At 52.4% G+C, this 113,388-nt stretch overlaps 2 protein-coding genes and 1 long non-coding RNA gene across 4 annotated transcripts; all 3 read right to left on the bottom strand.

Annotated features, from left to right (window-relative positions):
* Window positions 1-18,414: 18,414 nt before the first annotated feature.
* LOC112545205 (uncharacterized) lies at window positions 18,415-62,129 on the bottom strand. 2 transcript variants are annotated; one of them, XM_089770033.1, is made up of 9 exons: window positions 60,224-62,129; window positions 59,807-59,845; window positions 59,081-59,374; window positions 56,768-56,818; window positions 53,142-53,225; window positions 51,906-51,930; window positions 50,720-50,769; window positions 49,376-49,407; window positions 18,415-18,656 (listed from the first exon to the last, which is right to left on the bottom strand). In XM_089770033.1, exons 1-9 carry the CDS (start codon window positions 60,252-60,254, stop codon window positions 18,603-18,605), a joined length of 660 nt encoding a protein of 219 aa, XP_089626159.1. In that variant the 5' UTR covers window positions 60,255-62,129; the 3' UTR covers window positions 18,415-18,602. The 2 variants fall into 2 exon arrangements, with proteins under 2 accessions (XP_089626159.1, XP_089626160.1); XM_089770034.1 differs by lacking the exon at window positions 18,415-18,656 and adding an exon at window positions 47,504-47,816 and having other exon boundaries at window positions 60,224-62,127.
* Window positions 33,532-36,495, bottom strand: LOC149523342 (uncharacterized). Its single transcript, XR_016347080.1, has 4 exons — window positions 36,159-36,495; window positions 35,157-35,206; window positions 34,161-34,192; window positions 33,532-33,752 (listed from the first exon to the last, which is right to left on the bottom strand). It is a non-coding gene; the product is annotated as an uncharacterized LOC149523342 (long non-coding RNA).
* A 7,741-nt stretch (window positions 62,130-69,870) lies between the features above and the next one.
* Window positions 69,871-101,517, bottom strand: LOC102462465 (butyrophilin subfamily 3 member A2-like). The gene is made up of 14 exons (XM_075915467.2): window positions 100,201-101,517; window positions 94,776-94,866; window positions 92,924-93,271; window positions 90,396-90,680; window positions 86,796-86,897; window positions 86,518-86,574; window positions 84,643-84,669; window positions 82,562-82,588; window positions 81,452-81,478; window positions 79,430-79,456; window positions 78,523-78,558; window positions 76,856-76,882; window positions 75,749-76,204; window positions 69,871-70,738 (listed from the first exon to the last, which is right to left on the bottom strand). The coding sequence occupies exons 2-13, from the start codon at window positions 94,843-94,845 to the stop codon at window positions 75,756-75,758; spliced, it is 1,482 nt and encodes a 493-aa protein (XP_075771582.2). The 5' UTR covers window positions 94,846-94,866; window positions 100,201-101,517; the 3' UTR covers window positions 69,871-70,738; window positions 75,749-75,755.
* Window positions 101,518-113,388: the final 11,871 nt, after the last annotated feature.

Below are 113,388 nucleotides of genomic sequence, written 5' to 3'. Positions count from 1 at the left end.
TTAGCCCAGGCTCTCACACACTCACCGAGCAGCAAGAGGAACAGAGACAGGAGCATCAGGGCTGCGGCAGGAACCGAGAGGGTGGAAATGGCCAAACGACGTCGGCTTCTGACGGGGCTTGGAAGGGACAATATGCAGTCGCTGTCTGCTCCGACCTGCCCCCCGCTGCCCCTCTGGGCTCACAGCAGAAAGCCCCCCTCCCCGTGCAGAGTCTCTGCCAGCCCCTCAGGGCTGGGCTGGGAACCCAGATGCTGTCGCTGCTCTGATCCTCGTCAGGGCATGTGGCTGAGGGAGCAGAGACACCGCGGCCCTTTTACTCTGCCCCGTCCTCTCCTCGTGTCTGATCGTCAATGTTCTTCATTTCCTGTCCTCTACATACCCGACCACCAACAACGTCTTTATTTAGCGCCGGAAGCCTGAGAATTAAACACACGTAGTTACAGGACTCAGTGAAACCTACCATGTTAGATGTAGTCCTGGCCTCGCGGGAAGGTTTAACATGAACTACACTGAGCTCATGTATAGGGCTCAAAGTGCTGTATCCGGGAAACAGGAGGGGAAACTGAGGCACAGGAAGGTGGGATAGAATTGGCCTGAAGTCACCCAGCAGGACAGAGCCAAGAATAGATGTCAAGTCTTTGTCTATACATTCAGCATTAAAATACTGAGCTCAAATGTTCCCTCTAATTATTTCCATCCATGTGTGCCATAAATGTTGTTATGTGCACCGAGGCATGTGTCAATGTGCACCACTAGTAGAAATACCTGTTACCAGCTATGGACCCTGTGTTCCTCAGCTGGGCTGTGTGTGAAACTCTTCTTTGTGAGCCTCCAAGCACACAGCTTACAGGGAACTGCCAGGGACCTGGAGGTCTGGCCTGATTTGCATCCCTGTTCGGGAACCTTTGGGGCATTTTGGTCACTGAGGCATCAGAAAATGTTGTGATCCCTGTGTGGACAGGAAAGGGAAGGAGACTGGAAGTGTTGTTGCCTTGCACTGAGTGGACAGTGGTAGGAAAGGTTGTTGGGGTCCAGGTTCACCTGGGAGATGAGTGAAAGAGAGGGATGTGAGGTGGATTTAGAGTCCAGGAGGTTGGGGGGTCGCTGTGGGTTTTTTCTCTTGCTCTGTCTGGAGGGGCACATGAGCTATGCTAGGTATTTAAAAAAATTGAGAGGGAAACCTAACTTCTTTCATACAAATTGTAGGCCTGAAATGTTTATCATTTTTAGTCAAATTGTCTGAACCAATCTGACTCACCAAATCTCTTTTCATTTAATTTTGGTAATAAAGAAAAAGTCATCCATATTTCACTGTTCCTGATTTTTGTATTTGTAACAAGATTTATCTTATATATATGTAGTCCTAATTAATTAGTTAATTAGCTAACAAAGTAATTCTTCAGTCCAGAGAAAAACCTCCCATGGATTACTCTTAAAAAGCAAAAGAAGACAATATTTTTACTGTGCTTTTCACTGGACAAACAATGTAAAATTAATTAACAAACACTCTTACTAAAACTCATGAAGGAAATTTAAGATACTTCTCTCCGTGAACACTATCTGGTTAAATTTAATTTTTTATTTGTACTTATATGTTACAAAAATAATACAGTACCTGTAAAGTATGAAATAGTTTTGTAATTCAGTAAAAAGTAGGCTACAGAGCATCCTTGCTATAAGTCATCTCGGTTGGTGTACATCCATTCCGCACAAAAGTCATTGAAGTTTATAGGAACTGATGCATTATAAGATCTTCCATTTCCCACTCTTAAATCATGAAAAAAAAAAACCAGAACAATTTGCGCAAATGGAAGCCAGCCATTGGAAAAAATTCCTTGGTTTATGTTGTTTTTCTATGACTATGTTGACACTACAGAGTTTTTGCACAAAAACAATTGTTTTTGCGCAAAAACTCATGGCGCATTCACACCTCAAGCATGTTTTGTGCAAAAAATCGAAAGAACAGAGGAGGTTTTGCACAATTATTATTCCACTTTCTATGAGGAATAACTCCTTTTTGTGCAAAAGTTCTTGCACAAAAAGGTGTGTGGATGGGGAAGAGTTTTTTTTTTTTTGCTTTTGCAAAAGGAGCCAACTGAAAAAAGCATAGGTGCCCTGGTGGCCATTCTGTGCATAGCAATCAGAGTTTCCTTTTGAGAGAGCATCCATGCAGCCTGGATGCTCTCTTGCGCAAAAGTGCATCGCTTTTTCAGTGCGCTTTTGCAGTGTGGACACTCTTTTCCACAAAAAGCTTCTTGCACAAGAAGCCTGCAGTCTACATGTAGCCTATAAGTCCAAGTTTTTTGGAACATATCTTGGACTTACAGCAAGGATGGCTTGTATTGTTATTATTTGTATTGTTACTAAATTTTATAAAGTGAATTCCTAAGCTCATACCTTTTATTCTTTTTAAGCTTCATTGTAAAAAGATAAGCCCTCTGCAATCCTTGCAGAAAATCCTCAGGTTACTAAATTGTGGCTCTCCACAGGCTTTTTTATAATACCTGTGTGAAAGCACTAGCCAAGGGGAGGTACTTTTGCCCACCCAAAAGTTACCTGAGCAGTTTTGGGGAGGGACTGTAATTTGCTCTTTGTTTGTACCAGTCCTGGCACAATGAGGATACAACCCAGACAGTCTCAAGGTCCTATCACAATAGAAATGGTAAATCACAGTCATGCAGAGTGTTTCAGTGAAAGGTCCCATCTGCTGTTCATTATTTGGGTTTCTGTTGTTAGCTTCCCCGGATTTTAATCTCCCCTCAGTATAAGGCTCCAGTCAGGTGAGTAACAAAATGACTGGCTGGAGAACAGAGACAGGGGCTAATCCGTGTGGGGTACAAGGATGTTTCCCACTACTGGAAGGACATCCCCTTGGATGTCTCACATGTACATAGGTTGTTAAGCAACACACACTCTGGGTATTGTGGGGGTCCATCCTCATGATTTTATGCACTTGGGTTGGCAATGCAATCACAGCATGGAGCAGACCCGGGAGCTGAGCCTTCCATACAAAGAATCTGAGGGTAGGACACACAGTTTGGGCATTTCCCCCAGTTTTAATGAGAAGGAACATTGTTTCCTGCACCACGCCGGGTGCTGCACATTGTCCAGCTGTGGCCCCAGACAAAGTCCCCCACCTCCTTGCTGCACAGCCTCTGATTTTTGGGGGGGGGGCTCTGTGATGCTGCTGTGCACTGGCCAGCCCTGTATGTTAGCAATAGGAGCGCTAATGATATCTGCTTCGCTGCAAAGTGACGTTCACATATGTCGGATTCTCTTCTGTCAGGGGCCACAGACACTGTAAGGTAAAACACGGAAACATTACTGTTCTGCTCAGCTAGTCAAAAGCCAGAGAAATGAAGCTAGAAAATGCCCCTGAAAAATGTGTACATCGGGGCATTTCTAATGGGTCTCTTGTCTGGAAAACACCAGTGACCCCACTTCCTAGATAAACCCTCTTAGGCAGGCTTCACCCTCTGCAGCCTTGGCCTGGCCTTTTCCTGCTCCCCAGAGTTCCTGTGACACCTACCAGCTGGGCAAAAGAGCCCTTCTCTCTTCCCTTTCTTCACGCCAGCCGCCCCATAAGGAGGTGGTGCTGGGTTCTCCCAGCGATGGGATGTTATTAAGTGAAATAAGGATTCTTCTGTGCTGTAGGCAGTGTTGTTTGTCCTGCCTAGTTTTGTATTTTGATCACCGATGTTGTTAATGGGAATATTTATAACGATTATTGACACCTGTTGTTATAATATTGTTACGCTGGATATTGGGTGGCTCCCAACAAGCCTGACTCTGATCTCTGGGCAATCATAGCACGTTGCTCATGCTGGTGGCTAAGATGAGTACCTGCCATTCAGGCTGCACAAGGCAACCATTAAATGCCTCTTTGTTTAGTGTCTGCTGAAGCACTGGGCAGCCACCAGAAACACCTCAGAAGTCCATAGATTAAGCAACAAGAAAGCCAGTCCTGACCAGAAGAGCACTTGGAGCAGGACCCTGAGAAAAAGCTGAGAGAAAGAGAGAGGCTACGTCTAGACAGCAGCTCTTTTCTGGAAGCGTTCTTTCACCATCCCTGTAAACCTCGTTTTACAAGAAAGAAGGGATGGCTCAAAAGAGCAGGTTTTTCCGAAATGTGGTGCCGTGTAGATGCCCTGAATTTTGGAAAAGCCTCTTTCGAAAGAAAAGTGGGAGAAGACACACAGATTGCAGTTCAGGTATCTTTTTCCAACTTTTCTTTGTAGTCTAGATGTAGCCAGAGACAGAGACCGAGTGTGCGCGCGTTTGGGAAGAGTGCTGGCGGGACAAAGATTCTGCCTCCTGGTGTTTGATTCCTGTTGCGTCCCAGGAACCAGCACTTTGTAGGTTCACTGTAAAGCAAAGGGGTTGCATCCAAGCCCAAACCTCTCCTCTCACCAGAGCTACCCTGGAATCCAACTACCGACTCGCTGCTTGGATCAGAAGGGAGACCAGTCTGTACCATTTTAATAGCAGTTAACCGACTTGTGAATTCACACGGCGCATAAACAGCTCTGCCTGTCGCACCCTGTCCCAGAGACACGCCTGAAATCCGTGTGTATTAGTGTAAGAGAAGCCACAGCCACACCAGAGGAATCTCTGCAAAGTGAATGGCACTCCATCTCTGAGACCATTTATGTTCTCTGCCCCAGGCTTTTAGGACAAAACTGTACCAAGAATGACATGGTGATGAAACCTTCCTATTGACCTGATTGGTCTGGACGTCTGTGGGGACCAAGGTGTAGTGGAAGTGTGGAAGATAATTATGATATCAAGGAGAGTAGGTGGTATACAGCAATCGTTCCTTTTATGCCTGCATCTCCCTTCAGGCCTGGATGCCCTAGGCAGCTCCATTTGTGCTTTTTACCTCTCATTATTTTCTTATTATTCGCAAAGGGTCAGCTGCTTGCTCAAGATGTTACAGGTAGGAACGCACTGTTTACTTTCAACAAGTTCTGGGATGGGTCCCAAAGCCATCCACATGGTACAGGAGTACGGGAGAGTCTGGGATTATCACATAGTTATCTGTATTGAAGGTTTGCCACCCGATAAAGCTAATTTTTTGACTTAGGATAATATGCAATGTATCAACAATTTTGTCAGGTTCTCAAAGCAACAGGTGTGAGTAATGTAAATCCAATGGTATATAAAGGCCAGGGATATTTCTAATATTCGAACCTGAAGCTGCAGGAGGTGCTATGTACCGGCCACTGGGGTCTCTCTGTTGTCCTTCTTCAGGGGGTTCCCGACAGCAGAAGGGACGTAAGCATTGCATTTTATCCTGAAATTTGCTTAGGCTTAATAAGCATTGTACTTTCTTAATAAGCATTGCATTTTATTCTGAGATTTGCTTAATAAAGTTTTTAAGCCGTCACCCAGGTTATGGGCTTATTGCCTCCAAATCCTTCAAGGAAAGAACCATTGCCACTTGGCAACACACAAGCCTGACTGGCCAGGCTCCAAGCAGATGAGGGAGGCAGCTACCTGCTCCTGGGCAGAGATCTGGGGCAGCAGCAAGGACACCAGAGTAACAGATACAAGGACCCCTGAGTAACAGATACACATTCCGACCCAATGGGTCCCTGCCAAGTGGTAACAAGCAATCCAATTGCTCTCCGCTCTCACCTCACTTTGTCCTTAATAAAAACCACAACTCACCCTGACTTTTCCAGGCCGATTCTTCGAGGTGTCTGGGGAGAGAAGGACAGTTAGTTGCACATGGTCACCTGGGTGTAAGTGCATTTAGAGGAAGGTACCTCCTTGAGCATGAATTATAACCACAGGGCACCTGCTCCTCCCCCAGCTAGGGCAGAGCTTGCCTGGGCTCCTCTGAGCACCATGAGGCCTGATGCTGATCAGGGTCACTAGGTGGTACCAGAACAGGAGGATTGCAGGTGGCCACTGAAGATGTCCAATGGAAACTGTCTCTCTGGGTTTCTGTCCAAGCTGGTTTGTCACAAACAGATTTGGCTTTCAGAAGAACATTTCAATATTTTGTTTAAAAAAAGTGCCCCCAAACTGCAATATTTTGACCCAAACTACAAATATTCTGATTCGGTTACCACCAAGGGGCTGCATGGGATGTGTAGTCCAGTGTCCTCTTGCTGGTAGTCTCCTCTACAAGCTGGACTGGCTGGGCTGCATCTCCCATGATGCACTGCAGCAAGAGAGTCTCATAATGCACCATCATCAAGAGGGGAGAAAGTGATGCATCATGGGAGAGCCCGGCTCAAAGAGGAAACCACGGTCATGAGGCATCTGAACTACAGCTCCCATGAGGCACTCTTGCCCCCAGCTCCCAATGCCAGAGGTGGGGCATTTTTCCGTAGGAGCTTTCCCTGGGATGTGTCTTTCCATGAAGAAAGGGAAGGGGTAACAGTTGACTCGGTCCCCTAAGCCTTGACAATGCAGAGCTTGGGGTCAAAGGAACCTCCCCCCGCCAAATAACACATTTACCCTCAGTCCCGACATTTCTCCCTCTTGTGCAGGTGATCCCAGGAGCTCCAAAAGAATCCAAAAGCTCTTACACTCATGCTCCTGTGCGGCGCTGCTGGTGTCATGCTGGACGTGTTCCCTGTGGGGAGCAGTAAGGATGGGGGGGTCAGTGAGGCCATGTGCTCTCGCTCACGCTGGTGGCACTGAGTCTGTTTGCAGAGACCCAGCTGTGAATAGGTTCCTGCCTGTGGCTGGTTCTCTCGCTAGGACCTTCCATCTCCATTCAGCTCACACGCAGTGGAGAAGGAGCAAGCCCTGGTCCTGGGTAGCAGGTACCATGATGGTTGCACCATTCATGGAGGGAAGGTCTGATAACAAGACTTGCACATCCTGTTCTACTCCAGCTAAGCGGCCAAGCTACCAACCACACCAAACCTGGCTAGGTCAGCAGGGAGCTCAAACACCCCACGGCTTAGCTCTCCCCCGTGGGGAAGGAGGGCCGGAGCGCTATAGCTGCCCCACCACCGCACAAACCTGCATTGAAATCACAGCTGCTGTGGATGTTTCTGGTCGGATCCATGTGTGGACGTTCCGAGCCTGGCCCTGAACTCGCTGTCACTGACGGACCTAACGCTGGGTGTTACCCACCCCATCTGGAGGGACTGGAGACCTTTGGTTCACAGCCAGGCCTGGTCACTCCCAGCCCCAGAAGAACAGGCCTGGCTCTTGCAAAGTGGCTAAATCAGTAGGTGCCATTTTGTGATGGTAAAACGGAGTCACTTTCCTTCTTTCAGATCCCTGGACAAATTTCAAACTTGCTCACTCTGCTGCCCCTGGTGAATGGGACAAGAACCCACTTCTGTGACAAACCCCTTCCTTAAAGCATCTCCTTGTAACCCCCTGATCCCACCCCACCAGGGAGCTCAACCTGCCCTGGGCTTTTCAAAAACTCCTCCAGAACAAACACACACAGACCCCACAGCAGAAGAGCTGAGTTACACTGTGAGGCTTCACCAGCCCTTCAAGTAAGAGGGAATAATTTCCTCCTACCTGTGCTCCCTCCACAGAGACCCAGCTGGAAGCAGCGAGACAGAGTGATCAGAGACGGGGCCACATTTCCTCGTGGGCAGAGAGAGAGAGAGACAGAGACTGAGTGACACGGCCCCAAGCCCTCATTGTACAGACACAGAGCCCCCTCCCCACAGCCCGGCCCAGCGCTCTCCTGCACCAGCCCCACTGACTGGGAGTGGAGTGGTCAAATTTGATGACTTAACTGCCAGTCTCCTGCCATTTTATGTTGTTGGAAACCCCAGGGCAGAGAGTCCTGGGGATCAGAGAGTCTTGATTATCATAAAAAGAATTATAACCCTCATTCTGGGGGAGAAAAGCCTGAGGAGGTGACCCTAGAGACCCCGTTAGGATCACCCCAGCAAGAAAATTCAAAGCCCCCTGCACTGGTGACTTGTTGGCAGTCCCATGAGTTCTGAGCCAGTCTCGAGCTGGTCAGGGTGACTGGAGGCTGTGGGAGCCGGGGGGTGGGGCACTGTGAGGAAAGGCTGCAGGGCAGAGCGGTGCCCAGAGCTCTGTGTTCAGAGTTGTTAGGGCCTGATGCAGGGAAGCTCCTACACACGGGCACAAGGGCCCTCCCTGGCTAGGGGATGCCTCCCTGAGCTGCAGCCTCAGTGACCTGCATGTGGATATTCCATCCAGAGAAACGCGTCTGCTGACCCATAGACTGGGACCATCTCTGTGCAGCACTGGACATAGGGGAGTCCTAGTCCCTAATTGGACAGCACCGAGTGCAGTGGGGCTCTTATCCCGGACTGGGGCTCCCAGGCACTACTGCCACACAAATAACTAATCACATGGCCAATCCCTCCCATCGTCTGTTGATGTTTTCCCCAAGCCAGCTGCTCCAAAACATGGTTACACTGTGTCTTTGGTATCTCTCTCCCCCCATCCCAGGCACACTGGGGATAGGGATCTCAGGGGTGTCTCTGCCACGTCTGTCTGTACATTTGTTAACATAGCTCAGCCTCAATCTCACACCCACCTTTTCTTCCCAGCAGATAAAGCACCACAGCCAGGACCAGCACGGCAGGGACTGTAATTCCCAACAGGAGCTTTAGATCCAGCCCTAGGAAAGAACCTCGCTGTGAATGGCCCCTCCAAGTAGCCACTGACCAGTCTCTACTGGCTGGGACTTGCTGAGTCCTGTGGTAAGTGACTCTTTGGGTATGTCTACACTGCATCTGATGAAGGGGGTCTTTGCCCACGAAAGAAAGCTTATGCTCCAACACTTCAGTTAGTCTATGAGGTGCCACAGGACTCCTCGCCGCTTATACTCAAAATAAGAAACGCAATTTGCACTACTCAAATTACATGTCTCATTTTGAATCTATTTCAGAAGCGGTTATTTTGAAATTTAGCACATCTACACAGCACCAAATTTTGTAATAAAGCTCTATTTTGAGACATCCCTTAACCCTTGTGGAATGAGGGGAATCAGGACGCAGAAACAGTCTGAGGGTTATTTTAAAAAATATTTTGAACTAGCCAAGTAGCCCGTCATCAGACGGGATTTTCAGGTCTCTCCTCCACGTCGGTATTCTCTCCTAAGCCTCCAGTCTCTCGCTCCGTGTCTCTTTCTCTCTATCTCCTCCTCACTGCTTCCCTCTCTCTCTCTCTCAGCTCTCCTCTGCCTTCTGCCTCTCTCTCAGTCTCTTTCTTTCTCTTCTCCCCCTCCTGCCTCTCACTCTCTCTCCACTCTCCTCTGTCTCCATTGGGAATGCACGCTCATCCAGGCCCCATCCCCTGGGCATGTACGTCACTGCCCCACCCCCTTCTTCTCCCGCTGTGGTACTTTGGCTGACTTCTGATGATGTGTCTGGTGCCTCCTGCCAGAACAACCCCCCACCCAGTGAGTGCAGAGGAGGCAATAGCTCACTGGCTGCCGGGTCAGCAGAGGGGACAGGGAACTCCAGAGGAAACTTGCCCAGCAGAAGGGTGTGGGATTCCCCCTCTGACAGAGCCACTTTCCTGCCCTGCGAAGATACAACCCAGCTCAGCCATGCTGGGTAAAGCCCGGGAGAGCTGCAGGGAGAATGTCCTGCTTTGGATAAGCCTGACACTCTGTTTCGTGCTGGTGTGTTTCCTATATCCATCGTCATGGCGATCACACTCAGACTGGGGTTACCCAGCCTAGACCCTCCTCTGCCCTAAATACAGGCCCCAAAACACAGAGAGGCACCAGAACATTTACCTGGGGATGAGGAAATCCTGGTACCACCACTGCTGGAATCATTACCTAGGCAATAAACACACAAGGGCCATTGTCATGACAATCACACTCAGACTGGAGACCTACTATCCCTAACTAGAGTCCCCAGAACACAGAATCTCTTCAGAAGCATTTATCTGGGGGGAGCAGGGTGACCTCCCAGCACCAACCTCCTACAGAGAGCCCTGCGACACGGTACGCCCCACCCCTCCCTTCCTGCAAAGCCTCCGTACCTTTTTATTGGGCTCCTGTTCCACGGGCCACCCTGATTTCCCCACCCCTGGACTCCCAGCCGGCTGCAAAATCTGCAGCCGGTCTGTTTTTGGACCGCACCTAGGGAACAGCTGTGGCCCCACAAAGTCGCGAGATCTCCTTGTCAACCTACTCCTGGCCCAAGCAAAAGGAGCCATATACAATACCAGGAGTAAGATGTTAGACGAGGGGGTTCTCTGCGACTGTGGGGCCTACTTCCGTTCCTCCCTTGTGTCACGTATCCCGGTACAGTTCCTCTGGGCGGCGTCCACTGGCTCCATCGATAGCTTTGAGGAGCAGTGGGTGCTGTCCGGGGTTCTCTGCTTGGTATCCCCATTTGGTACCCTTATTTTGAACCTGTGACCCGAGCTCCTTGATCCTTTCGTCATCATTTGTCCCCGGTAATCAGTTGGACATGGGTCCAGTTGTCCCTCCCATAAGGATGGGGAGGGGCTTTTAGAATGTAGACAGGCTTCGCCCGCCCACCTTCTCATGGTTTTCAAATAGACCCCACTACAGTGTGATTGTTGTGACTTGCAGTTTTAATGAGGCACTTAAACTCAGAAGAACTTAGCGGCAATATAGACTCTTTGGACAAGCCTGACACTCTGTTTCGTGCTGGTGTGTTTCCTACATCCATCGTCATGGCGATCACACTCAGACTGGGGTTACCCAGCCTAGAACCTCCTCTGCCCTAAATACAGGCCCCAAAAAACAGAGACGCACCAGTAACATTTACCTGGGGATGAGGAAATCCTGGTACCACCACTGCTGGAGTCATTACCTAGGCAATAAACACACAAGGGCCATGTTAGCAAACCCGGGGGTGATTTGGAGAGTCCAAAGAAGAGCAAGAAAAATGAGCAAAAGCTGAGGAAACCCGACCTGTGTGGAAAGGTTAAAGACACTGGACAGGTTCAGTCTTGGGGAAAGCAGCTGGAGGGGCTAGAAATGGCGCAACCATCTCTAATTCTGCTCAGGGCTGTTACACAGAGGATGGGGATCAATTGTTCTAGGGCCCACAGAAGGTAGGACTAGAAGCGACTCTTTGGACAAGCCTGACACTCTGTTTCGTGCTGGTGTGTTTCCTACATCCATCGTCATGGCGATCACACTCAGACTGGGGTTACCCAGCCTAGAACCTCCTCTGCCCTAAATACAGGCCCCAAAAAACAGAGACGCACCAGTAACATTTACCTGGGGATGAGGAAATCCTGGTACCACCACTGCTGGAGTCATTACCTAGGCAATAAACACACAAGGGCCATGTTAGCAAACCCGGGGGTGATTTGGAGAGTCCAAAGAAGAGCAAGAAAAATGAGCAAAAGCTGAGGAAACCCGACCTGTGTGGAAAGGTTAAAGACACTGGACAGGTTCAGTCTTGGGGAAAGCAGCTGGAGGGGCTAGAAATGGCGCAACCATCTCTAATTCTGCTCAGGGCTGTTACACAGAGGATGGGGATCAATTGTTCTAGGGCCCACAGAAGGTAGGACTAGAAGCGACGGGGCTAATCTGCAGCAAAGGAGGGTTGGGTTAGATAGGAAGAAAAACTTCCTTATTCTCAGAGAAGTGAAGCTCTGGAATAGAATTCCAGAGCAGATTCTGGAGTTCCCATCATCAGGTTATAACAGGTCGGACACTCGCCTTGACAGGGGTGCTGTAGATTTATTGTGTCCTGACTCAGTGCAAGAGGCCAGCTTTGATGACATCTCAAGCTCCCTTCCAGCCTTTCTATGATCACCCTGCTGCCAAGACTGGGACATCTGAGTGGGGACGGGTAAAACGCAGAGCAGAGGTGCTGGGTGGCGGGTGGAGGGGGGTAAAACACGGATCAGGAGCAAAGTAAACCTGTAAAGACAGTTCTGACAAACTTGGAACAAAGCTGTTTTATTCACTATTGGTTTGTTTCAGATTTTGAAAATCGATGAATTCCAGTGTTTGGATTTTAGGGGGGATTCATTTAATTGTATTTCTCACTCTGCCATTAACGCCTCTCCTGTGATGCTGAGTTGCTGCTGGGTAGTACTGAAATAGGACACACACACACACACATTCTCTCTCTCCTTACCAGTGACACTGAGGAGCTTGACAGTGCTGAGCTGGGATCCATTCACCCGACTGTTGCTGTCCTTGATCTCGTACCCGCAGGAGTAATTCCCAGAGCTGTTGCTGGACACTGAATGGATGTAGTCATAGGTGGCCTTCTTTGAGCCCGTCTGGAATGAAACCTCCTCGCCGTCCTTGCAGAAGACGATGCGAGTGGCCAGGTGCCAGGAGGACATGAAGCACCTGACCTGCACAGAGTCCCCTGGCTGGGCCGACATCTGGTTCAGGTAGAGGATGGGGGCAGGGAGAGCGCCTGGCAAGGAGAAGGGGTCAGAGCTGTCAGTGGGGTGTTGCGGTGGCCTGGTGCTGTCAGCGGGGCAGGAGGTAAATGGCAGGGGTCTGTGCCAAATCTCAGATGAAGCTCTGATCCTAGCCCAGCTGGGGAGATAGAAGATGAGCTCTCTCTGCTGACCAGAGGCTTTATCCCATGGGCTAACTGGCTGCGTACAAGTCTCAGGGCTCGGCCAGGCTAGGTGCTGCTGCCTGGTGCTGCACATTGTGCTAGAACAGGAGGCACTGCGGTGAGCAGAGATGGACACAGCTGGGGCAGACAGCTGGGAGACAGGCCAAGGGCTGTGAGCCGGCGCTGTGGGTTGGTAAATCTCTTGGGGTCAGAGTCGCGGCATTTCCTGTTTCCCAAGGCCAGAGCCCGGGAGAGGGATGAGCCAAGGATGTCCCAGAAGAACTGGGAGGCAGCAGGGCAAGGAGAGGTCATTTGAAAGACCTGTAGGCCCTGCTCAGACCCCACCCAGCCCTGCCCCCTTCCTGTGCCATTGCCGCTGGCACCGCGCTCAGCAGGGAGCAAGTCGAGGCGGGAGGGGGGAGGGAGGTCTGGATTCCCAGGACTGGGAGGAGTAAAAGCACTGGGCACATTGAGGACAGACAGACAGACAGACATTTGGACTCACCGGGAGCTGAGCAGATCTCCTGGCTGCTGGGGCTCAGCGCTGGGAACAGAAAGGGGACGTGGGGTCAGTGCCGGGCTGGAATCTCCCCTGCGGTGAGACGCCCTGAACAGCTGATAGGGGCTCTGCTCCCTCCATGAACACAGGCTCCAATTCCTGCCCTGCCCAACTCCCCAGGGCACCCTGCCTGCTCCATGGGGCTGGGCCAGGCATCGTGCAGAGCCCTGAACCCTGAGTTGCCTCCTGAAAACTACTGAGGTGATTTGGGCCCAGCCCTGTCATGAGCCTGACCCCGAGTCCCAGACCCAACCCCCTGAAATCTGGGGGAATCCAGAACCAGAGCCCAGCCTGGAGCCCAGGTCAATGTCTCTGGCTCATCGGTAACAGGGAGCCCAGGGACTGGACCCCGATATCCCCCCACCCTCCAATGACAATGGCCTCCCTGCTCTCTGCCTCCAGGCTGCGCTGACACCCCAGGAGCATCTGAGCCCAGCCCGGTGTTAGGCCACAGAAAATTGGGCCTAGGGCGGTTATGCTAAGACAGACCGAGAAGAGTCCATCAAAGGGTTCTGGGTAGTCCCTGAACAAAATTTGAGACATGGGTTGAGCAAGGGCATGAAATAAGTGAACAGCTGCATTTTTGTACTTGCTGAGCTGAACAGCTTGCTTAAGAAACTGATAAGAAAACTCCCTGTCTCCTCGTTGCCTGGTACTTGCTTTCTGTCTTAATAAGAAAGTTGCTAATGTATCAAGGCCACCTTGTATAGTTGGCAAGGTATGCACCCATGCTAGAAGTTTCTCACTAACAAAGGGAGGTGGGTTGCTTAAGTAAATAGTCTATGACGCGACGGAACTGCCTATATAACCCCACTTGTTGTAGAAATCGAGGGGCTGGTTCTTGGTAGAGACGGGCTGCTCTCTATTGTCGTGTGCACTCTTCAATAAAGAGCTTTGTGATTAGACCTTGCTGGTGTTGCCTGTCTCTTTGCGGTCAGACAACGAACTGAAGCCGTCTGGGTTAGAAGTCCCCGACACCGGCCTGACCCCATGGGCCTGGCGTGGGGAGCTGGGCCCAGGGACACCCCAGGGCTGGGATCCAGCCAAGTGCCAGGTCCCAGCTCCCCAGGGAACGCCGCCGCCCTGCAGCCTGGGGCCTGAGCCCAAATCACCTCAGCTGTTTTCAGGAGGTGACTCAGGGAAGCAGGGACCCGGGGAAGGATTTAGGCCCCAGGGGACAGTAATTGGCCACGAGCTCCCAGGGCACCGTGGGGCAGCCGGGCTGATGGGCCCCTGGGCTGTGTAACGAGGGGCAGGGAGCTGGCGGGGGGGCCGATGCTGGCAAAGTGCAGGGGGGGGGCAGGGCAGAGCCAGAAAACGCTGTCAGGCTCCCCGGGGCAGTGGGGGAGTCACCGCCCGGCCGGGGCCTTTCTGGGGATGCTTGAGTCTCACACCAGTGACTGAGCTGGGGGCAGGGAGCTGGGGGAAGGTCTCTGCTCTGGGCTGTCGGGTCAGACTGGACGGGCCAATGGTCCCTCCTGGCCTGAAACTCAGTGAAGCCGGGACAGTCACCCCAGCCTGGCCCGACTGCTGGTCCCAGCCCGGCACTAAGTCCTGGCCCTGAGCTGGGTTGGGACAGTCCCACTCCTCCAACAGTGCAGCCCTCTCTGCTGCTCTGCCAACTCCCTGGGCCAGGGGCTGCTCTCGATTCTGTGTCCTCCCAGCCCCCCACGAGTTAGCCCCGGGGTCCCAGATACTCACCAGACAGCAAGAGGACCAGAGGCAGGAGCATCGGGGCTGTGGCAGGAACCGAGAGCACTGGAAATGGCCCAGCGACGTCTTCTCCTGATGGACTGGGGAGGACGAGCTGAAGTTGCTGTCTGGGCCGACCTGCCCCCTCTGCTCCTCTGGGCTCAGCACAAAAGACCCTTTTCCCTGCACAGAGTCTTTGCCAGACCCTGAGGGCTGGGCTGTGAACCCAGACACAAGCGCTGCTCCGAGTCCTTGTCAGGGCCTATGGCTGAGGCATCAGGGACACCGCGGCCCTTCTGCTCTGACCGGTGCTACCCTCATGACTGATCGTGACTGCTACCTGTTTCCTGTCCCGTACACCCCACCACCAACAGCGTCTGTGTTTATCACCGGATGCCAGAATCAAACACAGATCAAATATATTGACAAAAACCTCTCTTCTGATTTGCTAACAGTGGACTTCGTCAAACCTACCCTGTAGGATGCAGACCTGGTCTGGCTGGAGGGTTTAGCATTAACCACACTGAGCTCATGATACCATCTACAAGTTTTGTTATTCTATATACCAGACCATTTGTTGTTGTTTTTTTTTCTTTTATCCAGGAGAGAAATAGATGGGGAAACTGAGGCACAGGAAGGTGGATGCGTGAGAGGCCTGAGGACACCCAGCAGGACAGAACCAGGAATAGAAGCCAAGGCTTTTTTCATTCGCCGGAGCAATGTTCCCTCTAAGTTTTTCATCCATGACACAATTCCTTTTGTTTTGTGTACCAAGGCATGTGTGGATGTAGCAACACATGCTGCTGACTGTGGTCACTATGCTGATCAGCTTGGCGGCATTTGAATCTCTCCTGAGGGGCCATCTAAGCGCCCAGTTTACAGGGAACCCTGCTGCTGACCATTAGGGTTGCCAGAGATCCGGTTTTGAACCAGGCAGTCCACTATTTGAGGGTTCTGTCCAGGAAACACATTGAGAAAATACCGGACATATAAAATGTCTGGTATTTCCTAATTAGGTAAGTTTTATTTTTAGGAGTATCAGTGCATAGTTGTGAACTGCCTGGCTGGTAGACACACTCGTGCTGTGTCAATGGGTATGTCTAGACTACATGCCTCTGGCGACAAAGGCATGTAGATTAGGCTACCCGGCACAGGCAAAGATCATCGGCACAGCGCGGCAGCCGTGTTTATTTTAATGAAGTGAGGATTATTTAAATCCCCATTTCTTTGTCTATGCCAGGTAGCCTGATCTACATGCCTCTGTCGCTGGAGGCAACTAGTCTAGACGTACCCAGTGTGTCTACCAGGCAGGCAGTATGCAACTATGCTACAGTGGGTGCGGGGCCGGGTGGGATGGAATCCCTGGGGCCGGATTCATTCGTGCGTCCCTGGAACTGTGTGTGAGATGGACAGCGCCCCAGGATCTGTACACGCCTGGGTCAGCCCTGCTTCCCACTGGCCAATTCTCTCTTCCTGTTCCCCCTGACCATGGAAACCCTGCTCCTTCTGACCCTCTCCAGGCCAGCCCTGCTTCCTGCCAACTGGTTCTCCCACCGCCCTCCTCCTGACCCCCCTCGTCCCCCCGTTGACTCCCTCCCAGCCATCCCCACTTCCCACTGGCTGGTTCTCCCCCTGATCTCCCCTGGCTAGCCCTGCTGACCCTACACCCCCGCCGATGTCCCCCAGCTAACCCCACTTCCCTGACCCTCCCTCGCCAGCCCTACTCCCCTCTCAGATGGTCCTCCCCCACATCTGAGATCAAGCATGTCCAATATTTTTTTGAAGCCACCTGGTAACCCTAATGATCGGGGAGTCTGGCCTGATTTGCATCCCTGATCGGGGACCTTTTGGGGCATCTTGGTCATTAACTTTTACTCTGGGGGTCAGGAAACACTGGGATCCCTGAAGGGACACAAGGGGGAAGCAGATAGACCCCCAATACCTGGGTTGTGGTGGGGCTCAGGGACACCTGGGCGGTAAAAATACAGAAAAACCAACATGGCTACTTTGAGGCCTTTGGGGCTTTTTTTGCTGGCAGCCATCTTGTTTTCTTCCTCCATGTCACAAGACAGCTTCCCTGTGGAACCAGGTAAGTGGAGAGAAGAGAGAAGAGGGGGGAGGGGAGGCCTGGGAGGGCTGTGAGCTGGGGCTGGCCCAGGCCTGGATCTGGGCTCATGCTTAGTTCCGGTTTCTGAGTGTGTCATAGGGTTACCTGGTGTCCACGATTTTCACCTCCTAGACAATAAAAAATCTGGATGGGACAGTCTATCACTTCTGCAAACTAAATAAGCCCAAATCCCTCAGATGCTCCTCATGGGTCATGTGCTCCATCCCCCTAGTCGTTTTCGTTGCCCTCCGCTGGACCCTCTCCCATGCGTCCACATCCTTTCTGTGCTTTTCCCACCGCAAACCACAGGAAGTTAACTAAGAAAGACTCTGACTAACACTTAGCTGGATGAGTTCTAAGATACTTCTCACTCTTGCACTGTGAAAACTCTTTCCTTTAAATTTAATATTTGTTTATATCCATATGTTATTAAAATAGCACATGTAAGTTGTTAAATAGCCTTGTAATTTAGTAAAAACTAGGATATTATTTGTATCACTACTAAATTTTATAAAGTGAATTCCTAAGCTTTTACCTTTTATTGTTTTTAATTGTAAAGGGCAGCCCTCTGAAATCCTTGCAGAAAATGCTCACATTTACTAAATTGTGGTTCTCCCCATCCCCTCATATAAATATTGTGTGAAAGCACTAAGAGAGGGGCAGTACTTTTGCCCACCCAACAGTTACCTGAGCAATATGGGGCAGGCTCTGTCATTTCCTCTCTGTTTCTGCAGCTCCTGACACAATGGGGTCAGGACCCAGTCAGTCTCTAGGGCTGTGTCCAGACTCAGGGTTTTTTTCGAAAAAAGTAGCCTTTTTTCGAAAAAACCTCACCTGCGTCCAGACTCAAGCCGCGTTCTTTCAAAATTAAATCGAAAGAACGCGGCTTTTCTTTCGATGGCAGTAAACCTCATTTCATGAGGAAGAACGCCTTCTTTCGAAAGTTCCTCTTTCGAAAGAAGGCGTTCTTCAATGTAAATAGGGCTTCTTCGAAAGAGAGCATCCAGACTCACTGGATGCTTTCTTTCAAAAAAGCAAGCCGCTTTTTCGAAAGTTCAACGTGCAGTCTAGACGCTCTCTTTCGAAAGAGGCTCTTTCGAAAGTATCTTTCGAAAGAGCCTCTTTCGAAAGAGGCTTGCACTCTAGACATAGCCTAGGTGCTACCACAATAGAAACTGTGAATCACAGTAATACGGAGTGTTTCTGTGGAAGGTCCTGTCTACTCTTCATTATCTGGGTCTCTGTTGTTTGTGTCTCTGTGTCTCACTCTCCCACCAGTGTAAGGCTCAAGCCTGATGAGTCAAAGGACGACTGGCCGGAGCGCAGAGACAGGGTTAATCTGTGTGGGGAGCTGGGATATTTCCCATCACTGGCAGGACACTCACATCCTTCTATGTCTCATGTATACACAGGTTACTGTGCAATACGCACTTTGGGGATTGTGAGGGACCTTCCTTGTGATTTTGTGCACTTGGGGGTTGGTGGTGCAAACTCTGCACAGCACGGAGCGGGCCCTGGAGCTGAGCCATCCATACAAAGAATCTGAGGGTAGGACACAGAGTTTGGGCATTTCCCCCAATTTTATTGAGAAAGAACATTGTTTCCTGCACCACGTTGTCCAGCTGTGGCCCCAGACAAGGTCCCGCACTTCCTTGCTGAAAGGACCTTACGGGATTCTGTGATGCGGTTCTGTGATGAGGCTGCGCACGGAGGAGCCCTGCATTCCAGTGCCGGAGCACTAATGATTTCTGCCCTGCTACAGTGCGATGTTCTCGTATATCGGTGCCGTCTGTCTCTGGGGCTGCCAATGCTTTAAGGTAAAACATGGAAATGTTACTGTTCTGCTCAGCCAGCAGAAAGCCAGAGAAAGGAACCTAGAAGATATCCCCTCAGACAGCCCCACTGTGCATACAACAGGAGCAGCTCTAGTGGGCATTTCCTCTGGGAAACATCACATCAGCTTCTGACACCAGCCTCTCTGATGTAGGCAGCTCAGATTCCCCTTCCCCCAGCCTCGGTCTGGCCCTTTCCTGCTCCCCAGGGTTGCCCTGATGCCTGCCAGCTGCGCAGAGGAGCCCTTCTCCTCCTCTCCCTATGCCGGACGCCCACGGAGGCAGCGCCGGGTTCCCCCTGCAACGGGGAGCCATTATCTGAAATAAGGATTCCTCAACGTCAAAGGCAGTGTCGTTTTCCCCATCCAATGTTGTATTTTTATCACAGATGTTATTAACGGCAATAATTAAAATGATTATTTACACTTGATATAATGATATTGTGACTGGGCATCGGCATAGCCTGACTCCAATCTCTGGGCAATCACGGCATGCTGTTGAATTTGGAGGCTGTGATGAGCACCCATCACTCAGGCTAAGGAAGGGAACCATTCAATACCCCTTTGTTAGTGTCTGCTGAAGCACTGGGCAACCCCCACCCATGGACTGGACTCCAGACAGTCTGGGCATGGCAGGTACCTCGGGGTCTGCTAACAGGGCAGAGGTTGATCTGACTGTAGCTTTAGGTACATGCGTGTGTGTGAGAGAGAGACAAAAGCAACAGAAACACCTTAGAAGCAACCAAACAAAACAACAAGAAAGTCAGACCTGGGCAGGACCCTGAGAAAAAAAGAGCGACAGACAGCGCATGAGAGAGGGCTTTTGGGCAGAGTGCTGGCTGGGATCAAAGACTCTGCGTCCTGCTGTTTGGTTCCTGTTTCCAGGAGACAGGCCTTAGAATCAATCTACAAAATCAATGGGGTTGTATCAACACCGAAACCCAACTCTGCCATCATTGTCTCCTCTGCAACTCCAACCATTGGCTCACTGCTTGGATCAGAAGGAAGACCAGTCTGCTGGGGTCAAAGACTCTGCCTCCTGGTATTTGGTTCCTGTTGTGTGCCAGGAACCAGCACTTCGTACGTTCACTGCAAATCAAATCCAAGCCCAAACCTCTCCTCTCACCAGAGCTACCCTGGAATCAAACTACCGGCTCGCTGCTTGGATCAGAAGGGAGACCAGTCTGTACCATTTTAATAGCATTTAACCGACTTGTGAATTCACACAGCGCATAAACAGCTCTGCCTGTCGCACCCTGTCCCAGAGGCACACCTGAAAAGCCCTAAGGGCTAAATCCTTGTGTATTAGTGTAAGAGAAGTCACAGCAACACCAGGGGAATCTCTGCAAAGTGAATGGCACTCCATCCCTGAGACCATTTATGTTCTCTGCCCCAGGCTTTTAGGACAAAACTGTACCAAGAATGACGTGGTGATGAAACCTTCCTATTGACCTGATTGGTCTGGACGTCTGTGGGGACCAAGGTGTAGTGGAAGTGTGGAAGATAATTATGATATCAAGTTGATTAGGTGGTATACAGCAATCGTTCCTTTTATGCCTGCATCTCCCTTCAGGCCTGGATGCCCTAGGCAGCTCCATTTGTGCTTTTTACCTCTCATTATTTTCTTATTATTCGCAAAGGGTCAGCTGCTTGCTGAAGATGGTACAGGTAGGAACGCACTGTTTACTTTCAACAAGTTCTGGGATGGGTCCCAAAGCCATCCACATGGTACAGGAGTACGGGAGTGTTTGGGATTATCACATAGTTATCTATGTTTAAGGTTTGCCACTGATAAAGCTAATTTTTTGACTTAGGAAAATATGCAATGTATCAACAATTTTGTCAGGTTCTCAAAGCAACAGGTGTGAGTAATGTAAATCCAATAGTATATAAAAGCCAGGGATATTTCTAATATTCGAACCTGAAGCTGCAGGAGGTGCTATGTACCGGCCACTGGGGTCTGTCTGTTGTCCTTCTTCAGGGGGTTCCCGACAGCAGAAGAGACGTAAGCATTGCATTTTATCCTGAAATTTGCTTAGGCTTAATAAGCATTGTACTTTCTTAATAAGCATTGCATTTTATTCTGAGATTTGCTTAATAAAGTCTTTAAGCCTTCACCCAAGTTATGGGTTTATTGCCTCTAAATCCTTTAAGGAAAGAACCATTGCCACTTGGCAACACACAAGCCTGACTGGCCAGGCTCCAAGCAGGTGAGGGAGGCAGCTACCTGCTCCTGGGCAGAGATCTGGGGCAGCAGCAAGGACATCGGAGTAACAGATACAAGGACCCCTGAGTAACAGATACACATTCCGAGCCCACGGGTCCCTGCCAAGTGGGAACAAGCAATCCAATTGCTCTCCGCTCTCACCTCACTTTGTCCTTAATAAAAACCACAACTTACCCTGGCTTTTCCAGGCCGATTCTTCGAGGTGTCTGGGGAGAGAAGGACAGTTAGTTGCACATGGTCACCTGGGTATAAGTGCATTTAGGGGAAGATGCCTCAGTGAACATGAATTATAACCACAGGGCACCTGCCGCTTCCCCATCCGGGGCAGGGCTCCCCTGGGCAGCACTGAGTGCCATGGGGCCTGATGCTAATCAGGATCACTAGGTGGTACCAGAACAGGAGGATTGCAAGTGGCCATTGAATATTTCCAATGGAAACTGTCTCTCTGGGTTTCTGTCCAAGCTGGTTTGTCATAAACAGAGTTGGCTTTCGGCAGAAAATTTCAATATTTTGTTCAAAAAAAGTGCCCTAAAATTGCAATATTTTGGCCCAAACTAGAAATATTCTGATTCAGTTACCACTAAGGGGCTGCATGGGATGTATAGGTCAGTGTCCTCTTGCTGGTAGTCTCCTCTATAAGCTGGACTGGCTGGGCTGCATCTCCCATGATACACTGCAGCAAGGAAGTCTCATAATGCACCATCATCAAGAGGGGAGAAAGTGATGCATCATGGGAGAGCCCGGCTCAAAGAGGAGACCACGGTCATGAGGCATTTGAACTGCAGCTCCCATGAGGCACTCTTGCCCCCAGCTCCCAATGCCACGGGTGGGGCACTTTTCCGTAGGAGCTTTCCTTGGGATGTGCCTTTCCATGAAGGAAGGGAAGGGGCAACACTTGACACAGTCCCCTAAACCCTGGCAATGCAGGTCTGGGTGTCAAAGGAACCTCCTCTCCAAAATAACACATTTACCTCCAGTCCCTACATTTCTCCCTCTTGTGCAGATGATCCCAGGAGCTCCAAAAGCTCTTACACTCATGCTCTTGTGCGGCGCTGCTGGTGTTCCCTGTGGGGAGCAGTAAGGATGGGGGGGTCAGTGAGGCCATGTGCTCTCGCTCACAAAGGTGGCACTGTTTGCAGAGACCCAGCTGTGAGTAGGTTTCTGCCCATGGCTGGTTCTCCTGCTAGGACTTTCCATCTCCATTCAGCTCACACGCAGTGGACAGAGAGCAAGCTCTGCTCCTGGGTAGCAGGTACCATGATGGTTGCACCATTCATGGAGGGAAGGTCTGATAACAAGACTTGCACATCCTGTTCTACTCCAGCTAAATGGCCAAGCCACCAACCACACCAAACCTGGCTAGGTCAGCAGGGAGCTCAGAAACCTCGCGGCTTAGCTCTCCCCAACAGGGAAGGAGGGGTAGGGCGCTATAGCTGCCCTTCCGTCCCTTCCTAAACCTGCATTGAAATCACAGCTGCTGGTAGGGAACTGCTGTGGGTGTTTCCGGGAGGGTCCATGTGTGGACGTGCCGAGCCTGGCCCTGAACTCGCTGTCACTGACGGACCTAACGCTGAGTGTTACCCACCCCATATGGATGGACTGGAGACCTTTGGTTCCAAGCGAGGCCTGGCCACTCCCAGCACCAAAAGAACAGGCCTGGCTCTTGCAAAGTGGCTAAATCAGTCAGTACCACTTTTTGTGATGGTAAAACAGGGTCACTTTCCTTCTTTCAGATCCCTGGGGCAAATTTCAGACATGTTCCCTCTGCTGCCCCTGGTGAATGGGACAGGAACCCACTTCCGTGACAAACCCCTTCCTTAAAGCATCTCCTCGTAACCACCCTATCCCACCCCACCAGGGAGCTCAACCTGCCCTGGGCTTTTCAAAAACTCCTCCAGAACAAACAGACACAGACCCCACAGCAGAAGAGCTGAGTTACACTGTGAGGCTGCACCAGCCCTTCAAGGGAGAGGGACCCAGAATGGAAACGAGACAGGAGAGGGAATAATTTCCTCCTACCTTTGCTCCCGTTGTAGAGACCCAGCTGGAAGCAGCGAGACAGAGTGATCAGAGGCGGGGCCATGTTTCCTCGTGGGCAGAGAGAGAGACAGAGACTGAGTGACACGGCCCCAGCCCCTCATTGTACCGACACAGAGCCCCCTCCCCACAGCCCAGCCCAGCGCTCTCCTGTACCTGCCCCACTGACTGGGAGTGGAGTGGTCAAATCTGATAATTTAACTGCCAGTCTCCTGCCATTTTATGTTGTAGGAAACCCCAGGGCGGAGAGTCCTGGGGATCAGAGAATCTTGATTATCATAAAAAAAATTATAACCCTCATTCTGGGGGAGAAAAGCCTGAGGAGGTGACCCTAGAGACCCCGTTAGGATCACCCCAGCAAGAAAGTTCAAAGCCCTCTGCACTGGTGACTTTTTGGCAGTCCCATGAGTTCTGTGCCAGTCTCGAACTGGTCGGGGTGTCTGGAGGCTGTGAGAGCTGGGGGCGGGGGTGCTGTGAGGAAAGGCCTCACAGCCTTTGAGTGAGTTGTTAGGGCCTGATGCAGGAAAGCTCTTTCACACAGGCACAAGGGCCCTTCCTGGCTAGGGGATGTCTCCCTGACTTGCAGCCTTTGTGACCTGCGTGTGGATATTCCATCCAGAGGAACGCCCCTGCTGATCCATAGACAGGGACCATTTTTGTGCAGCACTGGACATAGGTGGTCCTAGGCCCTAACAGGACCGCACCTAGCACAGTGGGGCTCTGATCGCTGACTGGGGCTCCAGGGTGCTACTGCCACACAAATAACTAATCACACGGCCAATCCCTTCCATCATCTCTTGATGTTTTCCCCAAGCCAGCTGTCCCAAAACATGGTTTCACTGTGTCTCTGCTCATCTCTCCCCCCCCATCCCAGGCACACTGGGGACAGGGGATATCAGGGGTGTGTCAGCCATGTCTATCAGTACATTTGCTAACACGGCTCAGTCTTACTCTCACACCCACCTTTCCTTCCCAGCAGATAAAGCGCCACAGCCAGCACCAGCACGGCAACAGGAACTTTAATCCCAACAGGAGCTTTAGATCCAGCCCTAGGAAAGAACCTCGCTGTGAATGGCCCCTCCAAGCAGCCACTGACCAATCTCTACTGGCTGGGGCTTGCTGAGTCCTGTGGTAACTGACTCCTAGGCTATGTCTACACTGAACCCTATACTCAAAATAAGATACACGATTTGCACTACACAAATTGCATGTCTCATTTCTAATCTATTTCAGAAAAATTTTGAAATTTAGCACACCTACAGAGCACCAAATTTTGTAATAAAGCACTATTTTGAGACATCCCTTAGCCCTTGTGGAATGAGGGGAATCAGGACACAGAATCTGTGCTGGTTATTTTGAAGAAATGTTTTGAAATAACAGGTGGCTTTTTAAGATTCAGGGTAGTTATTTCAGGGTACCCCAAAATAGCCACGCAGTGTAGACATCCCCCTACGATCCCCATGAACGTACCTGGCAGCGCACCCCACGGATCCCTGCAGAGCAACATAACTGGATGCTCTTTGAAAGTAACATTCATTGAAGTTTTTCAACCAATTTTTTTGCCAAACTTTATTTTAATCCAAACACGGTTTAACTGAAATCAGAAGTTTCCCCTCCAAACACTTTATGTGCACCAACCTTCTGCTTCTTTTCATAGAAAGAATTTTGAAATGAAAGGCACCATTTGGTTTTGTGTAGCTCTGATAGGTTTGTTTCATATTAGTTTTCCAAATAGAGAAGTGGAAGGCAAACGCCCCTTTGAAAGGAAACTAATAAAACTCTCTGGCTGTGTCTACACTGGACCCCTTTTCCAGAAAAGAGATGCAGATGAGACAAGTCAGAATTGCAAATGCAGCGGGGAACATGGCTGCCGCTTTTTTCTGGCTCGGGGCTTTGCTGGAAAAAAGCGCCAGTCTAGACAGGGATCTTTCAGAAAATAAAGCCTTTTCCGAAAGGTCCCTTATTCCTGATTTTAAGAGTGCGGGGCCCTAGCTAAAGCCGCCATATACAATACCAGGAGTAAGATGTTAGAGGAGGGGGTTCTCTGCGACTGTGGGGCCTACTTCCGTTCCTCCCTTGTGTCACGTATCCCGGTACAGTTCCTCTGGGCGGCATCCACTGGCTCCATCGATAGCTTTGAGGAGCAGTGGGCCCTGTCTGGGGTTCTCTGATCGGTGTCCCCATTTGGTTCCCTTATTTTGAACCTGTGACCCGAACTCCTTGATCCTTTCATCATCATTTGTTCCCCGTAATCAGTTGGACATGGGTCCAGTTGTCCCTCCCGTAAGGCTGGGGAGGGGCTTTTAGAATGTAGACAGGCTTCGCCCGCCCACCTTCTCATGGTTTTCAAATAGACCCCACTACAGTGTGATTGTTGTGACTTGCAGTTTTAATGAGGCACTGTAGCCAAACGGGGCCCCCCCCCCCCGTCACATCAATCTTGCTTGCCCTCTAAAATGCCTATATACAGGGCAAAAAAAAAAAAAAAAAAAAGCAATAAAATCAGCATAGCTTTAAAAGCTTCAATGCAAAACCAAAATATGCAAGCCTCTCTAACCCCAAATAAGCTGAAAACATAAATATAAAAAAAAAAAAAACCAAGGCAATAAACTAACCTCAAGGCTGCAAAAACTGCCAGGCTGGCACCTAATGTTAATACAATCACACACAATCATCCCTAAAAAAAAAATCTCCCGCTAAAAAAAAAAAATCCTCAATACCTCCAATTTAGTTATCTCCCTTACAAATATAAATTAAGTTTGCAACTCCCTTATACAAGCTGGCGTCACAAAAAACTAACCAGCACCATTTGGCATCACAAATAAAAAAAAAAACGTAACCCCATGGATATAAAAATGGGTCCAGCAGCACGCTCACTCTCAGTGTCAATCTACCATTTACCTGCTGGTCGGGTTAGGTGTTTTAACCTCCCAAAATCCACAAAAACGCCCACCTCGTATTTTCGTCTTTCAAAAAAATTAAAAAACCAATCCTGGCCTAACACGCTAAAACCAAGCAACGCAGAAAAAAAATAAAAATTATACCCATATATGTCCTTTTGTTTTTTAATGCATGCATAAAATAAAGCTCTTTAAAAATTAAGCTGTCATTTAATACCATTATTTCTATTTTCTATCTTTATTTTCTTTATAACCATTTTTAAAATCTATATTTGCTAGCAATTGAAAAATAAAGCAATAGCCATTATAACCATATAATTTAATAAACCTATAACTATTTAAGCTTTAACCTAACTCCTTCAGTTGCTGTAACAAAACCAAGCACAATTTAAAAAAACTTCAGCCGATCATAAAAAACAGGTATAAAAAAAGCTTGGGCATTTAAATTGTGTCACTCCCAAATAACAAATCCGTTGGGGCATCTCTCAATCTTTCCTAAACTGCCCGCTGCAACAAAATCCTATATTGTAGCAGCTAAAATCTAAAATATAATAGTCTCTTCCTATAATCCCAGGGCATCTGTCAGCCTGTTGGCTGCCTTCTGCAACAAAACCCCGGTCCTAGCAGTAAAGTCACAAACGTTAAACCTTTTTCTTGGTAACACACACACACACACCCCGCCCTAGCCATCGGCTAACAGGCACTTAAACTCAGAAGAACTTAGCGGCAATATAGACTCTTTGGAGAAGCCTGACACTCTGTTTCGTGCTGGTGTGTTTCCTACATCCATCGTCATGGCGATCACACTCAGACTGGGGTTACCCAGTCTAGAACCTCCTCTGCCCTAAATACAGGCCCCAAAAAACAGAGACACACCAGAACATTTACCTGGGGATGAGGAAATCCTGGTACCACCACTGCTGGAGTCATTACCTAGGCAATAAACACACAAGGGCCATTATCATGGCTACATTATCATGGCTACTTTTTCCTAAATAGAGTCCCCAGAACACAGAATCTCTTCAGAAGCATTTATCTGGGGGGAGGAGGGTGACTTCCCAGCACCGCCGCTGTGGGAGCCGTCACCTACGCAAACAAATTCACAAGAGATGAGAGGAGCCCGTAGCCCCCCTCTAGCCCCACATGTTGCTCTTGCACAAATAACCATGGGCAGTCACTGGCTGAGGGCAGACGACTACCGCCCCACTGTGGTCACAAACTGTAGGTGACTCAGCCCTGTGAGAATATGTGAGACACAGGAGATCCCTCTTCCGCTCTGATGCAGCCCAGGTGAGACACGTTAGCAAAGCTGCGGGCGATTTGGAGAGTCCAAAGAAGAGTAACAAAAATGAGCAAAAGCTGAGGAAACCCGACCCGTGCGGAAAGGTTAAAGACACTGGACAGGTTCAGTCTTGGGGAAAGCAGCCGGAGGGGCTAGAAATGGGGCAACCATCTCTAATTCTGCTCAGGGCTGTTACACAGAGGATGGGGATCAATTGTTCTAAGAGCCCACAGAAGGTAGGACTAGAAGCGACGGGGCTAATCTGCAGCAAAGGAGGGTTTGGTTCGATAGGAGGAAAAACTTCCTTATTCTCAGAGAAGTGAAGCTCTGGAATAGAATTCCAGGGCAGATTCTGGAGTTCCCAGGTTATAACAGGTCGGACACTCGCCTTGACAGGGGTGCTCTACATTTATTGTGTCTTGACTCAGTGCAAGAGGCCAGCTTTGAGGACATCTCAAGCTCCCTTTCAGCCTCTCTATGATCACCCTGCTGCCAAGACTGGGACATCTGAGTGGGGACGGGTGAGACACAGAGCAGAGGTGCTGGGTGGGGTGTGAAACACAGAGCAGGGCCTGGTTCCTTGTGACAAATCTGGAACAAAGCTGTTTTATTCATTATTTGTTTGTTGCAGATTTTGAAAATTGATGAATTCCAGGATTTAAGGGGGGCTCATTTAATTGTTCTCACTCTGCCATTAACGCCTCTCATGTGATGCTGAGTTTCTGCTGGGCAGCGCTGAAATAGGACTCTCTCTCTCTCTCTCTCTCTTCTCTCTCTCTCTCTCTCTCCTTACCAGTGACACTGAGACGCTGGGCAGTGCTGAGCTGGGATCCATTCACCCGGTGGTCACTGTCCTTGATCTCGTACCCGCAGGAGTAATTCCCAGAGCTGTTGCTGGACACCACATGGACATAGTCGTAAGTGGCCTTCTCTGAGCCCATCTGGAATGAAACCTCCTCCCCGTCCTTGCAGAAGACAATGCGGGTTGCCAGGTGCCAGGAGAACACGGAGCACTGGAGCTGCACGGAGTCGCCTGGACGGGCCGACATTGGGCTCAGGTAGAGGATGGGAGCAGGGAGACCACCTGGGGAGGGGAAGGAGTCAGAGCGGGCAGTGGGGTGTTGCTGAGGCCTGGTGCTGTCAATGGTGCAGGAAGTAAATGGCAGGGGATATGGGCCATGTCTCAGATGCAGGTTCTGATCTCAGCCCAGCTGGAGAGCCAGGAGATGAGCTCTCTCTGCTGACTGGAGGCTTTTCCCAATGGGCCAATGGACTGCGTACAAGTCTCAGGGCTCGGCCGGGCTGGGTGGCGTTGTCTGGCGCTTTGCACAATGCAAGAATAGGCCCTGCTGCAGGCACAGATGGACACTACTAGGGCAGGATGGCTAGGAGACAGGCCAAGGCCTACGAGCCGGCGCTGTGGCCAGGTGAATCCCTTGGAGTACGAGCTGCGGCATTTCCTGTTTCCCAAGGCCAGAGCCCGGGAGAGGGATGGGCCAAGGATGTCACAGAAGAACTGAGAGGCAGCGGGGCAAGGAGAGGTCATTTGAGAGACCCGTAGGCCCTGCTCAGACCCCACCCAACCCTGCCCCCTTCCTGTGCCATTACTGCTGGCACCGCGCTCAGCAGGGAGCAAACTGAGGCTGCAGAGGCGGGGGGAAGGCTGGATTCCCAGGACTGGGAAGGGTAAAGGCCCTGGCACATTGAGGGCAGACAGACAGACAGACATTTGGACTCACCAGGAGCTGAGCAGATCTCCTGGCTGCTGGGGCTCAGCGCTGGGAACAGAAAGGGGACGTGGGGTCAGTGCCGGGCTGGAATCTCCCCTGCGGTGACACGCCCTGAACAGCTGATGGGGGCTCTGCTCCCTCCATGAACACAGGCCCCAATTCCTGCCCTGACCAACTCCCCAGGGCACCCTGCCTGCTCCATGGGGCTGGGCCAGGCACCGTGCAGAGCCCTGACCCCTGAGTCGCCTCCTGAAAACTACTGAGCCCAGCCCTGTCATGAGCCTGACCCCGAGTCCCAGACCCAACCCCCTGAATCTGGGGGAATCACCTCAGCAGTTTTCAGGAGGAGACTCAGGGAAGCAGGGACCTGGGGAAGGATTCAGACCCCAGGGGACAGTAATTGGCCATGAGCTCCCAGGGTACCGCGGGGCAGCCGGGCTGATGGGCCCCTGGGCCGTGTAACGAGGGGGCAGGGAGCAGGCGGGGGGGGGGGGATTTCCCCGGCCTGAGGCCTTGGGGAGGCCGATCCTGGATCCTGCGCCCGGCTCTGGCCCCGTTTCAAAGGCTGCTGGCAAAGTGCAGGGGGGGGCAGGGCAGGGCCAGAAAACGCTGTGGGGGGGGGGGGGAAGAGGCCTCCCAGGCGGGGCCGGGGCAGCTCCGTGGGGCGGGTCAGGCAGCCGGGCTGTCTCGGTGTCTAAGCTCCTTCCCGGGGAGAAGCCCCAGGTGCCGACGGGCCCTTCAGTGCGGCAGGGACAGGCCGAGCCAGAGCCAGGGCCGGACGCTGAGTCTGGCCCAAGGCCAGTGAGGAAGGAGGCAGCAGGTTCTCCCCGTGCGGGGGATTCACCCGGCGCCGGCTCCCCGGGGCAGTGGGGGAGTCACCGCCCGGCCGTGGCCTTTCTGGGGATGCTTGAGTCACACACCAGTGACTGGGCTGGGGGCAGGGAGCTGGGGGAAGGTCTCTGCTCTGGGCTGTCGGGTCAGACTGGACGGGTCAATGGTCCCTCCTGGCCTGAAACTCTGTGAAGCCGGGACTGTCACCCCAGCCTGGCCCGACTGCTGAACCTGGCCCAGCATTAAGTCCTGGCCCTGAGCTGGGTTGGGACAGTCCCACTCCTCCAACAGCGCAGCCCCCTCTGCTGCTCTTTGCCAACTCCCTGGGCCAGGGGCTGCTCTCGATTCTGTGTCCTCCCATCCCCCCACGAGTTAGCCCCGGGGTCCCAGACACTCACCAGACAGCAAGAGGACCAGAGGCAGGAGCATCGGGGCTGTGGCAGGAACTAAGAGGGCTGGAAATGGCCCAGCGACGTCTTCTCCTGATGGACTGGGCAGGGACAAGCTGCTGTTGCTGTTTGGGCTGACCTGCCCCCTCTGCCTCTCGGGGCTCAGCACAAAATACCCTTTTCCCCCTGCAGAGTCTCTGCCAGACCCTGAGGGCTGGGCTGTGAACCCAGACACGGTCGCTGCTCCGAGTCCTTGTCAAGGCCTATGGCTGAGGCAGAAGAGAGACCGCAGCCCTTCTGCTCTGACCGGTGCTACCCTCATAACTGATCATGGCTGCTACCTGTTTCCTGTCCCGTACACCCCACCACCAACAGCGTCTGTGTTTATCTCCGGATGCCAGAATCAAACACAGATCAAATATATCGACAAAAACCTCTCTTCTGATTTGCTAACAGAGTACTTGGTCAAATCTACCCTGTTAGATGCAGACCTGGTCTGGCTGGAGGGTTTAGCATTAACCGCACTAAGCTCATGATACCATCTACATGTTTTGTTAGTCTATAAAGTGCTACCAGACCATTTATTGTTGTTGTTTTCTTTTATCCGGGAGAGAAATAGATGGGGAAACTGATGCACAGAAAGGTGGAGGTGTGAGCGGCTTGAGGTCACCCAGCAGGACAGAACCAGCAATAGAAGCCAAGGCTTTTTTCATAACCTGGAGCAATGTTCCCTGTAAGTTTTTCATCCATGACACAATTCCTTTCGTTTTGTGTACCAAGGCATGTGTGGATGTGTGCCACCAGGAGCAACACATGCTGCTGACTGTGGGCACTGGGCTGATCAGCTGGGCGGCATTTGAATCTCTCCTGAGGTGCCATCTAAGCGCCCAGTTTACAGGGAACCCTGCTGCGGACCATTATGGTAGCCAGCTGTGCGGTTTTGAACCAGGCAGTCCACTAGTTGAGGCTTCTGTCCAGGAAACAAATTGAGAAAATACCGGACATATAAAATGTCTGGTATTTCCTAATTAGGTAAGTTTTATTTTTAGGAGTATCAGTACATAGTTGTGAACTGCCTGGCTGGTTAACACACCCATGCTGCTTCAGTGTGTCTCCCATCCAGGCAGTATGCAACTATGCAACGGTGGGTGCGGGCCCAGGCCTGGTTCCACTTGCTGAGTGTCTCATAGGGTTACCTAGTGTCCAGTATTTTCACCTTCTGGAAAGGAAAAAATCTGGATGGGACATTCTATCACTTCTGCAAACTAAATAGACCCAAATCCTTCAGATGCTCCTCGTAGGTCATGTGCTCAAGCCCCCTAGTCATTTTGGTTGCCCTCCACTGGACCCTGTCCAATGTGTCCACATCCTTTCTATAGTGGGGGGCCCAGAACTGGACACAAATCTCCAGATGCGGCCTTATCAGTGCCGAATAAAATGGAATAATCATTTCTCTGGATCTGCTGGCAATGATCCTCCTAATGCACCCTAATATGCCGTTATCCTTCTTGGCTACAAGGGCACCCTGTTTACTCCTATCCAGCTTCTTATCCACTGTAACCCCCAGGTCCTTTTCTACAGAACTGCTACTTAGCCATTTGGTCCCCAGCCTGTAACAATGCTTGGGATTCCTCCGTCCCAAGTGCAGGACTCTGCACGTATCCTTGATGAACCTCATCAGATTTCTTGTGGCTCAATCCTCCAATTTGTCTAGATCACTCTGGACCCTATCCCTGCCCGCCAGCATATCTACCTCTCCCCCTAGCTTAGTGTCATCTGCAAACTCGCTGAGGGTTCAATCCATCCCTTCATCCAGGTTATGAATAAAGATGTTGAACAAAACCAGTCGTAGAACTGAACCTTGGGGCACTCCGCTAGAAACTGACCACCATCCTGACATCAAGCCGGTTGAGCTTCACAATCTAGCCAACTTTTTATCCACCTTACAGTCCATTTATCCAATCCACACTTCCTTAATTTGCTGTCAAGTATACTTATAATTGTAGGCCTGAAAGTTTCTTCAGTTTTAGTCGACTCATCCAAACCAGTCTGCTGGGTATCCATATTTCACTATTTGGGATTTTGTATGTGTTTGTAAAAGGATTTATTATTTATATACATCACTAATTACTTAAAGAAGTAATTCTGCAGTCCACTAAAGGAGAAAAAGCTCCCATGGATTACTCTTAAAAAGCAAGCGAAGAAAATATTTGTACAGTAATTCCTCCTTTAACACGGTAGATACGTTTCAGAAAATGATCGTGCTAAGTAAAAACATGTGATGCGGGGTCAATTTTCCCAGTGAAAATAATGGCAAAGGTGGGGGTTGTGTTTTAAGCACATGTGTACTCGCAGCTCCAGCCTGCACTTGTTTGTAGCTGGGACTCGGACATACGGTTGGGGGCGAAAGGGGACTGGGTTATAGCAGGGAGGGGAGGTGTTTGGCTCTGGAGAAGGAAAGAGAAGGATGGGGGAGGGGCTTTCAGCCGGCGGCTGGGTTTCCCCAGCTAGCCAGTCGCTGGCAGCTGCGCAGGACTTCCCCTTCCTCCTTGCAAATTGGCAGAAGTTCGCCGCTCACTGCGCCGTACTCTGGCGACCCCCTCTGGGGATGCTTCCCTCCTTTTCCTTTGCCCCCTGCTTGCAACCACGGCTGGGTTTCCCCAGCTGGCCGGTCACCGACAGCTGCGCGGGGCTTCCCCCTGCCTTCAGAGGTTCACCGCTCACTGCGCCATTCCCTGGCAACCCCTTCTGGGGATGCTTCGCTCCTTCTCCTCCGCTCCCCCTTTACAGCCAGCGACTGGGTTTCCCCAGCTGGTGGGTTGCCGGCAGCTGTGCGAGGCTTCCCCTGCCTCCCTGCAAAGTGGCAGAGGTTCACTGTTCACCGTGCCATTCCCCAGCAACCTCCTCTGGCCGGATGCCTTGCGTCCGGTGAGGAAGGGTTGCCGGGGAACAGCGCAGTAAGTGGCGAACCTCCGCCACTTTGTAAGGTCGTGCAGCTGCCGGCGACCAGCCAGCTGGGGAAACCCAGCTGCCGGCCGTAAAAGGGGGGCGGAGGAGAGGGAGTGAAACATCCCAGAGTGGGTCCCCAGGGAATGGCACGGCGAGCAGCGAACCTCCAGCTGCCAGCGACCTGCCAGCCCATAGGGGAAATCATGTTATTGCAGGGACGGATTGTGTTGTTCGAAAAATGTTTCATAAAAAATAAATCGTGCTATCGCGAAAGCGTGTTAAGGGGACACATGTTAAGCGAGGAATTACTGTACTGTGCTTTTCACACCACAAACCACAGGAAGTTAATTAAGAAAGACTCTTACTAACACTTAGGTGGCTGTGTTCTAAGATACTTCTCACTCTCACACTGTGAAAACTTGCTTTAAATGTAATTTTTTGGGAGCTGAGCTGCCCGTACAAAGAATCAGAGGGTAGTACACAGAGTTTGGGAATTTCACAACATTTTATTGAGAAGGAACATTGTTTCCTGAACCACATTGAGTGCTGCAAATTGTCCAGTTGTGGCCACAGACAAAGTTCCCCACCTCCTTGCTGCACGGCCCCTGCAATTGCCTCTGATTTGGGGGGGTTCTGTGATGCAGCTGCGCATAGAGGAGCGCTAATTATATCTGCCCCGCTGCAGAGCAACGTTCATATACGTCGGATTCTCTTCTGCCTGGAGCGGAAGCTTTAAGGTAAAATACGGAAACATTACTGTTCTGCTCAGCCAGCCCAGAGTGGAAGAAATGAAGCAAGAAAATTCCCCTCGGACTGTCTCACTGTGCGTACATCGGGGGCATTTCATCTGGAAAACACCAGTTACCCCACTTCCTAGGTAAACCCCTCTGAGGTGGTCAGCTCAGATCCACCCTCCCCAGCCTTGGCCTGGCCTTTTCCTGTGACACCTGCCAGCTGGGCAGAAGAGCCCTTCTCCCTTCCCCCTCTCCACACCAGCCGCCCCATGGTGGTGGTGCCGGGTTTCCTCCGTGATGGGATGTCCACGTTCCAAGTCCAGAGGTTCCTGGCGAGTGGAAACAAGCAAACCAATCGCTTTCCACTCTCGTCTCCTTTGTCCTTAATAAAAACCGCGACTCACCGTGACTTTTCCAGGCCAATTCTTTGAGGTGTCTGGGGAGAGAAGGACAGTTCGTTGCAGATGCTCACTTGGCTGTAAGTGTCTTTAGGGGAAGGTGCCTCAGTGAACATGAATTATAACCACAGGGCACTTGCCCCTCCCCCAGCCAGGCCAGGGCTCCTCTGGGCAACTCTGAGCACCATGGGGCCTGATGCTGATCAGGGTCACTAGGTGGTACCGGAACAGGAGGATTGCAGGTGGCCATTGAAGATGTCCAATGGAAACTGTCTCTCTGGGTTTCTGCCCAAGCTGGCTGGTCACAAACAGAGTTGGCTTTCGGCAGAAAATTTCATCGTTTTGTGCAAAAAACAAGTGCCCCAAAATTGCAATATTTTGGCCCTAACTAGAACTATTCTGATTCAGTTACCACCAAGGTAGCGCATGGGAGGGGTAGTTCAGTGTCCTCATGCTGATATTCTCCTCTACAAGCTGGACTGACTGGACTGCATCTCCCATGATGCACTGCAACCAGGGATTCTCATAATAAACCATCACCAAGAGGGGAGACAGTGATGCATCATGGGAGAGCCAGAGAGCCTGCTCAAAGAGGAGACCAGGAGCATGAGGCACCAGAACTACAGCTCCCATGAGGCACTCTTGCCCCCAGCTCCCAGTGACGGGGGTGGGGCACTTTCCAGTGGGGGCTTTCCCTGGGATGTGCCTTTCCATGAAGGAAGGGAAGGGGCAACACTTGACTCAGCCCCCTAAGTCCTGGCAATGCAGGGCTGGGGATCACAGGCAGAAGAGAGGGGCAGGACAAAGGAACCTCAGGAACTCAGATGCACCAGCCCTGGGGCCCCGAGAATTTTTTCTCCTCATTCATTTTGATCACAGGCAGTTTGTTGTTGTAACTCTCAACCAGACACAAACCCCCATTAACACATTTATCCCCTGGCCCCACATTTCTCCCGTATGTACAGGTGACCCCTGTAGCTCCAAAACTCCAAAAGCTCTTACACTCCGTATGCTTTTCCAGGGCACTGCTGGTGTCATGCTGGACGCGTTCCCTGTACGGAGAAGTAAGGACAGGAGGGGTCAGTGAGGCCATGCTCTTGCTCACGCTGGTGACACTGAGTATTTTCAGAGATCCACCTGTGAGTAGGTTTCTGCCCATGGCTAATTCTCCTGCTAGGACCTTCCATCTCCATTCAGCTCACACTCAGTGGAGAGGCAGCAAGCCCTGCTCCTGGGTAGCAGGGACCATGGCGGCTGCACAATTTGTGGAGGGAAGGTCTGATAACGATGAGAGTTGCACACCCTGTTCTACTCCAGCTAAATGGCCAAACCATCAACCACACAACCCACTAGGTCAGCAGGGAGCCCAGACACCCTCCTGCTTAGCTCTTCCCAGTGGAGGGGCTACTTCTCCCTCCCTCCCGCCCCCGCCCCAAACCTGCACTGAAATCACAGCTGCTGAGAGGGAACCCGCTGTGGGGGCTTTGGGGTGGGTCCCTCTGTGGACGCGCTGAGCCTGGCCCTCAATCAGCTGACTCTGATGGCGCTAATATTGCCTGTTACCCAATTCAGCTGGATGGACGGGAGCCCCTTGGTTCCCAGCCAGGCCTGGCCACTCTCAGCCCCAGAAGAACAGGCCTGGATCTTGCAAACTGGCTGGATCAGTCGGTGCCACTTTGTGATGGTAAAACAGGGTCACTTTCCTTCTTTCACATCCCTGGGGCAAATTTCAAACATGCTCACTCTGCTGCCCCCGGTGAATTGGATGGGAACGTGCCACTGTGACAAACCCCTTCCTTAACGCATCTCCTCGTAACGCCCCCCGCTCCCACCCCACCAGAGAGCTCAACCTGCCCTGGGCTTTTCAAAAACTCCTCCAGAACAAACACACACAGACCCCACAGCAGAAGAGCTGAGTTACAATGTGAGGCTGCACCAGGCCTCCCATGAGGCAGAGGGACCCAGAATGGAAACGAAATGGGAGAGGGAATAATTTCCTCCTACCTGTGCTCCCATTGCAGAGACACAGCTGGAAGCAGCGAGACAGAGTGATCAGAGACGGGGCCACGTTTCCTCGTGGGCAGAGAGAGAGACAGAGACTGAGTGACACGGCCCCAACCCCTCAATGTACAGACACAGAGCCCCCTCCCCACAGCCCGGCCCAGCGCTCTCCTGCACCTGCCCCACTGACTGGGAGTGGAGTGGTCACATCTGATAATTTAACTGCCAGTCTCCTGCCATTTTATGTTGTAAGAAACCCCAGGGTGGAAAATCTGGGGATGAGAGTCTTGATTTTCATTTAAAAAATTATAACCCTCATTCTGGGGGAGAAAAGCCTGAAGAGTTGACCTTAGAGACCAGGGAGATACGAAAACCCACACTGGTGATTTGTTGACAGTCCCATGAGTTCTGAGCCAGTCTCGAGCTGGTCGGGGTGGCTGGAGGCTGTGGGAGCTGGGGGCTGGGGCGCTGTGAGGAAAGGCTGCAGGGCAGAGCTGCACCCAGAGCTCTGTGTTCAGAGTTGTTAGGGCCTGATGCAGGGAAGCTCCTACACACGAGCACAAGGGCCCTTCCTGGCTAGGGGATGCCTCCCTGACCTGCAGCCTCAGTGACCTGCATGTTGATATTCCATCCAGAGGAATGCCTCAGCTGACTCATAGACTGGGACCATCTCTGGGCAGTGCTGGACACAGGTGTGTCCTAGGCCCTGATTGGGGCTCCAGGGCATGACAGTAAGGTACCTAATAAATAATGTACAGCACTTAGTACAGTGGGGCTCTGATCGCTGACTGAGGCTCCAGGGTCCTACTGCAACACAAATGACTAATCACACGGCCAATCCCTTTCTTCATTGTTTGATATTTTCCCCAAGCCAGCTGTCCCAAAACATAATTTCATTGTGTCTTTGGGCATCTCTCTCTCACCCCTCCCAGGCACCCTGGGGACAGGAGATCTCAGAGGGGTCTCTGTAAGGTCTGTCTGTACACTTGCTAAACGGCTTGGCTTCACTCTCACACCCACCTTTCCTTCCCAGAAGATAAAGCGCCACAGCCAGCACCAGGAAGGTGGGGATTGTAATTCCCAACAGGAGCTTTAGATCCAGCCCTAGGAAAGAATTACTACCTGCAGGGTAATGTTATTGGCTGATCTTTGTAAGTAGAGTTCACTGAAGCTTTTCAACCAATTTTTTTTCCAAACTTTATTTTCATCACCCCTAATCGGCTTCTGCACCCCCTCTCCTGCCCAGATCCCCCACCCTTAGTCCACTCCTGAATCCTACCTCCCCCCAGACATTCTACCCCAATGTACTCCTGCACCTTCCCTCCCGTCCGGACACCACATGCCAACTTCGCTCTTGCACCTGCCACCTGCCCAGACTTCACACCCCATGCCTGCTTCCTGGCAGCCCCCTTCCACACACTGAACCCCTCATTTTTGGTGTCTTTCTACTTCTCAGTCAGGGGCCACGTCAGTGAGTTTGGGGAGTTTTCTTCTCACTTTTTCTTCTCACTCGTGTGCAGTCCCAAACTGATTTTTCTATGGGGCAGTTGCCCAGAACCCAAAAAAGTTTCCTGACCCCTGACTTACATAGATGGACAGGGTTCAACTGAGGCACATGCTTGAGAACTTTCCTAACTCAGGGCCAGAGGTGTGGGCAGCCTGCAGAACTCTGTGTAGGGCTGGATTACACATGCTCCCTGTAGCCATTTTCTGCAGAAAATGCTGTTTCTTCCTAATGAAAACTTTTCAGCAAAATCACTTCAATGTTGCTGAATTTCTGTTCCAGTAAAAATCTGAATTTTTTAATTTTTCTCCCAATTCAGGATGAAAATATGAGAAATGTCAGAATTTCTCCTGGGATAGAAATGCGAGAAGTACATGTATCATTAGTAGGAGTCACTAGGTAGTGCTGATACACACAGCCCAACTCCGTCATTTCCTTGACTTGAGTCCTATACACAAAGGCTACGTCTACACTGGCAGCTTCTCGCACAAGAACTCTTTTGCGGAAGGGTTCTTGTGGAAAAACTCTTCCAGAAGAGAGCATCTACACTGCCATGTGCTTTTGCGCAAGAGCATCCCTGCCAGTGTAGACGCTCTCTTGCGCAAGAAAGCTCTGATGGCCATTTTAACCATAGGGGCTTCTTGTGCAAGAAATTCATGTTGCCTGTCTACGCTGGACTCTTCTGGAAGAGCTCTTGCACAAGAGGGCTTATCTCTGAGAGAGAGTGTCGGTGTTCTCATGCAAGAAGCCCTGATTTTCTACAGTACAACGTCAGTTTACTTGCGCAAGAACACGTGGCCAGTGTAGACAGGCGACATGTTTTTGCACAAGAGCATCCATTTTCGCGCAAGAACGTGCCAGTGTAGACACAGCCAAAGTTTGCTGACATGCTGGGAAGGGGTTGGTTTGATGAGGCAGATGCTTTAGAGGCAGTTGGGGCAAACAGACAGGTTTGGGCTCTGACCAGTTCTGTCTCTGGTACTTGGTTGCTGCCTGGGAACTGGACACTGGTGCTGGGCTGAGGTTCCTGGCAGAGGGATTTGCCCATGTTCTGGGTGTGACACTCTGGGCCAGGCCTGGAGCACAGAGCATAACCAGCTAGTGACAGAGACACAGAACCTGTGAGTCCAGCTGGGAAGCTGCATATGGTGCCTCCTGCCAGAGCAACCCCCCACCCAGTGAGTGCAGAAAGGGGCAATAACTCACTGGCTCCCGGGTTCGCAGAGGGGGCAGGGAACTCCAGAGGAAACTTGCTCAGCCTAGAAGCTACTCTGCCCTAAGTACAGACCTCAGAACACAAAAATTTGCCGGAAGCACTTACCTGGGGATGAGGAAATCCTGGTACCTCCACTGCTAGAGTCATTGCCTAGGCAATAAACACACAAAGGCCATTGTCATGTCTACTTTTCCCTAACTAGAGTCCCCAGAACACAGAATCTCTTCAGGAGCATTTATCTGGGGCGGCGGAGGAGGGGGGCCTCCCAGAACTGCTGCCGTGGGAGCCGTCACCTAGGCAATAAATTCACACGAGATGAGAGGAGACCATGGCCCCACTCTAGCCTCACATGTTGCCCTTGCACAACTAATCATGGGCAGTCACTGGCTGAGAGCAGACGACTACCGCCCCACTGTGGTCACAAACTGGAGGTGAGTAGGCCCTGTGAGCATATGTGAGATGTGGGAGGTCTCTCTTCCACTCTGATGCAGTCCGGGTGAGACACGTTAGCAAAGCTGCGGGTGATTTGGAGAGACCCCAAAGAAAAGCAACAAAAATGAGCAAAAGCTGAGGAAACCCGACCTGTGCGGAAAGGTTAAAGACACTGGACAGGTTCAGTCTTGAGGAAAGCAGCCGGAGGGGCTAGAAATGGGGCAATGGTCTTTAATTCTGCTCAGGGCTGTTACACAGAGGATGGGGATCAATTGTTCTAAGGGCCCACAGAAGGTAGGACCAGAAGTGAGAGGGCTAATCTGCAGCAAAGGAGGGTTCGGTTCAATAGGAGGAAAATCTTCCTCACGCTCAGAGAAGTGAAGCTCCAGATTGGCAGATTCTGGAGTTCCCGTCATCAGGTTATACAAGGTCGAACACGCGCCTTGTCAGGGGTGCTCTAGATTTATTGTATCCTGACTCAGTGCAAGGGGCCAGCTTTGATGACATCTCAAACACCCTTCCAGCCTGTCCATGATCACCCTGCTGCCAAGGCTGGGACATCTGAGTGGGGACGGGTGAGACACAGAGCAGAGGTGCTGGGCGGGGCGTGAAACACAGAGCAGGGGCTGGTTCCCTGTGACAAAACTGGAACAAAGCTGTTTTATTCATTATATGTTTGTTTCAGATTTTGAAAATCGATGAATTCCAGTGTTTGGATTTAGGGGGCGTGTCATTTAATTGTTCTTCTCACTCTGCCATTAACGCCTCTTCTGCAGTGCTGAGTTTCTGCTGGGCAGAGCTAAGATAGGGGACGGATGGACGCACACACGCACGCACACACACACACACCTCTCTCTTACCAGTGACACTGAGGCGCTGGGCAGTGCTGAGCTGGGATCCATTCACCCGACTGTTGCTGTCCGTGATCTCGTACCCACAGGCATAATTCCCAGAGCTGTTACTGGACACCACATGGACATAGTCGTAGGTGGCCTTCTCCTCTGAGCCTGTCTGGAATGAAACCTCCTCCCCGTCCTTGCAGAAGATGATGCGAGTGGCCAGGTGCCAGGAGGACATGAAGCACCTGACCCGCACGGTGTTGCCCAGCTGGGCCGACGTCTGGCTCAGGTAGAGGATGGGGGCAGGGAGAGCACCTGGGGAGGGGAAGGGGGCAGAGCTGTCAGTGGGGCATTGGTGTTGGCTGGTGCTGTCAGTGGGGCAGGAGGTAAATTGCAGGGGTCTGGGCCACGTCTCAGATGGGGGCTCTGATCCCAGCCCAGCTGGGCAGACGGGGGACGAGCTCTCTCTGCTGACCGGAGGCTTTACCCCAGGGGCTAATGGGCTGAGTACGAGTCTCAGGGCTTGCCATTGCCAGGCACCACACACTGTGCTAGCACAGTCCCTGCTGTGGGCACTGATTGATGCAGCTTGGGCAGGATGGCAGGGACAGAGGCCAAGGGCTGGGAGAGAGGCCAAGGGCTGGGAGCCGGCGCTGTGGGCAGGTAAATCCCTTGGGGTCAGAGATGCAGCTTCTGCTGCTTCCCAAGGCCAGAGCCCGGGAGAGGGATGCACCAAGGATGTCCCAGAAGAGCTGGGAGGCAGTGGAGCTTGGAGAAGTCATTTGAGAGACCCGTAGGCCCTGCTCAGACCCCACCCAGCCCTACCCCCTTCCTGTGCCATTACCGCTGGCACCGCACTCAGCAGGGAATTGCTCTGTGGGGGGGAGGTCTGGATTCCCAGGACAGTGAAGGATAAAGTCCGTGAAACATTGAGGGCAGACAGACAGACAGACATTTGGACTCACCGGGAGCTGAGCAGATCTCCTGGCTGCTGGGGCTCAGCGCTGGGAACAGAAAGGGGACGTGGGGTCAGTGCCGGGCTGGAATCTCCCTGTGGTGAGACGCCCTGAACAGCTGATAGGGGCTCTGCTCACTCCATGAACACAGGCTCCAATTCCTGCCCTGCCCAACTCCCCAGGGTACCCTGCCTGCTCCATGGGGCTGGGCCAGGCACCGTGCGGAGCCCTGACCCCTGAGTCGCCTCCTGAAAACTACTGAGGCCTGTCATGAGCCTGACCCCGAGTCCCAGACCCAACCCCCTGAATCTGGGGGAATCCAGAACCAGAGCCCAGCCTGGAGCCCAGCTCAATGTCTCTGGCCCATCGGTAACAGGGAGCCCAGGGACTGGACCCCGATATCCCCCCACCCTCCAATGACAATGGCCTCCCTGCTCTCTGCCTTCAGGCTGCGCTGACACCCCAGAAGCATCTGAGCCCAGCCCGGCCTGACCCCATGGGCCTGGCGTGGGGAGCTGGGCCCAGGGACACCCCAGGGCTGGGATCCAGCCAAGTGCCAGGTCCCAGCTCCCCAGGGAACGCTGCCGCCCTGCAGCCTGGGGCCTGAGCAGGGAAGCAGGGACCCGGGGAAGGATTTAGGTCCCAGGGGACAGTAACTGGCCATGAGCTCCCAGGGCACCGCGGGGCAGCCGGGCTGATGGGCCCCTGGGCTGTGTAACGAAGGGGCAGGGAGCAGGCACCGGGGGGGGGGGGGATTTCCCCGGCCTGAGGCCTTGGGGAGGCCGATCCTGGATCCTGTGCCCAGCTCTGGCCCCGTTTCAAAGGCTGCTGGCAAAGTGCAGGGGGGGCAGGGCAGGGCCAGAAAACGCTGTGGGGGGGGGGGGTTAGAGGCCTCCCAGGTGCGGCCAGGGCAGCTCCGTGGGGGCTGGTCAGGCAGCCGGGCTGTCTCGGTGTCTAAGCTCCTTCCCGGGGGGAAGCCCCAGGTGCCGACGGGCCCTTCAGTGCGGCAGGGACAGGCTGAGCCAGAGCCAGGGCTGGACGCTGAGTCTGGCCCAAGGCCAGTGAGGAAGGAGGCAGCAGGTTCTCCCCGTGCGGGGGATTCACCCAGCGCCGGCTCCCCGGGGCAGTGGGGGAGTCACCGCCCGGCCGGGGCCTTTCCGGGGATGCTTGAGTCACACACCAGTGACTGGGCTGGGGGCAGGGAGCTGGGGGAAGGTCTCTGCTCTGGGCTGTCGGGTCAGACTGGACGGGACAATGGTCCCTCCTGGCCTGAAACTCAGTGAAGCCGGGACAGTCACCCCAGTCCTGTCCCTGAGCTGGGTTGGGACAGTCCCACTCCTCCAACCTCGCAGCCCCCTCTGCTGCTCTGCCAACTCCCTGGGCCAGGGGCTGCTCTCGATTCTGTGTCCTCCCAGCCCCCCACGAGTTAGCCCCGGGGTCCCAGATACTCACCAGGCAGCAAGAGGACCAGAGGCAGGAGCATCGGGGCTGTGGCAGGAACCAAGAGGGCTGGAAATGGCCCAGTGATGACTGGTCCAGATGCGGTGGAGGGGCGGGGGATGAGCTGCAGTCTCTGTCTGCTCCGACCTGCCCCCTCTGCCCCTCGGGGCTTAACACAAAAGACCCTTTTCCCTGCGCAGAGTCTCTGCCAGCCCCTCAGGACTGGGCTGTGAACCCAGACACAAGCGCTGCTCCGAGTCCTTGTCAGGGCCTATGGCTGAGGCAGCAGGGACACCATGGCCGTTCTGCTCTGGCCGTGCTACCCTCCGTGACTGATCGTGACTGCTACCTGTTTCCTGTCCCGTACACCCCACCACCAACAGCGTCTTTATTTATCTCCGGATGCCAGAGAGTCAAACACACATCAAATATATCGACAAAAACCTCTCTTCTGATTTGCTAACAGAGAACTTCGTCAAATCTACCCTGTTAGATGCAGACCTGGCCTGGCTGGAGGGTTTAGCATTAACCACACTGAGCTCATCTGTAGAACTCAGAATGCTTTATCCAAGAGGGAAAGAGATGGGGAAACTGAGGCATGGGATGGTGGAGGTGTGAGTGGCTTGAGGTCACCCAGCAGGACAGAACCAGCAATAGAAGCCAAGGCTTTTTTCATTCCCCGGAGCAATGTTCCCTGTAAGTTTTTCATCCATGACACAATTCCTTTTGTTATGTGTACCAAGGCATGTGTGGATGTGTGCCACCAGTAGCAACACATGCTGCTTACTGTGGGCAGTGGGCTGATCAGCTGGACGGCATTTAAATCTCTTCTGGGGGGGCCACCTAAGTGCCCAGTTTACAGGGGACCCTGCTGTTGCCAGATGGTAGGGTTGCCAGATGTCCGGTTTTGAACCAGGCAGTTCGGTATTTGAGGGTTCTATCGAGGAAACAAATTGAGAAAATACCGGACATATAAAATATCTGGTATTTCCTAATTAGGGAAGGTTTATTATTAGGAGTACATAGTTGCAAACTGCCTGGCTGGTAGACACTCCCATGCTGCGTCAGTGTGTCTCCCATCCAGGCAGTATGCAACTATGCTACAGTGGGTGCGGAGCCAGGGTGGGATGGAGTCCCTGGGGCCGGATTCACTCGTGCATCTCTGGGACTGTGTGTGAGATGGACAGTGCCCCAGGATCTGAATCCAGGTCAGCCCCACTTCCCGCTGGCTGATTCTCTCCTCCCTTTCTTCCCTCCCAGGTCAGCCCTGCTCCCCTCGACTCCCTCCTGGGCTGCCTTGCTTCCCACTGGCCAGTCCCACCTCCCCATCTCCCCTGTCCAGCCCCACGACCCCATCCTGGCCAGCCCTGCTTCCCACTGGCTGATTCTCTCCTCCCTTTCTTCCCTCCCAGGTCAGCCCTGCTCCCCTTGACTCCCTCCTGGGCTGCCTTGCTTCCCGCTGGCCAGTCTCACACACCCCCATCTCCCCTGGCCAGCTCTGCTCCCCCTAACCTCCTCCTGGCCAGCCCTGCTTCCCACTGGCCAGTCCCACCTCCCCATCTCCCCTGTCCAGCCCCGCTCCCACGACCCCATCCTGGCCAGCCCTGCTTCCCGCCAGCTGGTCCCCCCTCATCTCCCCCTGCCAACCCTGCTCCCTTGACTGACCTCCTGTCTACTCCTGTTCCCGCCAGCTGGTTCTCCCACCCCACCTCCTCCCGATCTCCCACAGCCAGCTCCACTCCCCCTGACCCACTCCCAGCCAGCCCTGCTCCCCTGACCCTCCACCTCCGCTCTACTCTCTGCCAGTTCCCCCCACCCACCCCTCCACATCTGAGATCCAGTGTATCCAGTATTTTTTGTGAAGCCACCTGGTAACCCTAGTGACCCGGGGCTCTGGCCTGATTTGCATCCCTGTTTGGAGACCTTTTGGGGCATTTTGGTCATTGACTTTTACCCTGGTGGCCAGGAAAAGCTGGGACAGGAGGGGGAAGCAGATAGACCCCCCCAATACCTGGGTTATGCGGTTGGCCTGGGTTGAGTTGAGCATGGTAGGGAATGGTGGTGGGGCTCAGGGACACCTGGGGAGTAAAAATTTTAAAAAAACAGCATGGCCCCTTTGAGGCCTTAGGGTCTTTTTTTGGTGGCAGCCATCTTGTTTTCTTCCTCCATGCCACATGACGACTTCCCTGTGGAACCAGGTAAGCAGAGAGAAGAGGTAGCCTGGGGTTGGGAGGGTGTGGTCTGTCAGTAGCTGAGGGCTGGGGCTGTGGGCTGGGGCTGGCCAGGGGCTGGGTCCGGGCCCAGGCCTGGTTCCGGTTGCTGAGTGTGTCATAGGGTTGCCAGATGTACAGTATTTTCACCTCCTGGAAAGGAAAAATTCTGGACGGGACATTCTATCACTTCTGCAAACTAAATAGACCCAAATCCCTCAGATGCTCCTCATAGGTGATGTGTTCCAGCCCCCTAGTCATTTTCGCTGCCCTCCGCTGGACCCTCTTCCCTGCATCCACATCCTTTCTATAGTGGGGGGCCCAGACCTGGACACAAATCTCCAGATGCGGCCTTATCAGTGCCGAATAAAATGGAATAATCACTTCTCTAGATCTTCTGGCAATGCTCTTCCTAATGCACCCTAATATGCCATTAACCTTCTTGGCTACAAGGGCACCCTGTTGACTCCTATCGAGCTTCTCATTCACTTGTAATTCCCAGGTCCTTTTTTACAGAAGTGTTACTTAGACATTCGGTCCCCAGCCTGTAACAATACTAGGGATTCTTCCATCCCAAGTGCAGGATTCCGCACTTATCCTTGTTGAACCTCATCAGATTTCTTTTGGCCCAAATCTCCAATTTGTCCTGGTCACTCTGGACCCTAACCCTATGTATCTATCCAATGTATCTACCTCGCCCCCTAGCTTAGTCTTATCCGCAAACTTGCTGAGGGTGCAATCCATCTCCTCATCCAGGTCATTAATAAAGATGTTGAACAAAACCAGTTCTAGAACCGATCCTTGGGACACTCCACTAGAAACCGACCGCCAACCTGACACTGAGCCGGTTGAGCTCGACAATCTAGCCAGCTTTCTATCCTCCTTACAGTCCATTTATCTAATCCACACTTCCTTAATTTACTGTCAAGAATACTTATAATTGTAAGCCTGACAGGTTCTTCCATTTTAATCGACTCATCCAAACCAATCTGCTGGTTATCCATACGTCACTATTTTGTATTTTGTATATGGTTGTAAAAGGGTTTATCATTTATATACATCAAACTAATTACTTAGACAACCACCTAACCTCAGGATGATTCTTAGCAACAACCACAGGACATACCACACTAATACCAACCCTGGAACTTTCCCTTGCAATAAACCCCGGTGCCAGCTTTGTCCACATATTTATTCTGCTGACACCATTATTGGACCTAAACATGCCAGTTACAATATCAAGGACACATAGTCCTCTTCATCTAGAAATATAATTTATGCCATCATGTGCCTAACATGTCCATCTGCTGTGTATATTGGACAAACTTCTCAGACACTTCACCAAAGAATCAATGCACATAAAATAGACATCAGGCTCTCTCACAGATAGAAAACTGTTGCTTGCCATTTTAACCAGAATGACCATTCTCTCAATGACCTTAAAACATGCATATTGCTTCAAAGACATTTTAACTCCAGACTTCAAAGAGAAGCCTCAGAACTGTCATTTTTGCTTAAATTTAACACTTTACATCTGGGTCTTAACAAAGATGCTAATTATCTCACCCATTACAAAGTTAGCTTCTCCAATTATCACCCCTAATTTCATTACCTCACAGACACTAACTTTCCCCCCTCATCCCTCCCCTTCTGTTCTAAAATCTGATTTGCCAATTTTATATGTGTTCACTTTTTTTGATTGTATCACTTTGGTATATATGGTCGTGCCTATTTTCTTCCACAAATTGATCCGAGAAAGTGGGTCTGGCCCACGAAAGCTCATCACCTAATAAACCATATTGTTAGTCTTTAAAGTGCTGCATAGTCCTGTCTTTTGTTTTAGTTAAAGAAGTAATTCTGCAGTCCACTAAAGGAGAAAAAGCTCCCATGGATTACTCTTAAAAAGCAAGCGAAGAAAATATTTGTACTGTGCTTTTCTCACCGCAAACCACAGGAAGTTAATGAAGAAAGACTCTGACTAACACTTCTCTGGATGTGTTTTAAGATACTTCTCACTCTCACATTGTGAAAACTCTTTGCTTTAAATATATTTTTTGTTTATATTAAACATAAACATTATTAAAATAGCACATGTAAATTGTTAAATAGCCTTGTAGTTTAGTAAAAACTAGGATATTATTTGTATCACTACTACATTTTCTAAAGTGAATTCCTAAGCTTATACCTTTTATTCGTTTCAATTGTAAAGGGCAGCCCTCTGCAATCCTTGCAGAAAATGCTCACATTTACTAAATTGTGGTTCTCCCCATCCCCTCATATAAATATTGTGTGAAAGCACTAAGAGAGGGGCAGTACTTTTGCCCACCCAACAGTTACCTGAGCAATATGGGGCAGGCTCTATCATTTCCTCTCTGTTTCTGCAGCTCCTGACACAATGGGGTCAGGACCCAGTCGGTCTCTAGGTGCTACCACAATAGAAACTGTGAATCACAGTAATACGGAGTGTTTCTGTGGAAGGTCCCGTCTACTCTTCATTATCTGGGTCTCTGTTGTTTGTGTCTCTGTGTCTCACTCTCCCACCAGTGTAAGGCTCAAGACTGATGAGTCAAAGGACGACTGGCCGGAGCGCAGAGACAGGGTTAATCTGTGTGGGGAGCTGGGATATTTCCCATCACTGGCAGAATACTCACATCCTTGCATGTCTCATGTATACACAGGTTACTGTGCAATACGCACTTTGGGGATTGTGAGGGGCCTTCCTTGTAATTTTGTGCAGTTGGGGGTTGGTGGTGCAAACTCTGCACAGCACAGAGCGGGCCCTGGAGCTGAGCCGTCCATACAAAGAATCTGAGGGTAGGACACAGAGTTTGGGCATTTCCCCCAATTTTATTGAGAAAGAACATTGTTTCCTGCACCACATTGTCCAGCTGTGGCCCCAGACAAGGTCCCGCACTTCCTTGCTGAAAGGACCTTACGGGATTCTGTGATGAAGTTCTGTGATGAGGCTGCGCACGGAGGAGCCCTGCATTCCAGTGCCGGAGCACTAGTGATTTCTGCCCTGCTACAGTGTGATGTTCTCGTATATCGGCGCCGTCTGCCAATGCTTTAAGGTAAAACATGGAAATGTTACTGTTCTGCTCAGCCAGCAGAAAGCCAGAGAAAGGAACCTAGAAGATATCCCCTCAGACAGCCCCGCTGTGCGTACAACAGGAGCAGCTCTAGTGGGCATCTCCTCTGGGAAACATCACATCAGCTTCCGACACCAGCCCCTCTGACGCGGGCAGCTCAGATTCCCCTTCCCCCAGCCTCGGTCTGGCCCTTTCCTGCTCCCCAGGGTTGCCCTGATGCCTGCCAGCTGGGCAGAGGAGCCCTTCTCCCCCTCTCCCTCTGCCAGATGCCCACGGAGGCGGTGCCGGGTTCCCCCTGCAACGGGGAGCCATTATCTGAAATAAGGATTCCTCTGCCCCAATGGCAGTGTCATTTTCAACCATCCAGAGTTGTATTTTAATCACCAATGTTATTAACTGCGATATTGAAAATGATTATTTGCACTTGATATAATGATATTGTGACTGGGCATCGGCATAGCCTGACTCCAATCTCCAGGCAATCACGGCATGCTGTTGAATTTGGGGGCTGTGATGAGCACCCATCACTCAGGCTAAAGAAGGGAACCATTCAATGACCCTTTGTTAGTGTCTGCTGAAGCACTGGGCAACCCTCGCCCATGGACTGGACCCCAGACAGTCTGGACATGGCAGAGCCAGGTACTTCGGGGTCTGCTAACAGGGCAGGGGTTAATCTGACTGCAGCTTTCCGTACATGCGTGTGTGTGAGAGGGAGACAAAAGCAACAGAAACACCTTACAAGCAACTACAGAAAACAACAAGAAAATCAGCATGGCCAGAGGAGCAGGACCCTGATAAAAAGCTGAGAAAAAAAGCAGGCTTTGGGGCAGAGTGCTGGCTGGGAACAGACTTGGAGCTGGGATCAAAGACTCTGCGTCCTGCTGTTTGGTTCCTGTAATGTCCTGGGAACCAGTAGTTAGAGTGAATCTACAAAATCAATGGGGTTGTATCAACGCCCAAAACCAACCCTGTCATCACTGTCTCCTCTGGACATGCAACTCCAACCACCGACTCACTGCTTGGATCAGAAGCATTTAACTGACTTGTGAATTCACATGGGGCATAAGTAGCTCTGCCTGCCGCCCTCCATCCCAGAGACATGCATGAAAATCCCTACGGGGTAAATCCGTGCTTAGTGTAAGAGCAGCCACAGCGACACCAAGGGAATCTCTGGAAAGCGAGTGACTCTCCATCTCTGAGACCATTTACGTTCTCTGCCCCAAGCCTTTAGGACAGAATCGTCCCAGGGATGAGACATGGCGATGAAAGTTTCCTATTTGCCAGATTGGTCTGGACGGGGGCATGTCCATGGATGCAGGGCGTGACTGGCCAGGCTAACAGCAGGTGTGTGAGGAAGCTACCTGCTCCTGGGCAGAGATATGGGGCAGCTGCAGGGAGAAGGGGGTGACAGATACAATCCCAACCTGAGAATCCTGAGCAAATCCACGTTCCAAGCCCACAGGTCCCTGCCGAGCAGGAACAGGCAAACAATCTCTCTCACCTCACTTCATTGGTAATAAAACCTGTGACTTACCCTGTCACTTTCTGGCCAATTCTTTGAGGGACCTGGGAACAGAAGGACAATTTCCCATGGTCACGTGGTATGAATGTCTTTAGGGAAAGGCACCTCCTTGAGCATGAATTATAACCCCAGGATACCTGCCCCTCCTCTAGCCAGGGCAGGGCTCCTCTGGGCCTGATGCTGATCAGGGTCACCAGAGGGATTTCAGGTGGCTACTGTAGATGCTCTGTGGGACTGTCTGTCTGGGTTTCTGGAACAGTTTTTCTGTTACAGGCACCACCACCTTTTGGCAGGAAATTACCACATTTTGTAAAAAACAAGTGCCCCCAAACCGCAGTATTTTGCCCCAAAACTGCAATGTTCTATTCACATACCACCAAGATGCCTCATTGGACATGTGTTCAGTGGCCTCCTGCTGATAGTCTCCTCCACAGGCTGGACTGGCTGGGTTTCATCCCCCATGATGCACTGCAACCAGGGACACCCATGACGAGGAGAGAAAGTGATGCATCGTAGGAGAGCCAGAGAGCCCGGCTCAAAGAGGAGACCAGGAGCAGGAGGCACCAGAACTATAGCTCCCATGAGGCACTCTTGCCCCCAGCTCCCAATGACAGGAGTGGGGCACTTTCCAATGGGAGCTTTCCCTGGGATGTGCCTTTCCATGAGGGAAGGGAAGGGGCAACACTTGACTCAGCCCCCTAAATCCTGGCAATGCAGGGCTGGGGATCACAGGCAGAGGAGAGGGGCAGGACAAAGGAACCTCAGGGACTCAGATGCACCAGCCCTGGGACCCTGAGAATTTTTTTCCTCATTCACTTTGATCACTTTGGGCTGTGTCAAGACTGGCCAGTTTTTCCGGAAAATCAGCTCCTTTTCCGGAAAAACTTGCCAGCTTTCTACACTGGCCACTTGAATTTCCGCAAAAGCACTGACGATCTCATGTAAGATTTTCAGTGTTCTTGCGGAAATACTATGCTGCTCCCGTTTGGACAAAAGTCCTTTAGCGCAAAACTTTTGCGCAAAAGGGCCAGTGTAGACAGCTCAGATTTGTTTTCCGCAAAAAAGCCCCGATCGCGAAAATGGCGATCGGGGCTTTTTTGCGGAAAAGCGCGTCTAGATTGTCCGTGCCAATCTAGACACTCTGTTCTGAAAATGCTTTTAACGGAAAACTTTTCCATTAAAAGCATTTCCGGAAAATCATGCCAGTCTAGATGTAGCCAGGCAGTTTGTTATTGTAATTCTCCCCCAGACACACTGATCTGGGATCTGCCCATCCTCCACCAATTACCACATTCACCCCGACCCCACATTTCTCCCCCATGTGAAGGTGACCCCGGTAACTACAAAAGCTCTTACAGTCAGTATGATCTTGCAGGGCGCTGTTGGTGTCACACTGGACGTGTTCCCTGTGGGGAGCAACAGGGACAGGGATGTCATTGAAGCCGTGCGCTCTGTGTGTGTCTGCTTGGTAGCACTGAGTCTGTTTGCAGAGACCCAGCTGTGAGTAGGTTTCTGCCCATGGCTGGTTCTCCCACTAGGACCTTCCATCTCCATTCAGCTCACACACAGTGGAGAGGCAGCAAGCCCTGCTCCTGGGTAGCAGGGACCATGGCAGCCGCACCATTTATGGAGGGAAAGTCTGATACAGATGAGAGTTTCACACCCTGTTCTACTCCAGCTAAACGACCAAACCACCAATGACACAAACTGGTAGGTCGGCAGGGAGCTCTGATCGAGGGGCACGGAGAATCCCCGAGGTCACAGGGGAGAGGCTGACAAGGCCAGCGGCATTCCTCACACGTTAGTATCATTTCTCAGAGGCTTTTCCAGGGACAATAGTGTAACCCAAATGAAATGTTTCAGCAAATAATGGATTACTGCGGGGGGGGGGAGGGCAGAGCGGGGGCCCAACAACACTTATGCAGCTTTCTAAACTCCTGTGGGTGTCCTTGCTGCTAGCAGGGATGAGGCGAAAGTGGCACCACTGGCCCTTTCCTCCGAGCTGCATTGAAATCACTGGGAGGGAATCTTCTGGGGGTGTTTGGAGGCAAGTCCATGCTGATGTTGGGTGCTGCCTGCACATCTGGATGGACTTGGCGCCCAGTAAGGCCTGGCCACTCCCAGCCCCATCCCAGGAGAAGAGAGGTGGTTTAAGGGAAATGGCTGGGTCCCTCTGTGCTGCTTTGTTGTTGCCAATTACCCTGACAGCCCCCGCTAGGATAAAACACAGTCACTCGCCTTCTTTCAGATCCCTGGGGCCCATTTCAAACACATCCCCCCTGCTGCCGGGCAACTGGATGGGAACAGGACAGTGGCAAAACTCGTCCTCAGAGTGTCTCCTCCTCCCCTCCTCCCAGGGCCCACCCCGACCAGGGAGCTCGTCCAGCCCGGGGCTTTCCCAAAACTCCTCCAGCGCATGCACGCACCCCCACCCCGGCAGCAGGAGAGCTGAGCTCTGCCGTGAGGTTGCAGCAGCACTTCTGTGAGGTGGAGAGAAGGGACCCAGCAGGGAAAGGAGAGGGGAGAGGGAACAATCTCCTACCTGTGCTCCCTCCACAGAGACCCAGCTGGAAGCAGCGAGACAGAGTGATCAGAGACGGGGCCACGTTTCCTCGTGGGCAGAGAGAGAGACAGAGACTGAGTGACATGGCTCCAGCCCCTCGTTGTTCCGACACAGAGCCCCCTCCCCATAGCCCGGCCCAGCGCTCCCCTGCACCTGCCCCACTGACTGGAGTCATGTGGCCACGTCTGGTGATTTAACATCCAATCTCCTGCAAATTCATCTTCTATGTAAAGGCCGGTCTAAGAGTCGGGGTGTTCGGTGAATTTTTTAAAATTGAAAACGAAGACACAGTCTGTAATCCTCAGTTTGGGGGAGAAAAGCCTGAAGATGTGACCCTAGAGACGCCACAAACAACAAATCCCCCTGTAAATACAAGGACCCACACTGGTGACTTGTTGGCAGTCCCATGAGTTATGAGCCAGTCTCGAGCTGGCCAGGGTGGCTGGAGGCTGTGGGAGCCGGGGGCTGGGGCGCTGTGAGGAAAGGCTGCAGGGCAGAGCTGTGCCCAGAGCTCTGTGGCCAGAGCTGTTAGCGCTCACTGCAGGAAAGCTCCTACACACATGGGCAAGGGCATGAGGGCCTCTTCTAACTAGGGGATGCCCCCCTGATCTGCACTTAAAGGAGCAGGTGACCTTTTTTTCCGCTCAATAACTTCCCCCTCCCCCCCAATCCTATTTCCCCAGCCTCTCAATAAAAAAAAATTCTTGGTGTTCTTCATTAAAAAAAAATCATTGTTTGGTATTCCTCTGTCTTAAAAAGTTTAAGAAACACTGCTCTGTAGTGTAGACGTGCCCTTAGTGACCTGTGTGTGGCTATTCCATCCAGACATACTCCTGTCTGAGCCCTAGACTGGGACCATCTATCTGTGGTGCCGAACACGGGGTGGGGGGCCCTGGTCCCTGACTGGAGCTCCAGGGCACTACAGTAGCTTTCCTGAAAAGTAATACACATTGCCTAGCACAATGGGGCTCCGATCCCCAAGCTGGGCTCCAGAGTGCTACCGCAATACAAATACCTAATCAAAGAGACAAGGAAGGGGATTATTGTTGTGATCTATGCCCCCTGCCAGGCTTCCCCAAAACACAACTTCACTGTGTCTTAGCTCATCTCTCTCCCCCCATCCCAGGCACACTGGGGACAGGACATCTAAGGGGTGTCTCTGCCCTGTCTGTCTGTACATTTGCTAACACAGCTCAGCCTCACTCTCACACCCACCTTTCTTCCCCAGAAGATAAAGCACCACAGCCAGCAGCAGGAAGGTGGGGACTGTAATTCCCAACAGGAGCTTTAGATCCAGCCCTAGAAAAGAATTATTACCTGCAGGGCAATGTTATTGGCTGTTCTTTGTAAGTAAAGTTCACTGAAGCTTTTCAACCAATTTTTTTTTTTTACCAAACTTTTTTTTCATCCAGTTTGATTTCAAAAGCTTCAGGGGGGTGGCCAACTTAGTCTGTAACTGGAGCATTAAAAATCCAGATCCAAAAATAAATAAGGGAAGGGGAAGGAAGGGAGAAGAAAACAAAAGTGAATTAGAATGTTCAAGTTACATGAAGCTGATAAGAAAAATGTGCACCTTGTCCAAGTACCCATTGGTTAGTTGGCAACACACAGAAACCTGTTGAAGACTTTAACCTGCCCCAGTACTCATAAATGGATCTCAAAGTCACTGGTCTGGTTTTAGGCCAATTCCACAAGCCAAATACACAGGGAAGGACTGGAACTTAACCTCATTTACAAGTCTGATTCCTATCAGAGAAGAACGAATAGAGACATTGGCTGGATCCCACATTAACCTTCCACATCCGAATGATTTAACCAACTTTAAAAGGAAACAAAGGAAAACTCTCAAAATAAGACCATCTGTCAGGGATGGTCTAGCTCAGGGGTGGGGAACTTCAGGCCTGGGGGCTGGATGCAGCCCCCAAATCTCAGGGATCTCCCGCATCAGGGAGCCCACACTGGTGCTCCAGCCCCACTGCCACCCACCCAGAGGGCTGGACCGCATAAAATCTACAAAATCTAGCCTGGTCCCCACTAGGCGCTGGTGCACGAGGGGAATGTGAGGAGTATCTTCTTCCTTGTCAGCCAGGGGCTTTGCACTTGTGTTCAGCCCTCGACTGATTTTTTTTTGTGGGTCAGCGGCCTGTGACCTATAAAATGTTCCCTGCCCCATTTAGCTGGTGCTTGGACCTGCTGGAGGGCAGGGGACTGGACTTGATGACCTCTAAGTCCTTTCCAGTTCTAGTGTTTATGATTCTATGACCAGAGGAACAGGCTTGTTGAGTTTGATGAACATTTTCTCATCCAAACACTGGTATTGTCCATTGCAAGTTTTGAACTAAATAGTTTTGTCCATAGTTTTTTTTTCCAGAAAAGTCTGGATTTCCCTCCATCTCTAAGGAAAAGTTCAAGGCAGGAAACATCCCTGTGGGAACAGCTCTGCTTCAGCGAAGCCTTGCAATTCCAGACAGTGCCCAGATACAAACGACAAACAGGTATTTTTGCTTCATCAGTGGTACTTTAGCAAGTGCTTAAAGTTAAGCACATACCTAGTGTATATACTTGATCATAAGCCTGTTCATTCATAAGCCCCACCCAAGTTAAAAAAAATTGTAAAAAAGGTAGTGACCCATTCATAAGCTGAACCCTGCTCCTTATGGTGTCATTCTTACCAAAAAAAATTAGCTTATGATCAAGCATGTATGGTAGATTCTGTCCTGGATAGGGCTAGATTGGAGCACAAACTTGAGATCAGGGTCAGAGATCTGGACAGCATGAAGAGATCCGTGCAGGGCTGGTCTACACATGCCCAGTGGAGCAGTTTTCTACAGAAAATACTGCTTCTTCCAAATGAAATCAGTAAGGGGGCACTGTTACAGTCTGACTCCTTCCTTTCCTGGCCATGGGTTGGGGCGCAGAGCCATTGCAGACATGCTTTGTAGGGGGTGGTTTGCTGTAGCAGATGCTTTGGGAGGTGCTGGACAAACAGGCAGGTTTAGGCCCTGCTAGAGTCCATTCCTGGTGCTTGGTTGCTCCCTGGGAACCTGACACTAGTGGTGGGCTGCGTAGGGTTGCCAGGAGTCCAGTTTTGAACCGGACAGTCTGGTATTTGAGGGTTCTGTCCAGGAAACAAAGTGAGAAAATATTGGACATACAAAATATTTGGTATTTCCTAATTAGGTAAGTCTTATTATTATTAGGAGTATCAGGACGTGGTTGCAAACTGCCTGGCTGGTAGACACACTCATGCTGTGTGAGTGTGTCTACCAGCCAGGCAGCACACAGCTATGCGAGAGGTGAGGGGGCAGAGCCAGGGCAGGATGGAATCCCTGGGGCCGGACTTGCTTGTTCTTTGCCAGGACTGCGCGCGGGATGGGCAGCACCCCGGGATCTGCGTGCGCTCGGGTCAGTCCCACTTCCCACCGGTCAATTCTGTCCCCATGACCCTCTCCCAGACAGCTCCACTTCCCCTGACCCCCTCCTGGCCAGCCCTGCTTCCTGCCGGCTGGTGTCCTGCCCCCCCAATCTCCCCAGCCAGCCCTGCTGCCCTGACCCCACCCCGCCGGCCTGTTCCCCCTGCACACATGCACCTCCTCCCGGCCAGCCCTGTCCCCTCCCGCCTGGTCCCCCCCAAATCTGAGATCAAGTGTGTCTGGTATTTTTTTTGAAGCCACCTAGTAACCCTAGGGCAGAGATTCCTGGCACATGGGTTTGCCCACATGACAAGTGTGACACTTTGGCTATGTCTACGCTATGGGTTTTTTTCCGGGATACTGGAGATATCCCAGTAAAAACTCAGCTGCTTTTTTTTTTTTTTTGAGGAAGTGCAAACACGTCCCATGAGGCTTTTCCAAAATTTGGCCCGCTGTAGATGGGTCAAATTTCAGAAAAGCCTGTTTTGAAAAAACTATCAGAAAAGGTACACAAATTACGGAGTGCAATTTGCCTACCTTTTTCTGATACATCAGTGTAGTGTAGACATAGCCTCTGTGACAGGACTGGAGCACAGAGCACAACTAGCTTATGACACAGAGACAGAACCTGCCCTGGTCTACACTAGGGAGTTACTTTGAGACAGCAAGCAGAGCGTCCACACTACAAGCCTGTTATTTCGAAATAAGGGGCTGGTTTTTTTTTAAATCCACACTCCAGCTTTCCTCGGGGAATAACACTTATTTTGAAATAGCTATTTTGAACTAGCAGTATTGTGGATGCTCCACTGCTCCTTTTTCAAAACAACTACTCCCCAGAGCCATTGGAATTACACCCCAGTGCTTCCTAGGGCGCTAATCGAGGTAGCACATCCACAATAACAGAGCCTGCCTTGGACTGATTTTGGGCTCCCCCACAGCGGGGACACGCTATTTTGATTGCCATTTTGGGAGTTCTTATTTCAGATGTAGTTAATTCAAAATCAGTTCCTAGTGTACACATGCTCCCTGGGAGCCCAGGTGGGATGATGCGTCTGGTGCCTCCTGCCAGAGCAACCCCCCACCCAGTGAGTGCAGGGGGAGGCAATAACTCACTGGCTGCTGGGTTAGCAGAGGGGCAGGGAACTCCAGAGGAAACTTGTCCAGCAGAAGGGTTTGGGATTCCCCCTCTGACAGAGCCACTTTCCAGCCCTGCAGAGACATTTCCAGGCTCAGCCATGCTGGGCAAAGCCTGGGAGAGGGGCAGGGAGAATGTGCCGCATTGGAAGAGCCCATCCCCCTGTTGCATGGTGGTACATTTCCTACATTCATCATCACGGCGATCACACTCAGACTGGGGCTGCCCAGCACAGGACCCACCGTTCCCTAACCAGAGTCCCCACCACACAGAAACACTTCAGAAGCATTTACCTGGGGGCAAGGAACCATCGGCACCACCACTGCCGCTGCTGGAGTCATCGCCTAGGCAACAAACACACAAGGGATCAGATCAGGCCATGGCCCAGTCCAGGCCCACACACGGCCCCAGCACAACTGATCATGGGCAGCCACTGGCTGGGGGCAGGGCTGCTGGGCATTAGCGTTGCCAGGTGTCCAGTTTTAAACCGTATAGTCCAGTATTTCAGATTTCTGTTCAGGAAACAAATGGAGAAAATAGAGCTGTCTGCTATTTTCTAGATAAGATGTAATGTAGATTGTGATGGAATGTGAGGGGTGCCCGATATTTTTGTTGAAACCATCTGGCAACCCTACCTCTGGGCCCTGGGCTTAGAATAGCTCACTGCAATGGGGCTAACTCACTGGTGCAGCGCCTCCTGCTGGTCTCCTGGGGAATTAGCCCTTCCAGCCCTGGAGTGCCCCTGTTGGCCAGTGTCTCACCCTCAGTTACCTGTTTTCTGCTCTGGTCCAGGCCCCATGTCGCTTCCTATCCACGGTGCCCTTTCTTCACAGTAGTGCTCTGTGGCAGCAGCAGCACTTCCCCTGCCCCAAACACACACACGCTGGGAAATCCCAACCCCCTACACCCGCCTTGCTTTAATGACCCATTGCCAGTCATCAGCTAGCCCCGCCTTAGAGGCAATCTGCAATCTGAAATGGCCACTTATCAAGGGAAGAGGGGTATTCAGACTTGCTGCTTTCTCCTGCCCTAGCTGCCTCCCTAGGACTCCTCAGGCCCCTGTACCCGTCTGCAGCCTGGGAGTGGGGTCAAGACAGAGCTCCCCAGGCCTTTCCCCAGCGCAGCTCAGTCTCAGGTACCCTCTGTAGCTTCCCAGGTAGTTAGATCCTTTCAGCTCAACAGGAGCAAGAAGAAGCACTGCTCAGACCTTGCAGCCTTTTATAGGGCCCAACCTGGGCCTGATTGGCTGACTGCAGGCTCCCTAATTGACTAGGGTTGCACAAGCCCCCTCAGGCTTGTCTGTAACCCTCTTCCTGCTGGAGGGGTCCATGACACTATCAGAGTCAGCCATGCGATTGTATGTAAGGAAGGGAAGGTCACTGTTCCGCCCTGAGACAGCCTCAGCTGCAATACAGGGGCCAGTTCTGGATGTGACACATTAGAGGGAACCAAAGAAGAGCAACAGAAATGGTCAAAAGCTGAAGAAACCTGAGCTAAGCGGAAAGGTTAAATGCACGGGGGCTACGTCTAGACTGGCATGATTTTCCGCAAATGCTTTTAATGGAAAAGTTTTCCGTGAAAAGCACTTGCGGAAAAGAACATCTAGATTGTCACAGACGCTTTTCCGCAAAAGCACTTTTTGTGGAAAAGCGTCCATGCCAATCCAGACGCGCTTTTGTGCAAAAAAGCCCCGATCGCCATTTTAGCCATCGGGGCTTTCTTGCACAAAACAGTACTGTGCTGTCTACACTGGCCCTCTTGCGCAAATGATTTGCACAAGAGGGCTTTTGCCCGAACGGGAGTAGCATAGTATTTCCGCAAGAACACTGACGATCTTTCATGAGATTGTCAGTGCTTTTGCGGAAATTCAAGTGGCCAGTGTAGACAGCTGGCAAGTTTTTCCGCAAAAGCAGCTGATTTTGCGGAAAAACTGGACAGTCTAGACACAGCTGGGGAGTGTTTAGTGTTGAGAACAGAAGCCCGAGGGAGATAGAAATATGGTAACAGTCTCCAAATTGGCTCAGGGATGTTGCACAGGGACCGGGGATCAACTGTTTTAAGGGCCCATGGAAGGTAGGACGAGAAGCAATGGGGTTAATCTGCAGCAAGGGAGGGTTTGTTTCAAAAGTTGGAAAAACTTTCTAATGATCAGGGAAGTGAACAGGTTGGACAAACCCCCTGCCATAGTGCTCTAGATTGATTGTGCCCTGTGGGCAGCCTTGATGACGCCTTAAGCTCCCTTCCAGCCTAACATTTCTAGGATGATCCCATCTCCCTGCTGCCAGGGCTGGGCCAGTTGAACTGAGCTGGTTGTAACAGGGAGTGAGGGAGGTATGAAGCACAGGATAGGGGTGGGCGGGGTTGGTTCCTTGTTACAAACTTTGCACAAGGATGTTTGATGAGAAGTTTTTTGTTTCAGATTTTGAAAAATCAATGTCTTTCTGGGTTTGGAATTTCTGAGGGGTTTCATTGAATTGTTCTCATCCTGTCATTATACCCTCCCTCTCAGGATGTGGACTTTCCACTGAGATAGGAAATGCACATGCACGCACGCGCACACACACACACACACACACACACACGCGCACACATACACACACCCTTACCAGTGATACTGAGGTGCTTGGCAGGGCTGAGCTGGGATCTGGTCACCTGGTTGTTTTTGTCCTTCATCTCGTACCCACAGGAGTAATTCCCAGAGCTTTCCCTGGACACCACGTGGTCATAGTCGTAGGTGGCCTTTTCCTTTGAGCCCCTCTGAGATGAAACCTCCTCTCTCTCCTTGCAGAAGAAAACACGGGTGACCTGGTCCTGAGAGAGCATGAAGCACTTGACCCGCACGGAGTCCCCTGGGTGGGCCGACGTCTGGTTCAGGTGGAGAATGGGGGCAAGGAGAGCACCTGGGAAGGGAAGGGGTCAGAGCGGTCAGTGGGGTGTTGCTGCTGTCAGTGGGGCAGGAGGTAAATGGCAGGGGATCTGGGCCATGTCTCTGATCCCAGCCCAGCTGGACAGATGGGGGACGAGCTCTCTCTGCTGACCGGAGGCTTTACTTCATGGTCTAATGGGTTGTGTAAGAGCCTCAGGGCTTGGCCGGGCTGAGTGCCATTGCCTGGTGCTGTGTGCTGTCCTAGAACAGGAAGCCCTGCTGCATGCAGAGATGGACACAGCAGGGGCAGGATGGCTGGGAGACAGGCCAAGGGCTGGGAGCCGGCGCTGTGGGCAGGTAAATCCCTTGGGGCCAGAGCGCTCAGCCCAAGGGTCCTCTGGATTCCCTGGTTGGGGAAGGATAAAGGCCCTGGGCAGGCTGGGGACAGACAGACATTTGGACTCACCAGGAGCAGAGCAGATCTCCTGGCTGCTGGGGATCAGCGCTGGGAACAGAAAGGGGATGTGGGGTCAGTACGAGGGTTGCTTGAGTCACACACCAGTGACTGGGCTGGGGGCAGGGAGCTGTTGGAAGGTCTCTGCTCTGGGCTGTCGGGTCAGACTGGATGGGCCAATGGTCCCTCCTGGACTGAAACCCTGGTAATCTGGGATTGTCGCCCCAGAAGTCCCCTGTAGCCCCGACTGCTGGCCCCAGCCCACCTCTGAGTGCTGGCCCTGGGCTGGGTTGGGACAGTCCCACTCCTCCAACAGCACAGCCCCCCCGCCACTAGAGGGGATTTCCCAACCCCCAGGACCAGGGGCTGCTCTCGGTTCCGTGTCCTCCCATCCCCCTATGCGTTAGCGCCAGGGTGCCACCTACTCACCAGGCAGCAAGAGCCACAACGACAGGCGCATCGGGGCAGCGAGGGGGACCAAGAGGCCTGGAAATGGCCTCGTGATGACTGCTCCGGATGGAGTCAGGGGGACAATCTGCAGCCGCTGTCTGCTCCGACCTGCCCCTCAGGGCTCAGTGTGGAAGGCGTCTCCTCCTGCCCCTCAGAGCTGGGCTGTGAACCCAGAAGCTGTCTCTGCTTTGAGTCCCCGTCAGGGCCCCATGGCTGAGGCAGCAGGGTCACTGCAGCCCCTCTCTTCACGGCCCATCCTGTCCTCTCATCTGATGCTCACCGCTTTCCGTTTCCTGTCCCACACGCTCTCCTGGCCACAGCAGCTTTATTTAGTACCGGAGGCCTGAGACTCAAACACCCAAATACATCAATAACATCTCTTTGCTGATTTAGTAACAGGACACGCAGGCCTGGTTTAACATAACCACACTGAGATCATCCATAGAGCTCCGAGTGCTTCACACGGCAGGGAAACAGATGGGGAAACTGAGTCATGGGAATGTGGGCGTGTTACTAGCCCAACATCCCTCGGGATGGACAGAGCCAGGAACAGGAGACAGGACTCTGATTTCCAGGCCAGAGCTCTGTCCACCAGGCCATGCTGCCTCTCTTTGCATGAGGCGCGAATGTGACCAAGGTATTTAGGAACCTAGCAAAGCAGTCAGGCACATGGTGGGAATCACTAGAGTTCCTAGGCTGGCCAGACACCTGAATCCTGTAGGCAGCCAATGAGAGTTAGGCAAGTCATTCCCTTGGGCACTCTGTCAGTCACACAAAGTACCCGTCTGCATCTCTGGGCTCCTGAATCTGGCCCAGGTACTGAAGCAGTTGGAGCAGTTGGGAAAGGGGCCAGTCAGCCCCCAAATTCCCAACCCTGGTTTGTGAGCCAGGCTCTGCCTTGGCACTAGGGTTACCAGGTAGACCCCCCCCACACAAAAAATACCGGACACACTTGATTGTGGGCGGTGGGGACTGACCGGGAGGGGCGCGGGTCTGGCTGGGAGGAAGGGGGGTGGGAAACAGAGCTGGGAGGGAGTATCTGGGGTTGGGTGGGCTGGACAGGAGGAGGGAGGCACGGAGGAAGGGGAGCGAGAAGCAGAGCTGGTGGGAGGTGGGGGGTGGAGTTACTGAATCATAGAACCATAGGCTATGTCTAGACTGCAGGCTTCTTTCGAAAGAGGCTCTTTCGAAAGCATCTTTCGAAAGAGCCTCTTTCGAAAGATCGCGTCTAGACTGCAGGCGGATCTTTCGAAAGAGAAATCCGCTTTTTCGAAAGAGAGCACCCAGCGAGTCTGGATGCTCTCTTTCGAAGACGGCCTCTTTACATTGAAGAACGCCTTCTTTCGAAAGAGGAACTTTCGAAAGAAGGCGTTCTTCCTCGTGAAATGAGGTTTACCGCCATCGAAAGAAAAGCCGCGTTCTTTCGAAATAATTTCGAAAGAACGCGGCTTGAGTCTGGACGCAGGGGAAGTTTTTTCGGGAAAAGGCTACTTTTCCCGAAAAAACCCCTGAGTCTGGACACGGCCCTAGAGCTGAAAGAGACCTCAGAAGGTCATCAAGTCCAGCCCCCTGCTCTAGGCAGGACCAATCCCAACTAAATCAACCCGGCCAGGGCTTTGTCAAGCCGAGACTTCACTACTTCCCTAGGGAACCCATCCCAGTGCTTCACCACCCTCCTAGGGAAATAGTTTTTCCTAATATCCAACCTGGACCTCCCCCACTGTAACTTCAGACCATTGCTCCTTGTTCTGCCATCTGTCACTACTAAGAACAGCCTCTCTCCATCCTCTTTGGAACCTCCCTTCAGGAAGTTGAAGGCTGCTCTCAAATCCCCCCTCACTCTTCACTTCTGCAGACTAAACAGACCCAACTCCCTCAGCCTCTCCTCATACGTCATGTGCTCCAGCCCCCTAATCATTTTGGTTGCCCTCCGCTGGACTTTCTCCAATGCGTCCACATCCCTTTTGTAGTGGGGGGCCCAGAACAGGACACAATACTCCAGATGTGGCCTCACCAGAGCTGAATAAAAGGGGAATAATGACATCTCTGGATCTGCTAGCAATGGTCCTCTTAATGCAATCTAATATGCCATTAGCCTTCTTGGCTACAAGGGCACACTGCTACCTTCCAGCTTATCATCCACTGTAACCCGCAGGTCCCTTTCTGTAGAACTACTACTTAGCTGGTTGGTCCCCAGCCTGTAATTATGCTTGGGATTCTTCCATCCCAAATGCAGGACTCTGCACTTGTCCTTGTTGAACCTTATCAGATTTCTTGTGGCCCAATCTTCCAATTTGTCTCAGTCACTCTGGACCCTATCTCTGCCCTCAAAAGTATCTTCCTCTTCTCTTAGCTTAGAGTCATCTTCAGACTTGCTGAGGGTGCAATCCATCCCCTCATCCAGGTCATTAAAAAAGATACTGAACAAAACCAGTCCTAGAACTGAACCTTGGGGCACTCCGCTAGAAACTGACCGCCAACCTAACAGCGAGCCGTTGATCACTACCCGCTAGAGCCAGCCTTCTAGCCAGCATCTTTCTATCCATCTTACTGTCCATTTATCCAATCCATATTCCCATAACTTTCTGGCAAGAATATTGTGGGAGATTGTATCAAAAGCCTTGCTAAAGTCAAGGTATATCACATCCACTGACTTTCCCATGTCCACAGAGCCAGTTACCTCATCATAGAAGCTAATCAGATTGGTCAGGCATGTCTTGCCCTTTGTGAATCCATGCTGACTATTCCTAATCACTTTCCTCTCTTCCAAGTGCCTCAAAATAGATTCTTTAAGGATTCCTTCCATGATTTTTCCAGGGACTGAGGTAAGACTGACCGGCCTACAGTTCCCTGGATCGTCCTTCTTCCCTTTTTTGATGATGGGCACTACATTTGCCTTTTTCCAATCATCCGGGATTTCGCCCGATCTCTACGACTTTTCAAAGATAATGGCCAAAGGCTCCTCAATGACATTTGCCAACTCCCTCAGTACCCTCGGATGCATTAAGTCCGGACCCATGGATTTGTGTACGTTTAGCTTTTCTAAATAGTTCCTAACCTGTTCTTTACCCACCAAGGGCTGTCCATCTTCATCCCATCTTGCATCACTTAGCACATTAGTCCAGGAGTCAACCTTGTCCGTGAATACAGAGGCAAAGAAAGCATTGAGTACTTCAGCTTTCCCCACATCATCTGACACTAGGTTACCTCCTTCATCCAGTAGGGGTCCCATACCCTCTCTGATCACTTTCTTCTTGTTAACATGCCTGTAGAAACCTTTCTTGTTATCCTTCATATCCTTTGCCAGTCGCTATTCCAATTGAGCTTTCTCCTTCCTGATAACCCCCCGGCACTCTCGAGCTATACATTTAAACCCCTCCCTGGTCGTTTGTCCAAGTTTCCACTTTTTGTAAGCTTCCATTTTGTGCTTAAGTTCACCAATGATTTCCCCTGTAAGCCAATCCCTTCTCCTCCCGTATTTGCTTCTCTTGCTACGCGTCGGGATGGTTTCTTTCAGTGCCTTCAATAAAGCTTCTTTAAAATACTGCCTGCTCTCCTGGACTCCTTTCCCCTTCATGTTAACATCCCAGGGGATTTTGCCCATCAGATCTCTGAGGGAGTCAAAATCTGCTTTTTTGAAGTCCAAGGTGTGTATTTTACTACTCTCTTTTCTTCCTTTGCTCAGGATCCTGAAATCTACCATCTCATGATCCCTGCTTCCCAGGTTGTCACCCACCTCCACTTCCCCTATTAGTTCCTCCCTGTTTGTGAGAAGAAGGTCAAGCTGCACTCGACCCCTGGTTGGATCCTTCAGCACTTGTGTCAAGAAGTTATCCCCAACATTCTCCAAAAACTTCCTGGATTGCCTGTGTACTGCCGTACTGGTTTCCTAACAGATGTCAGGGTGATTAAAGTCCCCCATGAGAACCAGGGCCTAGGATCTGGAAGCTTCTCTCAGTTGTCCAAAGAAAGCCTCATCTACCTCATCCATCTGATTCGGTGGCCTGTAGCAGACACCAACCACAACATCACTGCTGTTGTTTGCACCTCTAATCTTAACCCATAGACTCTCAACAGGTTTTTCTTCTTTTTCTCTTACATATAGTGCAACACCTCCTCCTTTTCTCTCCTGCCTGTTCTTCCTGAATCGTCTATACCCTTCCATGACAGCGCTCCAGTCATGCGAGTCATCCCACCAAGTCTCTGTTATTCCAATTAAATCATATTTCTTGGACTGAACCAGGGCCTCTAGTTCTTCCTGTTTGTTGCCCAGGCTTCTTGCATTAGTGTACAAACACCTCAGATAACCAGTTGATCACCCTATCTTCTCCATTTGAATCAGGGGTCCTCCTTTCTTGCTCGTTCCTCTTTGCATTTCTTCCCGGTATCCAACTTTCCTACTCCCCTCAGGGTTTTGGTCACTGTCCCCCAACGAACCTAATTTAAAGCCCTCCTCACTAGGTTTGCAAGCCTGCCCATGAAGATGCTCCTTCCTCTCTTCATTAGGTGGATCCCATCTCTTCCTAATAATCCTTGTGCTGGAACAGAGTCCCATGGTCGAAGAAACCAAAGCCCTCTCTGCGACACCATCTGCGCAACCACGCATTTACGTCCTCAGTTCAACGATCCCTGCCCAGTCCTTTCCCTTCAACAGGGAGGATGGACGAGAACACCACTTGTGCTCCAAATTCTTGGATCCTTCTTCCCAGCACTACATAATCCGCAGTAACTCGCTCAAGGTCATTCTTGGCTGTATCGTTAGTTCTCATGTGGAGAAGCAGGAAAGGGTAGTGATCTGAAGGTTTGATCAGTTTGGTAAGCCTCTCAGTGACATCCTGAATGCGAGCTCCCGGTAAGCAGCATACCTCTCAAGATTCCAGGTCCGGACAGCAGAGGGATGGCTCAGTCCCTCTTAGGAGGGAGTCCCCGACCACCACCACCCATTGTCTTCTTTTGGGGGTGGTGGTGACTTCCATGACTTCCAGTAAATGGTGTTCCCTTGCGGTTTCCTTCTTGTGAAGTCCCTTCCAAAGCATTCTCCACTGCAGAGCCTGTGGAGAGAGCCTGAAAGCCATTACTTACCTCTATAGCATTGGGGGATTCCTGTGCTGGCCTTTTTCCTCTTCTAGAAGTTACATGCTGCCAGTTCTCTTCCTGGTCCCATACTGCCCTTTCCGGCTCTTCCTGCCATGCTTGCAGGATTAAACACTGCCTTCTATCAAGGAAGTCTTCATCCTCTCTGATTCAGCATAGGGTCGACACTTGAGACTCCAGTCCTCTAATTTTTTCTTCCAAAATGGTGACCAGCTTGCACTTAGTGCAGATGAAATCCTTTCTTTCTTCCAGGAGGAAGACAAACATGGCACACACTGTGCAGGTAACAACAGCAGACCTATCACCATCCATACCTGCTGTCCTGGAGAAAGGATTTAAAAGAAAGGCAAGAGAACCTTGTGCTCTTCCAAACTCTTTCTCTAAACTCCCTGTTAGCACTCACCTGTTTGCAAGCTCCTTGGTCACTTGCTCACTGCTTTATAATTCCCTGGACAGCCTGAAAGTCCCTCCCCCTACCAAGGTTCAGCCAATCAGCAGAGGCTTCTAGAATTCAAATGTTAATATTCAGCCAACAATGTCCATCTGTCAGTCACAGCACACAGTCCACCCGTCAGTCACAGCACACACTCCATGAAGGGGAGGGGAAAGGGGAAGTGGAAAAAAAAAGTCTCACTCACAAGCACAGGGGGAAAAAAGCCTCACTCACAAACACAAGCTCATCACACTCTCTAAACTCCCTGTTAGCACTCACCTGTTTGCACTGGCTGCAGCCGGAGTCCAACTGGCCACACCCTCTAATTGCTAGTAGAAGCCGAGCGGGGGCGGGAAAGTGGCTGGGAGCCACTCCCCCTGCCTGGCTTCTGCACACAACCAGAGCCTCTGGTCACGTGCAGAAGTCCAGCAGGGAGAGTGGCTGGGAGTTCCAGACACTGCCCCAGCCCCGCCCGGCTTTTGCACGCGACCACAGGGCCTCCAGCGCCAATCGTGGCCCCGCCTCCCAGTCGCTCCCCCGCCCCCGCCAGGCTTCCATCCGGCGCCCAACCGGAAATTCAGAAAATACCGGATATTGCACATGGCACATTGCATGTGTCAGGCATTTTCTGAATTTTTCTACTGGACAGACGGTGCAAATACTGGACTGTCCGGTAGAAAACCGGACCCCTGGCAACCTTCCATTGGCACAGGCCAATCACTGCCAGCGGCTGTGACTGAGTGTCACCAGAGGAGCTCTCAGCCGTCCCCTCAGGGCCACTTGCTGCTGACGCTGGGGATACGGTGCTGTCCAGTTCCCAGGTACTAGGAGAGCTGGATGCATCCCCCTCTGCTGCTCCCTCCTGGGAGTGTTTGGGGCAGCCAGTCCCCACCTGCACAGCCCCCTGGGATATGGGCTGTGAGCTCCAGGGCTGACAATGCTACATCAGAGCTGAGCCCACAGCCCAAGGCTCCAGGGTCTTGGGGCAATTCACCCAAAGCTCCCACCTCCCCCAGGCCCACCCCATTACACCCCTCCCTCTCCAATGCTAGAAACAGGCTGGGCCTTGGGGTGCCTGGATCCTGCTGACACCAGACAAGGCCCAGTGAGAAACAGGCTCCAGTTTCTATCCGGGCGGGGGATTAGCCCTGGGACAAACCACCCAGGTCAGGGGGATTCTCCATCGTCTGACAGCATCAGAGCCAGGCTGGAGGCCTCCTGAGAGCGGCTTTAGCCCCACACAAGCCATTGGCTCAATGCAGGGTCCTGGGGGAGTCACTGAGCTGGCCAGGTCAGACGGGCTGAGCTAAAGGTCCCTCCTGGGCCTGGAAGCCAACGCTCAGGGGCTGTTTGTGTTTCTCTTGCCCTGCAGGGGAGTTGGATGGAGCCAGATGCTGCAGGGTCAGAGAGCGAGCAGCTGCTGCTCAGCGGGGGAAGGAAGGGGCGTCGGTGCGGTAGCGGTGACTCTTCACACACAGTCCAGGGGCACTTGCAGAGGAGCCGACAGCGCCCTGAGCATTTGCAGAGATGCCTGGGCGGACACCTGCCCCCCAGCAGTGAGCACTCCCCAGCCTGACCCTGGCACACTGGGGTGTGTCTGGCCCTGCCAGGGTCACTGTGCTTGGCACTTTTGGGAGCAGAGCCTGCCTCTTGCTCACCGCTCCCCTTTGCTTGGGACCAGCAAAGCTCTGACTGCATCAGCCCAGGCCTCACTCCAGGCCCCCAGAAGCAGCAGCTCCCCCGAAAGAGGAAGCCCGGGGAGGCCTGGCTGTGTGCTCGGCAGCCCCTTGCCTGCTTGCCCATTTGGTCAGCCTGGGATGAGAGTGGCTCGCTGCCTGCTGGGGAAGGGGGAGGCACTATTGTGCTGTGTTCATTGATAGTGGGGGGTGGGCACAATGTCGAGATTCAGGTGCCCCCCAAACATCTCCAGCCACTCTCAGCCCCCACTGGGCAGGCCCCCATCTTGCTCTCAGTTTCCCCTCCCAGAAAGCAGAGCCCCCTCCCTGCAGTGTCCAGCTGTTGATCCTGACTTTCCCCACAGGGCGCAGCTAGCCCGGTCTCCGAGGTCACTAGACTATCTTGGCTCTGCCGGTTGCCCGGCAGGGAGGAACTCCAGTGGTACCAGCCGGTGACCATGTGTGGGGCCGGCTGTGAGTCAACAGGAAACACACTCGCAGGAATGGGGCAGGCCTAGCCCAGCCACATGGCCCTGCATACCAAGGCCCCCAACTGGGGGCTTCTGAGCAATAGCCGCCCCTTGGTCTGTGTTCCCTGTAAGCTGAGTGCTTGGCCAGCCACCCAGCAGAGGTTCAAATGCTGCCCAGCTGATTAACAGAGCACCCACAGCAGGCAGCCTGTGTTTCTGCCTGTGGTGCACATCTACATATGCCTTGGTGCACATCACAACATTTATTCTGCTCATAGACGGAAAAATTAGAAGGAAAACTGTCCATGGCCCTGGTTAAATCCCCCTGGTCCCTCTGCAAGGCCTGAACAAACTCCAGGGCAGACACCCATCCCCATGGGCCAGCGCTCACCACTCGGAAGTTGGCAGGTGCAGAATTTGTCTGGCTCTGTTGACTTGGCTGAGCTACCTCTCCAAATATAGGTGTCAAATATAGAAGTGTTTGCCAGTGGCAGCTGGGATTGATCCTGTGGGAGATTCCCAAGTGTGAGCCTGTGCGGGACACAAACTCTGCCACTCTTCTCCCTGAGACATCAGGAAACCAGCACCAAAGTGTGGGAAAATCATTATTCCCCCTTCCCCCCCCCATACACACTCCCTGGGGAAACGTGAAGAGTCCAGTGGGAACCTGTCACATCTGGGCTATTTCTATTCTCCCAGGAAAATCCCCCTTTCCCAACAGCTGTAGTGGGGCTATTGCATAAGCCTTGTGTCAAAGTAACATGTGTTCCCTTTGTACCCACTTGGGTGACCCCTCAGGCCTTCCCCTCTCTCAGACCAGCCCTGTGAACTGGCCAAACTGACCCTCAGCAGCTCTGTCTGGACTCGGTGCCTCTAGTTCCACCCATGGGAGCTGTGACCAATTGTGACTGCAGTGACCCAGACAGCTTCCCACCCGAAGGTTTGTCTGAGCTCAGCAGCAGGTGCCAAGCACAGCCTGAGAACAGGGCTTCAACAGTCCCCACGTCTGTCACACCCCTGAATCTAGGCAGCCTGTCCTGCTCCAGGCCCTCCCCTCTGGAGCTGGGGCCATCTGTGCTCCACAGAGTCTGCCAGGCAGGCCCCCTCCCCAGCCTTCAGAGCATCTGTCAATACAGCCCAAGGTCTCTGTTTCCTCACATGCCTGAGGCTGTACTTGTCCTCGGTGCTCTGCCCCTACCCCCAGGCCTTCACTGCCCATCCCTGCCTGTCCCAGTCCCTCCTCCCCTTTCACCACCCCTCCCTCTCCGCAGATCCCACTGCTTGTCCTAGACCTCCCCTTCTCCACCCTCCTGCCCCAAGACACTGGCCAGGCCCCTTCTAGATGCCCCTCCTGCCCATTTCCTCAAAGGGGGGAAGGGGGTGTGGTGGCTTGAGGAGAGCAGGGACATGGGGATCAGCAGGCGGGGACTGAGAGGGATGGGGACTGAGCAGGGGAGGGGTGTGGATGGTGCTGTGGGTGGGTGGCAGAGGGGGGACAGGCAACTACCATCCGCCAGCTTCACTCCCTGCTGTGCCTTGTGGTTGTGCAGTGACCCCCGCACAACTGCCAGAGCAGACAAAGTTCAGAGGTTATTACAGGGCAGCTTCAGTGATTGTTGATTGCACCGTGATTGTAGTTTGTTCCCCGAATACCCACCTGCCCCCCTACACTGGGACTCCGATTGCCGGCTGCTGCCGGGTGAAAATGGTAACGGTGGGTTGGGTGGTATCTGCATCAGGGGAAAGGTGTTTCACACCGTAACTCCTCCCTGGGGTTCACCTCCATGTACAACAGGGAGGTAAAATGCCCGCGGCCCCAAGACAGCTTTGTCTCCATGGGGATTTGACACTGAGAGCGCTGCCTGGCCCAGCCAGCTCATCTCACACAGGGCTTCTCCCCCTCCCACTCCCACCATTTGCTGTCACATCCCTAAACATGCACTAAACCAGCAGCCAGGCCTAGGGTTTTAATGCTGCACCCCCCGCAGTGAACCCAGCACGGCTCACAAGAGCCCTGGGGTCACACGTTACAGCTCCACACCACAATCGCAGGATACAAATTTCATTTCACTCTCGAATCCAGAGCTGAGACTCCCCCCAATCCCAGGAGTCCAGAAGCTGGGGCTTTAAGGGAACAGCAAACGCCATGAGACCTGGCAACACTGATCCCCTCCTGGACCCCACTGCCCGCTACAATTTCCAATAGCGTCTGAACTTCCCCACGTCCTTGTTCCGAGGGAGCTGTGGAGTGGATGACACACAGGGGGGCCTGATCCTGCAGCCCACTCGCACCGCCTGAGGCTGGCAACGGCAATGTGTGTCTGTCTGCAACGGGAATGAGTCAGTGTCACTGCGAGACCCTTCCCCTCTGCATCCCCAACCGGTGTGAGTGGAATTTCCTTCACTGAACAGTCACCTAGATGCAGTTCTCTCCAGTTAGCACATTGTGAAATAGGAAGCAGCGAGGCAAAGCAGTATAGGCAGAGCTGAGTATAACCAATCACTGCTGTTTTCCTTTGCGTTCTGTGGGCGAAACTGCTGGCATGTTGCCATTTCCCCACTTTCCCTGTGGGACGAGGCTCTTCCCAGGTGTCAGTATTTGGATCCAATTCCCCTGTTGTACTTCTTGGCCCCGGTCAGGTCCAAAGATCCCTCAGGAATCAGTTTTTGGGGGGTGTTCTCACACAATTCTCTTTGCCACAGGAGGGTCCAGCAAGGGGCGATTCAGACCTGCAGGTTCTGGGGGTCGTGTTGGACTTTTTTGCCAACCTCAGACATGGTGAGTTCCGGGTGTTTCCAGACCTGTTCAGGGTGAAAGGACCTGGGGAGAGAAACCAAAATAATCCCTTTAGCCTCTGGTCAGTGGGGAAACCCCTGCTCCCATGGGACACGGATCCCAGCCAGAGGGAAGGGCTGAGCACTAGGCATTGGGTGGCCAGTGGCCCAGCTAGCCTGGATCCAGGTGTGGCCTCCAGGAAACTCCTGGGCTGTGAGTTGGCCTGGCCCCTGAGCTGGTGGGGGAGTGGGGAGGGAAACTGGGAGTGGGGCACTAGGCTCCTTGCAGCCTCTCACTCCCCCCTCCACAGGATCTGTCCCTGAGCGGAGTTAAGGGTCCCAGGGCCCATGGAGGTGAAAACTCTGCAGGCTGCGGGAGGGGGGGAGAGGCAGATGATGGGGCGGGGATGGGTCACTGCTGAAGGGCCAAAGGGAGATGGGGGGGCATCAGGACTGAGTGGGGTTGTGAGATGTGCGCCCTGTAAGCTGTGGGCTTGTGTGGTCTCTCCAGGGAGACTCCAATGCTGCTCATGTGATTAGCAGAGCACCCCCTGCTAGAGCTTTTGTTTCTAGTGGTGGTGCACAGTCACACATGTATCAATGCGCACACAAATATTATTCCACATGAGCAGAACAATCTACATGTGGATAGTAAAGATCAGAGGGAACATTGGGGCTATGTCTAGACTGCAGGCTTCAGAAGAAGCTTTTCCAGAAGAGATCTTCTGAAAAAGCTTCTTCCGAAAGAGCATCCACATCGAAAAGCAATCTGCTTTTCTGAAAGAGAGTGTCCGCACTGAATGGACGCTTTCTCCCTGTAAGCTGTGATTGCTCTGGACAGAGTGTCCACCAGGCACCTGTTCTTTTTCCTCTTCCCTCTTCTGCTGAAAGAACTCTCTTTCCCTGTCCGCACGTGGCTTTTTCCAAAGAGCTTTCAGAAAAAGGCTTCTTCCTCACAGAATGGGGATTACCAATGCCGGAAAACCCCGCTGTTCTTTCGATTTCCTTTCAAAAGAACGGGATTAGAGTGTGGACCATAACTCGAGTTTTGTCAGAAAAAGGGTCATTTTTCCAAAAAAATTCTGTAGTGCAGACATGCCTGGGTTGAGGGAGCTACCTGGGGGTGGGATTTACAGCTCAGGGCAGCATGCTCAGGACCATTCACAGCATCCAGCCCCCGCACTGCAGCCAGTGCCCGTCCTGCCTCCAGAGCCATGCCAGCCATAGGATGGTTCAGGACAGCCACCCCTCAGCCCACGCTCTAAGGGGTCTTGCAGTGGCTACCTCAATCATCCAATAGGCTAGTCTGGGGGATTACCTGCAGGGGGAGAGACCTGGCACGGTGCAGTAGTAGGGGTTGCCCATCCCCCCCCCCCCCCCCACTCACCATGGCAGTGGGATCCAGAGCATCTGGCAGCCTGCTTTGCTCCATTCCCCCCACCCCACCCCACCCCACCCCACTCTCTGCACTTGGCTTCACTGTGGCAGAGGGAGTGGGGGGTTGGCTAGCCCAGCTGGGAAGCTTCCTTCTAGCTGCAGGGCAGATGCACCCAATGAGCCAAGGGTTCCAGAACTGACAGCACAGGTCAGACTAACCGGCTATTAATGAACAGCAGCAAGGTCCCAGCTCAGCCCCAAAAGAGAGAGTCCATTTCCCCTGCCCCTGGCCCAGCTGCTGGCACTGCTGGGAATGAGGGAAGGGAGTGTCACACCAGCCTTCAGCTTCCTGAAGGGAAGTTCCAAAGAGGATGGAGAAAGGCTGTTCTCAGTAGTGACAGATGCAGAACAAGGAGCAATGGTCTCAAGTTGTGGTGTGAGAGGTCCAGGTTGGATATTAGGAAAAACTATTTCCCTAGGAGGGTGGTGAAGCACTGGAATGGGTTACCTAGGGAAGTAGTGGAGTCTCCATCCCTAGAGGTGTTTAAGTCTTGGGTTGACAAAGCCCTGGCTGTGTTGATTTAATTGGGATTGGTCCTGCCTAGAGCAGGGGGCTGGACTTGATGACCTTCTGAGGTCTCTTCCAGCTCTATGGTTCTATGATTCTAGAACAGGTATCTCACAGAGAGCCCTGTGCTGCTGTGCCCATCACCCAGCCTCAGATCTCCTATTACTGGGCTGTGTGGTCCCTTTGCGGCACTGATGCACAAGTGCGTTCCTTTCGGGGGAGGGGTTGGCTGGGGCACAGATGCTCTGTTCAGACGAGGACCAGGTTTAGAGTAGAAGGCGGGAAAATATGCCAGGAGTGAGGATCTGAGAGAGCTGTGGATTGGGACTGAAGGATGCAACAGAGCTGGGACTGGGGGAGGAAGCCCAAGCTGGGACAGCAGGAGCTGCAGGCAGTGGTGGTGTTTGTCCCATGGGTACTGAGCCCACACAGCTCAGTTCTGGGGTCCCTACCAGTGCCGTGACATGCATGGTGTGGGCCAGGACACCTCATAGAGCCCTGGGCAGTGCTGAGTCAGACGGAGCAGCTGATACCTGGCCGGTAAGATCTGGTTCTCAGCATCAGTACCAGATTAAGGGTTTGTGGGCCCAAAGGAGGGCAATGGTGCTAGGAGGCTGGCCCTTAGAGCAAGGGTTCCCCCAAGGGCAGTGGGGCTCAACAGGGGCAGCCCCACTCCGTCCAGTATGAGAGCACTGTTCATAAACTGGCAATTGCCTGGTGTGCGCTGGACCATCCAGCCCTGTGCTGCCAGCATGCTCCTTCCCTGTGGGGGTGGGTCCATGCTGTGCCACACAGAACCCTCACCCAACACCCCATCCAGCACCCCCTGGACCCGTTATGCCCAGCACCCACTCACAAATGTACAGGGCTCTAGACACCACTACCCCTGTCCCTCGAGACCCCAGCCAGCTACCCGCTTGGTGCTGATGGTGCTTGCAGTGAAGGAGGCATTTCCTTGCATGAGATGGGGAGGCATCCTCCAACTTCACTAGCTTGCTGCTTCTGCGGGGTCAGGGGGAGGCAGGCTCTGCCCCAGAAGAGACCCCAAAGCAGACAGTTATCAGACAGGAACAGCAGCCCCTAAGGGCTCCTCTCCACCCCTGGCTCCACTGGCAGCTGAGGCCAAAAGGAGCAAGCAGTGGGCAGGGGAGGAGCTGGCACATGGGCACAGGGCAGAGAGAAGCCCTGGGCCAGGCAACTGAGAGGAGCTGGTGGTTGCAGAGGGAGGCAGCTGCTGGGGAGGGGGGTTAGTAAGGACCCATCCCTAGAGGAGTGAGCTAGGCTGGGCCCTGTAGAAGCCCAGTGCCATGGCGCAGTGGTGCCATTGTAGACCTGGTACCACCCTGAGATTGTGGGGGTGCAGGTGCCTCATGTGAGCACTGGCTGCAGGTGAGGACACAGGCAGAGCTGTAGGTCTGGAGGGCACAGGGTTGGGCTATCCGGGGGCTGCAGGTGGGCACTGAGGGGCCCAGCAGAGCTGTGGGCATGCAAGGAGCCCAGCATAGAGCGGTGGGGATTTTGCAAGTCAGCATCAGGACACGGCCCCAGAACGGCCTGGAGGAAGTTTGCCCTGCCCTAGTCCCTGCTGTTTCTCAGGCACATGGTCCCTTTCTGCTAGTAGGGAGCATAATGAAACCTGAGCTGCAGCCCTGACCTTGATTGTTTCCCGGGGATGGGGGATGATCATGAAAGTTCTGATGTCCACACGCAGCACATCGCATTATAGTGTGAAAGCCCAGGCACACGGTTACTAGGGACTGACCAAGTCCCTGATCCCAAGAAAGAATTGGTCACTCACCCTGTGCAGTAACTGGCTCTTCAGGAGTGTTCCTACAGGTGCCCCACAATCCACCCTCCATCCCTGCTGTGTTAGGGTGTGTCTAGACTACATGCCTCCTTCGACGGAGGCATGTAGATTAGCCAGATCGGAAGAGGGAAATGAAGCCGCGATTAAAATAATCGCGGCTTCATTTAAATTTAAATGGCTGCCCCGATCTGCCGATCAGCTGTTTGTCGGCAGATCAGGGCAGTCTGGACGCGATGCGCCGACAAAGAAGCCTTTCTTCATCGGCACAGGTAAACCTGGTTTCACGAGGCTTACCTGTGCCGATGAAGAAAGGCTTCTTTGTCGGCGCGTTGCGTCCAGACTGCCCCGATCTGCCGACAAACAGCTGATCGGCAGATCGGGGCAGCCATTTAAATTTAAATGAAGCCGCAATTATTTTAATCGCGGCTTCATTTCCCTCTTCCGATCTGGCTAATCTACATGCCTCCGTCGAAGGAGGCATGTAGTCTAGACACACCCTTAGGGTTCTCTGTTAGGAAGCTACGCAGCCAAGGAACAGATAGGCTATGTCTACACCACAGGCTTCTTGCACAAGAATGGTTGTTCTTGAGCAAAAAAAGAGCTCTTGCATGAAATGGCTAGTGAGGGCAGGAATAGGGGTTTCTTGCGCAAGAGAGCGTCCACACTGCTATGGATGCTCTTGCTCAAAAGCACATCCCTTGCGCAAAAGCGCATGGCAGTGTGGACACAATCTTGCGCAAAACGTTCTTTCGCAAGAAGCCTGTGGTGTAGACGTAGCCATACGCTATGTCTACGTTGTGCATTGTTGTGCAATAAGATATGCAAATGAGGTAGGGGGATGAATATCACTGCGACTCATTTGTATAGCTAATGAGCCGCCATGTTTGCGGCACAGGCTTTTGCGCAAGAAGGAGCTGTCTACACTGCCCCTTTTTGCGCAAAAACACCCCTCTGGTGCAGGAGCCCTTCTTTCTGAAAATAAGCAGCAGAACGGCTCTGCACAAGAGGGTTTTTTTGGTGCAAGAAGGAGCAGTGTAGACACTCCTTCTTGCACAGAAACCTGTGCTTCAAAAATGGAGGCTCATTTGGTATGCAAATGAGGTGCAACGATATTCATCCCCATGCCTCATGTGCATCTCTTATTGCACAACAATGCACAGTGTAGACATAGCCATACTGTTTCACACAAGCAGTGCTAACAATGGCAGAGGGCATGAGGTTCACTAGCATGCATGGGCTGAACACACAGTGCTAGCCTTCTAGGAGAAATTTTCCACCCCTGGAGAACCAATAGGGACACTAACACAAGAACTACTTCTCTTTCGTCTTCTTCTCCTGCTCCTTCTTCTTCTCTAGCTCCTTCTTCTTCTCCTCCTCCTTCTTCTTCTTCTCCTCCTCCTTCTTCTTCTTCTCCTCCTCCTTCTTCTTCTCTTTCTCTTTCTCTTTCTTCCCCTCCTCCTTCTTCTTCTTCTCCTCCTCCTTCTTCTTCTCTAGCTCCTTCTTCTCCTCCTCCTTCTTCTTCTCTAGCTCCTTCTTCTCCTCCTCCTTCTTCTTCTCTTGCTCCTTCTTCTCTTTCTCCCTCTTTTCCTGCTCCTTCTTTTCTTTTTCCTTCTTCTCCTTCTCCTTCTTCTTCTCCTCTTTCTCTTGCTTCTCCTCTTTCTTATTCTCCTCCTGCTTCTCCACTTTCACCTTGTTCTCCTCCTGCTTTTTCTCCTCTTTCTTCTTGTCCTGCTTCTTCTCTTTCTCCTTCTTCTGAGAATCTGAAATGGGGAACAGAAAAGAATTAGACCCAGAGACATGCTCACTGATGCCTGTGCCCCAGAATGACTGCAGTTAATGACAGACACTCACAGCCACACTCACAGCCCCAGGAACCAGCATCTTTCACAGCAAGGGGCTGGCAGTTTGTGATAGACACCAACAGGCAGGAGCCCTGGGATTTGCAGAGCATCTCACCTTGCTGGAAACAGGGGTCTGGATCAGGACACAGCTCTGACATTCTCAACCCTTCTGTCTACGGGGAATTCCTTGTCTGTGTAACTAGCAGCTCTACAGCCCCCTGGAGCATCAACGCTCCACACTCCAGGGCTAAGTAGGAGATGGATGTGGTGATGACTGGAGCTCACAGCTGGGATCTGCCCTTGGCTACAAAGCATGGAAACATGAACCATGTTCTGGACATGGCCCAGAAGAGTCTGCAGTGCCGCAGTCACCTAGAGAAAGTGGCTGTTTCTACTGCAGGGAACTCCCAGTGCTGCTGTGGGACTGGGGTGTCTGTAAAGTGACTCTGATTTCCACCTGAACTCTACACTCAGCCCAGCCCTGTGGTGCAGGGGCTGCTGGATCCGCTCAGCACCGTGTGGCTGGGAGCTTCGGCTCAGATGCTCTACTGGGGAGGTGGATGAACTTACCAAGTATCTCACGCAGCCTCTGGCACTCTGGGGAGAGAGGAAAAGGGGACAATCATGAATTCAGCCTGGGCCAGTCCAAACACAGTCACGGGGGGCTTTTCTACACTGTGAGTACAGCTACACTGCCACTGGGATGGAGCTTCCCAGGTTGGGCAGGCAGACGTGAGCTGGAGACACTGTGCTAAAAGCCACAGAGCAGCCAGGGTAGCAGATGCTGCAGATTGGGCTGGATGCTCAAGTCCAAACCACCTGGGCCCCAAGGCATGTACCTGAGCAGCCAGACTCAGGCACTGTCCCTGCTGCCTCCTCCCCCTCAGCCTCCACACACACATGGCCATTTCTCATGTGCTACTGTAACACAGCTAGTGCATCTTGCTGACTATGCTGGCACATTCACTCCCAGCTCTAGCGTATGAGCCAAGGGTCTCAGATCTGACAGCACGGCAGGGAAAACTGTTGTTAATGAAAAACAGACGAGGCCTCAGCTCAGCCCCTAAGCAGAGCCCATGGGGCAGCACCCCCCAAATTCACTAACAGCACTGCTGGGAATGCGGGACAGGAGCGTCACACCAGGACATGTATCCCACACAGGCCTGCACTGATGCGCCTGTGACCCAGTCTCAGGCCTCCTATTTCTGCGCTGTGCAATCCCGCTGCGACGCTGGTCTGCACACGTGTGTGGCTCTAGGGTCCGTGGCTGGCAGGAGCTGAGCTGGGGAAGGGCTTTGTGGGGCCGTAGGGCCTTGGACTGACTCTCCACACTAAGTGCTGTGGGGTCGGGTCTCCTCTGAGATCCTAGTGTAGCCATGTGGGTGGGCCCGTCAGTGTGTACCTCACAAAGCCCACACAGGCCTGGGTAGAGTGTACTGTGTGCCTGACAATGCTCTGCCCCAGCCCAGACCCATCCTACCTTCAGCTACCCCCAGCCCAGGCAGGCTTCTTTTTAGGGAGCCTGCTGGGCCTGTGCCCACCCAGCAGGGGGAGGGCCCTGGCATGGAGACCGTGGGCAGTGAGGTGGGGTGGCCAGGCACTGGGGCTGATCAAGGGGGCTTTCAGGGGTGAGGGGTCAGCTGGGGGTCTGACTGCATGGCACAACCCGGGGAGACTGGGACTTGCCGACTGGGAGTCAAGTCCAGCAGCACAATCTGAGCTGAGATATGCCAGCTGGGGGATGGGCTTGGCACCGCAGCCTGGCGTGACTGGGAACTGTCTGCCAGGGGCTGAGTCTAGCAGCACAGCTGGGCAGATGAGAAATGCTTGGAAATGCCAGCAGGGGATTGCACTGAGCCAGAGCTGTGCGTGTGGCAGCCCAGGGCTGGGCAGGGCTGGGCCCTGAGGGGAGCAGCAGAGCTGGGTGTATGCAGGAAGCCCAGCCTTGGGGTAGCAGGGACTCTGAAGGTCACAGGGTAGATATATTCACAGAAGTGCATGGAGGACGTTTGTCCAGACCTTGAGAAAGTCCCCCTGATACATTTCAACTAATCCCCCTCATGAAGTATGACACTGAACTGAGAGCCGCAAACGTTGCAGAGCTGGGTTATTCCAGGGCTGGGGGGAGTTGATCATGTAGGTGAGTTAAGTTTACACGGTGCATGTGGTGAATTTTCTATTTGCTACAGCAGGGAACCCCAGCGTGGGCTCACGTCTAGTACGGATTGTCCAAGTACCTAATTGCAGGTCCTCCTTCTCTTTATCCCGAGACTCTGTAATAGGGAGGAGAAAAATGTTAGAGGTAGAGACAGGCTCTGTGCCCCATAACAACTGGGGTTAGCTACAGACCCCACAGCCACACTGCTGCCCCAGTGCGGGTTTGATAGGAGTGGGGCTGGCAGTTAGAGATAAGCACCAACACACAGGAAACTCGGGATTGGCAAAGCATCTAACCGTGATAGCAGACGTGGGTCTGAATTCCCATGCAGCTCTGACATTCCCGGCCCTTCTGTCTCAGGGGAATTGTCTGTGTTACTAACAGCCCTTCGGAGCATCAGAGTTCTGCACTCCGGGTGTGACGGGGGGGTGAAAGGGCTGATGACTGGAGTTCAGAGCTGGGATCTGACCTTGGTAACACAGCACGGAAACAAGAGTCAGGGTCCAGTCTCATGCTCTGCTCAGTGTTCTGGGGAGTGGCCCAGCAGTGGCCGCAGTGCCGCAGGCATCTATAGAAAGCGACTGGCCCCTTCTCCTGCAGCAGAGCACTGTGGCTGGTGCTGGATTGACAAAGGCCAGATGACACCGGGCTGTCTATCCAGACACAGGGGAGTGGAACCATTTTATACTGGGGGTGCAGAGTGCTACTGAACCCAGCTGTAAACTCTGTGTATAACGGAAACCAGTTCTAGTCAAGGGGTGCTGCAGCAGCCCCCACACTCCTAGTTCCAGCGCCTATGCAGACAGAAGAGCAGGTAGCCCTGTGGCTGCTGCAGAGACCTCCCGGTGCTGCCGTGGGGCTGAGTGACTACTGTGACTGATTTCAGCCTGCTCTGATCAGCCCAGCCCTGTGGTCTCAGTGCTCCTGGATCTGCTCGGCAGCATGTGTGGCTGGGAGCCTCTGCCCAGGGGGGCGGCTGGACTTACCCAGCTTCTGTCGCAGCTCCTGGCACTCTGGGGAGAGAAGAAAAGGAGACCCACATGGGTTCGATGCGGATTGTTGTGAGGAGAGTAGGTGCAGCTGTTCCAAACCCTGGTACATCAGTACTGCAGCTGGGCGGGAGCTTCCAGTCAGGGAGGCAGGTAGGTGCCAGGTCTGCGCGAGTCAGGGAGCCAGAAGCAGCAGCTTGGGCAAGTGGCTCCAGGACCAACCCACTCACACACCTTGGGTAGATATTCACGTGGCTGCCCTGAGCCCTGCCACACTCCTGCTGTAAGTGCACCAGCTCACGCAGAGCGAGGTGTGTCTAGCTCCCCGAGATCAGATGCTCGCTCCCAGCTGCAGGGCAGACGTGCCAATGAGGGTCTCAGGAATGACAGGAAGGCCCACCGACCTGGAAGCACATGATCCTAAACCACACCCCAAAGCCCACACTTCAGCCAGACCCTGCACCTCCTCCCGCACTCTGAATACCTCAGCCCCAGCCCAGTGAAAGTGAGTTCAGTTGGGGGAGGGGGAGACTGGAGATGGGGCCTCAGAGGAAGGATGGCAAAGGGGGCAGGCCCTCAGGGAAGGGGTGGGGTACGGGTGCTTGGTTTTGTGCAGCTGAAAATTGGCAGTCCTGCTCAAAGGAGCCCACTAATTACCACTGGGACAGCACCCCCACCCCTATTGATGGCACTGCTAGGAATGAGGGAGGGGAGCATCACACCAGAACATGTAGCAAGCACATAGAGAGAGGGCTGCCCTGCTACAGCCTGTCAACAGCCTCAGCCCTCCTATTTCGGTGCTCTGCAGTCTCTGTGTGGTGCTGATCTGCATGGGTGTGTGATTCTACTGTTGAGATATGTAAAACGAAGAGGGGTCTGGGATGATGGTAGAGTTCAGCCACACTAAGCATTACCCTGGAACATGCTCTGCCCTTCGTTTTTACATCCTAGAAAAATACATAAGCATGCAACTGCTCTATTTGGTTGTGTCTTTTGCTTATCCTCATTGGCTCTGTATAAAATGTCTTCAGGGTTACATTTCTTGTAATTTCTGTAACCTGCTGATTTAGAAAGTTTGTGGTGTTTGTAGAAAAGTGTTTCTTTAAATAGAAATTCTGTAAATAGTAATTAGGGGTGGGTATAATTGTATTCAGTATTTGCATATTAATATTCACTTATTTAAAATGAATATTAACATAAGTACTAAATAAGGTTTTAGGGAAAGTAGTGATAGACGTGTGAATTAACACACTAAAATAGACAAAAGGGTGTAATTGGTGCCAGGTTGTTACCACTCAGATGCTGTGTTGAATGTCCGAGGTAAATGTGAATGGGCAGTAAAGCAGTTTCATTGACCCCATCCACTCTGGGGTTGCCTGTTTCTTCTCTAACATCTACAGTCAGTGGTTGGTAGGGGCTCTGCTGGGAAAAGGCCCCTGGGGCTGGGTGATCCTGAATTTAATGTGCACCCCTTGAGACAAGGGGTCAGATCCTGTCTTGGGTCTCATGGGAACTCTGTGGGTTGTGGGGCCCATCAGAATGTGCTTCACTGAGCAGATACAGAGTGCACCAGGGTTTGTGTCTAAGTTCTTTTGAAGCCCTGGACTAGGGCAGGAGGATGGAGGCTGGGAAGGAACAGAACTGGAGAGTTTAGGATTGGGATAGCAGGGAGGGCTGGGGAGTGACGGACACCAATACGGGGAGTGACGGACACCAGGGCTGGGGAGTGACGGACAGCCAGGGACTGATGTGACCACCAGAGCTGAGCACGCAGGGTGCTCAGAATGTGGGTACTTCACAGGTGAGAATTGCGATGCATCCCCAGAGCTGCCTGGAGGAAGTTTTCCCAGCCCCTGATGCAGGGCTTCTTTATCCAGCCCCCTTTTTCACACTAGAAGGGGTGTGAGCTGCAACACTCAGCAAAGTGCTGCTCTATAACTGGCCTGTGTGAATGAAGCTGGTGCGCACTAAATGGTGCCTTGTTCACATGAACTACATTAACTAGGCTTAGCCAAGTACCTGATTCCAATGTCAACCTCTTAGCATCTGAAATAGGGAGGAGAAAAGTGTTAGAGACAGAAACAGCTGTCGTGTGATGTTCTGGGCATCGTAGCTCCTGGGGTTAGTTGCAGACACTCCACAGCCCCAGTGCAGGAACCAGCAGCTTTGTCATGAGCCAGGCAGTCATTTACTAAAGTCACCAACATGCAAACCATCTAACCGTGATGGCAGCCGTGGGTCTGGATCCTGATACAGCGCTGCCATTCTCAGCCCTTCCATCTCAGGGGAATAACTGGCCTTTGTTCCTAACAGCTCTTTGGACATCGGAGCTCCACACTCCATGGCTACGTCTACACTGGCATGATTTTCCAGAAATGCTTTTAATGGAAAAGGTTTCCGTTAAAAGTATTTTCGGAAAAAGCACGTCTAGATTGGCACGGACGCTTTTCCGCAAAAAAGCCCCGATCGTCATTTACGCGATTGGGGCTTTTTTGCGGAAAAGAAATCTCTGCTGTCTACACTGGCCCTTTTCTGGAACAGTTGTCCGGAAAAAGACTTTTGCCCGAACGGGAGCAGCATAGTTTTTCCGGAAAAGCACTGATGATTTTACATGAGATCGTCAGTGCTTTTCCGGAAATTCAAGCGGCCAGTGTAGACAGCTGGCAAGTTATTCCGGAAAAGTGGCTGATTTTACGGAATAACTGGCCAGTGTAGACACAGCCCACATGTAACTAGGGATGGACGTGCAGACGATGGGAGTTCTGGCCTTGGCAGCCCAGCATGGAAATGTGAGTCTGATCCCGGTCTCTTGGTCATCTCCTTGCACTGCCGCAGCCATCGAGAGAAAGCGACTAGCCCCTTTCTCCTGCATCAAACAATGTGACTCACACTGGACTGTCAAAAGCCAGGTCACCTCTGTGGTCTAACCAGACCGGAGAGCAGGTAACCCCGTGGCTGCTGCAGAGAGCTCACAGCGCTGCTGTGACTGGGGGAAGTAACAACTCAGATTTTGGCTGAAACATTTCACTCAGCCCTGCCCTGCAGTGTTGGTGCTTCTGTCTCTACTCTGCACCATGTGTGGATGGGAGCCTCTGCCCAGGGGCTCTCCTGGACAGTTGATGAACTTACCGAGCAACTGCTGCAGATTCTGGCAATCTGGGGAGAGAAGAAAAGGAGACCATTGTGAGTTCAATATGGGCCGTTCCAAACTCTGGGTGCATTTACACTGTCCCTGGGAGCAAGTGTCCCAGTTTGGGCAGGAAGACACATGCGAGCTCTGCTAGAGCTAATGAGCACTTTGTAGCAGGGTAGCCGATGGTGGCAGGTGCAGCAGCTTGAACTATCTTCTCAACTACAAACCTACTCACAGGTCCTGGGTAGGTTCTTAGGCAGCTGCCCTGAGCCACTGCCCCTGCTATTCCAGCCACAGTGCTACTGTCAGTGCACAAGCAGAGCTAGCCTGTGTCAGGCTACCCCTGGTGGGAAGCTCGCTCCCAGTTGCAGTTTAGATGCACCCAATCAGCCCAGGGTCTCAGAACCACCAGCACAAGTCATACATATTGCTGGGGCTGGGGCAGTCGAGTCCTCATTTTGCTAGGGTCAGGGTAGCTGGGGTATGACCCCAACTTTGTCCCAACTGTGGTGGTCTGGCTCCATAGCTGCCATGGTGGCCCAAGAGCTGCTGTGAGGAGAGAGAGCTGGGGGAGCTTTCTCCCTTGTAGTAGTCCTGGAGCATGTTCCTTCACCCCATTTCCTCCAAACCCAGCCCACTCCATAGCCTGTTTCCCCAGTCAGTGCCCTCTCACCCCTGCCCTCCAACCTTTTGTTCCAGCCCTGAAACTGTCACACCAGACCCCACCCCAGAGCCTGCTACATATCACCTCTATACTGGTGCACATAATGAAATTCGTTCCACACAGGTGTAGGAAAAATTAGAGGGAACACTGATGGTGACCCCCTGGAAAGCTCAGTTCCAGGACCCTTCCATGGACCTTGCATACATGGTGGGATGGGCAATAATTTTTGATGGGTGGTGGCCACTCCAAGAATTGGTAAGTGGTCAAGGGCTGTATTCTTGCATGGTATTAATGGAGGAGGTGTGGTATCTGAGATGGAGGCTGGGTGCAGAAGGGAGATCAGTGAAGAAGACGAGGGTGCAGGATGGGGTGTGGAGTCTGGGAGGGAGTTTGGGTAAGGAGGGGCTTGTGAATCTGGGGCAGGGGATGGGCTACAGGAGGGGATGCAGGGTCCAGGAGAGGGGTTGAGTGCAGGAGAGGATTCTGACCTGGAAGAAGGGGTGCAGGGTCTGGGATGGGGTTGTGACCTGGGGCAGGGGATTAGGGTGCAGGGGCTGGGAAAGGATATGGGTTCAGGAGAAGGGTGCAGAGGGTTTGGGTTATGTGGGCTAAGGGGGGAGGAGGGAGACAGAGGGTTGGGGGAGGGAGGGGCTTGAGTGCCAGAGGGAGGCTACGTCTAGCAGCCCAGCGTATCTGAGGCTCCCAATGGGCCACAGTCCAGATCCAGTGGCTTGGAGAGCTGGATCCAGCCCAGGGGCCATATTTTGCCTGCCCAGCTGGATGGTGTGTGAGGCTGGCGGTGGGGGTAACAGGAGAGGACAGGCCTGAGGAGTTCATGGCTGGAGCAGCAGGGATGCAGTGGGTGAGCTCTGAGGGGCCCTGTCAGAGCTGTGTGCAAGTTACAATAGCGGCCATTTTGCAGGTCAGAACTCAGATGTAACCACAGAGCTGCATGGAGGAAATGTGCCCAGCCCCTGACTCAGGGCTTATTTAAACAGCCCTGCAGGTCAGCCTATGAGGACAGGCGTGATTTGCAGCACACACGGAAGTGCGACTCTCTAGCTGCCCAATTGCTCCTCATCAAATACAACTGTGGAAATATCAAGTAGGAACTTTTTAGTTTGCACTCAGAGCATCCACACTGTGTTGTTACAGTGCAGCGCTGTGGCACATAGGACTATTCACGCCCCTGTATGCTGGACTTGGGGCAGAGCAGAATCCACCCACCCATCTGCTTTACATTCACTCTCTGTAGTTAAGGCTGAAATGTGAGCTGCCAATGCTGCAGGGTTTGTTTGTTTCTCGGGCCGGGGGAGATGATCATAAAGATGATGAAGGTCCACACAGAGCTTGTTCAATCTCATTATAGCATGAAACCAAAGATACTCATTAACTGGGGGTTTAGCCAGGTACCTCCTTCCAAGGTCTTCTTCTCAGTAACTAAAATGGGGAAGAGAAATGTGTTAGACTCAGAGACATACTGTGCGGTGCTGCACATTCCCCAACAACTGGGGTGAGTAGTACACACTTCCCAGAGCTGCCCTCCCAGCCCCAGTGCAGGAGCTCAAAAGTTTGACAGGAGCAGGGCTGGCAGGCACCAACACACAGGAGTCCTGAAAGAGTTTCTCACTCCTTAGCCCTTGTGTACACACACACACTGGCACCAGTTTAACTACTTTGGTTATAAAACATGCCTTGAGTTAAACTGGGGCAGGGTTGTGCTTAGCACAGGCCATGGGCTGGTACTCCACAGCTCCCTCTCTGGCTGATTCTAGCACAGCACTGAGAGCTAGGGGTGCCCCATCCAGCCTTCCCCAGCTACTGGAATAGTGGCCACAAGAGGTCATGGCAGAAGGCAAAGGAAACAAAAGAGGGGGGTCCTTGGGGCTCTTGCTGAGGGAATCCCAAAATAAGGATGCTAAGGACTAGTCAACTAGCTGACTATCCAATAAGCAAATGTTTATTGGATAATTGAGTTGACTACTCGATTCCCCCCACTTGCTGCCTCTATCAGATAGAGGCAGCAAAGGCGGGGGGAAGAAGGGGTACTTTAAAGCAGCAGCACCACACAGAGCCCAGGGTACAAGCTCCATGCGGGGCTGCCACTTTGAAATGCCGTGGCAGCGTATCAAAGGGGCAGCGCAGCATGGAGCTGACCCTGGGCTCCGCTTGGCGCCGCCCCTTGGAAATGTCAATGCAGCGTGGAACCCGGGGTTAGCTAGGGATTTCCCAGCTGACCCCAGGCTCAGGGCTGCATTTCAAAGTTCCACACTAGCATTTGAAAGCGGGAGTATCACATGGAGCCCAGGGTCAACCCCAGGCTCCAGGAGGGCATTTCTGCTTTGAAATGCACAAGAGCCCGCTGGGGCTCTTGTACATTTCAAAGGAGGAATGTGGAAGTGCCAATTGACTAGTTGATGGAAATTCCATTGACTCCCTGACTAGTAAATGACTCGATATTTAACATCCTTCCCCCAGACACAGCGCTGGCATGTTGTATCCATTCTCCCTCCCTTTCATCTGTATTTCCCTGCATGTGTGCACAGTGCCCAGCAGAACAGGCCAGCACCACTCGGCACTATCCCAACTCAAACTAATATTGTTACTAAATATTGAAAAGTTCACAGTGGAATAAATTAGATGTGTGGACTTAAAAAAGCTGCTGCTCTGTCTATTAGCTGAGCTCAGGAGAGTGAAGGTCACAGATTCACAGTTTCAAGCTAGACGGGACCATCAGATCTTCTGCTCTGACCATCTGTACCTCACAGGCCAGAGAATCTCACCCTGTTCCCCCTGCACTGAGCCCAGTAACTCAGGCTGGGCTGCAGCAGCTCCCAGAAAGGTGCCCAGTCTCATCTGATGCCATCAGGAGATGGAGAATTCACCCCGGCCCTGAGAACTTGAGCCAGTGGCTATTCACCCCCTGTGCCCTGGGCATTCTACAGTCACAGGGATGGAATCAGCTCACAGCATCACCGGCCTGGCTGTGTCCTCTCCTTTAAGAAGATAGAGCCATGGAGCAATTGCCCAGGGCTAGTGGGACAGAATCTGGCCCAGAGTTGTCACTGCCAGACCATATGCCTGCTGCACCCACATGCAGGGACCCTTCAGTATCCACTGCAAAACACACACGTGCCAACCTGTCATCATCAATGTGTGTAAGAATGTGGAAACATGAAGAATCACTGCACAGAGACCACCTGGCTCCATCCCCTTCATTGCCCTCAGCCCACCGATAGCACCGGGCACAGAGCTCACACATCTCAACAGACAGAGCAGCAGACCCACCAAGAGTTAACAGAGCCTCCTCTTCAGAGCGTTTCTTCTGAGAGACCTTTCGCTTGGCTGCGGGACAGAGAATCAGACATTGCCGTGAAACAGGGAGGGAAGGGGTCACACTGAGGAATTCATTAATATGGGTAGAGCTGGGACTCCAGTGTGTATGTTCATTTGGTTTATTTTCCCAAACCAACACAGATTAAAGATCTGAATAAGAAGCTCCCATGTCCCAGCCCAGTGCCTGCAAGCACCAGCCTCTAAACATGCCAGTGACACAGCCCCATTACCTGTGTATCCAAGATATGCACAAGCTCCGACAGCAATGAGAACCAGAGTGAACAATACCCAGAATGCAGCCAGCCAGGGAGACTTCTGGGGGAAGACGTCACCTGCCAAAGAGAGAGCGCAGGGTGTGAGGAGCATGGGCCCATCCTGGAGAGAACAGGGTCTGCCACTTGGCCTGATAGTTGCCCCCGGGTACCCCAAAACTTCATGGGAATGAAGGAACGTCCCCTGCAGGCTCTAATCACAGAAAAATGGGAGCTGTTGAAACCAGAGAAGCCAGCGCAGCATCAGCCCCAAGAACCGATTCTGCCCTGCCAAAAACCCTCCTGTTGCTACAAGCCAACAGCCAGCGGCTCCATGCCCAGCCTGCCCAACCCTGCCTGACCAGCTGGCAGCTGGGATGGTCACTGACACATGGTTCCCTGCTCTCAGTCACCATGTCCAGTCCAGAGAAGTTCAGCAGAGACCAGAGACCAGCTGTTTTCCCAGCTGGCCCAGTGTGTTATGAATCCGTGGAGTCATAGATGTTAAAGCCAGAAGGGGCCATTGTAATCACCTAGTTTGACCTCCTGTAGAACTCAGGCCACAGACCCTCACCCAGTGATCCCTGCACACAGCCCAGACCTTCTGTTCCAGCCCAAGTGGAGCTTACAGAAAGAGACACCCGGTTTGGGTTGAAAGATTCCAAGTGATAGAGACTCCACCATGTCCCTAGGGCAGTTGTTCCAAGGGAACTTGCACCTTGTTTCTAGTCTGAATTTGTCCAGCTTCAACTTCCAGCCACCAGCTCATATTCTGCCTTTGTGGGCTAGATTAGAGAGGTACTGAGTCTGTGATTAAGTCTCCTTTTAATCTTCCCTTGGAGAAGCTCTATAAGGGTATGTCTACACTACAGCGCTAATTCGAACTAACTTAGTTCGAATTAGTTAATTCGAACTAAGCTAATTCGAACTAACGGAACTAGACTAAAAAACTAGTTCGAATTAGCGTTTTGCTAATTCGAACTAGCATGTCCACATTAAGTGGACCCTGAACCGAGGTTAAGGCTGGCCGGAAGCAGTGCCGGCAGGGCATCAGATGAGGACTTAGAGCGTGGAGCTGCTGACTCAGGCTAGCCGAGGGCTGTGCTTAAAGGGACCCGACCCCCACCCCAGACAGACAGTTCTCAGGGGTGCCCTGCTTGCAAAGCAGTCCTGTCTTGGAGTGCCCTGAGTGCCCACACTGGGCACATCACAGCACTCGGTCATCAGACCGGCTGCACTTGCCGCAGGCTGCCATCTGGGGAGAGGGGACAATTGGGGGGCTGCAGGAGAGCTTCCACCCCAGATGCCCGCAGAGCAAGCCCAGTCCTCCCCATCGGGGGCTCGTACCCCATTCCTCCCTCACCTCCTTCCACTTACCCTTCCCTAGCCCCCCTTCCTGATGTAGAAAATAAAGAAAACGTGTGGTCAAAAATAGAATCTCTCTTTATTGGACAAAACTCGGGGAGACTGGGAAAAGGAGGTGGGAGAGGGGAAGAGAGAGGGTGGGAGAGGGGAGGGCAACTAAAATGATCAGAGGTTTGGAACAGGTCCCATATGAAGAGAGGCTAAAGAGACTGGGACTTCTCAGCTTAGAAAAGAGGAGACTGAGGGGGGATAGGATAGAGGTCTATAAAAGCATGAGTGGGGTGGAGAGGGTGCATAAAGAAAAGTTCTTCATTAGTTCCCATAATAGAAGGACTAGAGGGGTACGTCTAAATTACATGCCTCTGTCGGCAGAGGCATGTAGATTTGTTTGTTCAGCAAAGGTAAATGAAGCCGCGATTTAAATGATCGCGGCTTACTTTACGTCTACATGGCTGCCGCGCTGAGCCGACAAACAGCTGATCAGCTGTTTGTCGGCTCGCCGCTAGTCTGGACGTTCCCCCTGTCGACATCAAAGCCCTTTGTCGGCAGCCCCGGTAAACCTCATTCCACAAGGAATAACGGGGCTGCCGACAAAGGGCTTTGATGTCGACAGGGGGAACGTCCAGACTAGCGGCGAGCCGACAAACAGCTGATCAACTATTTGTTGGCTCAGCGCGGCAGCCATGTAAATGTAAATGAAGCCGCGATCATTTAAATCGCAGCTTCATTTGCCTTTGCTGATCTGTCTAATCTACATGCCTCTGCCGACAGAGGCATGTAGTCTAGACACAGCTGAGGACACCAAAGGAAAGGAATGGGTAGCAGGCTTCAAACTAGTAACAGAAAGTTCTTCTTCACAAAGCAAAGAGTCAACCTGTGGAACTCCTTGCTGCAGGAGGCTCTGAAGGCTAGAACTAGAACAGAGTTTAAAGGGAAGTGAGATCAAGTCATGGAAGTTGGGTCCATGGAGTGGTATTAGCCAGGGGGTAGGAGTGGTGTCCCTGCCCAAAGTTTGTGGAAGGCTGGAGAGGGATGGCACAAGACAAATGGCTTGGTCACTGTCTTCGGTCCATCCCCTCCAGGGTTCCTAGGGTTGGCCACTGTCGGCAGACAGGCTACTAGGCTAGATGGACCTTTGGTCTGACCTAGTACGGCCATTGTAAGCTCAGGGCTCAGGGTCTGGGGTCTCAGTGGATCACCTTGATTTTCATGCACACCTGCTCCTGGGTGGCCAGGCTGGCAGCTCTCCTGCCCTAGACGGCCACTTTCCTGTGCCTAGTGCGGAGGTCGAGGACGAGGTCCATGATGTCCGCACTAGACAAGGTGGGTGCCCGCCTCTTGTGGTCCTGGGCAAGCTCCCGGGAGCCACCAGCCTGGTCCCGGGAAGAGGGGGAGGGCTGGGGGGCATCGGGTGGCTGGCTCGAGCCGTGCCAGGTGCAGGGTCTGCTGGCTGGGTGCTGGCAGGCTTGCACCTGGCACGGGCACCGTAGCCAGCCCGTGCCCCTTTAAGGGGTCTGGGGCCGGGAGGGGGGCAATAGAGTTTCCCTGGTGTTGGCCAGAGTGGCCACCAGGGCAAGCTGGGGAGGGCTAGCCTCCCACTAGTTCGAATTAAGGGGCTACACACCCCTTAATTCGAACTAGTAAGTTCGAACTAGGCTTAGTCCTCATGGAATGAGGTTTACCTAGTTCGAACTAAACGCTCCGCTAGTTCGAATTAAGTTCGAACTAGCAGAGCGCTAGTGTAGCGCCTATCAAAGTTAATTAGAACTAACAGACGTTAGTTCGAATTAACTTTGCAGTGTAGACATACCCTAACTTAAGTTCCCTGTTTCTGACTGGGGGGGAGGCTTCCAGACCTGTAATCCTTCATGCGCCTGGTTCCTGAGCACTTTCCAATCTGCCAACATCCCATTTCAAAGTGTGGACACCAGAACCGAACACTGTATCTCATTGTGGTGTTGCTAACACCACACACAGCGGTGATCTCAGCTCCCTTCTCCTGCCAGAATAGTCACTATTAGTGAGAACCCACCTTAACAAGCGCTGTCACCACTCAACCAGGTCTGTGCTCTTTCTTATGAGTAGCACCACGGTCTGCTGGTGCAGCTGACGCTGGAGCTCCAAGATCAGCAAAAATGGCAGTAGTAAAAACTTTGTAGCTTTAATAACTCTCTGCAGCACTAACAACCACTCCTTCTGCATGGGGACACTCACCGGAGAGGTGAACGGCCGATTGTTGCTGGGTTTCCACCAGGCCATTCCGCACGATGCAGCTGATGTCTCCACTATTTTCCCTTTCGGTGACGGTGACGTGACTCACAACACGGTACAGGCTCTCCCTGTCCTGAGTCACGTCAGTCGCAGTCTCCGTTGCCAGTTTCTGCTGGTTCTTCCCAACCCACTGGAGTTCGGGTTTGGGGAACCAGCCTGCAGATCGACAGGCCAGCCCAAGGCCCTCTCCCCGGGGACCCAGCACATCAATGAACACCGGAGCCACAGCTGCAGGGAGAGACAGAGAGTGTGTGTGTCAGGGAATCAGGACTTTAGACTCATAGACTCATGGACTTTAAGGTCGGAAGGGACCATTATGATCATCTAGTCCGACCCCCTGCACAGTACAGGCCACAGAATCTCACCCACCCCTCCCAGAATAATCCTCTCACCTATATCTCAGATATTGAAGCCTTCAAATACTTTGAAGACCCCAAGATGCAGTGAATCCTCTAGCTGTGATCTGTACCCCATGCTACAGAAGAAGGCGAAAAACCTCCAGGGCCTCTGCCAATCTACCCTGGAAGAAAATTCCTTCCCGACCCCAAATATGGCGATCAGCTAAACCCTGAGCATGTGGGCAAGACTCATCAGCCAGACACCCAGAAAGTTCTCTAGTAATTCCTATCATCCTCCAGTGACCTATTTCCCACTGATAATGAATGGTCAATTAGTTACCAAGATCATGTTATCTCATCAAACCATCCCCTTCATAAACCCATCTAGTTTAATCTTGAAGCCAGATAGGTCTTTTGCCCCCACTACTTCCCTTGGAAGGCCGTTCCAGATCCTCACTCCTCTAATGGTTAGAAACCTTCATCTAATCTCAAGTCTAAACTTCCTACTAGCCAGCTTATATCCATTTGTTCTTGTGTCCACATTGGTATTAAGCTTAAATAATTCCTCTCCCTCCCTGGTATTTATCCCTCTAATATATTTAAAGAGTGCAAGCATGTCCCCCCTCAGCCTTCTTTTGGTTAAAGTAAACAAGCCAAGCTCCTTGAGTCTCCTTTCATAAGACAGGTTTTCCATTCCTCGGATCATCCTAGTGGCCCTTCTTTGTACCTGTTCTAGTTTGAATTCATCCTTCTTAAACATGGGAGACCAGAACTGCACACAGTATTCCAAATGGGGTCTCACCAATGCCTTGTATAATGGCACTAACACCTTCTTATCCCTACACTTTGGCATGGGGTGAAGTGTGGCAGGGGCACTTAGGGTCACATGCTCCTCCAAACTCTGTGGGAGGGAGGGGCAATGGACTAGCAGCTGGCACAGAGCCATCTTGTCCATTGGACAGTTTGGGGCAACCACCTCAGACTTTGAGGGGGTCCTAAGAGGCCTAGGGCAGCCCCTGCGACTAGTGGGGTGGCCTGGCACCAGAAGCATGGACTGGGTCCACCACTGAACTCACTAGTTGCGGTAGGAAATGTCCAACCTGGCCCCAGGTGCATCGCTAGGGGAGGAGGGAAGGAAGAAGGGGTGGAACCGCCAATCACGCTCACCGAAGGTGGGAAGAGGAGTGACACGGCCGAGAGCTAGCAAAGCGTATGAGACAGAGTCAGCTCGCTCCTCTTTCTGCCACCGCCAGTGAGTGTGGGGATGGGCCATGCCACACTCACATTGGATTTCTCTCTCCCTGTGTTGCACACAGACACCCTCCCCTCATTTGAATCTCTCCCTAAAAGCACCTGTCTCCTGTGGAGCCTTTGGACTAGGAGCCACCAAACACAGGAGAGGATTTCAAACTACCTCAGGGCTCTGCTTTATCACGGAGGGGTGGCCCTAATCTAGAGCCAGATGTGTCTGAACTGCCATGTCAGGGACTAGGCTTCTCAGGCCATGTCTTCATTAAGTAGAACATCGATGTGCCACAATCAATCTTCTGGAGTTTGATTTAGCGGGTCTAACGTTTGCTCCCATCGGCCTCCCACTGGGAGGGCAGCAGGGAAACTCGATTCAAGGAACAGTGACTCCAGCCATGTAACTAATACAATTGGAGTTGCGTATCTTGATTTGACCTTCCCTTTAGTGTATACCTGGCCTTAGGGAGTCCAATGGGAGGAGACCGTCCCTTCCACTGTCCTTGTGCAGCACTGAATGCGGGGCTAGCGCCCAGGGAATAACCAACAATATCCCAGCCCTTGGACACTGCAGGGGAGGTTCCAGGGAGGCCAAATATAATCATCTCCTGAGCTGGGATTTGGGCAGAATGGGGACAAAAGTCCCCCCCTTCCCACAGCACTGCCATGAGGGCCCCAGCTTTATGGCTCATTGAAAAGAGGGCATTTAATGCAGCACTGAGCCTGTAAGCACCCCAATGGGGTTAGTTGAGTGTGAAGGGAGAGCGCCCCCTACTGAGTCCTGCAGCACAGGACCATGCTGCCATGGGGGGTTCAGTCTGGGAACATCCTCCATGGTACACGAGGCTCTGGCTGCCATCACAGCACCCTCTAGTGGCTCCATCTCACCTGCAACCTGTAGCTCAGTGATAGCTTCCTGTGTCCAGGCTGGGTTCTTCACAAGACACTGGTATTTCCCAGCATCTGCCACTCGGAGCTGTTTCAGCTTCAGGGAGACGTTCCCCCTGCTGAATTCCTGCAAAAACAGCTCTGTCCGGGTCTGGTAACCCTGCCCCGGCTGGTCCTTGCGACCCTCATCCAAGTACTCATGAACTGATGTTAATCCTGTGTCAATTTTCTTCCACAGCACTTCCATGTTTGGCACACGGGCCGGAGGTGAGAGCTGACAGGGTAACACCACATCCCGGCCAAATACTCCCACCACGGGGTGTGAGGAGTCAGCCAGGGAGAATATCTCTGGAACAGACAAACCCAGGAGCAGATTGAGTGAGAGGGAAAAGGAGCTGGGGCCCACCCATACACGCACAGTGAGTGAGACGAGGGAGTGTTATTAGCTAAACAAAATTCTTTCACTCATGAGTCATGTGTAGATCAACTGTTACCCGCTGGGCAAGCCTACCCTACGTCGGCATAGCTGCACCGGTGCATCTGGGGAGTTTGCATTATGCCGACAGAGAGCAACATGAGTTATATTGATTTAGTGTAGACCTGCCTTCAGTGTGGACACAGGGCAACATAGCTAGGCCAGAGCTGTCACAAGTTAGCCCTCCAGTGCTGTCCTACGATCCCCAGAAACTCCTCCAAAGGTGCTTGTCTTGCAACCTACCTCTTATTGGGCCTCCACTGAAAGCTGCCTACTGCACAGCCCCAGGGCACCGTTACAAGCTCTTTCCACTGCAAGCAATGTATTTGATAAACCGATTTCAGAGCCACGTAGCCCTTCCATGGCTGCCGAGAGGCCACCTCAGAGGGCTGTTGCCTGGCCAAGGTATCAAGTCTTTGATGGACCTTTGAGGTCGACACGTGGCCCTCTCATGGACTCAATAGTCCAAACAGAAACTGACTCAAATCGGCAGACAATGTTCTGGGCATGGGTGACTGGAGGAAATGAAGCATCTGAAGGTGCTGTACAGAACCGCTGTGTCTGAAGGGTCTCCAGGCTCATCTGTCCCACTATGGGGCATGTAGAGTAATTACTGACAAGCTGCAGCACCTGACACTCTCTGGGAAGCTACAGGTAGAAAGTGATAAGAGTGTGATGTTCAAAGCCAACAAGGAGATTTTGCTGTCAGTGTTACCAACCCTTGGGCTCTTGTGTTTTCTGTAAATCCCCAGTTCCTGGAGGCAGGTGATTCTGTGAGGCTCTCAGCTTCCTTTTCTTAAGTTAATTTCTAGCTCTAGTGGTTGCAAAGTAAACCTTGAAAAAGTGACGTGAATGGGGACGAAAGCTCAAAAAACAAGGCAAATTAGAAGAACTCTACAGGTGGTTTGGTGTTGTAGTTTTCTAAATCTAATTGTTTTAGGGCTGGCTCATGTTGGATGGCTCGGGATGCTGTAGCTCCCATTCATCCTAATGGGAACTGGGCGCCCCCATCCCTCAGGCAGGTGTGAAGAGCTCAGCCTTGAAGGACATGAGAATCTAGGTCCTGGGGTTGGGGAGGGGGCAGGTTTAGAAGTGCGGGGCCTTTGGGTGCTAGGGCAGGACTGGAAGAGATCAGCACTGGAGGTTACGGAAGCCTTTCCTAGGGCCGCAGGTGCTAGACAACTTGCTACAAGATGCAACAATCCTGCTACTCAGAGCTAAGACACGCCCCAGCCACCCTAATGTCATCCCTCCCCACATCCCTTTTTCGCTGCACGTCTAAGGATTTCTGGGGGTGTCTTGAGTCATCTCTTCCAGCCCAGCAGGGGGCAGTGCACATGGGGACAGACAGGGACATAATAGGGATTCAAACTTTACCAGAAAGAGCACATGGCTCCAGGAGGAGGATCCCCAGGCTACACACACAGAGCCACCACCGCGTTGCCATAGGAACTTCCCAGGCAGGGACCTGTGAGGAAAGAGCAGGGATGGTTAACACCCCCCAGCCTGTGTGAGGGGCCGGCAGGGCAGGGAACATGCCTCATCCATCAGCTAACTTGACCCCCTCTGCTCCCAGGCAGAGCATCTCCTCAGGATGGGAGAAGATTCCATCACTTCCAGGCTGTTCTGCCCCCTGTCCCAGCCTGGCACCAGGAATTTACACCCCAGGCTGTGCTGTGTATCCACCCCCATTTTCTCCCCTCGTCTGGTCTCTGACCACTTCCCATGCGGGTTGAGCAGGGCCACTTCTGAGGGAACCCCAGTGGTACCCACACCACTGTCCCAATGCCTGCCTCTGTGCCTGCCACCACAGTGAGCAACACAGACAGTGAAATCAGTCCCTGCCTGCCTTTTCAAAAGGCCTTTATAGAACTAGATGAGTTCTTAGTGGATCTGCCTCTTGCCAGGGTTTCTATTGCAAGTGGCTTCCCACAGCATTAGTAATCTAGTGATAGATCCATGGCCAATGCCTCTCCTCTCATGCTCACTGTTTGCACTTCTCAATTCCGAAATGATCCTCCTGGATCTTCTATTGCAATTGTTTCTGAAGGCTTGTTGGCATTACGGCCATGCTGCCCTTGAAAACTTCCCCCTCGCAATAGGTTCATTACCCGTAGGAGAATTCTGCCCCATTGCACACATGCATAATTCAGGAGTTGAGATTTTTTTTCCCTGCAGATGACAAATCCTGCTGGAAAGTTGCCTTTTACCCACCGGGGCACTGGACACTGGGCACTAGAACACAGCAGCTGCTTCCAGGCGAGCCCCAGTTGCTGACAGGGAAGAGAAGAGGCTGCCTTCCTCATGGTGGTGGGTGAGGACAGGAGACAGGAAATATGAGGGCACAGGCAGCATGGAGTATATGGGAGGTCACATAATGAGGTTCACAAAGACTAAGGACAGACTGGGATGAATGGGAGAGGAGGTGCAAGGCCACATGGGAGAAGGGGATGGCTGAGTGGGGGCCACAGACACATGGGGATGAGAAAGGAGTGCAGGTATACATGGGGACAGAGGGGAGGCGGAGCAGAAACACACAGCAGAAAGGGGGTGGTTGAGTGGGGACAGAGGGACACATGGGAATGAGGCCACAGGGACACATGGCGGTGTCTCAGTGGGAGTTCACAGACACATGGGGCAGGGGGCAGAGGGTGGGGAGACACATAGAGGAAGGAGAAGGAGGTGCAGGGATACATAAGGATGAGAAGCAGAGATGGCTGAGTGAGGGTGCAAGGACATATGGGGGTGGGGTTGTTCCGCAAATTCAGTCAGAATTTTAACTTCATGCTTTCACCTTCTTCAAAGTTGAAGTTGTTATAAATATCCAGCATTTCCTCCCCAACAAGCAGCCAAGAGAGTGATTTCAACGTGATCATGGCTGCTAAATACAATTTAAATCTTTTGGAATTTCTTCCAGTTTTCTGCTACATTGCCTGGTAGTTGAAAGCTGGTTTGAGCTTGCAAAACATTCAGGTTTGGCTTTCTTCCCTTCATGATCCACTCAAGCTATCGCTGTGATCATATAACAAATAGAAAAGCTTTTGCTCTTCTCTGCTTTCTGTTCCACCAGCTCCCTTGCCTCTGCTTTCAGTTTCTAACACAGGAGTTAACCTCAAAATGACTTCCCCGTTCTCTTTGTCACTCAGCACTTCTGACACCATGGAGTGATCTTGGGTTTCATTAAGCAACAACCGAGTGAGTGAGAAAGGAATAAACTTTTAGTCAAACAAACTAGACAGCATCTGTGCCAAACAGCCATGAACAACTACATTGTGTTCTCCACTGTAGTGGGGTTCGACTCACCACCACGGCACAGCCTGTTGGTCACATTGGGAATTAGCTCTGACCTTCCACAGGGTGCCCTATTCTGGCTGGTGTCTTGATTGTGGCTTTGCCCTCTGCTGTCTTTAGACCCACGTTGCTCTTGGGACCGCAGCGTCCTCTTCAGGATACTGCTCTCTGGTAGTGTCTGCTACTCTGATCTCTCACACCCTTCCAGGGGTGTCAGCAGTCCCCAGTCCCACCTGCCAGCGTGGCCAGCTGCTGCCCCAAAGTCTAGCCCCTTGCCTCTGGAGCAAGCCATAGTCTATACAGGCCATGCTCCTTGGTGGCATGGTTTAGCGCAGCGGTCCTTGACGCAGTGCCTGTGGATGCCATGGTGCCTGGTAGGGCATTTATGTGCACCTGCCGAATGATCTGGGACGGCCCCACCCCCGGCGCCCGGACCATGCGTAGTGCTGGCCCTAGGTGCATGGCGCATGGGCAGCCCCATCCCCGGGCATGCGGCGCATGCGCAGCCCCACCCCCACACACACTGCAGCCCCAAAAGGTTGGGGACCACTGGTTTAGTGCAAAGAGGAATGGGGGGGACCCAGGACCTCCTACTACTCTGGGTCCCAGCTCAGAGACTCTCTGGTGGAAGACTTGTCCTATCCTCCTTTACTCCCTTTTTCTGCTCACATTCCCTTCCCCTGGGCTACTTCACCGTGACCCCTTGCACCTTCTTGGCCCTTGTCTCAAGGTCACAGCCTGGCAGGTATCAGGTTGGAGCCTCTCTGCCTGCCCAGAGCTCTTCTCTCCAGGTGCTTCTCCCTCTCTGCAGGAGCTAGTCTTTCAGCCTTGCCAGTTAGGACCCAACTGCCCATTGCTCTGCTGAGCAGCTCCTTATATACAGGGCCGCCCCAGCAAGCTGCCTTCTGGTTCACTTCTTATAAGGCCTTTCTTAATTGGTCAAGGCTTTGCTAGGCTCCCTCCAGCCTACTTTAACTTCTTCTGGCCAGAGTGGGGCAGCCACCTCACTACGGCCACCTTGTTCCCAGGCATGGCTTAAAATTCCTTTATCCATAATACTGTGAGGGAACCTCTCTCAGCTGTAACCTTGCACAAACCCATCTCTACAACTGACACCCCATGCTCTGGGAAGCAGTAGAGGTGAGGCTGAGGGGGCCCATGTGCTGGCCCTGTCTTCCTAGGAGGGGGAGACAGGGCCCAGCCACTGACCTGGGCAGCGGGTGAACCTGCAACTGGCCCCATTCCTCTCCCTCCCCTTCTTTCTTCCGGCCCCCTCCCCAGCCAAGAGCCCTCCCCCCCCACACTGCGGGCCTCGCTGACCCAAGCCAGTGTACCCCTCCCCCAGTCCTGGTCAGGGCCTGCAGTGCCCCCAGCCTCAGCCCCAGAGTGGGCGCCACCCCAAACCCCAGCCCTGGAACGGCATCAGGCAGGTGGTGTTGATGCAGCGCCCCCAACTGGAGCACAAGGGCGGGCACCAGTTCTAGCCTCCCCCTGTCCTGGCAGCAGCCCAGCCCAACCCTGCCCTGCTGCATCATGAAAGAGCAGGAACTCAGGGCTCTCCTAGGAGTGGAGCATGGGCAGGGCCACACTGGGCTGTTTGGGGAGCTCAGCCTCCCCCTGCCTAGTACACCCACTACCCATGTCACTGTCACCCCAATGAGTAGGGGGGAGGGCTCCCTGTCAGAGAGCCCCTGAGCGCCTGTAACGACATTAATTTAACCCCACCCTCTGCAGAGCTCCAAGCCCTTGCTGGCATGGGAAGAAGGAACTGGAGTCTGGCCCACAGCCAGCTGCTTTGTGTTATCAGTACATTTCCTGCCCAGCCCCAGAGCAAAGGGTGAATGTAGGTTTCTGGGACATTTTATTATCTGTATGCCCTTGTGCAAAGCGGGACTCCGAGAGTAAAGGAGCTGGGCTTTCTGGGAGGCGGGTGAAAATGTGGAATTTTTTCTGAGATTATTTTTCTTTTCATTGAAAAGTTTTCCTGAGATCTCCCAATATTCCAAAACAAAATGACTTAAACCCAAACAATAATGGAATAAAACAGATTGGAAAATCCATTAAAAGCAAATGGAATCAAACTGACTTTGTAAAAGTTCAGTTCTTACTCCTTAACAGCCACATTATTTTCATTTTGATTCTAGTAAGCGTGGAATCAAAATAAACATTTTTATGTGAATCGTTTTATTTAAAAATTTTGACTGAAATGAAATTGTTGGGTGAAGTTGTTCATAAAATTGTGAAAGCTGTTTTTCATTACACCCTTTTTTCCATGGAACATTCTTTACCAGGTCTGGTTTCCAGCTTCTTTACAAGGCTCATGTTCAGCCTAAAATAATGCAGGGTAAAATATTGAAAAAACACCTAACTCCCAATGGCTTTCAATAGGAGTGAAGGCCCAGGTCTACAAAGGAACATGGACATATCACGGTCTAGTGGCTTGGAGAGAATTTAACAGTTCAGATGCTGCTCTAAACACAGCAGGGCGTGGGTGAAAAAACAGAGAGTGACCAAAGAGACTCTAGCCGTAAGCTCCTAAATCACTTGAGTGTGGGTGAGAGAAACTACAGACCAGTCATTCTTACCTCAGTCCCCCAAAAATCATGGAGGAGATCCTCAAGGAATCCATTTTGAAGCACTTGGAAGAGGGGAAAGTGATCAGGAATAGCCAACGTGGAGGGTTAGTGTGGGGGAAGCGTGGGGGTGCTGGAGAGGACAGGCCGACATTCCAGGCTGCCGTGGCTGGCAGAGCAACAGCTGCTGGCTTGAGGCACTTCTGGGTCTGACAGAAGATACAGGATCAAAACCCCACACATCTCTCTCTGGCACAGACCAGACCTGTGCGCTCTGTGGTCCTGTGCCGGGTGCACACCTGTTCTACCACAGCACCATGTCCCACCAGGCACGGCTTGGAAGGTCTGAGCCCAGCTAGGCCCAGTGCCAGGCTGAGAGCGCTGAGGGGCAGGGACGGTCTCTCACAGACTGTGCCACACCCAGCACAGCGGGACCCTGATCTCAGTCAGAGCATAGTGGGGCTCTGATTTCAGTTGTTACCTTGGCAGGACTCAGCAAATGGGGACCCAGAGCTCAGCTGGGGACTCTAGGTGCTACAGTAGTACTACTGCAACCACTACTACTATTGCTACTACTACCACTGAGCACCTTCCATTCAGATCTCTGAGCCACAGCCCCCGTCTCCTCCCCTCCTCCATGCATACTTTGGACCTGGCAGCACCTTCTCCACGAGGCATTGGCAGGGCAGGGCTGCGTAAGGCTCTTCTGAAGAGGCACCAAATCACCCTCCAGGGAACCGCAAGGAATCTCTCTGGCCACGCCGGGCAGTGAGGGGATAACGGGCTGAGCAGTGACTCACACCCATTAGCGTTTGCCCAGCAGTGATGGGAGGTGGCAAGAGGCCCTGGTGAGGGTGGTGAGGACGTGCTCCCTAGAACAGGAGTGTGAGCAGCTCCTAAGAATGAAGAAAAGGGGGCAATAATGGAGAGGAACCTACCTTAAGGACCCAGCATGTCCCAGGAGTTGCCAGACAGCGAGTCAGGGGTGCCAGTCCCACGCTGGGTGCCCAAGGAACTGAACCGACAGGTTGTGGCCAATACAGAAACAGACCCAGGAGCTGTGAATGGACTTTGAACGTGGAAAGTGAAAGCACCAGGGCACCAGTCACACAATAACAGGGTGAAGCGGTATCTTTTTGAGGCAAGCCCTGGAGCACTGGGACTCTGCAACCAGCTTATCAGCCTGGCAGAGAGATTGTCCAGCAGGTGTGTGGAGTCTAGATGGTGATGGGTTCCTGTTCTTCCTCCCATCCCCTTGGAGGCCCATTGCAGATCAGCCTGAGCACTGTTACTTGCCTGCCCTCAATCTACCCCATTCTCATCCTCTCATCAACCCCTCCCAGCCTTCCCCTCCTGCTCCCATAGGTGTGGGAATTAGAGGAGTGGGGGGTGCTGCAATTCCCCCTGGAGTTGGGGATCCCAGCCACAGGCTCCTGCTGCCCTGGGTCCCAGCTGCCAGGCCCGCTCATCTCCGGGGGCTTTGCTTCCAGCCCTTGGTCCTGTTTGGTGGCTGTGCCCATAAAAACAGTCTTGGTGGCTGGCCCGGGTGCCACCCAGCCGCGGGACCTGCCACCAGGTCCTGCATGCAGGGCCCCACTCAGCCACCAGACCAGGTAAGGGGGGCTGAGCAGACATTCTGACTATTGGTCCCTTACTCTGACTCATTGGTCCCTTCTGGCCTTTAAACACACGTATATGAAAATAAACTGTCCTGCAAACCTCATGAGAGAGAGGGAGAACGAGGCAGGTTAACGTGTGGGGATAAAAATAACATTGAGAGAGCGGGTTCTCCAATCCCACATCACAGCAGAGCTGCTAAGGGCTGCTCGCTTGGGGTCGGGCCTGGGGAGAGCTCGCTGCTGGGCAGCGGAGGAGGTGTCTGCACAAGGGACTCGAGATGCTCAGGGCGCTTTCGGCATGTCCTGTGGTTCCCGCCCTGCGCGGCTGCACGGAGGAGCCGGATTGTGTGTGCAGAGTTGCTGAGCAGGGCCATTGCTCACGACATCAGCTCTCCTCTCCCTTCCCCTCTTCTGAGCAGCAGCTGGTCCTAGCTAGTCCTGCAGGATGTGGCTCCATCACTGTCCCCACCAGGACTGGGTAGATGGTGCTAATTCTGTTCTGGCTGCCCCAGGTTGTGAGCCAGGGGAAGAGGCAACACTAGGGCTGAAGCAATAGGACTCTGAGATCAATTAAATGCTCTGTAGCACATTTCCCAGCTTGTGTCTCTCATTTTTGCCCTGTCCTGCCCCATGCAGGCTCTTGAGCTGAAATAGCCTAGGGTCCTGGCAGGCAGGTCCAAAGCTGGTATTTGTTGCCCAGGCTTTTGGAAGAGTTGGAGGCCAAGGGGAGGAAGGACAATCTAGTTGATAGGGCAGCAGATTGGGAATCAATTCATTCTCTGACTCAGATGGAGACTCCTGTGTGTCCTGGGTTCAGTCAGTCTCACTCACTCTAGGGTATGTCTACACTACAGAGTTAGTTCGAACTAACGGACGTTAGTTCGAACTAACTTTGATAGGCGCTACACTAGCGCTCCGCTAGTTCGAACTTAATTCGAACTAGCGGAGCGCTTAGTTCGAACTAGGTAAACCTCATTTTACGAGGATTAAGCCTAGTTCGAACTAGCTAGTTCGAATTAAGGGCTGTGTAGACTCTTAATTCGAACTAGTGGGAGGCTAGCCCTCCCCAGCTTTCCCTGGTGGCCACTCTGGCCAACACCAGGGAAACTCGTCTGCCCCCCTCCCGGCCCCGGACCCCTTAAAGGGGCACGGGCTGGCTACGGTGCCCGTGCCAGGTGCAAGCCTGCCAGCACCCAGCCAGCAGACCCTGCACCTGGCACTGATCGAGCCAGCCACCCAATGCCCCCCAGCCCTCCCCCTCTTCCCGGGACCAGGCTGGCAGCTCCCGGGAGCTTGCCTGGGACCGCAAGAGGCGGGCACCCGCCTGGGCTAGTGCGGACATCGTGGATCTCGTCCACGACCTCCACACTAGGCACAGGAAAGTGGCCGGCTTGGGCAGGAGAGCTGCCAGCCTGGCCACCCAGGAGCAGGTGTGCATGAAAATCAAGGGGGTCCAGTGAGACCCCCGACCCTGAGCCCTGAGCTTACAATGGCCGTCCTGGGTCAGACCAAAGGTCCATCTAGCCCAGTAGCCTGTCTGCCGACAGCGGCCAACCCTAGGGACCAAGCCATTTGTCTCGTGCCATCCCTCTCCAGCCTTCCACAAACCTTGGGCAGGGACACCTCTCCTACCCCCTGGCTAATACCACTCCATGGACCCAACCTCCATCACTTTATCTCACTTCCCTTTAAACTCTGTTCTAGTTCTAGCTTTCACAGCCTCCTGCAGCAAGGAGTTCCACAGGTTGACTATTTGCTTTGTGAAGAAGAACTTTCTGTTACTAGTTTGAAGCCTGCTACCCATTCCTTTCCTTTGGTGTCCTCTAGTCCTTCTTTGTCGGAACTAATGAAGAACTTTTCTGTATGCACCCTGTCCACCCAACTCCTGCTTTTAGAGACCTCTATCCTGTCCCCCCTCCGTCTCCTCTTTTCTAAGCTGAGAAGTCCCAGTCTCTTTAGCCTCTCTTCATATGGGACCTGTTCCCAACCCGTGATCATTGTAGTTGCCTTCCCCTCTCCCAGCCTCTCTCTTCCCCTCTCCCACCTCCTTTTCCCAGTCTCCCTCAGTTTTGTTCAATAAAGACAGATTCCATTTTTGAACACAATTGTCCTTTATTTTGTACATCAAGAAAAGGGGCTAGGGAAGGGTAAGTGGAAGGAGGTGAGGGAGGAATGGGGTACTAGCCCCCGATGGGGAGGACTGGGCTGGCTCTGCGGGCTTCTGGGGGTGGAAGCTCTCCTGCAGCCCCCCAATTGTCCCCTCTCCCCAGATGGCAGCCTGCGGCAAGTGCAGCCGGGCTGATGGCCGAGTGGTGTGATGTGCCCAGTGTGGGCACTCCGGGCACTCCAAGCCAGGACTGCTTTGCAAGCAGGGCACCCCTGAGAACTGTCTGTCCGGGGTGGGGGTCGGGTCCCTTTAAGCGCAGCCCTCGGCTAGCCTGAGACAGCATCTCCACGCTCTAAGTCCTCCTCTGATGCCCTGCCGGCACTGCTTCCGGCCAACCTTAAGCCCTGTTCAGGGTCCACTTAATGTGGACATGCTAGTTCGAATTAGCAAAACGCTAATTCGAACTAGTTTTTAGTTCTAGACGTGTTAGTTCGAATTAGCTTAGTTCGAATTAACTAATTCGAACTAAGTTAGTTCGAACTAACTCTGTAGTGTAGACATACCCCTAGTGCCTCAGTTTCCCCATAAGCATAATGAGGATGAATTTCCCTACTTCATGGGAGCATGTGAGGATAAACCTCATTAACAGCTGGGAGAGATTCAGATACTCCAGTGACACAGGCTGTACAAGGACAGGCAGACCACTGATGGGAAGAGCTGTGTCTCTCAGGGTTCTCTGTACACTGGGAAATTTGTCATTATAATTAAACAACTAAAGCTTTGCTCTCACAGGGGCACTCTTACGGGGATCAGAGCCTGAGTCAGGTTTATTCATACAGTCTAAGGCCAGAGGGAACCACTGGGATCACTTTATCTGATCTCTTGCTCAGCACAGGCCGTAAATAATTGCCCCCAAATCATTTCTTTTTGAACTAGAGCAGTCATGAGCAACCTGCTGCCTGCAGGTCACATGTGGACAGGGGCAGCCCATCCATAAGGCAAACTAGGCGGTCCCACCTAGATTTTCCCCCCTACCTGCATTACTAACATGACACACACATAAAGCAAGGGCACATGAAGTGGGGGTGGGTGCTGATTACACACAACACTGTGCGAGCCATGTGCTCCTCTGCATCCAATCAAAGTACTGCTACAGTTCCATCCATACCCCCACAAAGTCTAGGCACGTAAGTGCAGTGAGCAAAACTACGCTATCACGGGAGACTGTTCTTGGTTATGACAATTTTGCTGCCCACTGAGATGAAGGAGGCCACTCATGTGACCCACTCACTAGCCTAGATTGCCCGTCACTGAACTAGCACATCTCTTTTGGAAAATCATCCACACTTGATTTAAAAATTGCCAGTGATGAAGAATCTACCACGGCCCTTGGTGTGTCCCAGGGTTAATTATCCTCACTGTTGAAAATTTACACCTCAGAGCTTAATCTGCTTCCAAAACAATGTAAGAGAAACCAGATAAAGGGTCTCAGATACCAAAACCCAGCTGTGCACAAGGACTTACACTGTTATATCTGGAGCAGTATGAATTCACCCCTTAGCTGAGATCAGATAACTTCCTGCAAACTATTATAGCGGTGGGAGCTGTGTGGTTCATGGGGGTAGGTGCTGGGTCTAGTGTCCATCTGCTCTGGGAACAGGTGAGCGGTGCCCACAGCTGCCCCTGTTGCCGCATCAGGAAATGATCCGTGTTCACCCTACCAGAAAGGCTGGGGCAGCTGAGAACTGGCCAGGCCACTCAGTGTCCACGCAGGGTGATTGGGCCAGAGGAACTTTCTCACAACATCCCCCACAGCTGGCTCTGAGCGCCTTGGGTTACAGTCTCATATGAGGGCCAAGAGCAGACTGGGCCTTGGAGATGCAGCCCCTCCCACCCCCACAGCTGGTCTCACACACAAGTTTGGTACATGCATCATTGGCACATGCACTTTTGGCCAGACAAATGATTTTGGGAACCCAACTTGGGGCAATTTGAGGGGTGACAGACACTGAGCCCCACCTGCTGGAAATCAGCCCCTTTATGGTGGTTAAATGGGGCCCTAAGATCATTTTTTAAAGTCTTGGTCTCTGTGTTTTTCTGTCTGCATATACATCTGGGCTGTGTCTACACTGGCCACTTATTCCGGAAAATCAGCCGCTTTTCCGGAATAAGCTGAGAGCTGTCTACACTGGCCCTTTAAATTTCCGGAAAAGCACTGACGATCTACTGTACGAAATCAGCTGCTTTTCCGGAAAAGCTATGCTGCTCCCGCTCGGGCAAAAGTCCTTTTTCCGGAAAACTGTTCCGGAAAAGGGCCAGTGTAGACAGCACAGTAGTCTTTTCCGCAAAAAAGCCCCAATTGCGAAAATGACGATCGGGGCTTTTTTGCGGAAAAGCACGTTTACATTGGCACGGACACTTTTCCGGAAAAGCATCCTGCCAATGTAGACGCGCTTTTTCCGGAAATACTTATAACAGAAAATTGTTCCGTTTTAAGCATTTCCGGAAAATCATGCCAGTGTAGACACAGCCCTTCTGTCTATGCCTCTGGCCCCATACAGCATCCTCTAACTAGCTATCCATCTGATCCGTCTATCTCTCTGTGCAGCTGGCTCCTTCTAGTCTCTGTTCAAGCACTAGCCTAGAGGGGTCATTTCTTCCCCCTTTGCAGCTGTGTCTCTGCCCCTTTCAGGGTCTGTGAGAGTGAGGCAGATGCAGGGTCTGTGCAGCAAGAACTCTCTGCAGATGCTTTGGCTTCACATATCAGCTGTGTGTGCAGCACTGACTGAGGTGGGGGTGAGGGGATTCCCCTCTTCACATCCTACTGTTCATGATCCCATCTTCAGCCTCCCCTTCACCCGCCCATTGTGGGGATTTTCCATGTTCCTGTTGATTGGCTGAGCTGCAAACAGTGCACAGGTGTAATCCAAGGGTGCCAGCTGTTCAGCCTGAACCACAATCCTGGGGATTGCTCAGGAGCAAGGCCACCAAAGTGGTATGATCTAAAACTGACCATGTTTAAAAACTGAGAAATTCTGTCAAACTTCTTTTCCCAATGTTTCCATTTTTTCAAAGAAAAAATTAAAATGTTTTTGTTTTGCTTCTAAAAAAATAACAATTGGGAAATTAAAAACGTGATGAAAGTTTTACAGAGAATATTTTTGAAAAGATTTCACATTTTGGATTCCATCTCCCTCTCTTTTTCCCATCTTCCCACCGAGAAAAGAGAAAAATGGGGAAAATGATAAAAACAAATAATTTTCAAGAAAGAATTTGAAAAAAAATGATTTACAAACAATGGCAAAAATATGTACCTCTTTTTCTCACTTCTGTCTTCTGGGCACTATGTCTAGCAGATAGTTTCTAAGGCTACATCTACACTGCGGAGCTATTTCAGAATACCTCTGGTATCTGGAAATAGCTATTCTGCATTGGAGCAAGCCTGTTATATCAAAATATAATGTGCTCGCTATTCTGATGTCCCTTTAAATCTCATTGCATGAGAGTTAAGGGATATTCATAATAGCACCTCATTTTGAAATTAAGGATGCCATGTAGGTGCATCCTAACTGTGCTCCACTGACCATCCTCTGTACATCTTAACTCCCACAACCATCTTCAAACATCTGAGCTCCCTCAAAACCTCTCCTGTCCAGCTGCTGTGCAGAGCTAACTCCATTCCAGAGGTGACATGTGCCCATCCTCTATCCCAGGATAATCCACTTCTGCATCAATTCTGCAAAATCGATCTCCAAAACCGCTGTGCCCTCTGCTCCTGACAGATTTCCCCTGAGGTCCTCAGCTGTTTGGCTTCCCACAAAGCTGTTAACTTCTACTCACAAGACTTTCCTTCTCTCTCACACATTTCTTCAGTTGTTTGCCCTGCTTCCCCCACTTGCTTAGTCAAAGATTCCAGCTCTCGCCTGCTCAGAGATCACTTTGGGATGCTGCCTCTCAACTGCCATCTGTGAGTGCCCTGGGCCTCTCCCTCAGCAGGGACTGGTGAATTGAGCAGGAATGCAGAATGGACCAGAATAGGGAGAAGGGACCTGGGACCTATACCTCAGTGGGGACAGCAGACTCCTCAGAAGCCCAGAAGGCCGGGGCAGTCCGAGCAGGCTTTAGCCAGGGGCTGTCTCAGTCCCCAGGTGGTGAGATAGGATGGGTGGGGGGTATTTCCTCTGAGATACGTTTAGACTCAAACAAGCCAACCAGGCCCCTGGGTTCTCAATCCTCCAGCCCTAAACAGAGAGGCTGCGGTCACGGCAAGGAAGGGGGAAGGCGCAGGGGCAGGAAACAGGGACCAATGACGAGTATCACATGCAAGGAGGGGACAGAGAAGGTCAGAGAGAGGCTGCAGCATCTTTGCTGCCTGAGCCCTGCAGACCCAGGAGGCCTAAGAGCAGGGAGAGGGGCTGGCTGGAGCATCTAACCCCAGAGAGCAGACGGCGCAGGTTGGAGCCCAGAGACAGGACAGAGTTTCCGTTCTGCTGCGGTCAGACAGGGCAACGTGCACAGGTGGGAGTAGGGAGTGACTGCGGAGTCTCCCCACCAACCCCGTCTGGAGCAGACACCACTGTGTCATTTCCACCCGGATCGGTTCCCTTCACTTTCCCAATGCTCCTGTCTCTCTGCCTCTTGCTTCCTGGTGAGTCTCTGGGACCCTGCTGTGCAAATGCTTAGGAGGCTGGGAGGAAACAAAGCTGAGGGCATGTCTTCACTACGGGTTGGATCAATAGGCAGTGACTGAGTTAGAGGGTCGACTTATTGTGATAAATCAGCCACCAAGCACTCTCCTGCCAACTCTGGCCTTCCACCAGAAGAAGAGTAAGCAGAGCTGATGGGGGAACAGCACTGATGTCATTCATGGAGCTGCCATTGTGTAACTTAGGTCAATGGTCTGTGGCAATGGAAACAAGGCTGAGCAGAGCACCTGGCCAGGACTATGGAGGCAGAGAGAGAAAAGGGAGCCAGTGTAAACAGCACATGTGAGAGCTACTGGGCCAGAACACCGGCCGGTGTGAATAGGTGCTCCACTAGAGACGATGAGGGCACATTCCCAGCTGGTGTAAATCAGTGTCGCCCCACTAGAAGTCAGTGCCAGTTTTGCACCAACAGAGGATCTGACGCTCTAGCAAGCTCGAGGGAAAGGCAGCCTCAGGTCAGCCGAGATCTGTGTGTGCGAGGAGCCTGCCCTACCCCAGATCAAATGTCCTGCCTGGTTCACTTCTTTAGCAGCACACAGAGCAGGAAAGTATCGCTCTGTCTAGTACAGGCAGGTTTTGACCTTCAAGAGGGACCTCAGAAAAAGCACTGACCACACGTCCCCTTTCTGTTCCCAGCGCTGAGCCCCAGCAGCCAGGAGATCTGCTCAGCTCCCGGTGAGTCCAAATGTCTGTCTGTCTGTCCCCAGACACACTCATGCCTTGATAGAAAAGGGTTCCTGCCACAGAAGTTTATTATTCTTTATTATTGTTACAGAGGCCCCGAGATGCCCCTCTCAGGGATCAGGGCCCCATTGTGCCAAGTGACAAACCCCACTATGTGAGGCTCTGGTCCCTGCCCCCGCAGAGCTGACAGTCTCTGATCTGACATTATCTCCCCATTACCCAGCTGAGCTGCAGTAAAAGCCTGCTCCAGACCTAGGGCAGGGAGAGCCCCTCCTGCCCTGCCCCACAGAGCAGTGTCGGCGCTACGGAGCCGCCCGCACTGTGCTCCATGCACGTGGGATCTACTTGCCTGGGATAATGCATCCCACACACGTTCACGTCTCACTCAGCACGGTCCCCGTTACACCCTCCTGCTCTCAGTCCCTTCCCGGAGCTCCCTGGCTCTGCTCCAGGGATTGTGGGTGGCTGCCAGTGACCTCGCAGGTGCCCAGGGGGATTATGGGAAGGGACCAAACTCTCCAGACTCCCACAATCCCCACAATAAACATCCCAGCTCCCCAGAGGTTATCCCATAACTCCTCCAGAGCCTGTGAACCACCTAACGACAGCGAACTTCCTTCAGCAAACCGCTCCCTGGGCTGTCCCTGAAACAGGCCCTATTGAACAATTTCACCTGTTCCCTTCCCAGGGTCTCTCCCTGCCCCTATCCTCTACCTGAGTCTGACGTCCACTCAGGAGGGGGGCTCCATGCTGCTCCAGTGCTCCGTTATCTCTGAGTCTCTGGCACCCGCATCATCTTCTGTCAGGATGGGGAGGAGATCTCAAGCCAGCAGGCCCTGGCGAGGAAGGCCATCTACAACTATGTCCATGGGGTGTCCAGGGGGAGCTCTGGGAATTTCTCCTGTGGGTACGAGATCAAGGACAGCAAGAATCAAGTGAACAGATCTCAGCTCAGCCCTGCCCAGCACCTCAGCAGCACTGGTAAGGGGGGGTGAATGGGAGAGCGATCTGAGTTCTCCATGCAGGGATAGAGAGACTACAAAGACAGTTATGGGATGGGGACGTTGGCAGAAGTGGGTTGTTATCCTCCATGTGTGCATGGCTGTGTCTGGAGACACGACAACTGTATTGTTGGGGGGGGGGGGGTCACACAACTGTTAGTGAGACAGCGTGGGGAGTGGAGCAGAGCTCAGTACATAAAACTGGCCCCCGCCAGGTGCCAGGATCAGTGAGGTGCCGGGTTGTTCAACGGACAGTGACGTCCTGGCTGGGTCGGCCGTGGGGAGACTGGGTGTGAGAGACAGAGCGAGAGAGTCCAGGGACCAGCTACTTGGCTGGTGTAAACTGGCGAGTCCTATGGACTCCAATAGAGGGAGGCCAATTTACACTCACTGACCAGTAACTCCAGTAGAGCAATGCTGATTTACACCCAGTGGGGCTCTGGCCCAGCGGCTGGCAGAACCATACCACTGCCTGTCACTTGGAGTTGTATCTCTGCAGGGGCTGCAGGCGTCTCTCCCACACGGTGCGAATCTCTTTGTCCTTGTCACACAGGTGGCGGGAGCAGCAGTGAAGGAGCAGAGGAGCCGACCCACCCAGGTAACGGGCGATTGCTCTGTCACACCCTGGTTAGCAGAGCCCGGCTCTGTGCCCCCAGCCCCGCCCTCAGGGCACAAAGTCTGGGGCAAACTCACCCCGGGGCAGGTAACTCCTCGGCCTGCAGCTCAGTGACCCCGGCTGGGCTGGGCTCTGCAGGTGCCGTTCCCCCAGGGCAGAGGGCTGCACGGCCCCTGGCGTCGCTCACGTCCCACGTCCACGCTCTCCTGAGCACACAGCTGGTGCTAGGGCCTTGTGCTGCCCTCTGCCCAGTGCTGGATTGCCCACGTGGTGAACTGCCAGCCGCACTGGGGAGGAGTGATAGGGTCTGAGATGTTTCTGGCTCTTGTGAGGCCTTTGCACAGGGTCCTGGTGCTTCCTGAGGAAATCTGAGCGGTTCCTGCTCCTCCGACCCCTCAGGGCTGAGCTGGGCAAAGGGAGGAGTCTCCCCAACAGCCTCCATCACTTAAGCCTCCCAGCTGGGAGCCAGGCCTCCGGGAGCTCACACAGGGTCCCCATTACTCAGCAGCTACCCTGGGCCTAGTGCAGCGTCAAATGCTGCTTTGAACACGGCCCTCACCAAGTCCTTTTCCATGTTGCAGGGCCGGCCATGTCCCTCACCATCTGGGCCACCCGCTGCAGCCTGGTCCTGCTCCTCCTTATGTCTGCGCCCGTCATCACCTTCGTGCTGGAGAAACGGGGCCTGCCCAATCCCAGGGGGCTGGAGAAGACTCCTGAGGAGAGCAGCAGCGTCATGTGGGGGAGAGGGACTCAGAACCCCACAGAGGTGGGAGCCGGGGAGGTACCAGTGCCCAGCTCTGAGCACACTATGGTCAGTGCTGCACAATAGGGCCCTGCAGTGACCATCTTTGTCCAGGTAACTCCAGCAGCCTCCTTCAGTCCCCTTCCCTTCCCCTGTCAGGATCACTGTCTGTTGCTCTGCCCTTCAGCCTGCAGCCCTCTGCTCACTGCCAGCCAGGCCAGGGCCATATTGACCTCTGTCAGAGCTTGGCCCTACCACAAACTGTGTCAACCAGCCAGCCAGCCCAGCCTTGCTCCTTCCCATCTGTACAAATAATCCAGAGATGCCACAAGTTTAGACAAGCTGAGATCCTGGTTAAACTGCTAAGTTAAGACTTCTGGGTGACTGGGGTCAAGTCCCAGCTCTGCCACTGATTCCCTGGGCTTCTCACTTCATTTCTCCTGACCTCAGTTCCCCATCTGTGAAATGGGAACAATAATTCTGCCTTTCTAAAGGGTGAATTTTCAAAGCCCCACAGGGATTTGGAAACAAAAGTCTGTGACTGTTCTCTGTGACCACTGGCTTATGCACTTAAATCCCTCAGGTGATTCTGATAATCTCCTCCTTAGATTGTGAGTTCTTCCGGGTGGGGACTGTCTCTCACTAAAGCTCTGTCTACACTATAGCCCTTTTAGGGAAAAAGCTCCGCAAATTGTGTTGCACAATTTGTGTAGCTTTTTCCGATTGCTTTTCCAGAAGGGGCTTTTCTGACATTTGGCTCAATGTAGACGGGGCAAAATGGCGGAAAAGCCTCCTCTTTCAGAAGAGCCCTTATTCCTTGTAGAGCGAGGTGTGAGGTAGTGTTGGTACCTTGCTGGTTGCTAGGCTTGGGCTGTGGGAGACCCACACTGGTTGCTGTCTGTACCACAGCCCAGCAGAGTAGCTGCTGGGTCAGGGAGGTAACCTGTTCTACTGGTTACCTCCCAGGGAGAGGAACAAAGGACGGAAGATGGAGTGCAGCCCCTGGCTGGGGGGCAGAGCTGGAAATTGGGTGGTTTCTTTCTGGTATCATGGAGGAAGCAGCCTAAGCAAGGGGCTGGGATTTAGGGGCCCAGTCTCCCCTATCTCAAGAGGGGCTGAGGCATCCTAGGCCTGGCCCTGTAACCAGATTACATGTGTGCTATGCTGTATCCTGGAAAAGCAATAAACTCCCTCTATTCTACTGGCTGGTGGAGTCTGTTCATGCCACTACAGGGGTGCAGGAGTTGGGAAACCCGGACGCGATGTCCCACGAGGTATACAGGGCTCCCTGAAAGAGCACATCTGCTCTTCCACAAAACAAAGTGGAGGAGTAGACACATTCCCTGGACGTGGCAGTGCAGACATAGCCTAAAGCTTTGTTTATCCCAAGCATTCAACCTGTAAACTGGTTTAATTGAACAACTACAGTTATCCTGGGATAAGGGGGGCTCTCTTATTCCAAATCAGAGAGCCTTGGCAGGTTTACACCACTTTCAAAGTGATGTAAGTGTGACATTATGTACCTCCATGAAGCACCCCTTCTTCACCACTGCCATGTCATTTTGTTACCGCTGTACACAGCCTGCCTTGTGAGCTATCGTTTTAGATATGTGATCTGTTGGACGTTAATATCCTGTTGGATTGGTGTCACTGCTATCACTGTGTGTGAGGTTATGAGGCATTGCTTTATGCTACTGAAATATGTAGGGAGGGAGATGCCCAAAGCCAGCCATTTAGTAAGGACAAAGGAACAGCCACCAATGTCTTGGCAGACATTAATGGCTCATCAAGACCCTGACTTCTTAGAGAAGGCACCTATAACATAGAGGTGAACCAACCCAGGCCACCACAAGAACCTTTCTAACAGCTGGAAGAAAATATCAAGAAGGGAGAGAGACCTCCTCACTTGTCCTCTCCCTCCTCCCCCACACCTCCACACCTGGAAGACAAAGACTTCGCACTGGGGAAGAATGAGCCTAGGCTGGAGGGAGGCGCAATCTGTGAACTGACGAACCACAAGATGCTTGTACGATTGTTAGGCTGAGACTGTTTGATTCAAATCTTGCTTAGTCTGATCAGGCTAGAATTTAGACTGTGATCATGTTTGTGTTGTAGGTAACCCACTTTGATCTCTGCGCCTGCTACTTAAAAGCTAACTTTCTGGAGTTAGTAAATCTGTTTCATATTTTACCTACAACCGTGTGGTTTGGTTGGAGTGCTTGGGAAATCTCAGCTCAGATTGCAAAGCTTGGGGCATTCCACTTTCCTACGAAGAGGTGTCAAACTTATTAAAAGTTACACTGTCCAATCAAACCTGGAGCAATGTAAAATGATATATTGCTGGGGCGTAGGGGCTGGGAGCCAGGGGGAAATGGGTGAAGCCTCCCTACTCAGGGTACATGAGTGCCTGGCCCTGACCCTTGGCAACCGAGGTTGGTGGGTTTGGAAGGCTCAGAGATCCCATAATCCAAGTTGCACCCCGGGGTCCCTGTCACTATAAGATAAACTGGACAAAGCCCCTCATACACTGGAATAAGAGTATCCCCATGGGAAGTCTTTGGTGGGTTATCTAGATCAGTAGCATTCGGTTGGTCAATTTTCCCACGCCAACCAGCTCCTAGTGTCTGTGCAGCACCTGCACAAAGGGGTCT

The sequence above is a fragment of the Pelodiscus sinensis genome, chromosome 18 (genome assembly GCF_052426305.1).
Source record: "Pelodiscus sinensis isolate ZL-2025 chromosome 18, ASM5242630v1, whole genome shotgun sequence".
NCBI lineage: Eukaryota > Metazoa > Chordata > Testudines > Trionychidae > Pelodiscus > Pelodiscus sinensis.
Note: the sequence above shows the minus strand (reverse complement) of the source record. Positions and strands in the feature narration are given on the sequence as shown.

What these genes read in the sequence shown, in the direction of transcription:
- LOC102462465 (XM_075915467.2), bottom strand. Translation starts at nt 94,845, where the DNA reads ATGGCAACGCGGTGGTGGCTCTGTGTGTGTAGCCTGGGGATCCTCCTC. An exon ending in ATCGGCCGTTCACCTCTCCG is followed by an intron (nt 86,898 to 90,395) that starts GTGAGTGTCCCC and finishes TCTCTTTGGCAG; the next exon opens with GTGACGTCTTCCCCCAGAAG. An exon ending in GAATCTGCAGCAGTTGCTCG is followed by an intron (nt 81,479 to 82,561) that starts GTAAGTTCATCA and finishes TCCCTATTTCAG; the next exon opens with ATGCTAAGAGGTTGACATTG.
- LOC112545205 (XM_089770033.1), bottom strand. Translation starts at nt 60,254, where the DNA reads ATGCGCCTGTCGTTGTGGCTCTTGCTGCCTG. An exon ending in GTTGTGGCTCTTGCTGCCTG is followed by an intron (nt 59,846 to 60,223) that starts GTGAGTAGGTGG and finishes TTCTGTTCCCAG; the next exon opens with CGCTGATCCCCAGCAGCCAG. An exon ending in GGAGATCTGCTCTGCTCCTG is followed by an intron (nt 59,375 to 59,806) that starts GTGAGTCCAAAT and finishes TTCCCTTCCCAG; the next exon opens with GTGCTCTCCTTGCCCCCATT.